At 47.5% G+C, this 133,681-nt stretch overlaps 3 protein-coding genes and 1 long non-coding RNA gene across 10 annotated transcripts; 1 reads left to right on the top strand and 3 right to left on the bottom strand.

Moving 5' to 3' along the window:
• Positions 1-26,489: 26,489 nt before the first annotated feature.
• Positions 26,490-29,544, bottom strand: LOC139047486 (uncharacterized). Its single transcript, XR_011507172.1, has 3 exons — positions 29,027-29,544; positions 27,406-27,615; positions 26,490-26,587 (listed from the first exon to the last, which is right to left on the bottom strand). It is a non-coding gene; the product is annotated as an uncharacterized lncRNA (long non-coding RNA).
• Positions 29,545-39,831: 10,287 nt separating this feature from the next.
• On the bottom strand, positions 39,832-50,390 carry LOC139048018 (uncharacterized). Of its 2 annotated transcripts, XM_070522361.1 has the most exons (11): positions 50,246-50,390; positions 48,841-49,029; positions 48,545-48,742; positions 47,598-47,650; positions 46,178-46,250; positions 45,919-45,989; positions 45,188-45,245; positions 44,762-44,976; positions 43,260-43,419; positions 42,381-42,507; positions 39,832-41,521 (listed from the first exon to the last, which is right to left on the bottom strand). In XM_070522361.1, the coding sequence occupies exons 1-11, from the start codon at positions 50,259-50,261 to the stop codon at positions 41,410-41,412; spliced, it is 1,272 nt and encodes a 423-aa protein (XP_070378462.1). In that variant the 5' UTR covers positions 50,262-50,390; the 3' UTR covers positions 39,832-41,409. The 2 variants fall into 2 exon arrangements, with proteins under 2 accessions (XP_070378462.1, XP_070378461.1); XM_070522360.1 differs by lacking the exon at positions 50,246-50,390 and having other exon boundaries at positions 48,841-50,039.
• An 11,283-nt stretch (positions 50,391-61,673) lies between these two features.
• LOC139047844 (membrane metallo-endopeptidase-like 1) lies at positions 61,674-64,046 on the top strand. The gene has a single exon (XM_070521983.1). The coding sequence runs from the start codon at positions 61,674-61,676 to the stop codon at positions 64,044-64,046; it is 2,373 nt and encodes a 790-aa protein (XP_070378084.1).
• Positions 64,047-68,140: 4,094 nt separating this feature from the next.
• LOC139048017 (uncharacterized) lies at positions 68,141-123,953 on the bottom strand. Of its 6 annotated transcripts, XM_070522354.1 has the most exons (6): positions 105,490-105,545; positions 104,702-105,183; positions 73,116-73,313; positions 72,301-72,432; positions 70,749-71,001; positions 68,141-70,325 (listed from the first exon to the last, which is right to left on the bottom strand). In XM_070522354.1, the coding sequence occupies exons 2-6, from the start codon at positions 104,720-104,722 to the stop codon at positions 69,562-69,564; spliced, it is 1,368 nt and encodes a 455-aa protein (XP_070378455.1). In that variant the 5' UTR covers positions 104,723-105,183; positions 105,490-105,545; the 3' UTR covers positions 68,141-69,561. The 6 variants fall into 6 exon arrangements, with proteins under 6 accessions (XP_070378455.1, XP_070378460.1, XP_070378458.1 ...); XM_070522359.1 differs by lacking the exons at positions 104,702-105,183; positions 105,490-105,545 and adding an exon at positions 123,930-123,953; XM_070522357.1 differs by lacking the exons at positions 104,702-105,183; positions 105,490-105,545 and adding an exon at positions 94,218-94,379.
• Positions 123,954-133,681: the final 9,728 nt, after the last annotated feature.

Raw genomic sequence — 133,681 nt, 5'->3', positions numbered from 1 at the left:
TTAGGAAAACTTGGCGCTTGCCCTTACGCGGCCCTTCATACAACCGGTGCAGTCAACCAATGCACGACCCGCACGATTACGTCTGCGTGTGTGTGCACACCTGAGCGCTGTTCGTGCGGAACCCCCGTATTGTTCGCCCATCGGGCGTCCGCGCTGGTGCGCGACCAATGTCCGTCTTGTGTCCATCACACTAGGCGGCACACGCTGCTACTTGACGCCCAATGCAATGTTGAAAAAAAGAAAGACGAAGCGAAAATAGAAAGTTACATAAAGTAAAGAATAGAGACGAAGGGGGGAGGGGGGGGGCAGTCCTGTGGCGTGCGCGTCACAACACGCTCGGTGCAACAGTCAGAATGTGTGCAGAGCACAGAATAGGAGACTCCCGAGTCCGGTGGCGTGCGCAGAGACACTGCAGAAGGCACTATAGACTGCACCGCATGTGGTCGACGCTGCGGGACTGCGCGATGAAAGAGCCTGGTGAGCGCGCTATGTACGGCTCGTGCCGTATATATATATAGGCGTGCCTGCAGCACTGCTCGTACGCGCACCTGCGCCAGAGGAGCTGGTCTAACGTGCTCGCATAGCGGCGGCTCTGGGAGAAACGCCAGGAAGACGGTTTGTATGAGCATAGACGGGGAAGTGAACAGCTGGAACGGGAGGCTGTCACGTCTTATGGAGTCTCGCTTTGTTAGCGATTTTGCGAGTGCGTGTGTTTCACGTGCCAAAACAACGATTTGGGTGGGATGTACGCGCCGTAGTGAGAGATTCCCAGTTAATTTTGTCCGCCCGAGGTCCTTTCCTGCACATGAATCTACGCACATACAGGACATGACTTTTTTTTTTCATTTCGCCCCCATCGAAATGCGACCGCCATGACTGGGATCGTTCTCCAGGAAAAAAAAAAAAAGCCAAATCGCGACATTGTACTTCTTGAAGATATTCTTTTATTCACTACTCCCTACGAAATGTACTGTTTTTTGTACAGATAACTGCTTAAGCTCGTTTAAGTTTTGCTGAGCAAAAACAAGTGGTATGTGCCTTTCTGTTCTTTTTTCTTCTTTTTCTTTTTTTCTATTTCTTCTTTTCCTTTTTATACTTAAGCATATATCCTAAACGCACTAATGCTTTACACTTAATTAAGGTACTGCAGGTTATCTGAGTCCCTTCCAATCCCAACCTGCTTTGGAGGTTGGAACAAAGCGTCCTTTTCGTAGATATGGTGTTCGACGTTCTCTGTGGGCTGTATCGTTTTTCGAACCATGTACCTGGCTAAACATTATGAAGGTCATTGTATCTTGTCACGGCTTCGAAGAACGCACATTGTAGAACTAAAAAAAAGGCAATGGATCCTTTGCCGGCAAGAACTTAGTTTAACATAGCTCATTCGTATACATGAAAGAAAGTTCTACAGAATTCTCAAGCAAAAATCTATATTTATTAAGCTGTGGCAACCCTGGCTCATAGACATGGATGAAATAAAGAATGCGATGGGAGCTTCATGCGGCAATATTGAAGCTTGGTAATTCAAAAATGCAAAGGAAAGGCTCATGGGAAATAGGCTGTGGTAGGCTATGTGGTAGCCTACCTAATAGGCTACGTGGTATGCAACGGGTATTTCTAGGAGCCAAGCGCGCGCTATGAGTGTGGGAGAGCAGAGCGAAGAAGGAGGGGAGAGGGCTGATCGCGTCGAGGGTGTCACTAAATTCTACCACGAACGAAACAACGCCTCGAAAGGTCCGGCAACCCCGTAGAATCTTTCCTGAGAGCCAACGTGCATCTACGCCCAACACCACCTATAGATTACTTGGTGCGCCCCGAATTAGGCAGAGATGGTGTCAGAGGATATTGCCTGAGGTGTAGCTTCCTGACGTCATGCACGCTTCCGCCTAGTCATTTTCCTTTCTCCGTGGTCATAATCATGAAGCCCGACGGCGGCATATCAGTTGTAGCGCGCGCCAAAAGAAACAAAATAAGATGGCACAGTGACCGTCACGTGTGAGATGTCTGCAGAACCGGAGAAGCAAACCGAAGCGCCCTCGGTCTCTCCAAGCTTTGACAGCCGGCGAGGAACCGACTGACTAAATGGCGCGCTCTGTGCGGTCCGGTTGCTGTGGCTCTGTATGCTCGGGCAAATCGGTCCTTAGCACACCCTCTATGTCAAGCACGCCCTCTCGAACGTTACCACTTCTTTTTTTTTTTTTTTCCTAATCTTTACGTCGGCGTGAATCACCTGCAGGCTTCTCCTGATATCGTTTATGCCTGCAGAGGCGCAGTAGGACGTGCTCGCCAGATGAATACTCGGTGGCATAGACGTGTGGTTACCCCGCGTAAGAATAATAATAATAATAATATATGGGGTTTTACGTGCCAAAACCACCTTCTGATTATGAGGTACGCCGTAGTGGGGGACTCCGGAAATTTTGACCACCTGTGGTTCTTTAACGTGCACCTAAATCTAAGTACACGGGTGTTTTCGCATTTCGCCCCCATGGAAATGCGGCCGCCGTGGGCGGGATTCGATCCCGCGACCTCGTGCTCAGCAGCCCAACACCATAGTCACTGAGCAACCACGGCGGGTCCCGCATAAGAATAGTCAAATATAAAGTAAGTTAACAGCGGGTGTAGCGCGGATTCAACGTTGCTTAATCATGCCGAAAGAGGAGAAAATGAGGAAGTATTGCACGTGCGAGAGCTAAAAAGCACAGCGGAGCGCGTGGCTCACTGTCTGGATGGATATATAGATGGATGCTATGAGCATACCGTTTGAAAGGGGGTGGTGGCTTGCGCCACCATGCTCTATTTTTCTTATTTTGCCGAATGTCTTACCTATACTTGTCTTTTGTTGTTGCTGCTGCTATTTTTTTTTTCGTTTCTTTTTTCTTGCCGACAGTAAACGCCCTGCATCAAACGTTCTGAGCTATTATTGGGAACTTTGCTTTTGTAATCCTCCGTATGTTTCTGGTCTCCCTACTTTTCGACCAGCAAACTTCGAACCGCCATTTTACTAATCTCTGTTGCGGACATGTTTACTTATCCCCTGCTATCCCTGAACCCAAGGACTTCAAGGAAGCCAGCAGAGCCTAAACCGACACCTGGGTACATATCTTTACATTCTAATGAAGCATATTCCATCGTTTCCTTAACGTTACCGCGACAAGCACATGCTTCTTCTTCCTTGCATGGCGTACCTCGCTTTCTAACGCGTTCCGGGGCATTCCGATGTCTCTGGGAAAAGTAAATGCTTCCCTTTTAAGATATCATACATTGCTACTTCTCTGATTTCGTGTTTTACCTCGGTGTTTCTAAAGTTACTGTATTACCTTTAGGGAGCTCCCTAAATGTGCATACCGAAAGCGCTCCGTTGATCGCGTTTAATTTCGTCGTAATACTGCACAGGGTCAATGACTGACTCTTTAAGCTGCCTTCGTATACTACGTACGTACACTCTTAATCTATATTTGCATCGAAGAAGTTTAAGTATTTTCAAACTATATGTGACTCGAATGATATGATGCGTACCGTCAAAAATCGTTAAAGGGACACTATACATGACTCAGCTAGGATTGGCCGGTGAACAACACTTCTGGAATAGCGAAATAATTAGTCTTACCGATGGCGGGCGTTTGGTAAGCCATGGCTTAAAGGGTTTACTGGTAAGCCAATAAACAAGCAAATTTGCATGTTGCATCGCCTCTAGGCGACGCAATATGCAAATTCCTGCAACAAGCTATATAAAGTGGCGCCATGTATTTCGATAGACTGTTCAAGTAGAGTTAATTGTTCATCGATGAATTTGGTTTCTATACAGCCATTTCCATGGGGATACTATATGAAGAGTCAACCGTAGAAGTTATAAGGCCTTTGTCTGCGCAGGAACGGCATAGTTATAGGAGAAAAATACCATGTAAGCCGTCACGTCACACTGACGTACCGGTGCGGCAATTTTGGAGCTGAATTTGAAAAAAAAAAGAAGGAAATGTTTGCCTTCATTTTATCCACTGGTGATCACCCTCTTCCTGCAGAATGAGTAGAAATAATGTGGAAGGAATGCTTCACCAGACTAAATTGCTTTAGTTTTGCTCTTAAGTCTCCATTTAAACGATTTTACTAAGCGAAAAAGTGTATAAACCCCAGAAGCATGCTTTGTTAATTTAAGTTGATGTGTTTTGCTGTACAGCGCAGCAAAAAAAGCATTTCTGAAGGTCTTGCAGTAAGTTCTCATACTTGCACGCATCAAAATTTTGTCGTTTGCTCGTTCCGTGAGGCAATGGGTGATATACTTGACCGATGAACATCCAGTTCCGCCTTCGCGCTATTGGCTAGTCGTTCACAGCACTTCCGCGGACGACGAGCGACGAATTCTAGATCTCCAGAACCGAGCGATCGAGCGACGTTACAAGAACGAACGATTTGTTGGCGCGACGGCCCGTTTCGTCGCTCGAAGCCTTCGCACAACATCCACGTCGCGGGGTTTGGGCTCAACTTTAGCTCCGACGGCTTCTCGAAAAGCTTCCAGCGAATCTTACAAATCCTATACTTGCGCTCTACTACAGATGATGAGGATGATCATGTCTTAGAGTCATTTTATTTCGAACCAGCGCCACCGGCTTCCTTTCTTCCTTCTTTCCCACATAGCCGCACTGTCGAACAAGCTTTAGCAATAACGCAAATTCATCGGTTCGTATCAACCGGCACCTCTCGAACCCTCCCGCGCCACTTACCTCCGCTGTCGCTTCCATCCCACCCCCATCGCGTTTTTTTTTTTTCTTTTTTCAAACCGCCCGTGTTTGCACACGCCATCGCGCGACTAGCTGCGCGCACTCAGTGACGGCAGCATCGCATGGGGGCATCTCTCGACTGCGGTGGCACGGCGGTGGCGATGAGTACGCGACGCCTCCCCGCCTCCCTCACCTTGGGCAGCTCTCTCCGCGGTAACCGAACTGTCAATCAGCGCGCGGTGGGCGCAGCCGCTGGACCCCCGCCGCAGACCTCGTATTCTATATATGCATTGCCGAACGCTCGGCCACGCTGCTCCGATTCAAAGAGGCGCTTATAAGCGAGCGGCGGGAAGTCTACCTCGCAGCGCCTCCTCGCTTGGCACGCCGAGGCGATGCGGCGAGGAACGGCTGCGCTGTGTAAACACGCGGGATGAAGGAAGAACGCTTACAGGCGGGCCTTTGTTTACTCGCCTTTTCTGCAGTGTTGCTTTTGTTCCATCCTGAGGGAGCGAGCGAGCGAAAGAAAGCAGGCAGTCATTCTTATATGTACGGTGGTCGAGCTTTCATTCCGACAAGTTTAAGAGAAGATTGCCAAGCTCACCGCCACGTCGTTTTCTGTCGCAGTTCGCAGCAAGATCGAATTTTTCGGCCCTCATTGTTCAAGGTAGCCACTGACGTCAATACTTGCCTATTCGCAAAAAAAAAGAAAGATTACAAGGTGTGCATTTCCGCTGTCGGAATCCGTGTTATGCGAAGCATCTCGCAATGCTATCTAGCATTGTTTCACTTTACCTGCCCCTCCCCTCTCTCCCCAGCGTAGGATAGCAAACCGCATCTTCCCATCTGGTTAACCTCCCTGCCTTCCCCCTTTCTACTCTCTCTCTCTCTCTCTCTATTTAGGTTTCCGCAAGGAGACACTAGGTGGACCGACACTTTGTATAAATTCCGTAGTTGTGTTGTGTGGGTCGCGAGCGTACGTGCATGCCTGTGACGACAGGAGCACGCCGACGCCCACGTTAAACAATGATCGTGTGGCGGCAACGGCATGTTTTCTACGCCCGCCTTTCGACGCGAGCTTACGACGTGGCATTTGTCGGTCTCTACATAGGTAGTGGATGAGCGCAAGCGAAGGAAACGCGGATCGTCACGTCATCAGCGACTACGTGTTACACCATCGCACATACACATATGGCTTTGTCATGTGGTGTTACGACGAAGGCATTTGTACTACGGCGAAGAAACGTTAAAGCATGATCAACTTGGCGATCGTGAAGTCTGTATATTGTACAATTTCTACGTAGCGTGCTACTACGGGGAAGTATTGGAGGCAAGTGGGCCGGTCCCGATGATAGGGTATAGTCTAACACGACGCCTCATAGCAGCGAGCTGTCACTATAGGAGCAAAGACGAGGAAGTGGCGCAATGTGTAGGCGCCGAACGTTTCAAAGACCATGCAGGCTGACTTTGGAACGAGAGAACTATGCATGCGATCACCAGGCTGCTCTGCTCGATGGCAGAGGTTTCATTCCACCGTCGGTCACAGGTTATTCTCTTTTTTCTTTTATTGAAGGGAGGCGCGACCTTGGGGGGGGGGCGCAAAGCGGCAAGAATGAAACAAAGAATGATTCGCATAAACACACACACACACACACACACACACGCCGGCGTATGCGCATTTCGCTGTGACAGGCTGATACGACAAGTAATGTATAAAGCCTTCGTCGCAAAAAAACAAAAACAAAATTGAAGCCGAAGGAGGTTAAGTGTCGCTGAGTTGTGGCCGTGTCGTCTGGCTCATCGGTCGATCGACTCCTTCTCCGCAGAGCTTTCGAACAAACCGGATGCAATAGAAGGCACATACTGCGCATGCGTCCAGGGTTGTGCACGCGTGCGTACAGCGGTTTCGTTTATTATTGCGATTAGCATTCTTTGGGTACTTCACGCACTTTTCTGGGGGCTGACTGCCTATCTATCTATGTCTCTAACCGTTTTTCCGCCAAGCTGGGTCATCATGTGCAGTCTATGGTCAAACATGTATCGCATCGGGCTGGTGTGCTGAGGGAGCAAGGCTCTAAACGAACCATCCGACCAAATCGGGTCACTGAGTATGGGGCACTGTGCTCCTATGTGCCGCTCTTCAACGAACCTCTTTGACGCCGACATGGGTTACTGCTGATGCGGCATTGGACTTGTGGCACAAGGTACGTACTCCTCTTCAAAGAACCTGTTTGACGCCGACTTCAAGCATTGGGTACGTGCCACCCGGTGTCTGCGCCGCTCTTCAATGAACGTCTTCGACGCCAACTTGCGGAACTATGTGCCTCTGTGCCTCTAGGTCAGTGCAGCTCTGCAAACGACAGCAGATAATCCTTTAAATTTCTGCTATGCTCGGCGAGATTGAACCTGCACCGCGTGCAATCTTTACCGCCTCGCCGATCCGCCATCTTTTATATATTTTTTAACATGGGTAGGGCATCAGAGAATATAGCAAGAGCTTGGTGGCGCAACCCATCGCCCCGTTCCAAAGGGGCCGCTCATAGCATCCATCCATCCAAACGCGAGAGAGGAGATCGGCGGCACGCTCGTTTCGGCGTTGGCAATACGGTGTGTCACTACGTTGCGGCGATGCCAACCGCATTATTACGTCGACATTCATCGTGAGGCGGGTTCTGCCGGAATTCGTTTTCACGTGGAACGCGCGCATGTTCCTTTGTTTCTCAGGCTTTGAAAAACCCCACTCATATTGCTGGTGCTGCGGTAGTATAAATACCTGATCACAGAGCGTTAAGCGTGTATACACCGCTCTGCCGCACCGCACGCTATACTTAACAGGTGCAGATCTTTGTTGTGAAGAAACTGCTGAGATGCCTTGCATGCGGACCTTATCTATATTGCTCGTACACTCTGCAGACTGGTCTGTCTCGATACCTCTATATAGGTGCTTTCGTGTGGCCTTAATTCCTGGACACCGCCACAGCAGATAACGAGCAACTGCTGCAGACATGGGGACAGAGCTTTTTGGACCCTTCACAGGGTCTTCAGGCGCAGGTCCACAGGTTCAAATTACGGAACGGTGTATAAGAGCAGTTTTCTCCGGGGGCCCCGACTCCCCGGAGATATACCCCCAAAACTCGAGTTAGATAGCGGGGAAGGAAACAGACACACGGGTGATAAAGCACATGTGTCCCGTGGAGAAAAAAAAAAAGGAAATTACGCGCAGAATCTCCTGTGGGAGTTCTCTAAATGATACGCAAGCATTTGCTAATAATCACCTGCTGTTTCGTCGTCGTGTATGCTGCTGTGTTTGGTATACTTGCGAAAAACACGAAAGAATCGTGAAATGGAGAAGCGCGGTTTCAGCAGCGAAATATTAATTGTTAACTGGGACCGGGATGAGCCGACGAAGAAGAGCTAGGCGAGTAGCTGCAATAACGTTCACTCACGTTAAAAGATGGTGCGCTTGGATGACGCCGCTGCTTCGCGGAAGACGAGCACTGGCCGATGCGTGTTGTAGTACGTGACGTAATTTAACGATGTCACGTTGGGTAGACATATCATACGTATACGGGATCGATGACGCTGCCTCCTCTAGATGCGAACCATCATCATCATCATCATCATCATCATCATCATCATCAGCCTGGTTACGCCCACTGCAGAACAAAGGCCTCTCCCGTACTTCTCCAACTACCCCGGTCATGTACTAATTGTGGCCATGTCGTCCCTGCAAACTCCTTAATCTCATCCGCCCACCTAACTTTCTGCCGCCCTCTGCTACGCCTCCCTTCCCTTGGAATCCATTCTGTAACTCTTAATGACCATCGGTTATCATCCCTCCTCATTACGTGTCCTGCCCATGCCCATTTCTTTTTCTTGATTTCAACTAAGATATCATTAACTCGCGTTTGTTCCCTCACCCAATCTGCTCTTTTCTTATCCCTTAACGTTACACCTATCATTCTTCTTTCCATAGCTCGTTGAGTCGTCCTCAATTTAAGTAGAACCCTTTTCTTAAGCCTCCAAGTTTCTGCCCCGTACGTGAGTACTGGTAAGACACAGCTGTTATACACTTTTCTCTTGAGGGATAATGACAACCTGCTGTTCATGATCTGAGAATGCCTGCCAAACGCACCCCAGCCCATTCTTATTCTTCTGATTATTTCTCTCTCATGATGCGGATCCGCAGTCACTACCTGTCCTAAGTAGATATCTTCCCTTACCACTTCCAGCCGTGATCCATTATCAACCGTACTCTGGCGGCGGCTATGTATGGCGCGGCCGCGCCGGCTCTATCTTCAAAGCAATTTGCGACGGGGACAGAGTGTGCCGAGTGCTGATAGCTTCGTGTGCGCTGCGTTCTAGCTGCTCAGCTCGCGTTGAAGCGAGAGGCAGCACGAAGGTCAATTCGCTCGCTGCTGCGGGCCCTGTCTTGAAAGCCATTGTCTTACGTGACGGACGGGAAGGTTTCCTCGCTGGGTAGGCACAGAAACGCTTACGCATTTAATATATTGTCCGGCTACACAGATGGAACAGCTGGGTCGGAGGCAGTGGCATAGCTAGGTCGTCTGGCACCCGGGGCCCATAGGTTTTCTGTCACCCCCCTCCCCGGGTGTAGCCGTCGGAAAGAGGGTTGTCTTCAGACGTATATGACACCTCCCCTCCCCTCACTGGCCCCTTGCACCCGGGGCCCAAGGCCCCCCGGCCCCCCCGGTGCTACGCCACTGGTCGGAGGAACGAGAAGACGGGCTGTCAGTTGAAGAAAGTGAGTAGGTGAACTTCTCAGCTATGTTTTCATAGTTTCCGTGCCCGTGAACCTGCACCCTGTCAAGTCTGATGGTGGATTGGGCAGACATGTGAAGCCTGCGAATCCGTGTAATCTTTCCACGGAAAAGCCTTGTTCTGGTAACTTGGTTCGGCTGTTTCACAGCAACTCGGTACACATGTAAAGGAATGGTCAGTGTTGCCCAAGCAGCGCAGAGCCGCGGTAGCTCAATTGATAACAGAGTACGCGATTCGCTGCCCTTGCGCATAGTGGCCAGGTGAGGCAGTGCTACCTGAATGTTCTTAGATTTGAATCTTACAGTCACTTCACCACATATATTTCTTGTTCATAGCTCACCTGACGTGTCACAGTTTTAATACATATACAGCATATTGTACGCATTTTAGAGTGAATATTTCTGGTCATTATACAGCCAAGTTACATCTGTACCATTGAACGTGCTATCGAATACCGCACACCGTTTTCTGGCGCTCTTTGGCCATTACTGCACCCTGCGCCATTAAACCCCATACATCATCAAGGGGACGAACAGCTGTGATCGTATTGTGTGCGGTCTATTGCTCAAGTGTAGTAAGGGAGTTTCTGTCACGTAGCTCCGAGCGGTCTAATACCACGGGGTGCAATGGGGCTTGATCAGCGGCTGTGATAGGTATGTATCTCTCAAGTTATTGTTTATATCTTCGCATCCTCTGTCCTTACGGCCTTCTCCACATGGCTCTCCTTCTCTCTCCTGCCCTTTCCCCGGCACATAATATAGCCGGCTAGACAAGTTTACTATACCGGCCGACCTCTCTGCGGTAAAGTGAATTCTCCATATCTCTGATCGATTCATGCTCATAAGTAAGAAAATGTTCACTGTATAGAGGGAGAGGGGGATACAGATGGAGGAAAGGAGCTTGTCCTCCTCAGGCTCGACGACCACTCAAAAATCTGCAAGTTAGCTCTTATTACCCACAGGTATGTTTGAATGTGAAAAATCTTTATTAGAAAAAAAGAAAATATCACGGTTAGATGTAGAATGCAGCATCTCCATGTACTATATACGTGGATAAAGTAAACCGTTTCCTCTAGTTCTTTCTCGTGAAAACCGTTTTTTATTGGCCTGAACTCACAGACATGGTGATATGACATATTGCGTGATATATGTTGGGATCCTTGTGACGCATTTCAGATTAGCTTCCCAAACCACGGTATTCCAAACACACTTCACGGCCCCTTTAGTCGCCTGTAACGACACAACGGCCTAGACCAAAATGGCGATAATTTTCAAAAAATGTGAAGGTATAACGATGCGCTTAAACAATATACCGCACAGCTCCAAGTGCCTCTGATTATCCGGAATAAATGTTTTCCTTAATTTCTTCCGAGTTAATTTTGAAAACAGTTAAAAGGCAGATATATACCCAACAGGGTGCACCAAGGGACTGAGAACGTTATTACTTAACCGTGATTATACTCATCGACGTGATTACTTGGCTTTAAGGCCCGCAAAATTGAGGAAACATAGTGCGTTGCATCCCAGCATGGCGGCAGCTGCTGCTTGTTGACCAAGTCGTCTGTATAAATGCCAGCGGCCCAGAAGCTCGAGCGTCAGAACAAGTTCGTCAGGGCGCGCGCAGCCACGCAAGACTGGCAAAGAACAGAACGGGAGTTGTTTACAAGTACTCACTATACCGTGTCACAACGTATAACATATTTCTCCTAGCGCGGCTCCTCTTCTCGCAATTAAGACGACCCAGCCGGCAAGTGCGTTGGCTACAAGTTGCCGGGTGTGTGCGCATAGTATATATATACTTAGTGTACCCAAGACAAATTTTCGCCTACGTGCTGTTTCCACGCTTTCTCGCGCCAGGAGCCGTCGGCGATCGTGTTTTGTTTGTCCTCCATGGGCTTGTCGTCGCTGGAGCCGTGTTTGCGCAGTCTTCGCGAAGGCGGCAGATCGCCGCACGGTGGCGCTGTGGGAAGTGTGTGTGCCTTGACGCGTGCGGGCGCGTGCTGTGGTGGGTGCCGCTACCTCGTTGTTTTATCGCGGCTTGTGCAAGGCGTGTAGATGCTGCGTGTAGTGCGAAACGTTGCCTATACGCTTGCCCGCGGAAGTCCGAGCCCGTCGTGGCTTGAGGAAGTGTTGTGAGCGGAGATGTTGTGAGTGCGTTTACACTGTAAGGTTTTGTTCGGCTTTGCACTCGAAAACAGTCTGATGCCTCTATCTCTGAATATGCCACGATTAATACGCCATCGGGAATATTCTGCGCTCTCCACTGTTGTAAAATATCTGTTGTGCGTTTTCATTAGGTAGTTGCTGTCTGTTTTGTAAGGAACTGTCTGTGTTGCAAGGAAGTTGGTGTGTAAGGAACCAGTAGGCACTCGTGCAGCGAATATACACGGTGTTCAGCTTGTGATCAGGATGTCGGGTTTAGGGGAGGGGAATAACTGGCAAGAAGGCATCACTTAGTTAAAGGTTTGCCGCAATTTCTGGTGACTGAAATTAATGTCGAGCCATCTATGCTACCGTTTGTCGACCCAGGTACAGAACTATGGTGTAAACTCACTCACTCACTCACTCACTCACTCACTCACTCACTCACTCACTCACTCACTCACTCACTCACTCACTCACTCACTCACTCACTCACTCACTCACTCACTCACTCACTCACTCACTCACTCACTCACTCACTCACTCAAATCTTGCTCTGTAAACATTCAAACTCATTTTAATCGAGTGTTTGGTGGTTGTGCATGTCAGAAGGTCCACAGCATTGTAGATGCTCAGTAATTTCATTCACTCGGCGCTGCTGTGTCCGTGCGACGTATTCTGACGACTTCAAAAGGCGATCGTACCCTTACCGCTGGTTCTGGGCGAAGTTCTTTTACCAGATCACATTTCTTGTGGTCCCGCATTGTTCAATAAAACAGTTTTAACCTCTGCCGGCATTGTTCGTACGGGCTTTCATTTGCCGACAGGAAGCTAAACCAGTGCACCCCTGCCTCTGCTATCGCTCGCTTTGTCCAGTGGCGGAACACGCATATGACGGATAACGGTGTTTCTTTCTTTCGGTCAATGCTGGCTAGCGAATTGTCAAATGCTTTACTGAAGGACGTGTACCAAAATATAACGAAAAAAAAAACGGCTATCTTATTGCGAAAGCTTAGTAAACGTGAAGTAACTGGAAGCGCAAGATGTTTTGTATGTAGTTAGAATGGAAACACACAACACATTAATTAAGCGCAGTTGCATGGTACTGTTACACACACGCGCACGCGTACACACACACATAAACGCAAACGCGCACAGACACACACGCATACATGCTTGCGTGATTGGTGTCATGTCTAACATGCCACCAATCTCCCCCCACTTTAACGTTGAGTGGGGGGGGGGGGGGGAAGCATCTGGCACAAAAGCATCACTTGGTTAAGGTTTAGCCTCAATTTCTGGTGACTAAAATTAACGTCAAGCCATCTATGCTACCGTTTGTCGTAATAAATGCTCTATGGCTCCCAGCCTTCGGGGACTTCTAGAATTGTTAATGAAATACCTGCATTAAAAAGCTCGTCTGTGTATTTATTGCAACAGCGAAACTCGTGACATTGTAATCTCTTGCCGAAGGAAACTTCCAGCAGGCCTCTCCCCTTACCCGCCAAGAAAGACATGAGCGCTTATTGCACTAACACGACTAATGGCTTATGGGCTTATGGGGCTGGCGCCTTTCTGGTCAGTTTCGTGTTACTCCGAACGCGCAGCTCAACACCACGGGTATATTGCTTCGGTGAGGTGAAGCCAACAAACATTCGCACACCTCGCCTTGGTATACACATTAACCATGGTGCCACTCGTTTCGAAGAAATCTGTCAGATCCTTCCAGCGGGCCACGCTCTGACCAGAGGCCCAATGTTGTTAAAAGGAAAGAGCGCGGTGAAGGCGATCGACCCATGGGAAATCACCCAAGGCAGTTGAGACGATGATAGTGATGCAGCGTGCGTAAGGCGAAAAAATGGCAGCTCTCGTGGGGTTTAATAGCAAGAACGCCGCATTTGTAGACGCAGCTATATACAGACACAAGCGTGTTTACACAACACTGGTGATAAATCACGAGGGAAAATGCACAACGAGCGCTACAGTGAACACGCCAGACGTAGAAACCACAGAGGAAATAGCTATGGCGTTAGCCACAGCAGAAACACAGGCGGACATAATCATCAGTGACTCCCAGACGGCGATACGAGACTTTGCCAACGGTCGAATCTCCCCAGAGACACCAAGACTCCTAAAATTAGGGTAATAACCACCACAAATGTGTCCATATCGTCAGGACACCTGTTCAGACATGACCAGATGGTAGCAATGAGGCGGCGCACCGTATGGGCTGGAGAGCTTACGGATCGAGCCTCGGTTAGCCCCACCTCACCGACTACCGACGAATTGGAGTGGGGAAGGTCGAAGGACCAGATTTCACGAAATTGCACAACAGCATAGATTGCAGAGGCGCACGTTCCCGCCGCCGCATCCAAAATTAAGCAAAAATAACTCTTTCGAATGGTGACAGTTACAGACCAGATCCTATCCGAGTCCAGCTATCATGCACCTAATACACCCAGATTTATACACGACTGTCAAGTGCAGACACTGCGACTCTAGAGCCACCCTGGAGCATATTCTATGGGAATGTACGGCTGTTATACAGGATAACGGTGATGCAACCTGAAACAGCGACAGCCTCCGCGCGCGCTGGGAGTCTGCGTTGCTCAGCTCGGGCCTGCAGCACCGCCGTCCAGCGAGCCGAGGAAGCCGCCAAGGGCCAACAACCCTTGGCCGAAAGCTAGGCGGATCCCGGCCCACCCCACCAAATGCCAGCTGGGGCACTCAATATGAGTTATCTGAATGAATGAATGAACGAAAATATCGGAGCTCCCTGAAAAAAAATTCTGCAGAAAGATATGTTTTGAATCACTGATGCATTGTATTCATCCGGCTTTGTTTTTTTCTCGGTTCTGCCATAGGAACTTTAGCCAGGCCATGCCAACCTCTGCGAAACAAATATTATTGTTTTAAGATAATTCTGCACCATAACTTGGTGATTTAGTTCTCCTTGATAATATTATATAAGGTAAATACCGAAATTATTTACACTATTACACTTCTTTTCCCTAAATCCTTTGCTCTACCTTATTTCTTATTTTTAAGCTCCTTTTAGTTCTCTTTTATACAAGGCTGACTATCATACTACACGTTATTTTATGTCATTTGTGATCAGCTTTCTTTCGTATCTTCGTTTATATTGTTGTAACACCACAGGCTTCTTCACCACAGTGGATTGGTACCAGTATTGAAGGAATCATCGTGATCAACATAATGAAACTGTGTCTGTATGCCTCTGCACTCAAGGCGGGCGGAGGAAAGTGCATTCTAATCTCGCAGGCGCGTGTGTTAAACAGCGGCGAATGTCAACATTGCCGCGCCAAGCATGACCCCCCCCCCATTCCCGCCTCCCCCTTCTTGTCCCTCCAGGATCGCTGGTTTTCCCCGCTGGTTTGCCGGAGAAAGCGGAGGGATCGAAAGTGGGCCAGCGCACGGAGAAGTGGCACGATCGGCCGTGACCGTGCTCGGAGGGTGCGCACGTGTCCCTACGTCCCTAATTGGCAGTAATTAGGGACGACCTGCGGGCAGTGACGGCGTCTATAGGACGGTGGCAGCCAGCATAGCGTGCCCAGACCCGCTTCGTTGCATTGCTCGGGGGCTTGTGTTCCTTCTTTCCGTACCTCTGAGCGTGTAGCCGGGATACGGGAAACCGAGGGAAGCATTGGGGAGTGAGTGTCCGGGAACGCGGCTGCGGGATCGTGGGGAGAAAGGGAAGCGGGTAGCTTGAAGGAGGAGGGGACGCGTCCCAGCAGTCGGCTTTAGAGGGAGGACGTGACTGGGAGTTAATTAAGCTGCTCGCCCTGCGCTTTGTTTTGCTATGTTTGCTCGTTTGTCTCTTCGAATTGGAAGCACCGTAGGGAGAAAGTGGATGGCCGGTTGCGATATAGGATGGCGTTTGATCCGTGGTGCGTGAACGTCGTTGCGCAAATTGGTTGCGCAGCACGTATTGCGCGTGCACTTCACGTTGCCGCGAGTATTTAAATGAACATGTCGAAGGCGAGCAGGTTTTTTTCTTTATCGTGATACTCCTGTTTGAAGTAACGATTTCTCCAAAGTCTGCGACAAGATTTTCAGAGAACGGAGTGCGACCGACGATTGCGACATATGTTGGTTTTGTCCTGTCGAAAGTTCTTGTCCGCACAGCGGTTTGAGTGAGCGCTATGCTGCTGGCTTACACATTCGGCTCATAGTGTTGATGACAATTTTTTCACTTTACCGTATGAAGATCGATTCTGTCAAAATCAAGAAAAATTCCGTGTTACAAAATAATTCATAATGCGCTGTGTAATGAAAGAAACGATTGCTAATGTAGCCAATAATAGAATTTCAACGTGGTTCTGTAATAATGGTAAACGAGGCTGTTTGTTATTCGGAAATCATTCTAGAAGTATTTGACATGTAAAATAATTTACACTCTTAAAAGTGAAAAGGGGTGTAAATGTGTCTATAACTCACACCCTTAGGGTGCCATTATATAAAACCACACCCTGAGGGTGTTATAGACACATTTACACCCTTCTTCCCTTTTAAGGGTGTAAATTATTTTACAGTGCAGGGTGGCAGGCAGGCGCACTCCGCCTGTCGGGACTGATGCTGTTGGCGTTTCCCTTTGTTGCAACGCCTGCGGTGTTCAAAGGGATCTGCGTTGTGCAGTCGAATGCAGGATACACACGTGGCAATATATAGACGCCAGCTGTCCACGATTATGTGACGAGGCAGCTGATAGCGTTCGCATTTGGTCTCATTTTCTCGCGTCTTCGGTTTCCGCCGTCTTATTTTCCCGACCATTTCCCTTTCCCCCAGTGCAGGGGATGGCCAATCGGACATTTATTCACGTTATAACCTCACTTAATTCCTGCTTCTCTCTCGCTCACATTTTGGGCACATATGTACGTACACCTGCATGCGTTTAACAAGCCTTGCAAAATTGCTCAGGATTTCATTATCTCGTACAGCTTATTCATGCATTGTTCGAAGCACGCTCCTTCATTTCATGCTCGCGCCGCACTTTTTGATTAATCTTGTCAAGCCCCATAGGTTTCGTTCTAGGTTCGACAAACGTCATCGAAACTGCGTGCTCAGCTGCTGCAATTTGGGAACTGACCCTCGTAGACCAAAGTCAATCAGCAGCCCTCAACTATACGCGGCGTGCTTTATAATGAGATCGTACTTATGGCGTGTAAAAACCCAGAAGCGCTTCATTTTCGAACTCCTTTCAGTGCTGTAGTGCTACATTGCTGAGAGGGGCGCGAAAAATTAAGCGATCCTGGGTTTCTTGCGTGCCATAACTACGATGTGATTACGAGGCACGCCGCGTATAGTTGAGGACCGTTGATTGATTTTGGCCGGCTGTCTATCTTCAACGTGCACTTAAACCTAAGCACGCGAGCACTTTTGCATTTCGTTGCCATGGAAACCCGACCTCGACGTCAGCAACGCGTACACCGCGCAGCGGGTTAAATCTCGCTTTAACCACGCACTTTCCTGTGGTCACGCGTCGGCAAGAGACAAACCCGAAGTTCGCGTAGCACGTATGCAAAGATGTAGCGCTGAACACTTCATATATAGGTATAAAAATATAAAGAAAACACTTAGAATAAAATGTCGTACCCGTTCGTCCAAGCGCGCGGATCTCGAAGGGCAAATGGGGGACGCGCGTGTAGCAGCTGAACATGGAGCGCGTCCGGCTGTTCGCCCCTGAGCGTGGCTGCTGTTATGGACTTTGCACCGCTGCACCACGATTACGACTTTGTGGTCCCGTAGCGCTCGTCACCCGTTTTGTGACAGAGCGTTGGTAGCGAAGACTCCGAGCCAGGCGTCGATGAGAATAACGAAAGGGATTTTATACATTATATACAGGTCATTGTACAGGACAAGATCGGATCGGCACTGGGGCCGAGAGCTCACACAAACGCGACTGTTCCCGCACGGCGACGTCCGGCGAAAATGCGTGACACATCTCACCCCAGTCGGGAGCGACACTGTCTCCCGGTGGGTCGGCGGATCCCGTTTTTCAGGCAGCGCGTCGCTGCTTTTATAATCCCCGAGGAACCATTGTCACTCAAACGGCCCAATACAAAGTCAGCACACGACGGTCGTCCGAGGGGTCCAACCAGCGACCGCGCTGGCCACCCGGTTCAAAGTTCGCGCGCGCGGAGACCTCCATGCAAAAGGAGGTGCGGCGCCGGGCTGTCTGGCACACGCTGACACGTCTAAACACGTCGCCTGCCGATGCTTCTCCCGCAGGACACCGCTGCCTGACGGCTCAGCATCTTGACTTGTGAAGGGAGAATTAGGGCGCTCGCAGGATAGATTCTGCATCTTGCAGATTCGGAATCCGGGCTTGTGGTAATGGCACAACAGCATCCCCGCCCTCAGATAAGGCGCCGGGAAGACGAGCTGCCTCCACGTGGCTCGGATGCCGGGCGCGCACGTTCGTCAGGCTCGTCCAAGTTCACGTCCAGTGTCGGGACGCCAGGTAACTTCACGTGCCCAGGTCCGACTCGCCAGGACAGGAGCTCTGCTCACCGCGTCGTCGCCAAGGCACCTTGACCAGCTCCGCTCGGGTCGTTCCTAAGACCTTGCTTCTCGCCACTGGTCCCGCTTGGTCGTTCTGCAGCTTGCAAAACCGACCGGCAAAAGGCAACACCCAACACGAACAAGTGCCCTCTGTCTCCCGTCAAACACCAGACAAGGCCATAATCCAAATCAACCTAACTAAATCGCTATCCCCTTTTGCTCCCGCTGCAACAAGAGGCAGGTGTACGATCTAGCACACAAGGCTCAAACAATCAGTTTTCAAATTAACAACACACCAAAATAGAAACAATTAATAATCAGCAATAATAATGACAAATAGAATGGTCCCCTTGAAATCGCTTTGGACCGAAAACATACTACTGAGGAAGCAAATGAGGTCATTCATTTTTACCCCGATCTCCCTGTGAACAGGACAGGTCGTCGCGAAGTAAGAGAAGGTAAGTAACGAGCAGGAACGAGTAGGCCACTGAAAGAAGCGAGGCCTAGAATGCACGACTTAGAGCATCAGCGTTCGCGTTCAACGTTCCCTTCTTATAACGGACAACGAGGCTGTGCTGCTGTAGGGTCATGCTCCATCTCAGCAAACGGCCGCTTTTAGAGGACATGCTACTTAACCAAGTTAGAGGGCAATGGTCTGTTTCCACAACAAACTTAGAACCGGAGACATAACAAGCCAGCTTCTGAACGGCCCACACAACGCAGGCGCACTCTTTCTCAGAGGTGCTGTATGCCTCTTCTCTACAACTTAGTTTGCGACTTAAATACAAAATTGGTCGTTCATGACCACTAGCATCTTCCTGGCATAGTACCGCTCCCATGCCGCGATCACTCGCGTCGCATTGAATGACGAAACCTTTCGAAAAGTCTGGTGCCGTCAGAACCGGCTTATGGCTTAATGCTCGCTTCAGCATTTGGAACGCATTTTCTTTCTTTGAGTCCCACGTCACCTTAACGGGCTCCGACTTCCGAAGTGCGTCGGTTAGCGGGCTGGCAAGGTCAGAGTAGTCTCTCACATAGTGTTGTTAATATCCAGCTAAACCTAAAAAGGCCCGTATATCCGTCTTCGTGGTTGGCCGGGGATAGTTCAAAATAGCAGCTACTTTGATGTCGGACGGTCTACGCCGGCCGCGCCCCACCACATGGCCCAAATAAGTCACTTCACCGCAACCTAGGTGACATTTAGCTGGTTTCACAGTAAGACCTGTCTCTTTCAACCGGCTCAACACGACTCGCAAGTGCTCCAGATGTGATTCCCAAGTGTCCGAAAATATGGCAACATCATCGAGGTACGGCAATGCGAACTCGCCTAAACCATGAAGCACTCTGTCCATCAGGCTAGAGAAACAATACGGCGCGTTTTTGAGGCCGAAGCTCAACATGAGTGGCCGGAATGTTCCAAGCGGGGAAACGAAGGCGGCATAGCGGCTAGCCCGTTCCGTAAGGGGTACTTGCCAATAGCCTCTCACGAGATCCAGGGTAGAGATATAATTTGCCTTCGACACTGTCTCTACCCTTTCTTCCAGGTTCGGTATAGGATATGTCTGATCTCGGGTTATCGCGTTCAGACGCCGATAATCGACACATGGCCTCGGATCTTTTCATGGAGCCTGGACTAGTATCAAGGGCGACGTGTAGTCGCTCTCACTTGGTACTATAACCCCCAAGTCACGCATGCGCTGAATCTCCTCAGCCATTATTTTTTTCTGCACGGGCGAACAACGGTACGGTTTACTGCGGATCGGTTGATCAGAGGTTAACTCGATGTCATGCTCTAGGACCGTTGTTCTTCCGGGACGGCTCGAAAAAACCTCCCTAAACTCTGAAACGATTCCCTTTAAATCCTCCTTTTGGGCGGCACTTAGACGCGCTTCCAACGTCAGCTGTTCCACCATTAGCTCTATACCACATCCCTTCATATCAGCCGTCGTCAGGATTTCGGCCCCTTCCTCATCGTCAGCATTTATCGTCATGCTTATAATCGCGCGACGCTGAATGTAGGGTTTCATCAAGTTACTGTGGTAAATTTTGTTGGGCCGTTTCCCTAATTTAACTTCGCAGTTGGTATCGGAAAGCTTAGTTACAACCTTTGCGGGCCCCTCCCAATGAACCTCGAGCTTGTTTTTTTTTTGACGGTCGCAGCAACATCACTTGGCTACCTTCTTCGAAGGTGCGTTTTTTTGCTGACTTGTCGTAGTATTCCTTTGACAAGGTTTTCGCCGCCTTCATGTGGCTCTCTACAAGATCTTTGGTTTTCCCGAGCCTCTGGAGGAGGTCGAGGACGTACGAGACTACATTTGGGTCGTCGTCACTGCCTTCCCAAGACTCTCGCAGCATGCGCAACGGAGTTCTTAGGCTCCGGCCATATACAAGCTCCGCGGGGCTAAAGCCGGTGCTCTCATGGGGAGCCGATCTCAAGGCGAACATAGCGGCGGGAATGCAGGCCTCCCAGTCACAGTGACGCTCAAAGCACAGGGCTCTCAATATTCGCTTCAGCACCGAGTGCATCCGCTCTACTGGGTTAGATTGCGGGTGATAGATGGAACTGTGCACTACTTTAATGCCGCATCTTTCAAAAAAAGTAGAAGTTAGGCAGCTGGTAAAGACGCTGCCATTGTCGCACTGAATCTCGGAAGGGAACCCGACGCGTGCGAACATTGAGAGCAGAGCGTCCACGACCTGGGAGGAATTTAGCTCCTTAAGAGGTACTGCCTCGGGGAACTTGGTCGCGACACACAGGGCGGTCAGAACATACCTACAACCGTTCGTTGATTCTGGCAGAGGGCCTACAATATCGATTACTAGTCGCCGAAAAGGTTCGGATATGACTGGCACCAACTTCATCGGTGCCTTCCACTTGTCAGTGTGTGTGTGTGTGTGTGAAAACTTTTATTGTACTGAGGTCCGGAGGCTCGACTTCTCAAGCCAAGGCGGGCCGCTCCCACGTTGGCACTGTCAGGCCAAGCCTTTCAGCGACATCATGGGCCCTCTGGACTGCCCTTAGTTGGTCCTGAAACAATGGGCTTTGAATCCTTTTCTCCCACTGTGTCCATTCTTCCACTTGTCAGTGGATTTGCCGATTATCTGGCAGGTGTCGCAAGAGCGCACGAATTGTTCGACATCCTTCCAACAATACGGCCAATAAAACTCCTGAGCCATTCTAGCCTTGGTCGTTTTCAAGCCAAGATGCCCTGCCCACGCATTTTCGTGCGCGAGTTCCAGTAACTGTCGGCGATATTTCCGAGGAATCAGAAGCTGTTCATATTTGCGACCCTGCTTATCTGTGTAGCGGCGGTACAATAAGCCAGATTCCTCGTAAAATGAAACCCTCTTTTTTTTCACTCCCAGTTTGACGCTCTTCATCAGATCGGCTATTGAACAATCTTCCTTTTGCTCGCGAATCAGAGTTTCTCTTTCAACTGCAGCCAGCTCCTGCCAGCTGGCGGAAACCGGAGCGAGTAGGGATCCTGCGTCGCCTAACTGCGGCGTCGTGTCCTTATCGCGGCTAGCACGGGACGCGTCACTCCCAGTCACTTCCAGGACACGCTCGACCAGGCCAGCCTCCGAGCTCTGCCTCTCCCGTGCCTGCTCGCCACTCAAGTTACCCTGATCAGACCGTGTGCCGCACCGCTGTTCGCTCACCGACTCAAAGTCAAGTTCCCTCGACAGCTGGCGCGCTTTGGATCGCGTGAGGGCCATGTACGCCACGTCGGCAAAGAATGATTTGCCCTGATCCTTCAGCAGCTGCTCCGAGCTATTTGAGAAGAGGTAGGGAAAGTGCTCCGGGAGGGCGGCAGACACAGCGGCTTCTGTGTTAAGTTTCCCAAACTCTCCTTCAATGGTAACCGTTGCGATCGGTAAACAGACACTCTCCTCCTCGGCCACTTGCCGTATCCAAGCGCACTCTCCCGTAAAATCACTCGAGGAGACGAAAGACGGGTGGACAACGTCCATAGTTGCTGCAGAGTCTCGAAGTGCTCGGCACTTCTTGCCGTTTACCTTAATTTCCCGCATATATGGCTCCAATAGTCGTATGTTTTTGTTAGTTTCCCGTATTGTCGCAAAAGCAATTTTCTCTGGGCAGCTCGCTGCGATGTGCCCTTGCTTTTTGCAATTGTAGCAAGTTAACGGCTTCCGTTTTTCAAAAGAACGCGTCGTATCGTTTCGCTGCTTGGGACCATCGTTAGCATTCTGAGATGCATTCTGTCCTTCCCTTACAGTTTCTTTGGTAAGAGACTCATCTTTCCGAAACTCGCGACGCGTGATTTGCTTCTGTTCGTCGGACTTCCCGGAAAACCCATCTCTTCTATCAGCTTTTTCTACGCGCACTGCCTTGCTGTGCAAGCTGCGGCGGGTGTAATACTCTTCCGCTAACTCTGCTGCCTTGTTTAGCTTAACTTCCTTTAGCCTATCTTGCAGCCAGAGCCGGACATCCTCATCAATGCAACGGTAGAACTGCTCCAACGCGATGCATTCGACAATTTTGTCGCGGTCGTCGTAAACCTCTTCGCCCTTCAGCCATTCCACCAAGTCGGCTTTTAGACGAAACGCGAAGTCAACATTCGACTCCTTGCCCTTTTTTGCATACCGGAACCTCTGCCGGAAAGCTTCGGGCGACAATTTGTACTTCCGCAGTAGCGCTTCCTTCACATCACTGTAGCTCTCAAACGCCTCTTTCGATAAGCAAGTTATTACGTCTGATGCCTCCCCAGGAAGCAAGGCTAACAGATTCTGTGCCCAAAGGGATCGCTCAATGCTATTCCGTTCACACACGTGCTCAAATTTCACGAGGTATTTGGCCATATCCTCTCCGACGACAAAGGGTGGAAGTTGATCGCGTATTCTTGGAACATTAGAAGTGAGACTAGGCGCCGGCGAGTTATTTCGGATCTCCAACTCTTTCATTTTAAGCTCGTGCTCACGTCGCTCCCTCTCTGCCTGCAACTCCCGACGTTCCTTTTCTCTCCTTTCCTCCTTTTCCTCTTCGCGACGTTCCTGTTCTCTCCTTTCCCGCTCGCAACGTTCCTTCTCCTCCCTTTCCCGACGTTCATTGATACCCGCCAAGGCCTCTGCGGCTTCCTCAGCCGTTACGTCCCCAGTCCTCATGACCTCAAGGATCGCATTCTTTCTTTTGGTTGAGCCCAACTCAATGCCCAACTCCTCACAAATTTCGAGAAGTTCCTTCACCTTGTACTTCTCCATCGTTCACACTGTCCTCCTGCTGTTTACCCTTTTTGAATATACCTGCCGTACGCTACTATAACACTACTAGTAAGACATATGCAAGTATTTCACACACTGCCCTGTTTACCCCCTCAGCATCCCCTGGTTTTCAAAACACTCTTACTAGGCTTGAAACACACAAGGTTATCACAATGCAACACCAAATCCTTCCCTAAGCTACTATAACCTGTGTCAGAGAAAGTCTGGTGTTTGAGGTAAACTTCAGGCACTCACCGCGCCGAGGTAGCTGATGCCGGTCAATCCCGTAGCTGCCATCCACTGTTACGGACTTTGCACCGCTGCACCACGATTACGACTTTGTGGTCCCGTAGCGCTCGTCACCCGTTTTGTGACAGAGCGTTGGTAGCGAAGACTCCGAGCCAGGCGTCGATGAGAATAACGAAAGGGATTTTATACATTATATACAGGTCATTGTACAGGACAAGATCGGATCGGCACTGGGGCCGAGAGCTCACACAAACGCGACTGTTCCCGCACGGCGACGTCCGGCGAAAATGCGTGACACATCTCACCCCAGTCGGGAGCGACACTGTCTCCCGGTGGGTCGGCGGATCCCGTTTTTCAGGCAGCGCGTCGCTGCTTTTATAATCCCCGAGGAACCATTGTCACTCAAACGGCCCAATACAAAGTCAGCACACGACGGTCGTCCGAGGGGTCCAACCAGCGACCGCGCTGGCCACCCGGTTCAAAGTTCGCGCGCGCGGAGACCTCCATGCAAAAGGAGGTGCGGCGCCGGGCTGTCTGGCACACGCTGACACGTCTAAACACGTCGCCTGCCGATGCTTCTCCCGCAGGACACCGCTGCCTGACGGCTCAGCATCTTGACTTGTGAAGGGAGAATTAGGGCGCTCGCAGGATAGATTCTGCATCTTGCAGATTCGGAATCCGGGCTTGTGGTAATGGCACAACACTGCGCAGTCACGTGGTGTCTTCACTTTTTATTTATTGTGCGAAGCATACTAGCCGCACAACCACGCTCTTCCTTGCTGCGCTGCGCGCGGCCGTGAAGCTACCATGTGACGTCATAACAGCTGCAAAAGCGGAGGCTCAGCTCGTGCGCTCGCTTGCGGCCGCGTAGCTACATAGCCGGCTCTCAGCTCGTGCGCTCGCCTGCATGAGTTGTTTCTTCGTCTAGCCGAACCAAATATAGCCAAGCAACAGCAGTTCACCAGGCTAAACAGTGGTGCAACAACTAAAATAAAGGCTAGTATGCTTCGCATCCTGGGCTTAACCTTAGCTAAGCCACAGCCATTTTTTATTTATTTATTTGCATATCTCGCTGACATTATCTTTGCTGAAAAAAAACAATGCACACGATGTGTACCTTGCAGGAAACATCTCATTTTGACACATCTTACGGTTTTTTTTAAAATAATTGCTTACAATAGTTCCTTATAATTTCCCAACTGGAAGTCCGCAACTATATAATTAGCGGCGGTTTCTCGATAAGACTCCGAACCACATGCGCTTGGTCTTATTCGCGCGGGTTGGTCTGTATATATTTTACAAAGCTTGGCGCACGGTAGCTGTGAACCACTGCATATTTATTTTGTATTTATGTGTATATCTATATTTTCAAGGCCCGTAGAGTCACTAAGAAAAGATAATTAGAACAGAACACGAGAAATGCAGAAACACACACACACACACACACACACACATATATATATATATATATATATATATATATATATATATATATATATATATATATATATATATGCTCGGCGCCTGCAACGTTCCAGCGCGTGATGGACACGGTTTTAGCAGGATTGAAGTGGCAGACCTGTCTTGTTTACTTGGATGACGTCGTCGTCTTCGCCGGAAATTTCGACGATCACCTTAAGCGGCTTGCGACAGTATTAGAGGCCATCAAGTCATCAGGGCTCACCCTGAAGCCGGAAAAGTGTCACTTCGCTTACGATGAGCTTCTATTCCTAGGCCATGTCATCAGCAAATCTGGAGTACGCCCCGACCCGCAGAAGACAGCTGCCATCGCAAAGTTCCCGCAGCCAATCGACAAGAAGGCAGTGCGCAGATTCCTTGGCATGTGTGCCTACTATAGGCGCTTTGTCAAGGACTTTTCACGCATCGCTGAGCCGCTGACGCAGCTAACTAAATGCGACGTCGAGTTCAAGTGGGAAACGCCGCAGGCCGAGGCATTTCAAGAACTCAAACGACGCATGCAGTCGCCGCCCGTACTTGCGCACTTCGACGAACACGCCGATACCGAAATCCACACTGACGCCAGTAGCCTAGGCCTCGGCGCCGTCCTGGTCCAGAGAAAAGATGGACATGAACACGTGATAGCTTACGCTAGCCGGTCGTTGTCAAAAGCGGAAGGCAATTATTCTACAACCGAAAAGGAATGCCTCGCCATCGTTTGGGCTACAGCGAAATTTCGCCCTTACCTATATGGCAGGCCATTCAAAGTCGTCAGCGACCATCACGCCCTTACAAAAAATTTTAGTAACATTTTATAAACCGTCTTTAGACAAATGTTACTAAAACCTATCGACATTCTATAAAACGTCTTTAGACACCGTAACAACTTCCTAGTAACCTCCTGCCGACTATTGGCCACCGATATTGAATTGAAAGTATAGATATAAAATGTCGGTAGAATTCTTACCGACTGCTTATTATCTTATGTCGTTAGAAAGTGTCAACTGTGAAGCGACTATTTATTGACCACCTTTATACATCCTAACTACTTGCTAGTAACATCCTCTCGACTATTCGCCACAGATAGTTGACAGGATATTACTAGATAGTCGTTAGGATGTATAAGGTGGTTAATAAATAGTCGCTTCACAGTTTTTAGAAAGTACATAAAAATTTTATCCAGAGGTAATTACTTTTGCAATTATATATTGCAAAAGTAAGCTTTGATTATCTCTGAATAAAATTTTTATTTGCTTCCTAAAAACTGTGCAATGACTATTTATTAACCACCTTTATATATCCTAACGACTTGCTAGTAACATCCTGTCAACTATCTGTCTTCGGCGAATAGTGATTGCCAAGTGGCTAGGTGTGGCATGCAACAGAAGAAGACGGGTTTCCATTTGTGCTTGAACACATCCATTTAATATCCCCGGGCTAGTAAGGGGGACGAGTTCTCCAGCTGCCCTGGAAGTAGGCTGAAATGTTGCGTTGTGTAGTCTAGAAACGAGAAGAAAAAGGCAATATATTAGTTTTGCTACAGTGACATGAGACAAGAAATGCCATGAGAAGTGCACAAGAGACAAGCTTTCAATCCTGTGAGCTATAAACATCTCCAGCTGTTTTGTGCAAAGTCCTAAAAATGCATGAAATGACTGAATTCGTGCATTAAAGCTGGGAGCGTGATGGATGTGCATAACACCAACAGATGCACGACACATAAACTCTATCGTACCAATTGTCATCTACAAACAAAACCTGTAAATCAACTTCAGTTTAATGAACTTCGATATTCGTATTGTGACTAGTACATGGAAGTTTCATGTGTGAATTATCTTAGGAAAGGCAAGGTGTCAGTCATAACTATGCTGCAGCTTTGCTTGGGCACAGGTACATAGAAGAGTTGATTTTTATGTTGCACTTAAGAAACACGAAATGATACAAGCAACATGTAAGCAGTTGAACAGGCATTACGGACGTTCTACAGCAAGATTACAAAATGCCTTTGTTGTGCAGGCAGACATTGTCAAAGTGAGCTTGTTACTAAACATGTTAGCTTTCCACAAGACAGGATATTATATTATCAGTGCATTCACATGACCAGGGCCTCTATCACAAAAATACACATGCCAACAGTAATGACAATTTTCTAGTTATGGTGGCAAAGCTTGCATTATAATATGCTATTATAATCAGGTTAATAGCTATTTTAGCAGGAAAGAAAGGAGTATACCCTAAGATAGCATTGAAATTAGCATGAAAGGAGTTTTGTTGAAAACTGCACAAAGAATATTAAGATGCTTCTTTGTGACACATACCTACTATGGTGTTGACCTTCTTGGAATCCAACAGATCCTTCTGTGGAAGGCATTTGACAGCCGCCCAAAGAAGGACCTCCCTTCAACGTCTTCTATTGAAAAAGGAGCTTTAAGGAGGCCCTCCGCGAAGTGAAAGCCTGAGTTGTCAGCATCCAGGCACAGCCTCTTCAGCAGGCCCTTTTCAACGTATACACCGTCACCGATGTCTACCTGTGAAAGAATACAACAACCAAAGATTCATTTTATACGCATTTGATCAAGGAATGGTTAGGAAGTAGGGTAAGGTTTGCAAAAACGGAAGTCGCTGCTTCTTGTTGATTCGGTTTAAAGAACAAAGCAGCCTTACGTATACCATACATGCATTGTACTGAGCTGTGTACTTTTACGTAAGACTAGAAAGTATTGGGAACTTCAATGCGAAAGAAAGACATGCATCTGCCTAGAACTAAGCAAATGTGTGCCACCCCTTGACACAGAGTGAGATCTGGTGCTGTTTTAGTGATTAGCAGACATTGAAAGCTTCAAGCCTCATCGAGTATAGGGCCAAGCTGTGCTCGATTAGTGGCGCACAAGTGCTCAAGAACTATCAAACAAGATGCAATTGTCTTCAAATACAATTCTGACTTCCCCTTGCAGGCATGCACTTTTAAATTTACTGACTGCACTTGGGTGTAAAGATTTTGTCTGACAGAGTGAATAAACAATATACGCAAGCAGCATTTTCATAGTTAGCGTAGTCTTTAATAGGTACTGATACCTTCAATTTAGAAAGCGCTGTATATTGGGCCTCATCAAACTAATTTCACAAAAGGTTTGTCAAGGTAGAAGCATAGAACTTTAGTCATTAGAAGACAGGTGAAAGTAGTTAATTATTGCAATTATTACTGAAAATAAATTTCAGACAGCTCATCCCAATGAGAAATGGATGCAAGCAGTTTGTACATGCCACATAAGCATTTAGATATCAAAAATAGGGATTAGAGAAAACCTTCCCTTAGAGGTTCATTATTACAAGCAGCCATGCCCTCGAGTAAGACATAACTTCTTTTTCTGTAGGCAGAAAGAGGCTCGAGTATTTTATTGACACATATATGTGCCCATGCATATATGTCATCTCTGTTGTAAACCTTTTTTTCATGTACATGCAAGGTGTGTTTATAACATCTCATTGTGCACAAAATTTGCGTAATAATTTAAAGACCGCGATTTTGTAGCGATGGTATTCCTTTGCGCTATTCGTTAGTAGGCTGACCGACGCCCCGGCCCGTGCTACGTACTGCAGCTGCCGGCCGTTAGCGGTGGGCGAGAAGAGTGATATAGAATCGAGGGGTAAGTATTGCTACAAAATCGCAGTCTTCAAATTATTACGCACTGCCGAACGAACACAAACTTTCAATGTGTTTTCATAATTGTGTGCCCATTCAGGCATAGCAATCAAGGCGGGTAGCAGAATGCAAGTACGCTGTAACATCAGAGGAAGCTTTCGCGAAATTGCTTGCTAAATGTGCACAGCAACATGGCTAACATACGATAGGAAAGCGCTTTGCTCTAGCTAGTTACACAACGCTCATTACGCAAATCATAAGCTTCAAGAATGCGCGCAAGCGCCAAACTTGCTTACCTTTCAAGACTTGGCAAACGCTCCTTCGTCTAACAGGTACAGAAGCACCGACGTTTCTCTGGCGCAAGCACTGTAGAACTGCCGATGAACTCCAGCTCCACAAAAGCACAACCTTCAACAGTCTTCCAAACACTACAATTCGAAGCCCCAGTACCAGACTTTTGACGAGAGCGCCGGCAGAACAGCTCGGCAGAACAGCGCCGGCAGCAGCTCGGCAGAACAAAGGCAGTTCGGACGGGAGCTGTACTAGGGCACTCACTGACGACACTGGTGGATCGCTCGAAACACACGGCGAACTAATGGCGTTACACGAGTCCGGAGGGTATGGGATGGTCACTGCACACAACAAGCAGCACGTTTTGTCTAGGCACTTCTAAAATTTACCTCAAATACCACCTTACTGCAGGGAGCACTTACGACAACCAACGTGGTGTGTCGACCAAACAAATACTACAGTAGCGCCACTCTGCGGTTTTTTAGAAAAATGTATCTTAAATGAAAAAATTGCGTGTTTTTTCCTAATAACATTTGATAGAGTCTTTTAATAAATTTATTTGGTCCAGAAGTGTGTACTTTGTACTTTGTGATACGAAGTTTAAGGAAATGTATATATAATAAAAACTAAGCGGATGTTGCCTTCAAGATTCGCAATTGCTTCAGGTGCATGCAGGTTGCAAAAGCATGGCCTTCGAGATCAGACTGTCACTCAAAGGAAGCCGTAGTAGGAGGCGGAGAGGCATTTAGGCCCCAATAATTGGGTTTACAGTGCCTAGGTAGGCTTCCTTATTTATAAAGTGTATACGGGGACTTCAGGCGAACCATGAGCGAGCTATACAGACGCACGCGGTACGATTCGGTGTCCGATCCGACGTGCGGCGCTGCATGCTACGGCATGAGCGGCGCGTAAGTTCCGCCCACATCCAACTCCCCAGCTTGAGTTGATATCCAAGTCGAGAAACGCAATATAAACAACTCTGCACCACACTGCTTCGCTTTACGCGAAGGCTGTCGATAAACTTATGCCCCTGTGAGTGACAGAACACTTCACGACGGCGCGTTGTCCACTGACGGCTCCGCTAAAGCCAGCGATAGGGCCGGTAGGCATAGCTAGGCGGACGCTGCAGCCGACGGCGCTTGCGATCCAGTCCGAGCTCGTCGAAGAGTGCTTATTTTTGCCAAAACAATGAACACTGTACACTTAGGTCGGCCGTAATTAGATACAATTGGTTTACTCGACGCAGTCGTTGCGAAGGGCAAACGTGCAAGCGGCCTCGCTCAGACGGTCGGTGTGTGATGTCTGCTCGCGAAATGCCCTCGCGTCGCGGCTCCCGATCTCACCAGTAGCTTAGCGCTAGTGTACTGGTTTGCGTAACAGGCACACGTTCGAGATAATTTTACTGAACTGGTAACTATTTCATGTCAGAAACAAACTGCAGCAGGCAAGGAAAAAGAATAACTGCGAGAAACCGGAAAGCCAGCACCGCCTCCGTGGAGGGAACGTCAGAGAACGTCACATGCCAGCCGCGCTGCCAATGGCTGCGGCCAGACGACGGTGCAGTTGTCGGACACGTCGAACGATGAAAATCTGCCCGGTTTGTCGCACGCCGGACGTCCGATCCGACGCTTCGGCACGGCAAAACACCTCGATTCGGGCTGCAGTTTCGGCGCGTCAGACGCCGGATCGGACACCAAATCGGACCGTGTGTCTCCCGCTTTAGTTGGCGAACACGAGCCGATCAGCGCGCCGTCTAGTGCGGTGGTGCATGGCCTACGGGCTTCTTTGACACCTACTGAGCACAAATTCATGATCACCGCTCATATACACGCTTCCCATGGCACTAGCTCTGGTGTTTTCGAGAATACGTGCCCACATCTTGAATTGGTGAGACCATATTTTCTCTTAGCGTCCGGTATTAGAAGCATTTTTTTTCTATGAACATTCTGCTATCATCTGTTACTAGGAAGTTGATTAAAAATTAGGAAAACAGTTACTGTGCAAAAAAAAACATTTTTTTTTAATGCAGCCAGTCTTTGCATATTCATTTATAGTTCAGATGCTGTTATATGTTCATTTTTCACTAAATCATTTTTAACAACTTTGTAGTAACCAGTGTTACTAGAAAGTTGATTGCAAATTGTGGAAAGTTACACCTGTCCATGAAACAACACTGTCTTGCACCAGCTATGTTCACTGAATAATTATAACCTTATTGAATAATATTCATGCATGTTTTGTAACTTGGGTTATGTACTTTAAGAACATAATTATTTTTATTACCTTCCTATTGAATCGTGTTTTTGAAAAGTTAAAATAGTGTGTCTTAACTTTCTAGTAACTTTCTTTTTACATACTGAAGTTAGAAAAGAAGTAACCAACTTTCTTTTGACAAACGTTACTAAAAAGTAAAAGTCAATAGGATGTTACTAAAGTTGATAGGATGTTGATAAAAGTTCTAAAGAAAGTAAGGAAGCATTTTTGTATGGGCGCCTTGTGTTGGCTAGCGAATTTAAAGGATCCCTCAGGACGGCTGGCACGGTGGAGCCTCAGACTACAAGAATACGACATCACCGTAACATACAAGTCCGGACGAAAACACTCAGACGCCGATTGCCTATCCCGCGCCCCCATTGACCCGCCGCCGCAAGATGACGAGGATGACGACGCCTTCCTTGGAATAATAAGCGCGGAAGACTTCGCCGAACAACAACGAGCGGACCCGGAACTTAAAGGCCTCGTCGATTATTTGGAAGGGCACACCGACGTTGTCCCCAGGGCATTTAAGCGCGGATTATCTTCCTTCACGCTTCAAGACAGTCTACTCGTGAAGAAGAACTTCTCGCCAGTCCGCGCCAATTACCTTCTTGTTGTCCCGTCAGGACTTCGTCCAGAAGTATTGCATGCCCTACATGACGATCCGACCGCTGGACACCTCGGATTTTCCCGGACACTATCAAGGATACACGAAAAGTATTATTGGCCGCGCCTGACCGCCGACGTCGCCCGTTATGTCAGAACATGCCGAGACTGTCAGCGACGCAAGACACCGCCGACAAGGCCAGCCGGATTACTACAGCCAATCGAGCCTCCTTGCCGACCATTCCAGCAAATCGGGATGGACTTGCTGGGACCCTTTCCGACGTCAATAACCGGAAATAAGTGGATCGTCGTGGCGACGGACTACCTCACCCGCTTCGCTGAAACAAAAGCACTGCCGAAAGGTAGCGCAGCCGAAGTGGCGAAATTCTTTATCGAAAACATCCTGCTGCGACATGGCGCCCCAGAAGTCCTCATCACCGACCGAGGAACGGCCTTTACAGCGGAGCTCACCCAAGCCATTCTGAAATACAGTCAGACAAGGCACAGGAGGACAACGGCTTACCACCCGCAGACGAATGGTCTTACGGAGCGGCTGAATAAGACCCTCGCCGACATGCTAGCGATGTACGTCGACGTCGAACACAAAACCTGGGATGCCGTCCTGCCGTACGTAACATTCGCTTATAACACGGCGGTGCAAGAAACAACACAGATCACGCCGTTCAAGTTGGTTTACGGCAGGAACCCGACGACGACGCTCGACGCCATGCTGCCGCACGTAACGGACGAAGAGAATCTTGACGTCGCTACCTATCTCCAGCGCGCCGAAGAAGCCCGACAGCTCGCCCGCCTGCGAATCAAGAACCAGCAGAGGACCGACAGCCGACACTACAATCTCCGACGACGCTTCGTCGAGTACCAGCCCGGCGACCGTGTTTGGGTATGGACCCCTATACGCCGACGAGGACTGAGCGAGAAGCTTTTGCGTCGCTATTTTGGACCGTACAAGATCATCCGACGTATTGGTGCACTGGACTACGAGGTCGTGCCAGACGGCATTTCGCTGTCACAGCGGCGCCGCTCACGACCTGAAATTGTCCACGTTGTGCGGCTCAAGCCGTACCACCAGCGTTGACGAACTTTGGGACTTCGCGTAACTGACCTTTGGACTTTATTTCTTTTCGTTGTTTTGTTACTTATGTTTATTAAGTGTCCCTTTGTGTTTCGCTCTCTTTGTAGCATCGGGACGATGCTTTTTAAGAGGGGGGTATTGACACGTGTATTTATATTTATCGGGCGACCAGGTTTCACCGCCTAACAAATCTTATCGCGCAGCGCGGGACGCGCTTGCATGTATCCGAAGTTTCTGGAAAGTTATCGATGCTTCTATCCGCGTGTCTGTTGTCGCCGAACCTTGTGTTATCAGATTTCATCGCGTGACATGAATGGTGTAGAACTTTGTGGAAGACACGCGGGTCCCATCAGGTAATCTGGAACATTCGACGACTGATCTATAAAAGCCGACGCGCTTGACCCGCTGATCAGTTTTTCCGACGATCGCCGACCGTGTTCGCCCCTATCGTTGTGCTATAAGTGTAGCCTGTTTTTGTGGGCACAGGTTCGCCCAATAAAAGTTAGTTTTCTCGTTCACAGTATTGCTACTGTGTTATTGCTTCTTTCTTCACCGTCACTACCACGTGACAATATATATATATATATATATATATATATATATATATATATATATATATATATATATATATATAACGCTGATGACGTATGCGTACGCTCCGGCATCTCCACTCGTCGCGATCTCGATCGTTGAAACGTGACGCTCGGCTGCATCACCGAGGGGTTTCTCGTCGAGGGTTTAACGGGGTACGCTTCTGAGCACGCGACGACGTCCCGTAGGCGCACTGATTTTGTTGTTTAGGCCGTGTGAGGGTATATACTGGAGTCCCGCGAGAGCGTATAGCCTGTCACGGTAAGTGGATCTACGGTATACATGTACGTTTTAGTACGGTACTGCGCGAATCCGTTTAGTCGAAGTAACTGGATTTCCGGTCTGCGTTTTCCGGTTGTGCATTTTATACGAATAGAGTCACTGATATATATATATAGTAGCTGTGCAGTGAGGTGGATTTGATTTGCTACAGCGCGCTCAAATTGTATCTCATACAAGTCGTTGAAACAGACCTCATATAGTTCTGCGGAGGCTACACTGTGGACGCGGTATCGTGTATAGTTCTGTGGAGCTTTACAAACATGCAAAATGTGCGGAGTATACGAAAAGTATAGCGCGGGACAAAACGTGCCCGCAGGATCACCCTGGAACAAGGAAAAGTCGGTCTTATTGCGTTCTACCCGGAGTGCGCTTCGATGAGTTCAGAACGGAGTTTTCATCGCAACTATAACAGTAGAAGTGCATCCGACATGCTATTGCATATCTGTGGAAATTAAGAAAATGAGAATGTGGACGTAAAGGGGTGGGAAGAGTTGCGAACCTAAAAACACTATAGCGCGTCTTTTGTGCACACAAAAAGCGTGTCGATAGTCATCGTAGTCATCGTTATCGTTGGTATCATTTCCAGCAGCCGAATTAAGCGTCGCCTCACTCTCTCCGTCTGTACGAAAGTCCTTCAATCGAAAGTGTCCCGCCAAATGTCAGTCAATTTCGTAACCTGCCGGTTCCTCATTCTCTGCAGATCTCTGCAGACCTTGTCTCCGGCCGCCATCGCCATCAGCTGCTTTCACTGCCGCATGGAGGGGAAGGTTGCCATCAGCAGATGCTATCTAAACGCATGGCAACGGCCAAATCGTTTCACTCAGCGTACGAAGCATCGAGTTCGATGAAATATGTCACGTTTGAAATAATAAGTTAAACTCTACTGATATTTCGGAGGTGATTTTTTTTCTTTATCCAGGACATCAATTCGTTTGTTGTGGAAATTATTAAATATCGCAAAAAAAAATAAACATTCCGGCATCAAGCTTACGGAACTGCAACTCTAACGAGAACCAAGTGAATTGTTCAGTGAAGACCGAGCCTGCTGCTCTGAAATCTTTATTTCTGAAAATTATCCATCGGCACTTTTACCATGCGCTCCCCAGAAGGTCAAGTGCACAAGTCCCGCCTTCCCTACCGTGCCTGGATAACATGAGTCAATCCATCTTTTGACATCTACTTCAAAATTTCTTGCAATGTCTTTATACTTTGTGTTATGTTAAAGCAGTGCCCATTTTCACCATGAGTTGCATGGAAGAATCGGAGTGCCGCATCTGGATGTAAACCAGGTAAGTGGATTGTTGAAATGCTAAACGTAAAAAAAAAGATGACATTGCTTGTACATGAAAATGGACGTGGAGTCGGGCGTAAAAATGCATTGCAGGCGCTATTTTGAGTAGATCTCAAAAAAATAACTGGACTCATTTTATCCAGGGGTGCTATAAACGATGGGACACGCACACTGCACTTACTGGGGATCAACTCGAAAGGAATAAAGGTGCAGGATATTGATTTTCAGTAATAAAGATTTCAGTGCACTTCATTGAACCATATGCTTTGTCAAAATGCTGTAAATGTGCACGTATTGAGAACGAAGTTCACGTATAACACATCGCTCTCAAATATGCAATTAAATTGTGATTGTGATTTTTCGTGATACTATCGCAAACATTGTAAGGATTTCTCGTAAGCTCTAAATTTACCTATCACATTTCACCGCTTCAGATGCTCCAACACATACAGTTTGCTCAACTGCGATATCTGTTCTATTTCAGCGTCCCGAGATTTCTAAACATTGTAGTTTAAATTTTCTGAAACTTCCCTATATTCGCCAATTTTTGTCGAAACTGTGGAACCACCTATCAGAGTTAGGCCTCGTGCAGTCGATGGAATTCAACGGTCTCTCCGTGAATACAATAAATTCAATTCAAATAACTTCACTGGTTTCCTAATGAGAACATTTTCTTGTCTCACTCGCATTTCAACATGGAAATCATGGTTGTCGTCTTAATACGCGACTGGCACATATTATTCTCAAGTATTTCCTCTTTATTCTATTTTTCGCGCTCTCCTTTAATTCCTTTAATGTTCTCACTGGTCTTGAAGACTCAATCATTGTAGTACAAGTATCCACAGTACATTTTAAATTGATTGAATTCTTTGGTAATAATGTTGCCATAGACAAGAGAAACAGCCGAACAATCAGCCTGCATATTGTTAATGTTCCACAAGGTCATATCAAATAAACCTTGGCCCTTTCTCTCCTCCTTGTTTATTTGTTTATTTATTTGACAATACTGCAGGCCAGATTGGCCCAAGCAAGAGGGGCATGAAAACACAAATCTTAACAGCACGTACACGCAAAAAAGAAAAGAAAATTACATTGCATGTGACATACAACAAAATTAAAAGATGACGTAGAAACGAAAAACAATGCATATTTAAATTCCTCATAAGAAAATTGTTTCCTTTCTACTGAAGAAACAAAGTTTGAAGGCCTGTTCCACGTCAGGAGAGTGAAAAACCGAATCAGGAAGCGCGTTCCAGTGAGCTATTGTTTGAGGGAAGAAACTGTGCTTAAATGAGTTTGGTTTAGCAAAAATCGGCTGTTATGAGTGTTCCCTATTATGACGGGTCCTTCGAGTAGTGGAGTGCCTGAGGAATGAGGGGAGAGAAATGCTAAGCTTTCCTGCCAAAATTTTATGAAAGAAAGTAATGCGGTTCAGTTTTCTACGTGTACTAAGCAACGGGATATTATTGTCCTTCATAAGATGTGTTGGGGAGTCTGACCTTCTGTATTTATGAAACATGAAACGTGCTGCCTTTCTCTGAACGAGCTCTAATTGATAGACGTCTTTCTTAGTGTGCGGGTCCCAAATTACGGACGAGTATTCAAGTTCGGCCTTGATGAAAGTTTTATAAGCCAAGAGCTTAATATGGCTAGGAGTATGCTTAAATTTCCCTCTCAAGAAACAGAGCTTCGAGAATGCAGTTGAACAGATCTCAGAGATATGAGTGCCCCATGTTAATCGGTTGTCAAGAGTTATTCCTACATATTTCTATTGTGAGACCTCGCTACCTTGCTCATTTCTCCCTTGATATATGTGTCTCTCGTGACTGATAGGCCAGTAAGTCGTTCACACTTCTCCGTGAATTCTCGCGTATCCGCTCAACACAGTCGAACGTCGTCTAGGATATCTTCGCAGTATCCTTAAGCCCACGATCAAAGCAGCGCCAAGAAAGTCCCGAAGTAAATCGGTGTAAGTCACCTCTTCACGTTATTTCACGTTACTTTCAAGTCGCTCCCAGACTCGCCTTCCTTGTTATGCTTGGCCAGTTTTCTTTCCTTTCACTCTTAGATGTGTGAGTGTTCGCGCGTGCTAACTTAATCTTTCTATTATAATTTTTAATTGCTTCATGTTAAATTTAATGTATCTGCTTTTGCAACCCTATTTTGCCTTACTTACCCAATGTGGTCAAGACAGTCACAGTGTCCTACGTGTGGCTTGACAATTGGCTATCTATCTATCTATCTATCTATCTATCTATCTATCTATCTATCTATCTATCTATCTATCTATCTATCTATCTATCTATCTATCTATCTATCTATCTATCTATCTATCTATCTATCTATCTATCTATCTATCTATCTATCTATCTATCTATCTATCTATCTATCTATCTATCTCTGCTACATATGCTATATGGAACAAGTCTTGCATCCTAGAGCCAGTGGCTGCAGCCTGTCCATCCTTTCCCTACGAGAATAGCCTCGGCGTTAAACTCCTCCGTTACTTCCGCCTCTCCAGATGCCGGCAGCGGATCTACACGCTAGCGGTGAAAGCAGGGGAAATTTCTGCATAAATGTTCTCGGAAAACGACTAGAACCGGTGTTGCCTACGCGCCAGTCTTTGAATTTTTTTTCAGTAAAAAGCAGCTAGTAACGCATGCAACAGATGGCAGCACATATGCGAGCGACAGCGCCGCTTCTTGTTTTGTTGAGAATGTGCATTGCTTCGGGGTGCAACTAACGAATGGCAGAGGGCAGCGCTGGCGCCGACCTTCGCGCCACATCGCGAGTTCTGCGAAACCTGTTTGGGCGTCGGGTTGCCGGCGGTCGCGATAGGTGGCAGCACCTTACAAGCCTCGCTGCGGCGGTTAGGTGCTGGTGCGTGCCGACTTGATCTCCTCAAATCAACGAACCTGTGGCGTCCTTGGTGCGATGGCTCGGAGTGGCATGACGTCGGGATTTCGTCTGGTGGCAGTCTGCTAGTGCGTTTAGTTTAGTCGCCCTGACAACGTACTTAGTAAGTGTATGTCACGGCAAGCGGTGATTCTTGGCAAAGCCTCGAAATCGGGCACCGCCAGTGCTTTGTAATGGAACCGTGCAGGAACCAAGGTTTTGCTTCCTTCACCTTGGGGAACGTGATTTACCGGCGCCAAATTAAAATGCCACGAAGAAAGATGTGTGCAGAATAAACGCGACCTTGAACTTGATTCAAGGCGAAGGTGTGAACTCTTGCACGACGCATGCCATACGAACAACAAGGTCGATGAAGGAATGGGGAGTAACGCAATACAGCGAATCGAGAAGAGAGTCAATGTGCTTGAATATATGGCAATCAACAACAAAAAAGTTACTTGGCGTGTCAATTTGGCGCCAGCAAATAATGTTCCGCAATACTTGTGTCATTTAGTCCACCTTTCCCGTTTCACACCTCGGGGATCCGTTTTTATCACAGTACGGCAACAACCGTTCTTTCGAAACTGCATCCCGTTTCCGTTTCCGCCTCGCCGGTGCCGGTGTATTTCCTCCAACCACACATTTTGAAACATTCTCCGCGCTTCGGATCTCAGGTGGATGCGTCAATTCATAGATAGTGTATAGCGTGTATAGCGATTCCAAGGGAACGGAAGCGTAGCACGGGGCGGCAGAAAGTTAGGTGGGCGGATGAGATTAAGAAGTTTGCAGGGACGACATGGCCACAATTACTACATGACCGGGGTTGTTGAAGAAGTATGGGAGAGGCCTTTGCCCTGCAGTGGGCGTAACCAGGCTGATGATGATGATGATGATGTATAGCGTGATCACGAGGTCAGAAATGTCGTACCGTAGCTTTAGCTTAAAGCAAACCCACTCCTGAAGCGATTGCCTGTCAATATTTCGAGTTTCAGTGCGAATCCAGCCAGCGTGTATCGACCAATGTCCTATTCTTAGAACGGTCCCGATCAACATCGCTGCGATTCTGGTCGTGCAAGATAGCACTCAAGCCTCATAAACGAGAGCGCTCTGATAGGACGAGTGAGGCCTCATGGTCGTTTGGAGTCCGCCTATCATGGAAGTACCCAGTGACAACAATGACATCCACAGGATGTCCTTGGGAAATCTTGAAAGGATATGCGGATATCCCTAGGACGTGCTAAGAAACTCCCGCGGACATCCCTCGCATATCTTTTTGGCCGCAGTTTCTGTATCCCACGGAGGTCCGCAGGAAATCCCTGTGGATTTTCATTGGCCTTGATGAGGACATTGGTCAAATATGAAATGTCCTATAGGATATTTACAGGACTTGAAGAGAACATATTCATCCTTTTTGTCGAGTGGTATGGGATGTCCATGGGAATTTTTACAGGACTCGACAAGGACATAGTTGTAAATGATTCTTGTAGACAAACAGGTATTCTTGCAGGCAGCTTGGATGCATTAAAGGCGCCCAAAGCTACCCAGGAAGACCAAGCAGTGTGAGCAGTTAAAAGGAAATAGAAATATTGTCGCCTTGCCTGCACAACTCTAACAATGGGTACAAATATGCCATGTCGGAAGGTTGCTTCAGTCACTAGAAATGCAAGAAAGTTGCATGCAAAACGTGGCAAACATGAGTACATAATTTTTGTAGCAGTCATAATTCTATTCATACGAGTGTAGTGTTGATAGAGTTTCAGTAAATTTCGAGGTATATATACCTCGCTGAACAGAGCTTCAACATCAAATATAATTTTATTTTAGGAATTACAAAATTCTCAGTCAATATGACAGACACGCACACTAATCAAAAGCTCTGCACATAACTTGTGCATACCATGTGCACTTTCATTACGAGTAACTAGTCATTTTGTAAACTGCACAATGATATTTCCACACAAACACATTTCAAAACAGCATATTTATAACAATATTGTGAACAAAACTACCATCTCAAAAACTTACAGAAATAAAATTTTAAGAAAATATGTAAAGCTTTGGCATTCAAAAGGGGTACAAAGGTTATGCATACATCAGAAAGGCCATTTTTTTATTGGCAGTGATTGACATGCTTGTGATGTAAATAAATGCAATAACAGTTCACAAGAAGCGGAAAGGACTAGTTTCACACATTGCATGGACACTGTTTTCATGTCAAAAGCATCAGGCTAGCTGCTACAAAAAATTTATCTGACTAGGAGTGGGGCGCACACAGTAAAGAGAGGGTCGAAAGACAGGAATTTCTTTCTGGCTAGCAAAAGCAGACCAAAATCTGTGCACACCTTGTAACAGAAGGAAATTTCACGGCATTCGTAATATCAAAATGCGGCAGCTATATTGGTGCTTGTAATATGCCAAGATATAACATTCCTGACGTATTGCAAAAGCCTACCAGGAAATGTGCAAGAAAAGGACAACATCGAAAATACAATGCTAAAAACACGCCAACTGAATAAAAACTGAATTGAATGATCTGAATGAAAAACAATAATAGATACAATTACGAACTTAGCGACAAAGGACTTTCAAATGAGGCCTTTCAGCCAATGGCATCGACCAGTTCCGACAATGTCGCGATTAATCCTCTCGCATGAAATCGCAGGTGACTGCAAGTAGCTTGGTGGCGGTAAATGGGAATAATGCAAAATCTGGTCAACACCATTGATTGGAGGGTCTCCATAGAAGGGTATTTACCACTGCATTCCTGATCAGCATCCTGCATAAAAATAAAAAAGGCTTCACAGAAACACTTGCAAGAGCTGGTAGGCTTTTAGTATTCAGGTGAGGTACATTTGCTAGTTTGGGACAGCCATAAAACTTGAGAAACAAGCCGTAACCTGATCCGCTAATAGGAGAACAGGCTAAGGTGAAGTACAAGGGGATGGACACACATTATGCAGTAAAAAATAGTTTTACACTGCCAGTGCTCTTGGTAGTCTGTAAGGAACCACAAGACACCGCTGCAACACAAGGAAACAATTATGCAACAAAAATCAAAAGAAGCAGTTTACCCCATTTTAAAAGTAAACAATAATTACAAAATAATCAGTACGGACACACATTATGCAGTAAAAAATAGTTTTACACTGCCAGTGCTCTTGGTAGTCTGTAAGGAACCACAAGACACCGCTGCAACACAAGGAAACAATTATGCAACAAAAATCAAAAGAAGCAGTTTACCCCATTTTAAAAGTAAACAATAATTACAAAATAATCAGTACAATGTGGGGCACCCAAGAAAATGTGCAAAGCAAGATTGTTTGCAAGATACTGTCCACGACTAGTGGCATACAACATGGAAAATAGAGCTAAATTTACAGGTCAGAATCGTCATTGTCCGCTTCTATGTCCAGCAGCCTGTGGGACGTTTCCTCCATGATGCTTGCTTCTCCCAGGTCAGTTGGAAGTGCTGCTTCGTCATTGGTTCTGCAAGTTAACATCAACATCTCCATGAGGCTAGTGCTACAAGTATGTAGTTGTGATTTCCGCAAAGTAAATTTAAAATACAACCTTCGACTTCACATAATAATTATGTCATCCTGTTTTAAATCAGAGAATTTTTGCATTGTTTTCATTCCAATAACAATCCTGAAAGCTGCAAGACTCGCATTTGGCACAAGTCTTCACCATGAGTATACATGCCTGTGAACAATCATTGGCCAATGACATGCTGCCAATGATTTAAACCCTACCGGACATTTTTTTTTACATTTGCACCAAATTAGTCATTCTATACCTGTGCCACTATTTGTCAGGTGAAGAATAGATGGTATAGTGTATCAACTGTCACCTGTTCTGCTAATGGCTTGCGCCGACACTACTCTGTGCCTGAAGACAACGCAGTTGCCCCGCTCTCTTGGTGCTCGTTACACCTGAGCACTATGCAAGATTCCACACCGCGTCTCTAGACACATAATAAACGCACCCCCTACAACTGCAATGAATGAGCCTTACTAGCTGTAAACTGGACACATCATCATCACCATCAGCCTGACTATACCCACTGCCGGGCAAAGGCCTCTCCCATGTCTCTCCATTAACCCTGTCTTTTGCCAGCTGCACCCACCCTATGCCTGCGAACTTCTTAATTTCATCCGCTCATCTAACCTTCTGCCGCCTCCTGCTACGCTTGCTTTCTCTTGGGCACAGAGTCCCACAAAACAGAGGATAACACCTGACTCTCCGTTGTTTGTTAAAGCATTAATGGACTGGCAATGAAGAAAAGCAGGCAGTGATACTGGCACCTACAAGCTTTGGTGCCAGCTCACTAGATTTGTATCCATACCTGCCATTATCTGGGTGTTTAACAGCCTTGCGCTCCATTCTTTCTTTTGCATGTCGCAACCATGACTTTGTCACTTTCTCTATTTCAGCCACTGTTCCATCACAAGTAGTTCCGCTTGTTAGGACATCTGAAAAAATAAATACGCGCTTCAATTTACTGTTACATGACACCCTTCCTGCACAATGATAGCGAATGGCTTGAGAGCACCAGCTTGTTGTGGATATTACCTAAATCATACATAATTTCCACGTCATCCAATTTGTAGCATCAGGACAGAAAATACATTTTTGAAATTAGTACTAGCCTCATTTAACAATGATACATGGAAAAATAAGGCAGAAAAATCTTGTTTAAACTATATGCATGAAATTCCCGCACTACTATACAAGATTTATTTAGACACTGAGTGAAACAATCATATGATAGTCTGCACAGTTATTTGATACCTCAGGCGTCAGGGAAGACGAGCTAACAGATCACCGTGGTTTACCAAATAGCTGGCTACCTGGTAATAGCGAATAAACAAAGAATGCAATTTTGACCTTTGCACTGTCTTGTGAACCGCCACCAACATTCAGTCCTCCTTTTACCCGTCATGGTATGCGGGCAGAGGCAACTTATTCCTTCTTTTTGGCCCGCTTAAAGCTTTCATATTTTGTTTGCTATGCATTTGCTAAATGTTAAATAAGGTTATCTTTAATAATGCATGTCCTGTAAACTTAAGGCGCCCGTTTCTCACAAATAGAACTAGCAGTTTTCTATCAACCAGTAGTGTGTATAAAAACAGTGGTGCTGTACAGTCATTCTGAATTTATGACACCTTAGTAGTGACAAATTCTTTTACAAATCAACAAATTTATTACATGTATATGGTCATACCTAGCATCACTTCGCAGCATGCTGTCTCCCTGAAGTGGCGCTTGCCTTTTCCTCCTTGCCAACTGTAGTGCATAGCCACGTGATCAGAAAGCAGGTCCTTCAGGACCCTCCTCGTAGCATCTACGATGCCAGTTCCCCCAAGTTTCTTCCATCGTGTCTTCTGCAAAAAAAGTGCATCATAGTGAGTTAACGGAGTTAACAGACAATAAAAAGCCTGTCCAAGAAAAACACTACCAAGCACCCACTGACAAATCTATGTGCCAAGCCTTCCTTTAGTAAATTTCGATTACCCAAGTATTTCTATTATATAATATCTTGCCACACAAGCAGTTTCATTTCTCTAGTCAGATATGAAGTGGTTTTGGCTCTTGTGCTTACATAATGGCCAGAGCTTGATGCTATGCCATGCTAGCCACAGCTTTCTAGAGAAATACATTTCCTAAAATAGGAATGATGTCCAAGAGAACATATTCATGTCATCCAGTCATTCGTTTTTAATTTACAACTACTTCCTTCAGGAAAATTAAAACTGCAGGTGATAGGATGGAAAAAAAAAATAAAAATTGCGAGTCGGGAGTGAATCACACTAATCAGCAAGAGCTGCATTACTGTAATAAGCAGCAAAGCTTGACTAAGTACCTGCACAAGCTGCAACAATGGTGCCGATGTTCTCTGTACTGACGTTCATATCTTGGAGGTAATGGGATTTGGTGCAATGGTTAACTGATGACTGTGACCAGTTTTGTGTTTCTGCAATTAACGACTGCACATTTATGTGACAGCATTTGAAAGTTGGCACAAAAGTGCTAATGAAATGCATTGATGAGACAACCTTGGCAATGCATTCTCTGCACCTTGCCTTTGATTTGGCAGCTTGCACAAGGTTTTGCCTCCAGGCTTGGCAAAATTGCTTTTTCCAGCTTCAGTCATCGCTTTCTTCAGAGTACTATGCAGGTGTTTACCAAATGCATAGCTGTTACTATGCTTTTTTAGTACTTGAAAATCATGCATGTGCACAAAGCATCTCAAGAGCAACTTGGCAGCATATATGATGGCGTTCCCTACCTAACAACGTTTGCATGATACACAAGGTACAGCCTGCATACATGGTGTGGTCACCCAATCAAAGAAATCAGCTGTGCATGGTCATGTAAGAAGTCAAAGCCAACAAAGGTAGTGCAAAATACAAGCGCTCTATATGCCCGTCTCATAATCTTTTCGTGCCACTTCCAGCCACAGACGCAATGCAGCAAGTGCTACAAGTAGCGCTGAGGACGAAGCCAAGTATGTAGCTTCCCCAAGCAGCTTTCGAAGTAATATTTTTCAACTAGTTAGAAGCTCTCCTCACACTCCCTCAGCAGACAGTAGCATGAAGAGTTGTACAGATGTGACCTCGCATGAACACCTTTTGAAAGCAAGCACCACGCAAACATAAATGCTCAGCACTGCCTTTTGCACATGGCATGCAGAATCATGTTATGCAACTAGGAAAGTGTAGTTACCAGTTGCTTTTTCATGGTTGCCGAACCTTTCAGCGAATCATCAAATTCCAAAAATGCGTCCAAGTTTTGCGGCACTTCTATGTCATCCACATCATCGTCCAGATTATTCATCCGTGATCTCACCCAGGATGTCAGGAAGTTCAATTGTGACGAATGTTCAAGCTGCCGGTACCGAATGCCATGAAGCAGTCTTAGAAGCTCTGGCTGTAGTGCACCTAGACATTGCAACAACACATTAATATCAGAAAGAAAAAGCTTCAAAATAACAGTTCAATTATCCTGAATATGTGTGCACACTTCTTGCAATGCCTGTCAAGCCCTTGTGATGCACTCTGCATTGATGTCCATAGAATACCACCTTTGGACATGCAATAAGTCCAAAACTAATATGCTAGCATTCAAATCAAATGAGCTTGCAATACTAACTTTGGTCACATTTTGGTGCTGGTGTCATGTCCTTCCTTCGCGTAGATTCTTTAGCAACCTACAAACAGAGGAAAACAATACCACTCTTCTGCACAGTCACCTCAACATACATGTAAAGATCATTACAAGCAATATTAGTAATGTTTATGGCTTTGCTGAGCAAAAAAAAAAATTGGGAATCAAAAGCAAAGCAAGCTTAACAGCCGCAGAGACTAGGAATGTTTCCCCATATGTTAGTAGTAGTGAGCCGGTTACTTTTTGAGAGAAAGGCATTAGGAGACAGCTCGTGCAATTAAGATAAGCCCACCCATGAAAATCAGTGAAAAAAGCAACTTTATTTTTATAGCTACACAGAACTGATGGCAATAAGGCATTAAAAAAAATCAGTTCTAAAAATTTCAGCACACTACACAGCAAATTTCACTTGCACAGAAAACGCATGCAATAAAAACTAGGGTAATATGTCATGTTTGAAATGGAAGGTTTGTCTGCAGTACTATTTGCACATGCACTTGAAGACAGAGGTTAATGAAACTACAAAAAGATGACACAGTTCCTAAAGAGTAACACATGCAGTCTATTGAATGCTTACATGCATTCAGTGGGTTAATTCTTAAACACTCCTATATTCATCAAAAGTACTTCATTGCACACTATAGTAGCCCACTGATTTATGCCTCTGGCTTTGCAACTGCCAAATATGGCACTACGTTGTAATTAGCAGTACAAACCTCGTTACTCTGGCTGCTGTGGCGCAATGTCCCAGCAGGAGCAGTGCAGTGACGAGGAGAGGCCTTGCTGCCTGCAGATTGTTGCATAAGAAATGTGTTCATGTTGACCTAAGAAGGTGCACTTAGGATGGCTTACCCTCCCAACCAAAGCACAGGAACAGACTAATATTAATTTCAACAAAGCACAGTGTTTTAATGGCATTTAGGCTTCGAACACAGTGCAGCCAAGGTTCACTAAATGAAAATTAAATGTTATTACCGGTAGCTGCTGAAATCTGGGTGAGTGGGCCCTTTCTTCTTTTCACTAAAGGTTGCTTCTTTGGCTGCTTTACCTGCAAGCAGACGGCTGTCAGATCATTTGCCCTATGTTGGTCAACTTGGTATACTTAACGAAAGTGAGACTAGGATGCAGTTTTCATTTATGCAAAATCAAGCACCTAGCTTGGCTCAGTGCAGCAGGCGAAAAAAAGAAGGGGGAATGAATAGTTGTATCAGAGGATGCATTATAGTGAATATAACACAGTAATATACACACCACAAACACGATCTGGTATGTCAGAGATCATGTAGCAACAATGTGAGAAAATACATTTAATGGCTGCGAGCAAATTATGGCAAGAATAAATGTGCATGGTTAACTGTTTTAAGGCTCAATGCAAGCAAATTCTGGTTGGTTTATGTTTTGGTTTATGGCGTTTAACGTCCCAAAGCAACTCAGGCTATGAGAGACGCCGTAGTGGAGGGTTCCGGAAATTTCGACCACCTGGAGTTCTTTAACGTGCACTGACATCGCACAGTACACGTGCACCTTGCGTTTCGCCTCTATAAAAACACGGCCTCCATGGTCGGGATCGAACGACTCAGTAGTCGAGTGCCGTAACCACTGAGCCACCGCAGCGGGGCTGCAAGCAAATTCTGGTCAATCCTATGCAGGTTATTGTAAACTGTGATTGAGAATGAAATGCCAGAAACAAGATAGTCATAAACTCAGATGACCTAAGTATTACACTGCTGCTGCCTTAATGACTGATGCGATGGTGCTCCTAAACAAGTTGCATTTAAAGACAAAGGTGAAAGATGAAAAGTTGCTAGCATATCAACGATGCATGAAACTTGTTTTGTCTGCTTTCAATAAGCCTGACGTCATGCAAGTAATGGTTCCAGACTGCCAAAGTATTATATATTGGTTGCATTAAGGACTGGCCTTATAATAACGTAAGATTTGCATTATTGAAGCTCACATACTCTTTAGGGAAAAAACATTTTTCCGCAAATACCCAGGTTTTTCTTGTAGTGGCTTTGGTTGCAACAGAGTACTACGCTTTTGAACATGACTTGTTAACAGTGAGTATATTACCAAAATAGTTTATTCAAAACCCTTGCTCAGTGTTGAGTGGTTAAAAGTATTAGGCCATGAAGTAAAACTTCTAATGAACGACATTACAGCATTTCAGTACAATTTGCATTTGAATGACCCCAGATGCAAATCAAAGCGAATGAAGTGTTTAGCTAGAGTGGTACCAAGGTAATGTAATATTATATAGTAGAGTTGTTCGCATACAGGTGAATTTGCAGGCCTCAGTGTATCTAGCCAAGCATCCTTTAAATCAGATATACTGAGCACACAGTTGCCCACAGGTGAATATGAAATGAAAAGACAGAGTGGAAAAAGAACACACCCACATAGCTGTCGAGGCACCGGCACTGCAAGGAAGAGACTCCTCTTGTGAATCTGCGCAAATAAATATTGCATAAATTAAAACAGGAGTTCAAATTTGGACCCTGAATTTATTATCCATGAAATGAAACAAACTTTGCCTGCTGCAGTGGCTCATGGATCTGGCTCTCAGCTACCCGTCCCTGTGTACTGTGCATTGTCAGTGCACATTAAACAACCCCAGACGGTTGAAACTTCATGGCAGCCATCCACTAGGGTGCCCATTTATCTCCTCTTTCTTTCACCCCCTTCTTCACAATTTCCCCATGACACAGTCTACATGCTTATGGTTTAGAATGCCAAGGCTTTAGACGGAATGTCCTAGGCAACAACCCAACTCAGCAATAATGAGTAGTGACCTTGTCTACAATATTTCCAGTTTTGAAGAAGTGGTTGATTAAAAAATTAACTTTAATTACAGGGTTCAGGAATAAAAAGTCAGGAAAATGTAGATCACACTGAGAAACAGCAATCTAAGCTGTTTCCAACCCAATACCATTGAGGCATGTCTTTTCTGACCTGAAAAAAATGTCCGCAAAATGCACTGCAGCTGCCAATGCCACTGTCAAGCAGCTGTTTTTGTATGCTGCAAACAGATGAGTAATGGGAACATTGTTAAAAATATTTTAACGCAACGCTTTTAATGTGATCCCCAACTTTGTATTCATGAAACCAAAGATGGGAAATTTAATTCATCCCGATTAATTTACTTTGCAATACATCTCCCTCTCAACAATTTTCAGTAGGTTGCCGTCACCTAGAACACGTCCTTTCTAAAACCTTGGTTCAGCTTAGTTGAACAGCTAGTGTGCAAAGGTTCACGCAATAATATATTGTGTGTACAAATCTATTACTACATTTTTACATTCTTTTAATTGCCTTAGCTGCACTGAAATTGCAGATCCTTACCACTTAGCAGTTCACAGGCTGCAAAAGGCATTCTGGGAGGTGTTGGTGGAGTTGGAAGACTGTATGGCTCAACAGACTCATCTGAGCTGCTATCGAACTGCCGCTTTTTCTTCCTCCTCCTTGGCTCGTCAGGGTCTGTATCCAAGTTTGACGTGAGCTCTGCTTTGGAGAGCTTATTTCTTGCTTCTTTATAATTATCTAGAAGAAAAAACAGATATCATTATTTATAAAAAAAGCAAACCTTAAAGTGCTGAACAAACTGGTACAAATTTCCTTAATAAAAATGCACAACTTACCATACATACCAAGAACCACACATGTGGTTTGAATCCATCCTGAACCTGGCTCAGTGCAGCTTCTCACCATCTCTTGCACATTTTTAGCCTTTTGTGGCCACATACACATTCCACCACGTATCCAGCTGCGTCGTACCACAGCAACAGCATCTCCTTCGTCAGGAAACTTGACAATGGCAAAATCTCCATCTTTGAAGAAAACAATAAACATTCTTTACAAATGATATGCGCTCAGTGGCAAGCGAAAGAAATTACACTGATAATTAAAGATGCATAGTAGTCTGATAGCAGTCATTCACATGAAAAGACCTTTCTGAACCAATGAAATGAATGCAATATGGAACAGGGTGTGAAAATTCAACATACAAGCAACTGCAAAAAAAATAGATTGTGCGGTGGTATATTTAACTAGAACAAGAAACAGAGCCTCGCTTAGGCAAAAGGGGAGAACTACTGGTTATGGTTGCCACATGACACTACAAACATTCACATAGCCTTTGCTGATTTCACACATCATTCCCTGCCCACTTGCTCAAGTCCGTGCAACCAAACTCATAATACAACCACTGTATTTTTAAACTACTTTAATTGCAGTCCAGCAACCCAATCATTTAGTTTCTGTTCGCTTCTTTTTTAATGAAAATAGCTAATCCTTTTACAAGCATAGTTTAGAGTAAGACAACCATATGTACATTATTTATTGGTATAGCAACTGTACAGGCTCACATATATGCCGGGAAAAAAAAAAACAGCAAGGCATCCCTAGAAAATAATATTTGCCGATAAAAAAAAACAAGGTGTTGTGGAATAAAAACCAAAATTATCATAGAAAGAGGAAAGCCTAAACCCTATTTATAAGCTTCACTGCCAGGAGAGATTTGCGAGTATTACTGAACATGACTTCGCTGACTTATCTCCCAAAAAGAGGCATATCCAGAAAAGCAAACAATTCTAAGTGAAACACCAAGGCAACATTATTGAACATGTAAAAGAGGAAAAATGGCAAAACCATTGCCAAATGGAAGCTTCACACACTTGCACAATACTTCAGAAAATGGCCACACAGGAAGAGGAGAGGGGTTAGAGACAAAGAACACACTGAGAAGTGATGACAAGCAAGGGTAGTCATAAAGGTCACGTTTAACAGAAAACTTATGACCAACAAGAAGCACATCTCTAGAGTGATATTCCACCACAATGTTCACAACATCAATCAACCGCCATGCATAGCGAGTCGCGGTGCCGCGGTGATCTTATGCAGCTAAACAACACATGCATACATGTCATGCTCCTTTGGGACGAATACAACACGCCATACAGGACTAAGACTAAATAACGGCTCCATGGCCACCTTAGGTCCTGCGTGCAAAGGAGGCGTATGAACAAGATGTGAAAAATTACTTACCTTTGGACGTGCTCATGGCCACACCACCGCCGTTCGCTTCAAGGCGTCTTGCAATCGCGGCGCGCGTAGACAACGCAGACAAACTAAAAGCCCGCCAAAAGCCGGACACGCCGAAACACACGCAGCCCGCGCTGCCGAAAGGAACAAAGCGGCACACGGCAGGACCGCAGCACGTCAAATGCTTCATATATGCATCAGTTATAATTTGTTTTAACGTAGACATAAATGAAAAAAACGCATTTGTTTTTAAATTTGTGTCCAAGTATTTTTCAGCTTGGTATTTATTTTTATTTATTATCAACTGCCGACATCTGAGCGCGGCAAACTTCAAACTTCGAGGAAAAACCTATAAATAGAATGCGTTGCACACGTGCTGAACATGAGGTCGTGTTTAGATGCCAGATTGATCGAAAAGCAAAGAAACGACTCGAACACTCCCCTCAAGGCCGCAGTGTTTATTATATATCTGATGCGGCGAAAATATATTGGGCAGGTTATTTGAGAGACATGCATCCATGTAAAAGGCACCTGATATTAAAAGTGAACATATATCCAGGTAAAGGAAGCTACTGCGAGAGCAGGTCTTACAAAACTTTGCACAAAATTGCGCTAAGAATGCATATCAAGTAAGTGTTCGCATTATAACCCGAGCGGGATATCCAGGGGATATCGTGTCAGGACATCTAAAAGGAGGACTTCCCACGGACATCCTGCGGAAGTACGCAAATGAGCTGGGATATGCGGATACGATTCGGATATCCCTGGGAGCTGGTGTTGTCACTGGGTAAAGCTTTCTTTTAAGGCGGAAGCCTCAAGTGGCTCGTACTCCCGATGGTCTGGAAAACGCGGCATGCGGTACAGAAAGTCACGTGAGCTCGCCTCGCGCTAACACGCGCTCGTGCCACTGCTCGCGTGTTCGCCATCGTTTTCCTCCACAGCTGGCGCCGACGCCGCTCGCCGTAGGAATGAACAAGCAAATTTAATTAAGATAGAGTAAATTCAGGCACTCGAACCCGCGACATTCGGCGGTAGTCTCACCCTCGAGCTTATAACAAAACAAATAATATGCAAACTTCTATTTAGATTTGTGTCAGACGGGCACATTTGGAAGGCCTTCTAGTCGACGGCCATCCAAACGCCATAATTCTATCGACTCAAAGGAGTTGTCGTGCTGCTACACGGCACTTTTGAAAGGCCGTTCAGTGGTTGCGGCGTTTCTCGCCAAATTGTGTGGCGCTGCGGATCTTTATTTTCGTTTTCATGTCACGAAAAGTTAAACAACATTAAAACCACTTAAAAGCGCTATAATTTCTTTTATGTTTGTTTACACATTTAAAAAAAACTCGTTTATACATTGCCATACATATATGTTTAGCTTTTTGAGTTGTTTGAGTTTGAGTTTTGCGCCGCTGCACGTCGCTGTTGTCGAGAGTATGTGCAGTTCGCACATATCAAGTGGCAAAAATACTTTATCGAATAATTAATAACACTCGTATATAGTGTTTTTAGAGCATTTTGGTTTGATTTGTTATTTCTAACCATGAGTACGAGCACACTGAACGAGAGGGCATGTTCGCGCTGTTTCCGTTTCCGTTGCTCACAGGCCATCGAGATTTCGATAGAGTTGTAAGATGCTCCGTTGACTCGATAGACTCTTGACTCGGCAGACTTCGAAACCGCCCGTGTAGCAGCTCGAACTGGACCTTTGAGTCAACTGACTATCGGTTGGAAGGCCTTCCAAACGCCCGTGTGACACGGGTATACACTTGTCCAGGGTGCCGTCTTGGAGAGCACAACACACAAGTCTTCGGGTCGATATGTTGCACCTATATGCCCATGGATGACTAACGACATCCTACGTATATTGAAGGAGAAAGAAAAATGGCACGAGAGATGGAAACGTGCTAAAAGTAATAATTATCTAAGTCACGTTAATTAAGCGTTTCAGGAACCTGTCGATATCTCTACTGCGTAAAAGAAAACAAGAGTACTACTCTTGCCTTATCATTAATGCTCAGGGCAACACAAGTAAAATTTGGAATATTATAACAGGTGCAGTAGGGCTCCGTTCATAGCAGCGTGTATTGCCTGATGAGCTTGACCAGGAAAGAGCTGATGGATTTAACGAGTATTTTGAAAATGTAGGACCGTAACTAGCAAACCAGCTACCTCAAGTCACCGATAGTACGCAGTCTATCCAATCAGTGGTGAATACTATTGTATTCAGGATATCACAGCGGATGAAATAATACCGGTTGTTAAAGAGTTAAGAACCAATAAGGCAGCTGGGCTTGATCAAATATTTGTTAAGCTAATTAAGGACAACATAGATATATTAGCGGGTCCCCTCCTTCATCTATTTAATCACTCTCTTGATTACGAAGTATATCCTTCTCAATTAAAAATAGCAAAAGTAGTTCCGGTTTACAAGGACGGAGATCGTTCTAATCCATACAGTTGTAGGCCGATTTCAATTAATAGCGTTATGAACACAGTTCTTGAAAAGACGTACTCTCTGTGCACATAAACAAATCCATATCCAAATACAATATCCGGAGCCCCACCAACATGGCTTCAGACCTCAGAAATCTACTTCCGCTGTTCTCACCCTGACGCACCAACTCGATAACGCTCTCCAGCAGAATAAAATTGCATTCGTTGTCTATCATGACATAAAAAAGGCCTTCGATACAACTGACCATCAGGTATTACATAGCCAGATTAACAATCAAGGGTTTAGGGTTAAAATCCTGAGCTTACTTAAAAGCTACCTCAGTAACCGCAAGCAGCATGTAATACTTAAAAATTATACGTCTACTTCACAAATCGTACTAATGGGTGTGCCATAGGGTTTCGTTCTTGGACCCATGCTCTTCTCACTCCACATAAATGATCTCCCTGCAACGCTTAGGCATTCACAGGCTCTGATGTATGCTAACCACACCGCCCTTGTATTCACTGGAGATGGTTTGCTTGATATTCACGATAAAATAAACGCACAGTTAGATACTGTTTTTAAGTGGTTCACGTCCAATCAACAGACCCTTAATCTTAGCAAGATTAAGTATACAGTTTTTCATTGCAGTAAGAAACAACTCAATACTGAAATACTGGACATATCACTACGAGGTACAAAACTACAGCAAGAAGTTTCTTACAAATATTTCTTCACATTCACATTCTTCGATTGAGACACGCACTGAAAAACTCATATTAAATACTTTTATTCCAAGCTTGCTTATGGATGTTACATTATTGATAAGGCTCTAGAATGATTAAAATACCCTGTCCTACGCATTCTTTACTTTTCATTCATTCAGAGTCACATATCCCATTGTATTGAGTCATGGGGGAACACTTTTGTAACTTACGTTGATTCTGTATTTCGCCTGTAAAAATACGCATTAGGAACTATCACTTCATCTGGGAGCACACAATCTAGTACGCACTTTTATAGCTCATTGCATGTGTTGCCAGTGCATTCATTGTATGAATCGAAAATTGCTGAGGTCATTAACAGTATATAATGAGAACCAATTTATTTTATTTATTTATTTATTTAAAAATGTCCTTACAGGCCTCGTATGAGGCATTTGGTAAGGGGGGCGTTACGATAAGATTAACAGAGTATATAGAACATATAAAAAACATAATAGACATACATTATTAATTGACAGTGAAAAAATATATGCCTATCTTATACAAGCCAATACAAACCAATGATCCACTTCCCATTACTTTGTTTAAAATCCCGTTACGAAACACAAGAGCTGCAACTAACCAGTGTTTTAATCTACCTCCACGTCGTAATCTGTAAGTGAAAAGGCTCGTGGAATTTAGCGGCGCACTTGTTTGGAATTCCCTGCCAATACATAGAAAAGAAGCCCGTAACTTTAGGTCTGCTGTGAGAAAATTCTTTTTCTAAAAATACCGTGGACTAAAGTACACTTGCTTTACATTTACATTCCTGCCTAAGTTATGCATGTCATTTCCAATGTTATGTATTACGTCTGTTTTGTTTGCTCGCGTGCGTGAAGGATAAAAATACACTGAGTTTATATTTACCTTCGTGCCTAAGTTATGTATGTCAATTTTATTATTATGTATTATGTCAGCTGTTTTGTTTTCTCGGGTGCCGCGTTTTTTGTATCCTAAGTTGACGTTGAACCGGGGCTAGCCAATGGCTATAGGTCCAGTAATGCTTTTGTATTTTGTAAAATATGTTGTAAATAAAGAATGAATGAATCAATCTAGAAGTCGAAACCACGACCTTTGGTGGTATTAGGAGGCATGTAATTAGTTCACGGTTAATTGTTATATAGTTAATTAGGGCACTGGTACTCTCGACATTTGGTGGGAATCGAACCCACGATCTTTGGTATTAATTAGGGCGAAGCTACTTAAGGCACAGTTAATTAAGGTAGCGTCAATTAAGGCACTCTAACCGTAGGCTATATCTTCCCACTTCTTGCACGCAGGTAATTGGGGAGGCCTCCTCCGTTTGATCTTAAATAAGAAATACCTCGTGTTTGCCACGCTTAGATGAATTCAGTGTCGACACGCCCCATCACGCGTGTTAAGGCCACATGACATGCGAAGCTCGCACATGTGTCGGATCACAAGTCCGTACTGCCATGTTGTGAACTGTGCCCGTCATTTCATTTTTCGTCCTCTTCATCTTGAGTAACGTGCTAGGCATGCCAGCCGCCTTGCAAACCTCTCCAAGATTCATTAAAGAGTATCTATCTATCTATCTATCTATCTATCTATCTATCTATCTATCTATCTATCTATCTATCTATCTATCTATCTATCTATCTATCTATCTATCTATCTATCTATCTATCTATCTATCTATCTATCTATCTATCTATCTATCTATCTATCTATCTATCTATCTATCTATCTATCTATCTATCTATCTATCTATCTATCTATCTATCTATCTATCTATCTATCTATCTATCTATCTAATCTCCCCCTCAGTAGCAGTTTCATGTACCACTGCGTTTAAGACTACAATATGAGAGAAGTTATTACTTCAAAGGCCATTATCGCACAATTAGAAAGGTTAATGTCGTTATTTATTTATTTATGCATTTATTTCGATGACACTTTCTACGATTCGAAAACAAGCACTATACACTGTGTAAGTAAATAAGAACAGTGTGCCTACCAGGTAGCGCACGAAGTAAGTTTGCAAGTTAAATGTTTACATTATGGGTTACGTGCCAGAAACCACGATCTGATCATGAGGCACGCCGTTGTGGGGCACTCCGCATCAGTTTTGAACACCTGAGGTTCTTTAGCCTTTGATCTATATACACGGGTGTGTTTTTTTTATTTATTTATTTATTTTGCATTTCGCCCCCATATAAATGCGGCCGCCGTTGCTGCAGGATTTCGTCCTGTGACCTCATGCTTAGCAGCGCAGAATGAGCTAAATGGAGGCCTGCTATATTTGTTTCTGGATGTAAGCCTCAAGCGCCACACAAAAGACCTGAAGAGTAGATTCGTGGATTAGACGACGCCAAACTGGACAGAGTATACAGCATGAACGCGTATACATGAACGAGAAGCGGCAAGGTCAAAGAGCTGCGAGAACAATAGTTGAAAATAAGTAAATAAATAAATAAATAAATAAATAAATAAATAAATAAATAAATAAATAAATAAATGTGCGCTGAATCACTTGACATCGAACCCACCAGAAATTAACTTAGACTATATACTGGACATTTCAGGAAATACTTCAAGTCACTTTTAAAAGTAGCAGAGCAAGAGAGAAGGCTAGTTTTTCAACAACGTATCATTCGCTGTGAAAGACGTCGGCATATCTGCAAAGATCACCTACTAATGTGTGGAATAATTAGGGTGCAGTGTTCTCAGTTTAAAAAAAAAGACGGTGACAGTCTACTGAGTTTATTTTGGAGAATTCGACTTTAATCGAGAAAGGTCAGGAAGACCGAGGCTAATACAATGTTATTGCCAGCATGCTACACCTTTTGAACAAAGAAAAAAAAAGGTCCCAACTCACCAAGACCTTCCAATCGCAATCTAAAGTTGTGGCACGAAAGTTGAATGACAGTGTCGTATAAGGATCGTTTCTTATAGCATAAGGTACAGCGCTGCACTGACAACATTCTGGTTACACGTGCGTATACAGTGTTAAGAATGGCGAGCTACAAGACAAAATTGCCACCCAATTACGACAAAGGGGCAAGACGCGCATTCCGCACTCTTCGTCGCTACAGGTAGGAGGCGTTCGAAGAACCGGCCTTTGCGCTGTTAAGAATGGCGAGCTGCTAAGCAAGATTGCCACCCGATTACGACAAGGGAGGCAAGACGCGCATTCCGCACCCTCTCCGTCACTGCAGCTAGGAGGCGTTCGAAGAAGCGGCCTTTGTGCTGAAAACCGCTTCCTTCCTCCAGCCCCATCGACATTGTGACGGGATGAGTTCGGTGTGTGAACAATGGTTTCGGAGTTCCCCAACGTGGACCTGATATGACACGCATGGACAAGCTGCCGTGGGGAAGCCGTATTTTGGTGCTTCTCACGCTTCGGCGTGACGCAAAACAACAAGCTACCCTCGATCGGCACCGATACTTCCCGGAACGGCACCCCTCCAACGCCGTCGTTTGGGCATCGGAATGTGTGTGCCTTTGTGTCTGTAAACTGATCTGCAGAGCAGCGGCGAGTTGGTGATTAGTAAACGAACAGTCGCCGCCTCGTATGGCCGGCGGATCGAGTGTATAAAAACTGTGGTTGTGCGAATGCTGAGGACACTTCTCTTGAGCAGTCATGTTAGACTGAGTCACTTCTCTCATGCAGTCCTGTTGGACTAATACTCTTTTTTCTCAAGCAGTCATGTTAGACTGATTTAATTTCTGTAAATAAACCCTTTTTCCTCGTTCTCGATGAGAAAGAGTTCTTCACTTCATCAACGATCTCAGCGTAAATAAGTTGGACGACAGCATGGGCCAGCTACCTTCGAATTCATGCCGTACTCCAATCTTGGCAAAGGGCCACGGACGATGGGATTGAGCCCCCAATCCTGACAACAGTTGGCCCAGATGTGATGTCCGAAATGTCCCGTGACTGCTCCACATCTACGAGAGCATCTTCAAACTTTGCTCTTTGTGCCCCTGGCATGATTCAAGCCCTGCAGCAAGAGCTGTGTGAATGTCTGCAGTACGCTGTCCTTGAAAACCTGGTACCGGTCGCCTTTTAGCGATCACACTTGATGACTTGATCGACCAACTTTAGGTACCGTGGCAATTCGCCTTCTTAGCTTGCCTGTCTCAAGTGTAAGCGTTGAGAGGGTATTCTCTTGATAAACAGAAAAGAGTGGTTGCGTAATAAAGAAGATAACTTGAGCGAACACATATGTGTGTATTGTAATCAAAGTAATCGGGACTTAAGTGGAAGAATAATGTGCGGTTGCTGTCTGTTCTCAATGTCTCACTCGCTTGTACTTGTGTGCGTGTTTCGTCACTCCTGCTCCAGTTTGATGAATACACGCGTCATGTTTTTATGCCTGTCATATTACGTCACTTTATTTTAACAGTAACGCTAAAACCGGAATACATACCAACCGAGGAAAACCGCCAATGTGTGTAGCTGTATATGTATATTCACCGGAAAAAAAAACGAAAACATGCTTTAAAAATAAAACAAATTCAAAACGCTGAAACGTAGGCATAAATAAATAAAATTCGCTTGTTCTTTTTTTAATATCGCTTTATTTACGCCGAAGAGACAGTCCCTTCGGCTAATGCGCTGTATCCTAACTGTAGCGTGATTCTTGCCTGAAGCCTTGACGATGCTGCTGTTCTTATTATCCGTCTTTTTTATCACGCTACTTCATTAGCCTACGTTGGGGGCACGTTGGGGAGTGACCTTGTTTTAATGGGCAAAATAGACATTTATGTCAGCACCCAGTTCCGCCAGCGTCGTTGCTCCGTTTTGCGTCTTCACTGTAAAGCGGCATGTGATGCAGCGAAGATGCAACATAGAGCAACTTTCGAGGCCAAAGTTTCGTCCCGCTCAACAGAAAAAGTACGTGGTCTCGAACTTACTTGAACCAAGATTAAAGAAAGGCGCGGAACACGTACGGACACAGTATAGAAAGAGCACTCCTTCCACTTAGCAACTTAAGAACGTTCAAGAACGCTCAAGGACACGGACAAAGCGACTGTCTAAGCGCAAGCGCCGATTTCAGTACATAAACAATTTTGATGCGAAAGCGTCAAATGGCCCATTGAGCGATAAGGCCGGCGCCTGTAGTCTCTAGCTGTGAAACTGCACCTAAACTCCCATTGGCTGCGACGCCATGCCACGGCCGCGCGTCGACGGAGCCGAGCGAGCGAAAGGGCACACTTGCTGCCGTGTTGGCGCGCGAGGTGTTGCGTGAGGGCCACGTCACGTCGGCGCCACGTCGACGCCACGTCGGCCTCTCTCCTCCCTCCCGGAAGCCGGCGCGCGGAGCTTACCTCTCTCTCTCTCTCTCTCAGCTCTACTGAGCTTAGATGCTGCTCACGCCTGCCGGCCTTGGTGGCCGCTGCTGCTTCCTGAGTCTCTCGTTGCGCTGAACGTCGGTGGCATGCGGCGTTGGCACCACAGGCTGTAGCACGAGCAGTACGTGCCGCTATGGTGCATTACTGGCAGCGCAAAAGCTGAAGGACCACTCAGCGGCGTTCGATTCGACATTATTGCTTTCGCATTCACAACTCATAAGAAGTGCCCTCGGATTTCCCATTAAAAACGGGGCATAATTGCAGTTTGGAAAATCTGGGCAGGAACATTACCGAAATCTGAACAAAGTCTGGCCATTGAAGACCAAGAAATCGAAACACGTCCCCGCACAGTGCACGGAGCGCCAGAAAATAAGTTCAGTTTGCTTTTTATTCGCATTAAATTGTTGATCATGTTCTGCCCACCAAAACACACGCTACTTTGTTCTATACCACTGAACCAAATTACGAAGAACATCTTCAGCGGCTGCTCGCTTTATCTGTGTTTTTTCTGCTTATTAATTCCTAAAGTCGGCTGTAGAAAGATAGCTACGCTTCGGCAGAGGCGAAAAGTTTAAATCTGAGTGCTGTTCTTTTTAAGTCCTAGTCGTAAGCACCCTCTGCTTTTCTTGGCGAACGCACTCACTCAATGTCAGGTTTCATCGTTTCTTCCTTTAGCAGAACCGTCCAATATTTCTGCTGCAGAATCTAACGTTTCAAGTTGCTCCTCTGCGCCAAGTTCGGCTGTTTCCAGCCTCATTGTGATACTCGTTATAGATCCAGTTTTATAAATGGTTCTCGAGGCCACGTAAGTGCCTCCGCACATTTCAAACACATATCATTCTCGGAGGGAAAGAGCTAGGATGTCTGCAGTAATCCGAACATCTGTTTTGATATCTCGCATAGGCTTACATGCAACATTGCGGGATTTGATTGCTAGCCTGGTCCATAGCTCTTTAAAGACTTTACACCTTCGTGTACTAAGGCTCCATGCAGCATACACTACAGTTAGCACAAGATACAAAAAATTTCCTGTCAAGATACAATGCTCCAATGGATTTACGGAAAACCTCTGACGTTTCCTAAGTGAGTGCTTCCAATGAAAATGAAACCATGTAGTTCCGATAAGGTCCTGGTTGCGATAAAGTCTGGCGCTCTTTGGCCACATCGGGCGCATGCGCCTATGAACTCCAATCATCATCATCATCATCATCATCATCATCATCCGATTAGGTCACCCTTTCGATTTAAGACCTGCAGTCCTGCATGAAAACGGATGTATTTCCGACATGAACCATTGTGGCAAGTGGCGCATGACACATGATGTGCATGAAATAAATGTGTCACTTTCACAGTTCCTGCAAATTGGAATGAACGAAAGACAGTTTGCAGCTCAAGTGACCCGGACGGCGAGGGCACATATGCAGATGAAACCACGAGCGATCCCTGTCAGGCGTAAATATTACCAGCAGCTCAATGACAAAGTGAGTAGAAGCGTGTCTTCTTAAACACGGGAAATGTTAAAGAAAATTTGGACGTCAGTGACAATCTCTACGTTTTCCCGACACCCAAAGTAATTTCGGCACGCTTCGGGGCAACGATGCTGTTAGAAACCAGGTCCAAGCAATTCGGCAGGTGCACGTAGCTGACACTAACATCGGGGCATTTTTCGAAACCGGGAGATGTACCGGAAATCCCAACTCTAGTCATAATATAGGACACGTGCACAATGACATCCATTAAAAAGGAAACTCGCACACGCTGTGCACACGTTGCAGACGGCATTCAAAAAGAGTAACGCTTTCCTGAACAAAACTAAAGATGGCGTACCGGTCTCGGAGCTGATGGAGCTGTTTTGGTAGTCCCCCCTGTCTCAATACAATAAAAAGTTTCTGGAAGAATAGCGCGTAACGGCACGTCATGCGGCACAGAGCAATACAACCATCCCGCTCCTTTTTGGACATTGTTGTGATGCTTGTTATTGAGGTAATATCCCGTCTGGCTTGCGCAAAACTTTCCGCGAGGGAATAGGGATACGATAGGCTGCACCTCTTTTGCAGTTTACGAGCAGCCTCTGTGCCGTTTGCTATGGTTACTGTTTGCCGTTTTATGTTTTCATTTTCGAAAAATTTGCGTACCTTGCTTTATTTCCACTAACGTGCAAGAAAGGGACAGGGCTTAAGCGGGAGTTGAGTATGAGTACGCGGCCTCAGTGTGCAGGAACGCTCGCGTTGCCATTTAGAACTTTCGCTGTGACACAACAACATCCTTGTTAAATTGATGACACTCAATTCTTTGGGGACTGTTGCTCAAAATTGATTTTGAGTGTTGTATTGTCGTCGTTTTTTTTCAATTTTTTTTCCCTTGTAACCATCACTCTCACTCTGTCTGTCCCAAGTTAAACCATACCAGCTGTACTAAGGTCTGAATTCGAGCGAGTTGGTAGGCCAATGTTTTTGGAGCAAACAGCGCAGAAGCGGGGTCGGTGTATTTGCCTCGCTTGGTGTTGTTTATTATCACGTATGCGGCTCCTACCCACTATGGGCGATTGGCCTAGAAACGGATGGATTATTCCAATTTATAAAGAATAAATTGTCCCATGTTGTACGCTGCTCCGTTTAAGTAGACCAATATTTTACTTTGATATATAATGTCACCTAACATTAATTTTTAAACGCATTTTTTTATTTCTTGCATTTCCTCATTAACATATATATTTTTTTCCGTTACTGTTGGCTTGACCAGTCCCGTTGTGGGTAAGAGGCATCAATTGAGAACGAGAAGGGAAACGAGTGCGCGGCGGTGCACGTTCCAGAAGAAGAAGCTCTGCCCCAAAGCCAACAACAGCAACGCCCCAGAGTCGCCGTCCAGCGCTCCGCTTCCTTGTGCTCCTCCGTGGGGGAATCCCGGCACGATGTCGTCCGAGTCCTCGGAGGAGCTGGCCGTCATCCAGGCGGCGCGCATGGGCGGTGCCATCGCTCCACGCCATCAGCACCCCGCGGCGCTAGCCGCCGTCGACGCCGTCATCATCGGCGGTGGACAGTCGGTCGGCGCCCGCCACAGGGAAGGCACCTCGGGAGGCCACGCCACCACGGTGCTTTACTTTCTGACAGCGAGCGCCATCTTCGTGTCCGTCGTCTCGCTCCTGGTCGGCCTCCTGCCGTGGCGCCTGTTTGGCCTGGGAGGCGGCCCCGGCTCGAGGGACCTGTTCGTAGCAGGCCAGTCGGTGGCCGCCGACGGCGATGACAGAGACGCCGACGCACGGGCCCCGGCAGTCATCCGGCCCTACCGGCACGCTGGGCACGACGGTGACGGTGAAACCCACGTTTGTTCCACCGTGGCCTGCGAGAAAGAAGGCAGCGCGCTGTTCCGCCAGCTCGAGTTCCACCAGGAGCCGTGCGACGACTTCTACGCCTACGTCTGCAAACGCTGGGAGACTGCGCACAAGCTGCCCTACGGCGCGGCGCGCGTCTCCATGGACGACACGCTGCTGGATGAGTACGAACTGATGCTGGCCGACATCATCCAACGAGGCCGGCCAGGCTACGAGGCCGTGAAGGACATCTTCCTGCGCTGCGAGTACCCGCGCAAGGGTGACACCCACTGGCTCGATGTTCTCGCCAAGATGGGCCTTCGGCCGTTTCCTGTGATCCTGAAGCCCGGCACCAGCCTGGACCAAGTCGTCAAGGACCTCATGGCCATAGGCATCCAGCCGCTGTTCAGCCTCTCCGTGGAGCGCAGTGTTGAGAACCCAGAGCAGTCCTACCTCCTCATCGGACAGCCAGACCTTCTCATGGGACCTCTGCGACTCGGCCTGGACATCGAGTACTCGTACCTCGACGACGCTCTCTCAGGCTTCATCAGTGAGATATCCGAGCAGAACCAGACGGCCCGCAGCAACGTGCTCAAGGTCGAGCGATTTCTCTCTGCGTCTATGGATCGACACCAGATTGAAGGGTCGGGTCTCAACGACGAGCTCGTGGACGTGAGCGAGCAGTTCCCGAAGCTTGCCCGACGGATCCGGACCATAGTCGCCGATGCCTTCGGCACAGACTTGTCGAAGAGGCCGCTTAAGACCTACTCACTGAAGTACCTGCATGCTTTGGAGACCGGTGATTTGACCACCAACATCGAAGACTACCTGAACTACCTCGCCTTCCGCACAGCTGTCGAGATTGCTGCCGACAACGAGATCGACCTCGGTGATCTTATGGCCGTTTCCTACTCTCGGTACGCCGGCTACCCTGCTCCAAGACCCATCACGCGTCGCAGACTGTGCATTCGGATGATGAACAGGTTCGAACCAACTCTCATTATGCACATGAGCATGGACAGCACCGCTACAAGGCTGGGAGGCAAGGCTTCCTTCAACTCACTCCTCGATCTTCTGGAGACCGTCCTGAACGAAACCCTGTACGCTCAAACAGAGTTTGACAAAGACTTTCGGGACAGCCTGGTCGAGTCCGTGGCTGCTATCAACTGGGAGCCCATCGTTCCGGATGCGGTAACGTCGCACAACGAACTCTTCCGGCGTTTGGTCTCGATTTACGAGACTGCTTCCGGAAGCAAAAGGGTCATCGAGAGCTACATGGCCCTTTCTACAATGTTCCGTTACCGAGACTTTGCCCAGAAGGATTTAGACAAGTGGGTCGGCTGGCGAGGCGGCATGCTGAGCACGTACGCGCGTCTCGACGCCCCGTTCCTCAAGCTGGAGGTTCCGTTTCCGGTCTTCGACTTCCTCCGGGACCCAGATGCATCGATGGAGCGCTTCCAGCTTCCGCGGGTCGGCGTTCGGGTCTTCTACGCGCTTTACCACGGCATCTACCACCTGGCCTACAACTATGGCGCCGGAAAGAAGCCGACGCTCTTCGTGTCCAAGTTGCACGCGCTCATGGACTGTCTGGGCAGGCAATACGCCAAGCTGCGGTGGACGGAGTCCCGCCGACGCATCGGCCGCAACTCTTACTACTCGAACCTCCTGGACTTCTTGGCCCTGGAGCCAACTTACCTAGCGTTCAGGCGCTACGCCGACAGGGCCAGCAGGAACGAGCGGCTGCCCAAGCTTGAGAACCTGACGCCCATGCAGCTGTTCTTTGTCGAGTACGCGCGCAACTTCTGCGAGGTGAACAACGCCACGTTTCTCGACCGGGTGCTAGACGAAGGCACGAAGGCACCGGGATGGTACAGGGTCAACGGGCCACTGCGGAACTTCAGACCATTTTCCGATGCGTTCATGTGTAAGCCCAACTCGTTCATGAACCCGTTGCACCGGTGCGCTCTCAAGTAGAACTTTTGAGAACACCCTCTCCCGGTCTCGAGATTGAGAGCATCCTCGGCGGGCCGCAGTCATCGCTTGGCTCCTGGTTTCGATGCTCGCAAGGCAGTGCGACTGCACCTTCTGCCACCGTGAAATAAAGCACAGTCCTGTGCCGGGGCACTGATTATCGTGTTCAGTTTGCCCTCGCGCTGGTGCTCGACCTGAGCTATAGATTTAATGAGCGCCGGCGTTAAATGCAGGGCTGGTAATCGGGGCTTGCGCTAAAACGGTGCGTGCGGAAACTGTGACATACTGCAGCACCTGCGTTCGCAGCACATATACAACAATTACTTAGTGAGAAATGCTTTGCGGAGTTTGTCGTAGCGCTTATGGTTGTAAGGAAACGATGGTACACACCGTCAAATCAGTTTCAAAACTTTTCTCGCGGCCACAGAATTTGAACCTAAGTTCACGCAATGCGCCGGGAATGGTAATGCGCCCTCACTACTAAACAATACCTCCGTCACCAATATATATTACCATCTGATTTTTCTAATCCCATAACAAAACTAGCTGCAGTGTCTCACTTCCTAAACCGTACGACAACCAAAAAACGGGTAGCAAGCTGGATATATATCTACCAATTAACCTTCCTGTCTTTCGCATCTCATCTCTCTCTCTCTTTCGTATTACAGACTTCCTAGCAAGTCGAAATCACTCAAAATGCACATTTTGTAAGCCTAAATGAGACGCAGTGTCTAGCTTGACGCTTGTCTGTTTACTGATACGTGTGAACTTGAAATCGTCATTCTGGATTTGGGTGTCGTATCTTTGAGATTTGGTTATGTCGGGCCACAGCAAGAAGGCACAGAATTAAGCTGTTTAATCACGGGGACGTATAGCGAACACGCGGCGACATATTTATTTTACGTAGCCTGAAACGCCTATAGGCATTGGAGAGGCGAGGGGGTACATGCGTACAACAACAACAAGATTGACTAATAGATTAACCGGCATTTTTAAGCGTATATGCAGGTGCCCATACGTTGTGTCTTGCAACAGTGATCAGCTCGCATTTTCACTAAGATTTACTTTGATTAGCTAATTTTTACGCCAAGCGGCAGTGTTATTTAAATCAGTCTGCTGAATTTCCTGATCACTATCGTTAGGAATCTCGCGATACGTGGAGCACGTAGTATTCGGCCTATATAGGTGAACAGGAGACGAGACACAATCTGGTAAGTCGTTCATGCATATTAGGCATAGCAGTGGGCCTAACATGGAACCTTATGGCACATCCAGCTGATGCTACGTTGGTTAATGGCGAATGATGGCCGTTTAGAGAAACGTACTGTCAGCGATTGATGAGAATGCATTCAAGCATTGACCATTCAAGCCTTAGGGCATGACCTGCAAGTGAGAGCTATATATATAGGTGTAATGCATGTGGCGCTTCAGCAAGCAGCATTCGAAAACGCGCTTGCATCAAACACGCGCGTTGTCCAGTTTTGTCTTCTAACATTGGCGTACTCACATTCCCACTCAGCGCAATTAAATTCCGCGCAACCAACTTGTCGCGATTGGTCTGACGCAATCGGCGTGAGGCGCACAGCGAGGCGTCGTTGGGGCACCGAAATTGTCGAAAATCACCTCTCAACGTTCTGAATTGTGAACTAGGGCTCAACATTCTCCTCCACATCATGACGATGATTTCGGTTGTCGCAAAAGTAAGACGGACATTTCCACATCGTGTGCTTAGGTAAAGCCTTGGCGCGGGGTCTCGCATCTAAATACGTAGGAATGGAGAAATTGTTTATCTCGACGACCGCAGACCAAGTTTGATGAACTTTGTTGCATAAAAAGATGAAGTTAGAAGTTAATGACTGTAGAAGTTAGATTTCTTTTACAGCGAAGCTGTGTATGGCTAGACATTCGTGTATTTTGCGCGTGCGTCAACAAAAACTATCATCATCAATGGCTCATACCCCGTAAGCAATAAAAAAAATGCAATGGCTCATAAGCCTGTATGGAAGAGGCTACAAGCACTCAGCCAAGTGAAGCGAACAGTGCTATACATTCTTTCAAATGACGCATGCAACATACAGAACAGCATGTCGAAAATTTTCCCTCATCAATGGAGCATACCCCCGTATAAGCAATGGCTCATACCCCCGTAAGCAATAGATAACGCCGAGCAGCGCATTTCCTTTGTGCTCTGCAGTTGCTATGGGAAGGCCGCTTACAGTTACGCAAAAAATCTTGACTCATTCCACTCTGTTACAACTTGCCGTGTGCTACCGGCCTCGACTATGTCTCCGCCCGCACTGGCCCCTCTTTGTCCGCGCCCCAGTGACGTTCGTGGCTGGTTTCCTCCGGCTCCCCTGTGATCAGCGTTGGAAACTTCAATGTGGACATTTCAAAACCAGGCAAGAAATCGTTCACTCAGTGTGTGCTGGAAAAGTTTGGTTTGAAGTGCCGCATCAATCCAAGTCACTCAACTACTCAAAAACGGTCGTGTATAGATTTAACTTTGACCAAGATTCTGTCTAAGGTTGTAACCGAACCAATCAGTGTACATATCACAGTAATCACAAAGCTATCGTCAATGCCATTACCGAACGATGAAAATAAATACGTTTACCGTTGTCTAACCCTGTGTGATATGCTACAGCTTCGCTGGTCATCCGCCTTCACAGAGTGGAATGGCTCGTCAATTTTATTTAGGCCGTCGATATTTTTGTAAAAAATTGTTAGAATTGAGAAATTTCAAGAAGCCAAAGTGTCAAATTTACAACCTTATAACTCAGGAATGCGATATCACAATTTTGTAAAGTTTACGTAAAGATACACTTAAAGCGGATAATATTTATGTATTATACATCCCCCTTAAGTATACCATTCATTTTTTTTAGTAGGACCATCGCAAAACTCTTATAAGCACTGTAACCAGTACATGTAAGTTGTAAGACTCGCATATAAAATTTGTCCGCGTTAGATGATACAACGGATATAATTTACAAAACCGCGACATCTGTGTTTGGTTCAGAGTTACGTATTTGTTAGCTTCGTGGTTGTTTTGTCCTTGTAACATTGCGATTTCCGGCAAGTCTTGTTCAGAAATTTAAGACCATAAATCAAAATTGTCCTCGGTACTGTGACTGGAATTTAACTTTCCCTCTCAGATGCAACACATTTCCTTCAAATTGGTCACGTGGTTGCGTCATAAAGACATTTCCGCGTCTTATTTGAATGGGGTAATCGGAGTTGGCCCCCAGCTAAACCTTCCTCTTCAAGTTACGCTCAGTGGCGGTTAGATTTATTCCGAAAGTAATCCTCTTGTGACTTCTGCAACTCACAGCAGCGTCAATATCCTCCTTCAGAGCGAGCATACTTACACTGCATCCACAGGGCATTGCTATTTTTGTGCATCACGAACCTCAACACGAGCAAGTGCGGAAGGGTGCTTTGCATCTTAGATTCGCAGCGTAGTGGTGTGCTTCCGCACTAAAGTGGCCGCTAATTAGGTCTTCAAGTGCCCATTGCCGACGTCTGGCTCTGAATCGACCAATCGCACCAGGTTCAGAACACATGTGCATCGTCTCTGCCTAGGGCTCCTCAGCAGTTGGTACTGTGGAGATAGCAGCGGCAATCTGCCCTCTATGCGACATGCACGTCTATCTGTGCGCTTTCGGTAAGGCAGACCCTGCCTAAAGAAATGCACCTTTTTCAACAGGGATTTCATTTCGTGGAGCAGACAGCTGGTCGCCGATGTGTTATCAGCATTTTAGGCCTATCGCTCCGCCTGAAGCTTAGGACAGGCAGCGAAGCATCTTACGCGTGTAAACCGCATGTCTTGTTCTGGGATATGCGCACAGTCAAGTCGACATCGGGCTTATATTGGGCTGCTGGTGTCGGTGAGACATGGATGGATCAACCGAATGAATGAATGAATGAATGAATGAATGAATGAATGAATGAATGAATGAATGAATGAATGAATGAATGAATGAATGAATGAATGAATGACGTTTTCAGGGATCCATGGGATCGGGAGGTCTCAGACCGACCTTCCCTGGTCTCCACGACGCCTGAACACATAATTTGACACAAGTCTACACTTCGAGCTTGGCGCTTGTTTGCGCACCTTTATTTTATTGCCACTCGTCGGTCCTGTGAACCGAAAAAAAAAGAATCAACAACAATAACAAGAAAGGAACGCGTATAGTTATAAATTATATATATATGAGTCGCACACGTGCAAATTCCCACACTCACGGCACAGCGAAAGATGAACAAGGATGAGCGCGGACAGGATATTAAAGTTCTCCCACCGAGACGGGAAAATAAATAATTCATGACCCCTCGTCGAGAGGAAACTATGCAGCGCCATGTATGTGCATGGATGAGAAGCATGGATACACATTGAAGTCAAATAGGAGCTGCAGTATATGTACACTTCGCTCACAAATGGTGAAGATGTCGAGCGTCGCACAACGCTCACGCACTTCGCGCTCAACTTGGCACAGCAATCAGAAGCCATCTCGCGCAGCGAGTATGCAGGCTTTCTTACTCTCTCCTTGTTAACTCCTCCTTTTTTCATGATAATGCCTGTGTAGGCTCTCGCCCCTGTCAGTTTAGTTTGTCGCACTGAACCCGCTCATTCGCTCAGCAGGTGTATAAATAAAAGACTTGCGATTACTTATCGAGCCTGCGACAAGTTTATCTCCGTTTCTGATTATTCTTGCTTTTAAACAATGCCGAGTAGTTCACAAGTAAACGTGCTTTCTTTTTTTTCCTTCGAGCCTTTTGTGCGAAGCGTTAGAAACCAATATGTTACCTTATCTTTCAATCATCCCCTTTGCTATGGCTCGTTAGTGTACATTGCCTCCGCTAAGGCGGCGCCATCGGCATGCTTATGAAAGACGTCTAGGCAGTAAAGATGTGCTGGTTTGTGATTCGGAAACAAAACCACGCCAAGCGTTCCTCACGCTCAGTGTTGTAGCCAGCCGTCCAGAGTGTCCCCGCACTTAGTATGTCCCCATAAGCGCGGACGAATGCCCAGTGGTGCACTTTCAACGGGCTCGTCACTCTTCAGCAACGAGATCTCGTGTTTCCACATTTAGACACTTCAGATTGCGCGTCGCTGTGCGTGTGTGATCCTTCGTCTATAGTCAACGGGTTCCAGATGCATCACGCGGACAAATAAATACAGCCTAAGCATTCACACACAAGTCGAAACCCGCATCGTCGGACAGCTCAACTCCCCCTGCAGATGTGGTGTACATAAATAGACATGCAACGAGAACGCAAATGCCAGCCACCAGTGCAGGCTCGAGGACGGCGAGAATCCTTGCACTCGACGGTGGAAGAGTTCATGAAGAAGAAATGGCTTTGGAATTAGTGCGAGGCAGCAGCAACAGAGAGATGGGGGCAGAGGGGGGGGGGGGGAGTGAAGGTCGCTTTGTGGGAAAGACATCGTCAACAAGAAAAAAATGAAAAACAAAGGAAGCTCTAAAGTTCAAACAGACTGCAGTCCACGGAAACATTAGTGGCAAGTGCAGTGAGTGGGCGGGCAGTAACCCCTGTGGCAGTTGTCCCAGCACCACTTGTCCAGTCCGGGGATTCGCTTGTACATGCCCACGCCCTTGCAGCCTCCGAAGACTTCCTTGTGGCCGCCGGGCTTGTATGCGGGACCCTTGGCAAGAGGAGGCTTGCCCTTGGTGTCCTTGGGCGCGGGAGTCCATTTGTTCTTTGGCGAGTACCGCTTGGGAATCATGGTACGCGGGTACTCCGTCGTGGTCTTCTCGGGCGATTCGTCGGGGTAGGCCTGAGTCGGCTGTGAACCGTCGTGGCCGTCGTGGCCTCCGTGGTGGCCGTGGCCTCCGTCTTCGTGTCCGCCTTCAACCTCTGGCTTTCCGCCGGGGTTGGCGCTGCCTGGGTAGACTGGCCTGGGTTCGGCGGGCACGGCGGTGGGCACCTGCTTGGTGGGGCCTTCGACTTCGTGGTAGGGCCTGCGGGTCGGAGCGGTCTTCCAGGGGTATCCGCGGTGGGGCGGCTGTTTCTTGGGCGTCACGGGCACCTTGGGGCCTCCCTTGACCCACCAGGGCACCTGGGGCGTCGCGGGCTTCTTCGTGGCCGGGAGGCGAGGCGCAGCGGGGACCTCGCCAGCGCCGACGTCGAATCCGCCCTGGCCACCTTCTCCTCCGGCCAGGTCGTCCTGGATGGCGATGTCGGCGCAGCCTCGGAAGGTCTCCTGGGGACCGCAACCGACGGCGCTGGATCCGTTCGCGCACCGACCCCAGTTGTTGCCTGTCAAAGAGACGAGCGCATTTCATCAATAAACACGCCATAAGTTTGTTTTTTTATATCCTTCACGTTTCTTTGCGCCATATATGAGATGTAGTCAACCATTGCGTTTGTGAGATGAAAAACCTTTGAGTGGTACGTAAAACAGCTGAACTGCCTACTTGCTCTGCATGCAACTTTAATCTTTTGCTCGTGGAGCCGTCTCAGAAACTTCAGGTGACGTTTCCAAGAGCATGTATAAGGCTTAACTCTCCGCAAGCTATCTGTAAGTCCTAAAAAGGAGATTAAAGGTTATTGCTTCCTATTTGCCGTCTGATCATAAAAGCAGAATACACGTTTATACAGGCTAAGCTACTTCACCGATGAATACTGCATTGTAACCGTACAGTGAGTGTAATGGGTCACATAGATTATCGAATTTCCTACCTGCGGTGTATGACCACTGGAGGACGCACTGGGTGCAGGTCATGTCGTTGGGCAGCTTGAGACGTAGGTCAAAGTTTCGTTTGCGGGCGTCCACCATGTAGCGCGTGCTTCCGCTGGGATCGTCAGCCATGGTCAATGGGTGCTTGGCCATGCACTCGTCGGTGGCGGTGACCTTGGGGTCGTTCACGGGGCACAGACGGAACTCGAAGTATCCCCGATGGTTAGCAGTTAGCTGCACTGACGCCTTCATCACCTGCAAACCACAGAAAAAAAATTTAATGGACTCGGATGGTTAGCGTTAATCAGCAATGTGTCATTGTTGTCTGCTTCTTTCTTCGCCTTTGAGCGGTAATGAGCGAGAAATTTGCGCTTAAAGCTGCCTAGGCATCGCTTCGAGACTGCTTCCGGGAATGGTGAATTGGCAACCAATGTTCGTGGTCGACGCAGCAGTGTCGTCGTTTTTTCAATATAAGCAAGTGAAACTTCAAAACGGGATTTAAGGTTTAACTATACATCAACGTATATTCTTGCTTTCAAGAAAAACTGCTCATGTGAATTCAGCATCCGTGAAAATTACCTGTAGCAGCTACGCTGCATGCATCTTGCGTAGGCTGAACACTTCGATAATCGGGCGTATCGCCTATACTGTCAACTGATCCTCGATTCTACTAAGTGGAAGGTAAGGCCATTTCTTGATTGAAGTAATATCCCTGGACGCCTTACTTCACAGTGCTGTGAACTCTCCTCGCGGCGTTCCACGTGGTCACGTGTGTAACTTCCATTGTCTCTCTGCACCTACCTCTTCTTCCTTTTTTTTTGTCTCACGCCACCCTACCTGGGAGTGTTAAAGAGTTTTACACTACATGTACAGTTACAAGCGTCCTGTGTCTATCTTGATAAATACCACGCTTTCAAGCGACATGGGTCACCCTACAATAATCTACATGCGATTCCTGACGTGTTTCGCTATCACACGACAAAGAAAAAATCAGAGATTGTTGCTATTAGAGTAACAAAGCCCTCATATTACTCTCTCCTCCAGTTTAGGGTCTTCGCATTTGGGGAAGCTGAAGCTATACTGTAAGTCGTGCCAAAGAAAGAAGCTGCTACACTGACAAGCCGTTGGCAAAGCCCTATTAAACCCATGTCGAAACGTTAGCTCCTGACTTAGTCTTCCCTTCTTTGCTGCAGCTGCAGAAAAGTTAATTTAGTTATCAGTTACTCTTCATCGTCTGCTCGCGGATAATGGAACGAAGGCGAGCTTCCCAAGCAACTTCTCATCACTATAAATCGCCGGGACTGCAGATCAGTGCATGTTTCAATAAAATGGCAGACACGGCTTTCTTCCATCTGGGACAGCCGAGAAGGAACTTCTAATTGAAATGCACTTGTGCATGCACGTACGTCTGTTACAATCGCGCATTTCATTATTAGTGCCCCAATCCATGCAAGACCTCCACGCGCGCCGACGCTAGTGTCACTTCTGCTCGTTGCCATCTATGACTTGAAGTGCTGCCTTAGGCTGCTGAAAGTGTATTCAACTTGAACGTACCTCTCCCCTCTTGTAGCGGCGCACGATGATACCCTTGGCGTACTTGCCGCCGGCTTCGTTATTACGCGGCGTGGCCTGGTGCCACGGATCCCCGCAGACTCCGCACTTGCCGCCGTTCTGCTGCCAGTGAACCTGCAATAACGTAAGGTGGAACGCATCAATCAGTTAGCCCTGCGCCAACCAGTATGGAAACAACAACGACAACAACAACAACAACAGATTCAACAAGATTGTCCCCTTGGATGTGCAGAGACTACGTACAAAGTGCTGTGTCATTGAGTACAGGTCTCGTCTTGGGGACTATGCCTCAGTGACAACTTCAGAACTCAACGCAAACACTGCCGGCAAAACAGCACTGCAGCTGCGCATCTGTGGTTCCACGCTGCAAAAACACACTTCTCGAGAGACGCCCTTATTAAAAGAAGTTCGCTTCCGCCGTCACGTCAAGCAAATCGGCGAACGTAAAAGGCCGGCTTACCCGTACAAACTTTCCTCCAGCTTGACATCGGTATATCGATTCTTTAATCGTCTTCGATAGAACATAGACAACAGGACAAATGCCCCTTGCGTAATGTTCGCGGAATCGTTAGCGGCTTCTCCAAGTCCATCTCACGCAACGAGCTACCGCTGCCCACCTTTTTGTTTAGTCGATCGCGTTCCTATATCAATTTTGTCATCGGAAGCTACTGGGAAGCAACTTGATCGTGTGGGCGACATAAACGACGCTGCGTTTCCGTGATGTGCCTGCACCCTGCAGTGCCCGGAGTAATGAATCCGAGAAAAAAAAAAAAAAAAACATCCTGGGGCTCCCTCACCGCGTAGCCGCCGCAGAACAGCTCGTTGTCGTTGTAGTTTGGCGGGGTCTTGTAACCGAACCTCCACATGGACGACCTCGAAGGGGGTTCCATGAGCCTGCCGTGACCTTGAGCCGGCCTGGCGTTCCAGGCCAAGCACGCCAGGACTGCCAAGACTAGTCCTGGCAGAGTCCACCTCCACGACGACCTCGCCATATTCTGCGCATGGAAGAAAAGGACGAAATAAGATCAGTACTTGGCGCAACGAGTTGCGCAATTTGATGGTGTGTTGGGTTTCTATTTATTGGCGCAAGGTCCGGTGACGTGACAGAGCCAGGCGTGGCCAAATAGGTGTGCCCAAAGTTTGCAAAGTTGAGCATTTCAGATACAGCAGAAGTTCCTCTGTCATCATCATCAACAACAACAACAAAAGTAGCCGCAGCAGCTGCAGCTTATTTTTATGTCCACTGCAGGACGAAGGCCTCCTCTCCCTGTGATATGTCCAGTTACCCCCCTCTTGCGCTATAGCTGATTCCAACCTTGCGGGTGCAAAGTCCCCAATTTCATCGCCCCACCAAGTTATCTGCCGTCCTCGACTGCGTTTCCTTTCTCTTGGCACCCATTCTGTAACTCAAATGGCCCACCGGTTGACCACCATACGCATTACGTGGCCTGTCCGGCTCCATTATTTTCGCTTAATGTAAACTACGATATCGGCTATCCCCGTTTGCTCTCTGATCCACACCGCTCTCTTCCTGTCTCTCGACGTTACGCCTAACATTTTTCGTTCCATTTCTCTTTGCGCGGTCCTTGCTCTCGAGCTACTTTGTTAACCTCCAAGTTTCTGCCACATATGTTAGCACCGGTAGAATACAATGATTGTACGCTTTCCTTTTCATCGACAGTGGTAAGCTCCTAGTCAGGGTTCGGTAATGCCTGCCGTATGCATTCCAACCAATTTTTATTCTTCTGTAAATCTGTCATAATGGAGTGGAAACACAGCAAGATGGTAATCACTGTTCAGAAGGAGTTTGTTTAGTTCCTGACAACAAAAGCCAACAAGACAACAGAAGCAAGCACTTTAGGCGTCCATAGGTACGTAATGAGCAGTGATGTGCTAATTAAGCGTTCGCTCAGGGTATAACTAGCGACGCCTGCATGTCTACGACGGAAGCCGATGAGCTCGGCAGAGCAAGTACCAACAGACCAGGGCGAGCTTAATTGTTATCACCGACCCTCTGCCGCAGGCATAGGGATGGCGTCTATAGAAAACCGGTCAGTGATTATGAGAGCGCCATCACTACTCCGTCGAATGGTGAACACACACACACGCCTCATCTCTCTTTTAGTGACTCCGGCCGCGGATTCGAGTAATTTGATCTCTCACTGTCGCCATTTGCTGCCCCGTTCCATTCGTCACAATTAGGCGCGTCAATCCGCGAGCCTCCGTTCGTATGCTGTCCACGCGATTGCGAGCTCACAGATGCGAAGACGTGTGTTCCCGGTGTCCCGGGCAGGCGATTACAACCCGGCCGTCTGCCAGCTCTTTCCCCTTCCCGTCCTTCCGCGTCCGGTCACGTGACACTCCTCGCTCGCGGCGCTGCAGGTTGCACGAACTAACACGAACGCTTGCAGCGCCTCTGGTGATCAACGGCGCAACCCGTGCGGAAAAATCGCGAGCAATTACTTCGCCGCCAATGACGAGCCCTCTGGGGAGTACGTTACGTATAGCCCCTAGGTGGGCGTGACGCCGGCCGTAATCAGTACCGCAGTAATATGGCGGGCAGCATATGTACGCGCAAGCGCTTTCCAACTTTCCTTTCGCGTCCGAGAGAGAGAGCGCGCGCGCGGTGAACTTGATCTTGAAAGCGAGCGGCATTGACTGCGTTGCCGACCGCTGAGGAGGCAGTCAGTGAGCGCCCCCTATTATGTGCAGGAGAAATGGCCTGGCGCTCGGTGCATTAGGAGCCGGGACTGCGGTGGCGCGTGTTTATCTTTCGCCGTCTCGGTGCCGGGCCCCCAGGGGCAACCGAATATGGCGCGGAAATTACTTTCGCCCGCATGTTTTTCGTGCGGACTGCGCCAAGGAACGATCCGAATGACGAGTCGTATAGGCGGGCTGCATTCAGATCTTCGCGATGACCATCGAATGCGCGCGCATCGCAATGTGTACCACAGCGCGTGTTCGAGGGTTGATGGCTGGCTTTCTTGCATCGATATAGCTTCCGCCGGCGCGCTTGCCCAGCGTCGTGACTGTCCGAAAACCATCAAAGAGCTGTGCTCGGCCTGCGTTTAGTCAAATGACTCTGTGGGTGGCATTGCCACTTGCGAGCTCTTTCTCTCAGTTCCGCGTCCCTTGTGTCGCTGCGTTCGACGACCTGATTTGATTAATGACGCCAGTGGGCGCGATTCTGGAGCGCGCTCAGCGGCGGTCTCCTTCTAGAGCTGTTCCGAAGAGTTGCATGTACCGCGAAGGCTTCCCGGTCGCACGGGGTGCTTCCTTGTCGCGCCTGCGGCGATCACACTGTGTTGCGATATAACATTTTTTTTTTTCACTTTCGGTGAAATTAGAAAACAGTAACAACGTTAGGCGGCTGCACCCGCGGGTTGTCTCGCGTTCGTTGAGCCCTGGACAGCGAAACTCTCTGTAGGCTCAACCGTGAGGTCGTCAGGTATGTGGCTTTTGATGGGTCGCAGTCTTTCCTCGGTGAGCTGTCTCCATCTTTCACCAGACGGCAATCTTCGAGGCCTATGTCATCCGTATGCCTGAGTGGTAAAACCGATCTCATGCCTGTGAAGTTACTGTAGCTTCATGAAGTTATGTCGTGTGCTTTCTGAAACCTTCTTTCTTTATATATGTGTGCGTGCGTGCGTGTGAGTGCATGTGTGTGTGTGTTCATCTTCGCGTCTTCGAAATTTTATAAACGACTTTCCACGTAAAAAACTATATTTCAGAATTTTAGTAAGCGCAGTGTACCGTCTCTTCTCGTTCCGTGCACTGCGTTTAACGCTGTCTGCTTCCAAAAACGTCACGGGGTTTGTAATATCTCCGAAAATCTTTATCTGAAAGTCTGGCTTGGGCCTCCTCCTATTTAAGTTTTGGCTCCACATACATGCCTGCATCCCCGTTTTTGTTGCGAGCCTGATTGCACTTTCTGCATCGATAAGTTTAGCTCGGTTTCTGTCTCCTTTATTTATTTATTTATTATTATTTTTTTTACAATTCCGCGTGCGTTGCTATTTACGGTACACCTCTCTGTCCAACCCGTCTTCCTTGTTTTTTTCTCTTCTTTCTTTTTCCTTTTTTTTCTTTTTTGCCAACCCCTCTTATGCGAGCGGCATTTACCTCTTCCCTTTTGACGAGCGTTATCCAACACCGGTCGGCGCTTGCGGTAACAGCGCGCATACAAATCAGAGCGTGTAGAGGTGCGCTGTGTCGCGGCTAGCGGACGCGTAGCTCTGCATTGTCGCATGTAGCCGGCGATAAAAAGAATGCACACGTCACGAAATCGGGCAGGAAAAAAAAAAGCAGAAATGTAAGGACAGAAAATGTGGCTGCAGTGACAACACTCGGAAACGACCGTTCCCGCGTGTCCGCTCGCATTCACGAACCGCTCTGGGTTTTCTCTTGTTTTAAGCGTATATATACGTTCTCACTGTTGACGCCACCTCACTGGAATCCAATCTCTCTCTCTCTTTCTCTCTCTCTTTCTCTGTTCTGTGTACAGCGCCCCGTTGTGGTGCCTTCCGTCGTCCTTTTGTTCGTCTGCTACTCCATCTCCCGCTACCTACCGACGTCTGTTCTGGTGCCGTCTGCCCGTCTTTTTTTGTCTTCTTTTTTTCCCCAGAACGCCGTTGAACTGCTGTCGTCCGCACTGCATGTTCGGATTTCCAGCAGTAGGCCACATCACGTGACAGCAGAGCTAACCCGTGAGAATGCGGTCTCGGGCATACGCTTCGTCCCAGGCCATGCATCGTGCAGGCCATCGTATGTATCTGCTGGTGTCGTCGAGTGAATCGACTTCATTTGGCTACGCTACAGCGCAGCGGGGAAGAAATGAGAACTGTCCGCGTGTTTGCTTTAGCTGCGCTAGCGAACGTCGCTTTAGATATAGTATCTCGTTCATGGTCGGAAACTACAGTTTATACAGAACCCTTACACGTCCTAACTACTGCATACACACTCGCACCAAAAGGATGCTAATTCGCCACCTGTGTATACTCTATTTCGGTCACGTTACTTTATTTCGGCGCACTTCAGCGGCTGCTTGGTCGCTTCCTAATGTGACTGTCAACAAAGTTCTCATGTGCACGCCCAAACGGTAACCCTATGCTAAATCTTTAGTGGTCGGTGTTTGTATTCTTTTTTTTTTTCATCATACAGTAGGCTCTCGATTAATGTGTGCCCCGAATTGGCTCGAGAATCGCCTCCAGCTGAGCGATAGATGACGATCAGTGAGTACACGTACCACGCTGGCATTTCGCTCCTTTATCACAAGTGTTGCCTCCTGCGCACATTAAGATTACGCGGGCTGCTTTGGCTTTGAGGTGACACAGAGCAGAGAACAATGGCGCCTGCTGATAGGGGTACACGCTCTCGATAGCACGAATTTTATGCAGTGATAAAAGAAAATAATTGCGAGACCGCGTGACGTGCATTGCATATATGCGCGCATCGTACCGTGCTATCTCTGTACAATCTATCTATAGGAAGAGAATGGCCGAGTGTTCCACTCCTGAGCATTGACGCAGTAACGAGCGGTCTGGGAACGCTGACGGGTGACGCATGCTTAATAGGGCTCCCTTTATGGCAGTGAGTACGGCTACATACACTGCTATGAATGTTACGAATGATATCCTCTGCTGATTGGATGAAGAAGCGGTATTAAATTTTTAGCTTCTGTTCTTCTTGTCCTCCAACAAATATGCATGCCGAATGAGGAAGTACGCCAAGAAGCGCGAAGTAGACAGAGGCTTTCGCATCGCGGTGCCATCGAACTTAAGTATTTCCGGGCAAAGGAATCGAACCGACAACCACCTTCGAGGGTTCATGTCTGGCAGGGAAAAGATCATGAGTTGAATCATTTTGCTAATCGTGCTGTCATTTTTTTTCTTATATGTTCAATAACAGATTGAAACATTTGTAGGCCGGTACACTTCATAGTACTTCTATCTAATAATAAATTCTTTCATGCGTTAGGAAAGTCATTTGGCTTAGACTATACGAATTGCACACCACTGTTGTAACGCATGCAGTGGGGGAGAGAAAGAGAGAGAGAAAGACACGAAATAATTATGCCAAAATAAATAAATGAGTAGCTCTCAGGTCCTGGCGAGATGTCCCAAAGTTCGCGCAGGGGCAGGAGCACGCATTCCCATGCGTTCTCTTCGGCGGTCAACTCCGTTCGCGAATCCATACCTATAACCTGTCTACCAAATGCATCGGGGAAGCACGCCAGGAATTTAAATTTTTCGTTTTCTCCTCGGCACCAAACTCTCGCACGTCGCGTCCTCGTGTACCATTTCTCTTGCCTCATTCCACGTGTCACGTGGCGCGCAGCTATCCACGGGGCGGCGAGTCCTTTTATGGAGGCCAACGACTCCTTAGTATTCATCGATCACCACGTAATGCGACAGCTGACAGCTGACACCCCACAGCTCTCCTGTATGCAAGCGCTGCACACCGGCAGGCTTTACCTGAACGTGGCTGTTCCCAGTTTGAGTTTTATTTCGTTATTCACCCCTGCCGGAAAGTAAACGCCCCTAACCTGTCGGTGCTCGCCAAGAAATTCCCCAAGATCATCCCCCCCGAGAGAGTTTAAAAGGCCTGATGCATCGCCGTTTGGCCTAGCGTGCGTATATTACGGTCATTACGCGCCCAGAAGCGGGTGCCATCGAGAGAGGCCTGTAGTGATTTAGGGGCCCCTAACGACGATCCGGCGCCTCGTATAAGTGATTGGGCCGTCGTTAACTCGCGGCCGCGCGCTCGGGTCGAAACTCGAGAAGCGCCGAGACGCTTTTTCGCGAGAAAGAAAAGAAATTCGGTCTCGTTCGTGTCCGCCGTAGATGCGGTAGTATATTTGGCGTGAAAGTTCAGGAATGCGCTCTGCTATAAACAAAGCCGGGAAAAAAAAAACTCAAAGTGAAAAAGGCGCGTGTGGATCGCGTGCTCACAACACAAATGCGAGTCGCTCAGATGTCGTCCCATTTTCGCCATCAAAGTATATACACCAGGCGTGTCACGGCACGACCGCTATAATTAGGTTTATCTGACAGCGTCAATCGCATCTTCTCGTTCATCTGACTGCCCATCCACTTCGGTTACCTCCGACAATGCCGCTCCATCTTGGCAGCCCGAAAATCGCTTCTCCGAGCTCTAATCCCCCTCCGCCCCCTACCACGTGTCCTTATACCCTTCGTAAGCTGGGCCTGGAGTCCAGCAGCCGGAGAAACTGTGAAGGGCACAAAGGCCTCACTGCCTCAGAGTCTGCAGCGGATACTTGCCATCTGCTGCGGCTGTGTCCGGGGACAAAATCCACGCGAGAGTCGCTGAGAGGTTCCGGGATACGGACGGACTCAACCACAGACTATGAACGGTTAATTGTAGGCAGTAAGTTACATAGACCACTTATGTGGCTTGTTTACGAAGAAAGCCCGCATGGATCCATTTAGCTATAGTATGTCGTATGACGACGCGCAGGATCAAAAAAAGAAAAGAAAATATGGCTGTAGACAGTGAAGCAGTTAGGAACTGGGAAGTTTGGCTGCTTTTCATTATTGAATTTGCCCCCGTTTTACAGCAGGTGGCTGCTTTGTAAGACCTGTACAGAGGCCAAGCCTCTAGTTCTCTCATTTTATTTTTGCACTTTTGTATGCGTGGTGTAAGAACACGTCTATTTTTTGACGCATGCCAGTCTCCGCCTCCTGTGGTTTCTCAACAACAACAATTGTCATTGTCATTGTCAATTGTCATTGAGTGCCGCCGTGCCTCAGTATCTCTTCTTTCCTTTTTCCTTCGCCTATCCCATCTCAAACAACGACATTGGAGAGAGCTATAGCCGTTTTAAGTGGAGGAATTAAGATTGTACTGCGCCGCCACTGCAAGCCTGAATTCGGACGCATACGAAAGAGCACCGTTCGAACTCTGTCGTGTAGATATATGACACGCTTAGAAGAGACAAAAAGAAGCCTATTACGATTTCGATCACTACGCATTCGCGCTTATAGATTAAGTATACTGTGGCTTGAGTGAAACAAACTTGGAGCGACCCTTTCCATCATCGAATGCCGACACAAACTCGACGACCCGACAGCGTGGGTCTGAGAAGAAACAGAAATATGACCCGTCCCGAACAAAACTGAGCTCACCTGCGAAAGCATCATCACCGCTGATCTGTTGCGCACCACTGAACAGCACGTACGTGTCGAGTGTGAATGCGACCTCGGGACGAATATATATATATAACAGCTCTAGACTGTGGCGCCGATAAACAACGACGCCACCGCAGTCGCAACTCGAGGCCCTCTCGGTGTGGCGATATCTCTATACGGAGGGGGTCGGCTTCCCTCTTCACACCTTGTGACGTTTACAGCGGCGGCGATGGTGCCGCACACGGCCAACATCCTGCGCCGTTGAAGGGCACGGCATGGCGTCCGCAATGGCTTTGCGACGAAGAGGACGGTGGTGGTGGTAGTGGTAGGGAAATTGCCGTATAGGCTGTATAGGGACATGGGAGAGGCGTGCGGCGGCCGGTTCAAAGTGCGGCGCGGATGTCCTCGTGGACGCACATGCGCGCAAAGACCTTTTTCTTTACAACCACCACAAGGGAGACGTAAAACGTCACTCCCGAAGATCTCATTTCGGTCACCTTCCTTCCGCCTTCGCTCGGGCGCGCGCGTCATCCGTAATACAACCGTATAAGCAAGCTCTCTCCCTTCCCTCATCTCTCTCTCTCTTTCTCAGATATTCTCTGGCGCGCCAAATGCACCGCACCTTCGAGGCTGCCGAGTAATATGCTCGCCTTCAGAAGTATATACGTCGGGCACTGAACTCGAAACTGCTGGAAAGCAACAAAAGGAGAAAATAGCTTCTGTATACTTTTAGACAGAAGCGGCGACAAGACTTGCTAACGGGCCTTTGAGACCGTAAATAAGGAGGTCGAACTGCTCTCTAGTTCACGGATTTCTACATCGCCCGAATTTTCCGTTCACACTCGTGCTTTTGTCATCTTCAATGCCAGCCTTCCTATCGTCGTATCTTAGTCCTGTACATAACGCCGGTGATCTCTTTGATAGTGCAGTTATTTGTTTAGTAATGCGCTGGCGACCCTCGCCTGACCAATTACAGAGCGCTCAACGATAACGATAAAAACAGAATAAGAATAAAATGGCGTAAGAACTATAAACAATTATAAGTTACTGCTTCTAAACATGGGTCGGTCATGTGAGACGGGTTTGCTCAATAAAGTAACGAAATGTCGCAAAAAAAAAAATCTGAAGAAAATAGGCCTCCCCGTGTCGTTCTCCTTCTTTCTCTGTTTGGGCTACTGTATTCAGTATGGATTGCCAACACGGCCGCTCGTATATTCCTCGACGTGACTCGAGACCACCGGAAATAACTGTCACAATCTTTTGGAGCAATTTCCGCGGTTCACGTTGAAGAACGACGCAAAATACGAGGCGGCCTAAATTCGAGTCAATACGGTAATGCTATGTACTTGCGCTCGCACTCGTTCTGTAGTTGTTTACAGTTTGACGCAACATTTTCCACGTCTGTCCTCTCTGCGTCGGAACGCGGTGATTCCGTCGTTTTCTTTTTTTCTTTTCTTTTCCTGCTCGCGTTCTTGCGATAAGGCGTCACGGCGGTACTTTCCAGAACCGCCAGTATACTACAGTGTTTTGTGTCTGTGCTTTTGATCCTTCGTGCTGTCCTTCAACTAGTGTGTTCCTTTCTGTGCGCTCTTATCGGTTCCTTTGTTCGTGAGGTGTTACGGCGACTGGCGACTATTTGCTTCAAAGGTGCCGCCATGCGGGAGTCGTTGCGCAATTTGTGTGGCGGGCAGCCCGGGCACCGGATAACGGAAACGATCGTACCTACCTCCGTTGTCGCCGCAAGCTCTTCATTTTTTTTTCTTTTTCGCCTTTCGTCTGCGTTTTTTTTTTGTATGAGTTAAAGCTTGCAACGTACGTTCTGTAAATGATCGCGGTTTCAGGTTACGCGTAAGCGTTCGTGACACCTGTTATGCGATGATGATGAAGCAACATTCACTGGGCCCGAAATAAATCGGTGGTGCACGCAGGCACCAGACGGGGTGGTTCCCTAGTTACGGGACCCATATGTTTCCAGCAGCTCCTGGCCCCTGTCCGTCAGTGCGAGCTGAATCGGTAGGGCGGGGCTGGATAACAAGGTCTCCCATCGCTCAAGGGGTTGGGGATTGGGGGTGTTGGTGGGAAGGGGAGGAGGGGGGGTCTTGAGGTCTGTGCACTCTGCCAAGACGTGCGGCAGGGTGCCCTCTTCTCTTCTGCAAAAAGGGCAGAGCATATCGTATTCCGCAGGGTACATGCGGTTCATCAGTACGGGATGCGCAAGCGATCCCGCCTGCGCTCGACGCAGGATCGTCTGTTGTTGCCTGGTGAGTTTGGGGTGCGGTTCTGGCAGTCTGCACCTGTCTTCTCGGTACATCCGGGTAATGTCCCGAAAGCTGGTAACCGGGTGCGGTAGCTCTTCCGGCTCGTGCTCGGCCCGGATTGACATTTCTGCGAAGCTGTTATGCTGTTATGCGAAGCTAGAACAAGAGAGGTCGCTTTGTTCGGCTGTCGCTGGGTCTGTACTTTGCAGTGACATCTAACGTGTCTAACGTGCTCGGCCCGGATTGACATTTCTGCGAAGCTGTTGGCTGTTATGCGAAGCTAGAACAAGAGAGGTCGCTTTGTTCGGCTGTCGCTGGGTCTGTACTTTGCAGTGACATCTAACGTGTCTGAAAGCGCGGGTCTCCTTGTGCTGTCTAATTTCCCCCTTTCCTTTCCTCCTCTCCCCTCTCCGTAATCTGTTCTCCCCTTTCCCATTCCCCCGGTGTTGGGTAGCCAACCGGACGTTATTCTGGTCAACCTCTCTGCCTTCTGCTTTCCTCTTTGCTTCCTTCCTCCGACGATCGTTTCTTTTGTGTCATTAGAGCGTGATTTTGTACTGGTGCGTGTATGGTGTCTGATGCCTGATTTCTCTTTTTTTTTATGTGGTATCGAAAAACTTCGGTAATTTCTCTTGCTTCTAATTTTCTTCTATTGCTGAGAGTAACTGCGCGTGTAGTCTAGAAAGCTATATCTCAGACAACGCTGAAAGTGCTACATTTTCATCTTTCGCGACGTTTTTATTACTGCTAATGGAAGCGACTGCCGCCCCGCGTGCGATAACACAGTGCTTATTAACCGTAAAAGTGTTCACTTCACCTCTCATCAATCATTTTATTCGCGCAACAATTTATCTCTGTATGTATCTTCGTCAGCATTTCCATTACAACAGTCAGTATTATAATAAGTGACGCAAAAATACTATTTTTCTTCTTTTCTTTCAATTTCACGGCAAGGTTAATTAATTATCGTGCTGCAAGTGGTAATTACTGACCGTCGTTGTTTCTCGGAGCCAGATCAGAGAACGCAAGACTCGCACGGCGACATTTAGCGGCGTTGACAACGGTGCCCGTCGCGCCTTCTGGCGAATGTATGCACGCGACATTTTCGCACAAATCTCGCGGCGATCACACTTTCCTGCAGCCATCTCGGGCAAATATCGTGCGGCTACGTCGCGTCATTTTGCTTTGAGGTCCAGAAGAAATATCGCAACGATTTTCTTGGGTCTTCTGCGAACCTGTGTAGATCGCCGCAATGTCTCAGAAGTTTTGCGGGCGTCCTGGCCGACAGGAACACGGGCAAAATGGCCGGAAAAAGCGTTACGGTGCTCAACGCAGATTAAACGTTTCCTTACTCATAGAGTGCACGACGGAACACGCCGTTGCTGTGCTGCGCATGCGCAGGTCATTCGCATTACGAAGGCTGCGTTGCCATAATGTCTGTACTAAGGCGAGATAGCTGTTCTGTTGAAAGCTTACCAGAGGCGAGGGCCTGAGGGGCCCGGCCACCTGAGCCGCCATTACTCGGCGTTTATGGCGACTGGAGTGTACACTCTAACGGCCACTGAGCTGAAATGTTATGTGTCGGAAGCCTTTTGATCACGTTTTCGCGTGAGAACGCAGGCAGTTCTTCCTTTTCAGAGAAATAAAACGCGAAGGCCGTAAAGGTTCCCAGCTATTAGTCGCCTTAGGTGAATTCTTTACGACGCTCACATCCCATCTGAATTCAAATTCCGTTCTCTCAACATTCGTCTCACTTGTACGCTTGCTTCTTTACTTGTTTCTTTTCTTATTCCCTCTGAGATTCTTTTTTTATGCGTCGAGATATATTTTTTTTTTGTCCAGGGCTTTGAAAGAATTTTGCGAATGTTTGGCTCCCCAGATGCATGATCGGAACTGGTAGGTCTGTTATGTACTGCAGCACTTCTTCAGAGAACCGGAACCGCCAAGAATACGCTGGATGCTCAGCATAACCTAAAAAAATTTCCCAGAACCTTGTCAGCACCACATGGACAAGGAAAAGATGCGCATATATTCTCTTATGGTATCATTTCTTCAGTTGGCTTTGCATTTAGGATTTCTGTTGCCACGTGTGCGGCCGCAGAGGCGAACTATATAGCCACGCATGAAGTCACGCATAAAGTCACACATGAAGTCACGCATAAAGTCACACATGAAGTCACGCATAAAGTCACGCATAAAGTGCCGTCGCTGAGGGCCGAACCTACAACGTCCGCGTGAAGCGTGCGATGCACTATACCGATGGAGATATACAACTGGCGGCTGTTCCCTCGTCCACTCTCTTGTCCGCATGTATTAAACCAAGCCCATGGCACTGTCAGCAGCGCCGTACGCGGCCATGGGCGTGGTCACCAGACAGCTATGACCATATCGGAAAGTCAAGCCCGGTGTTATAACGCAGTGTCCCGCGTGATTCGTACAAGTCCTCGGTTCCAGTGTGCCTCTCAGGACGCGTGAAATTGGGCCGCTCTCAATTCGCACTACTACTATAGTCGGCACTCAGTGCAACCACGTGGCGTTGTGTTGGCACTTTGTGACGTGTAGCTTTACGAGGCAGCGAAGCCGTATAGCGAAAGAGGCACATCTTGCGCTGCAAGATCGCAGCTCCCGAACGCAAGTCTTTCTCTCTTTTTTTTTTCATTTTTCTCTGAGGAGAAGGGAAGGATAAGCTTAAGTCAACGAAGGGATCCCGGCATGTAGAGTGGTTAGGAAGGAAATAACCGACGCCTTGATTGCGAACGCGGGCGCATCAGCGAGCAAACATTGCAATAATTACAACGTCTGCTCCAAGGAAGACAACGCTGCCGCCGTGGGGTCGAGCTCCTACAGTTCTGCCTACAAGTCTCGACGCCCTCTGCATCCCTGCTTGGCCATTTAAGGACCCCCTTTCTTTGCACTTAGCCAAGCACATTAAGTTCGCCAAGCGAAAAGCATAGTCCCAACACGCGTCACGGGTAGTCCTAAGTGTTTCCTCTCTCTCTTCTTTTTTTGACGTTGTTGGCTTAACTAGCACGTTTACTTTCTTTCACCTGGAGCGATTTCTCGCCAGCACGCAAACGTCGTTTTATTTGTGGCTTCGAGTAACAAAACGAGAGAGAGAAAGAGAGAGAGCGCTCCTCTTCCTGTTCTGATCTTTACTTTCCGGGACGGGCGTGTTTGTGGCCTCTGATGAATGGGCCCACCTGTGTGAACGAACTCATTCGGCGATCGTGCACCCCTGCCGAACTCCCCTCACCCTTCCCCCGAGGGCTGACACCCTCTCTCTCCTTCTTCCCCCCCCCCTCTCTCTCTCCAGAGAGCCCCGCAAGCACGCTCTGCGGAAGGTAAAACTATAACTTGCGTGCTTCGCACAGCGCGCTGCAATGGGCGCTGTGCCGGCGTCGTCTGTATACTCCGAGGCAGACTGCGTCGCTCTGAAAAGGTGGCTTCCCCGCTGAACCGGTAGCCGTAAATTGCCGGACTTGTTTCTCTTGCGCCGCGCGGCTCCATCGAGCTTTTACAAGCACGATTTTTTTTTCGTATACAGCCTGGCGTCACGCAATCACGTGTTCTGTTTGCCGTCCTAGTTTGTTTCTTTATTGTTTTTATTGCACGCTATAATACCTTGCCTCGCGTGATCGTGAAGCCGGCACGTGCAGGTGCTCTTAGCCTCGAAGGCATCTGGCGTCCCTTTTGTGTTTCTATAAATCCGTGCAGGATTCCGCAAGGTGCGAGGCGTTTTCTCGGATGGCGATCACGCAGCCTGAACTCTGTAGAAGTCAGTATGTTATAGTTTGGAAACAACCACAACGAGCATTTTATTGACCTCTTATTGTACCCGGAAAACATGAAGAAACACGTCGTGGTAATCGCGAGATTAAATCACAATGGAGTTGGCACGCTCTACAGTGGAACACACGTGATAACAGGGGCCTACGAAACCTAACCGTCAACATATCAGCGAAATTATCAGGGCATTCGCAAATAGTTGTTACAAACGGAAAGCCTTGTTTACTCGGTCCTTCCTTCTTATCATGTTTCTGGCAACAACAACAACAAAAAAATCATTTCATGAAGTTACACGTTGCGTAGGATCAAAACAAACACGATTGTACGCGCCTTATGAATCTACATAGCATTTAATTAACTACTGCGCTGCAATTCCGCTTTACATAAATTCCAACATAGGCATTGAATCTGCTTTTCTTTCTTCCCCCTTCCCCCCTTTCGTTTTTTTGTTGACATGGGGCCGATTGTTCAGGGGCTTTATTTTTTTGTTCGCTTTCTTATCCGTTCGGTCGAGTGAGATATCTGCGCTGCACGAGAGAGAAAGGGAGGAGGGGGCTTTGACGAGGCCAATGACGAAAGCATTAAGAACAGCGAAATGAAAAGGACGACGACAAAACACTGCCCATGGTCAACGATCTATGCTTCAAATGAGAATTTCCCACGGCCAAATGCGATGCGAAGTTATGTGACGCACGCGATTTTTTTCCGAGCGTCGTCTGCTAAACCCTTCCCTGATCCAGACGACGCGGATGCTGTGCACTCTGCAGACGTTCGCACACCGGCGGATAGGATCACGCGCCGCTCCTCTGATTGGCCGATTACAGCTCTAAGATTCGAAAAGCCCTGCACGGTTCTATTGGGCGCTCGGACTTTTATGTGGGCCCAGCACGCAAAACTTTCCTCGTTGCACGAGCTCACGGCAGGCTGCAGCCGTGCACACGTCGGTGCACCAACAAAGCCTGCATGCGGTTCGAAAGCGAGCGTTCTTTACACACGAGGCTTGAGACTCTCGGGCCACGCCCACGCGGCGTCTTCCCTTTCCGTGCGCGGCACTAACTTTTTTTTTGTTGTTCCAGAAGGCGTTCGTGCGCGCGTCATGCAAAGCAGCGCGGTGCGCTAACATTGCTGCGATAACGCCGCGGAAGCCGGCGTCGCGAACTATTCGGAGGTCATTACCTGCGCGCCACCGGAGCGCGGTTAATGCCGGCGGAGCTTATAAATTACTCTTCGTACTTAGCGATCGCGAAAGGGGGCGGCATACGTAATTCTGGCGTTCGCGATAAGTGCCGCGGCGTCTGCTCGCGGAAGGGTTAAAGGGCTCCGAGAGCCGGGGAGGTCCCTATGAAGGCGGGCGCAGTGTTCGGAGATTTGTCGTCAGCCTCTTCGTCTCGCGTCGATGAATGGCCGTCGCCCGTGTACGTGATGAATAATTTTAAGCCGGTCTCGTCCCGATGTATGGTCAAAGTATTTTTTTTTCTTCAAAGTTCCCTTCGTTGAGGTGTCAGCGACCTTAAGGCACGGAGACGGATCTATAGTTAGTATACTTGGCCGTCTTGCTTTTTTTCTCTCTCGTTTCGTCGCTATTCAAGTGCCTTAAGATGCAGCGTTAATCCGGCAGGCGCCGAACAGGCAGGCACGCAGGATAGTCCAGTTCCCCGTCCCCTTTGTTATACGTGTGATGGCTTTGAACTCTCCAGGAAGGCCACTGACCTTCACCTCGTCTTTATTGCCCTCGTTTTCTTCTCGGGAGCTTTCTCACCGCTGTTCTGCCGTCGTTAGCTTCCGAGCCATACAGCTAAATTTATTGTTTTTTTGCCAAACAGTTATTACGCAACCTGCCGACCTCACTTTAATATGCAAATTGCTGCTATACATTAAGTGGAAATTTACTCCCTCCACCTGCGCGTGCTTTGATCCGTTCATCTTATATAATAGTGATTGCAGGCATTACGATGCATTTTAGTTTCCGTTGCGAAGTTTCAGCCTATAGGAAATATTGAATTTTGGTACAATCTTTGTCGATGAGCGTAGAGTTGCAAAACAACTCCTGCGATGAGCCCTGCCCTATACGTAAAAAAGCGCGCCACCGCAAAATCATCGCGACTTGCAATGACGCGCTGTTACGTAAAGCAGGGGTCATCGCAGAAGTCGTTTCCTCCTGTTAGTGGAGGCTATACATTTACGTCGTTCGCGCGTTGCAAGAGGAACGTGCAAAAATACTGGCCGCGGTGGCAGAGTGGCCGCATACGGCTTTCTGTTGCCGATGATCACGTGGTAGCGTGTTCGACTCCCCACCGCCGCGGCTGCGTTCTTATTGAGGCGGAACGCGACCGCCACGTTCGAGAGCTGAGCCCACGGCTTCGCGTTCAGGAACAGACCACCATAGCCATAGTCCAGCGCGCGGGTATTATTACTATTACTTATTACTATTTATTACTTATTACTATTACTTACTTTACTATTACTTATTACTTACTTTACTATTACTTATTACTATTACTTTAATACATTAATTGCTTTATTGCTACTAAGTTCGAGGTCCGCGCTTCTGTGCTGTCTCGACTTCGCCTTGAAGGTTTTGCGAAGTGTACCTCTGCTCCTGACATCTGAGAAATCTCCAGGCATTACGGGGAAAAAAAAATGAATTGGCTTAGAATAATACGGAAAACGCCGCCAAGACAGGAAGGGCAGAAAGGGCAACACAGGAAGCCATCTTTCTTATGCTATAGGTTCTTTTCGCGTTATTCCAATGTCTTTATTTTATTTTTTTTTCTGTCAGCCATGCACTGGAAATGTCTAAAATATGCCTAGAAGTTCCACCTATGCCTGGCCTATAGTGCATTGGACTTTGCCTCTAAGTGGAAGGCTGTGCTACGTGCCCCAACGTGCCATGGACCTCGCACGCTTTTTTTGGCGGCGCAGCCAAAAAAAAAAGTGTGAAGCGACACGCTGTGTGGCAGACAAGCGAGAGCTGTGACGTCATGCTGCGTGAGTTATGGAGTGGAAGACAGCGCGGTCACACCGGGGGCAAAGGGCGGGGGGCTCAAAGGGGTGCGCACTGGGAGGGTGCAACACTCTATACGTGTTCGCCCGGAGGAGGTGCGCTGACCGATTCTAGCCTAAAAATTAAAAAAAAAATTCTGCAGTTTTACGTGCCAAAACCACTTTCTGATTATGAGGCACACCGTAGTGGACGACTCCGGAAATTTCGACCACCAGGGGTTCTTTAACGCGCACCTAAATCTAAGTACATGGGTGTTTTCGAATTTCGCCCCCGGCCTCGGCACCGTACGGCGTTCCCTTTCCCTGCTCTCCGCACTTGAACATCTTCTCCATAAGTACACGTAGCCCTCAACGCTGACTGTGTACTGTTCTAAAGCGAGCGTAAACACGGGTGTTTTCGAATTTCGCCCCCATCAAAATGCTGCCGCCGTGCGCGGGATTCGATCCCGCGGCATCGTGCTTAGCAGCCCAACAGCATAGCCACTGAGCAACCACGGCGGGTTCTGGCCCGGAGTGCCCGCCAGGGTCGACGAAGAAGGCCGTGCGCCGACTGCTTGGTCCTCAAAATGCTTTAATTGGAGCCGCGGCGATGTTTCTCTGGTTCAAAAGAATTATACCGGGCGACGAGGATAGCTATAGAGGCTTGTTGGTACGGCATACGCTGACTTTCAACGACAGAGTTATTTCCCGTTCTCGTCGCTATGTATACATCCTGTCTGTGTGTAATATGTGAGTAAAAAAAAAAACTGTTTACGTGTGGTTCCCAGTTTATATTTCGTTCAGTTTTACCGAAATTTTACACGTTATGTATGACGCTTAGAGGATGTATATATAGCGACGAGAACGGGAAATAAATCTGTTGTTGAAAGTTAGCGGTGTGTGTTTCAGATGCGCCTTTCTGTTGTAATTGTTCAGCTTGCGCTGAAACACAATAAGATATACCAGGCGCTCGAGGGAACCTCTCCTCAATGTGACAGGTAATGGAAACGAGACGGCAGCTGGAGGCATTGTGTAACTTTGAAAAAAAAACTAATAAAAAAGAAAGAAAAAAAAAACGCAGGGGACACTTACAGCTGGTGTCCTTAGAGACGTAGGTAACTGTTCCATATGGAGAGGGGGGTTTTGACCATGAGAGCAAAGATCAAGGAGAGATAGTCAAACTGCTGGGCTGCAATAGGTGTAGTTAAATACCCAATCATCACAAGCAGGCTGGGTGACTATCTGCCACCGCCCACTTTCGAAAGGCAATGCCAACGGAAATAATACTCGTCAACTGGCTATTCGAAACAGGTAAAAGAACATAACTGTGGTACGTACCTACAACATAGCTTCAAGCACGGCACACAGACCTGCTTCAGTCACCCCCCTTTTTTAAAAAATCTGCCCTCTCAGAATATTATCTGTGGATGTCGGTACACGCTTCCTGAAAATTGGGTTAAGTACTCCCATTTCTTTCCTTGCGGAAATGTTGTTTCGCGCTGATTAATAAAAAAAGAAGAATGAAAAATAGCTATAGCACAATACTAATAGCAGGCGTGGCCTGAAGATTTTCGACGTTATATACGCGTATGATGGGCTCGGGTGACACCACTGTCTGTCGCAGCCACCGGACGGCGAAGCCAACTCTCGCAGCGAACAAAATTTAGCGTTCCCATATGCGTGCGTGCGTGCGTGCGTGCGTGCGTGTGTGTGTGTGTGTGTGTGTGTGTGTGTGTGTGTGTGTGTGCGTGCGTGCGTGCGTGCGTGCGTGTGCGTGCGTGCGTGCGTGCGTGCGTGCGTGCGTGTGTGTGTGTGTGTGTGTGTGTGTGTGTGTGTGTGTGTGTGTGTGTGTGTGTGTGTGCGTGCGTGCGTGCGTGCGTGCGTGCGTGCGCGCGTGCGCGCGCGCGTGCCCGTGAGGTTGTGTGCCACGCTTAGGGCGTACGCACGTAAGTTCATACGCAGGCTATAGACTGCCGCTGTTCGCATGCCTCGAATGTGAAATACTGCTCCCAGTATTTCGTTCACACGCGCGACGCGGCTGCCTTTGATCCTCGAAGCTTTGGGCGAGACGCGGCGCTTAGAGATATGGCAGGCGCAAAGCGCGTGGGTAGCTGTTTCCACGAAAAGCCGATTCGGGCATCGGAGGTGCGAAGGCGTGGCCGACCTCTGAACAGATTGAGGGGTGGTTGGCGCGAGAGCGCGCTTATCGGAAGGGGAGGGTGGGAGTGGCACCAGTGTGTTCTGATAGAGAGAGAGAGAGGAAAGCGGAAAGGCAAGGAGGTTAACCAGAGTGGAAGATAATCACAGTGTTCTGATAATCTATCAGCGTGCACTGGGAGCTGACGTGCCGCCATGTGCGGTGAAAGCGGACAAGCAGACGATTCCTGCCGCATTCGCCGGAGGTTAAGGAAGGTGTCTGATGGAGGAAAAGAAGAAAAAAATAGTGATATTATTTCTGATCATCGTTAACGACGCATCCGCGCCTTCGGATTGAATCGCTGCTTGCGTGCGCGGGGAACGGGTCGCTCGAAGTGAGAACACGTGGGCGGGACGCGCGTTCTTTTTCTTTTTTTCATTTTTCACCGTGAAACACGTTGTCATATAAAAATACGCTTTCATGACGAAACGTTGGCCTACGCAGCACTTGAATGACGGTACTGAATTGCTTTACATTGGTTACAGTTGGATATCTCTGTTCCTGGCGGCTCGTCTAAAAAACCTCCCTTTTGATCTAAGGCGCGCCTAGCTTTGTCCTAAAGTGGTTCTCTGTGAACGATAAGAAAAGAGGAACCGAGGATCTCGATTTTTATGTTAGTAACAACAGCATGAAACCGACAGACAATGAAGGGAGATAAATGGTTGCGAAAATAACCTTTTTTTCCTGTCTTATTTAAGTCTAAAATCGACTTTGCACGGATTAGCCGGGGCCAAGTGCCGGTGCGGCTTCATCAACCAAACTGGCTTGTCTTAATTTAAAAGACAGCTCAAGAAGCACGACAAACAGTATTGTAGAGCTGTACTCTTCAACTGCAGGTATGTTTTATAATAATGCACGCTCTCACGTTAGGCGCTAATAACTTTTGGATACAAATTGCAGCGCAGTGTTTATGACGTTTTGGTATCTTATGTCGAAACTGAAGGTAACATCGTAACTAGTTTGGTACAGGTGCACAAAAAAAAGTAGATATATGTGTGCCCAGCTACCTTGATAACAGCATAGAGGAACTTCACCGCTCTGTGTTGTGCAGGGTAGCTTGCAGATTAAATGTCGGCTAAAATGAATATGTATTTTTTTTTCTTCCATCTCAAGGAGCGACATGTCGCAATTTGATTGCGCGTTTTCGTGTGCACCATCGTTCCAGCACAATATGTGAGCGTACAATATGTCACGCTTATGAACAAAGACTCGGCAGTGATTCTGTGCGCCGGTTGCCAATTCTGTATCCATGGGTTGCGAACGTGTTTCGAATTATTTCAACCATGGCGAGCCTGGAACTGCGTGTTTCTTTTGATTGCCCTGCTGGAAGCTCTCTGTATACGTACTCACCTATTCATTTATTTTTTAGATTTTTTTGCATTTTTCACCGCTATAAACGTTTGTACGTGTAACTCCTCCATCGGACACATGCTTTATCAACTGTGCCTCTGTGTAACGGCTCTTCTATTGTTTCTATCCCAATTTATTAGGTATAACACGCAATCCGTCAGGCTGGTTGACATTCTTTTGTCGCATTAACTGAATGGCTCTCTTGCCGGTCGGCTTTCACGCAGCAGTGGCTTTATATCTACCGCTAAATTGCAGCGTACAGGGTAGCAAACAACGAGAACAGCGGTTCTCTTTGTTTATTTTCACGTGTCATTTACGGCGTTAATAGACTATCAGTGATCGCGGGGACTAAAAACACGCTTATCGCTAACCTTTCTGATATCGCCACTATAATTTGTCTGTCCTACAGTTCCAGCCCCAGCTTCACTCCCACTACAGAAGCTCCTGCGCGTTGACTGCAGCGAGGACACTAGTAAAAAAAAAAAAGGAGGTGCATTTATTATTGCAAACTACTCGCGATTATATATACTTCTTTTTTCTGGGGGGGGGGGGGGGGGGGCATTTACCAAGGTTAAAGTGAACGTACACTTTAACCATGCACGAACATTACCGAGCGAAGAACTAGACTTATAGCCAAAAAGCAAGGCTGTAATTATAGCAGTCTAGTATAATGAAATCTACTAGCAGTACCACTGTTCTGATAACGCAGTGGTATACGACCTGTAGCACGGCGAAACCCGCGGTTAACAAATAGCACGTGCACATACTGCGGTCAATGCTGGAGTGCGCGACGTTGGGGCAGTTGGGTGTGGCATGGCATCTGCTCAGGTGCGGGACGTCGCAGTACGAAGAGGACAGGTAGAAAGGAAGAGAACACAAGCGTTGACTAACAACAGTAACTTGATAGCAGCGAAGCAATGTATAGCTTTGCCGTTGTTACTGTTGTCACTGCTGTTACTGCCACCAATGTTGCTAGTCAGTGATTGCGTTGTCTCCCTTTTTATTTATTTCTCTTTAACTGCACTCGATTTTGCGAGCTGTCTCGACCCCACCTCTGTAGCACTTTGTCTTCAACACGTGACGTCAAACAGGGCACGTGATATGGCAGACATCTCAAGAAACTATTGTTGCTGTTGATGAGAAAAGCGTTCGAAAAAGCAGGCGGTGATCAGGACTCACGTGGGTAGATACAAGGTAGGACGCGCCGGGCGCACCGCCGCTGTGGTCTTGCGCAATATTACGCGCTCGCACGGGCTTGCACTCCACTCAACTGACCGGGCTGTAGGCGCGACGTTCAACGGACGCTTCGTAACAATGCCCGGCTTGCCACGGCGAACGGGGAGCTGAACAAACACGCACGTCCATGTGGTGCGTCCATTGTAACACACCTCTCTGATCGGCGTCCAGACGTGCGCGCCTTCTGCACGTGTCAACTTCTGGGCTCGGGGACAGCTGTGGGGCCGTTGCTCGTCTTCCGAGTCTCGCGTTTTTGTCCGTTCCCTCTGCGGCTGCCGCTTCTCCAGTTCTCTCTCTCTCTCTCTCTCTCTCTCTCACGCGTAGTTGCGTCGGTCCTTCTCTCCCCCCGGAGTCGCATCATTTTCCCCCCTCTCTCACCGTTTGACGCTTGACTCTGGACGTTGCGTGAGGGCCACGCACCTCGCTCGTTTCCTCGTTTACCTTTTTTTTTTTCGCTTCTTTATAGCCTCCTCGGCTTTCAGAGCTACAGCCTCATTCGTTCGCCTTAAGGACTTTATAGGGCCACGTGCGTGTCATCTTTTCGGCGTCGAAGCAGGTCAGCGGAAGAAACCTCACAGCGCGGCGGCCGAATCCCTGATCGACACCGCGGCGGGATGGGCGCGCGAGAAAGATGGCACGCACACAAATAGAGCACGCTAGCCTGCCGAGGAAGGAACCTTGAGGCGACGCTGTCACGCTGTCCTTTCCGCACTTTAACGCTCCCCCCTCCCCCTTACACCCGTCTTCACTTCCGAGGAATAAACAACGTCGACCTCACGGGGACTCCTAAATATATTACCATGTTCGTCGGATGGAGACCCCGCTCGCCCCCTTCTCCGTGCCGGTTGCCGAAAAGCATTTCACGGCGCTCGTTTGGAATCCAGCCCACCCGGCGAAGGCGGGGCGGCGTGGATGACCTTGTTGCAGCGCGCGTCTTCTCTGCACGCAACGCGAGCTTCCGAACGGGCCGTACTGATCTTCTACGTAATCTGTCGCAGCAGCGCGAAGAGGTGCTTGCTCTATTAGTGCTGTTGTTGTTTACCAAGTGATGGGAATGCGGAAAGAAAGGCCACGATATAAACTTCAGCGACTAAGGATTGCAGAAACAAACAAACACAAAAGAATAGACAAACTGAAGCGCTAGCGGTGTAAAAAGTAAAAAAAAACACTGCGGAGGAATATAGCCTCACTTAAGCGAGGCACTGCGTGCCCCACCATATGCAGATTCAGAGGGCGCTGTATATCAGCGACATGCGTACAGCCGGTCACGGCATGCCTTACCAGAAGAATCTCTATATTGATAGAGCTATTGGTCCGCAGTCTAAGAAAGTGAGTTGGCATTGCCTCGTGCAACACGAAGCATTATTATGTTAGCCGTAACGACGGAACATAAATTTCGCTCTCCCCGTTTTCAAGAAACATATACACGTCATATTCTCAGAGTACCAGCTCGACACAAGGATCACGTTCGAAGCAAGTGCTTCAGGTGTTGCCCTTTTATTGCAATAATAGCTTAAACACTTTATTAGTACAGTGTAAATGTAACCAGATAACTGGTATCGTTTTCCTCTTTGTACTTTGTTCTAGTGTTGCATTGCACACAAGCATCTCCACCGATCAACCACTTGAACTTTCGTTTATTTAACCTTTCTTCGTTCTCTTTATCGCCTCTCTTTGCTTCTGTACAGCCAACTCTTTGCCACCGACTTTTCATTACTAACGTTTAAATTTTCACCCATATTCCTGCTGAGCGAGCATGTACTTTTGATAAAGGTTCCCAGACTCCGGCGCCGTAACATCGTTCGAAAAAAAAAAAATATTGTTCTCGACTCCCGCGATACTTCAGTGGAGCAGGAAGAGGATACCTGCTTAAGCCTCTCTCAATCTGGGTGTTCGTAGTGCGTGATTCTTGGCTCTAGAGCCGCGTGGACGATGGGCAGAACAAATTCGCGTTACGATCGGGGTATCTAATCCCTTCACTGTAATAAGGAGTGACGAACGGATATAATGCACCTGGGCATGTCGCGAAATAGCCCCGTGGGCCGCATGCGCTCCTACCCGGACACCGTGCGACTGCCTATCGATCCACTTTCTTCCCATGCCCCAGTCTACGCAAAATGTTTCTCTTATTCAACCCCCCCCCCCCCCCCCCCATCCTCGATATCTCATCCCGGAAGGAAAGTCACACCTGGTTCCTAGGACCGCGCAACGATCCGGTTTTACATTGCCGGACACAAGGAGGCAGGTTCCCACGAGGTTTGTACGCTAACGATGACAGATGTGTCGCCAGAGGTCGCCAGCTGGTAACTAAGCCGACGCGTTATAACGCAGCGCGCGGTATAGCGAAATCAAACGGACCCGAAACGCCACCTGCCGGCCGCACGGTTCCTATAGGATCAAGAAGGGTGCGCGGCGTAATGACACGGCAGGCGCTTCTACGGGAGTCGTCCCTCTCTTTATCGCGCGGCCTCCGCACGTCCGGCCCTCCAGAGCAAATAACGGAGCGTCGTTCTCGGGTCTCGTCGTTGGCGAGCATTCGGAGGCGAAACCGTGATGCGATAAGCGACTAGTCGATGTCCCAGGGCCCTGCGGCGGGTATTTAAGGGGGGGCGTTCCTGGGCGTTCCGTTGTGTGCGTGTGTGTGTATACGCACGGGCATGCGATCGAGTGCGACCGGTTCCTTCTTTCGTTTTGTTTTTGTCTTTCCCGATCGTTTGTGCGTGCCACTTGACCCCCTCGGCTTTCCAGCGCGGCTTCGTGTGCGTAGTATACATTCCCCGTGCGCCGGGAACGTTCAAGTTCGCGGTGACGGAAGGGAAGGTCGGCGCGTCTGGAACGAACAAGCGCGACCGATTGTCTGTGCGCGTGCGTGCGAGGGGAGAGAGAGAGCGCGCGGCGAGAATTGCGTTGTCTTCCGGGGCCGTTGCCTCGGCGCCCTGGTCGCTCGCGCTCGGTACGCTAGTTTGTTTGCCACTCGCGAGAGCGATTCTCGTTCCTCTCTGGCTTCGAGTGTGACGCGGAAGTTATTCCCGGCCATTCCCAATCGCATCGAGCATTAATCGCCGTCATTGAGAGCGCACTTTGCTCGTGCCAAAGTCAATAGACGTCGCCTTTCTAACTGTCGTCTTTGTACCGAAACAGGCAGTGTAGTCGACAATGAGATTATATACCTTAGCATACTACAGTTTAAATGTTGCGCCTGTATGCTTTTTTTTTTTTGCTGTGTATCATGTCACGTGCACTGCGCGTGCCGCCCTGTTTCTCATGATTGCAATCTGCAGTTGCGTACTAGGCGTATGCTAACAGCCAAGCCTCTCCAGTATTTAGTTGTAATCTCTCTAATCGCCATTAATCGACAGAAGAAGCTTCGCGTACCGCGTCCTGTATAGCCTGGGCCGGTGGCTTCGCGATGAACGCGTTGCCAGCGCTAGATTTTAGTGACCTGGCCTTCGCATTCTCATTGGACTCAAAGTGGTGTTTACCATAATTTTGGAAAGCCCATCATGGTCGCCGTACGAGGACGTCATCCTTGAAAGGTGTTGGAGAAAAGGCTACGAATGTGCATGTTATGCCAGAAGATACAGCGCTTCCGTGGACAAAAATTATCGAGCGAGCTCCCTCGCAACTTCCAGTATACAAGAAAAAAAAAAGCTTATATCGCTTCTTCAAATACCACGAAATTATCTGCGCCTCCCCACCCTGCCCCTAAACTGTGACAGACAAGAAAATGGGCTGTCCCAATCGAACTCTCACACTCTGGATAAGCGAACGATGCGAGTTGAGCAGTATTTCTAACGGCTTCGCAATTCTCGCGCCGTTTACCTGTCCACGCCCGTGAGGAAGGGCTATAATATCGTGCGGGGATGGCGCCGTTAGCTCGTGTGTGTTGAATCTCAAACTGCGCGAACCGCTGCATTGTACGGGCGTATTTACAGGCGATCGTCGGCGCGATGCGTTTTTCGTCGCGTCGCCTTCCAACCGGGGTCGATGCATCAGCGCGCACGAACTCTTCCTTTCTTCCCTGCGAATCGCGTGACAGCCAGTACTCTCGGCACCCCGTTCGCAATCATCACTCGGAGGCGACGGTCAGTCGAGCCAACCAGCTGCCGAGTGCGGAGAAACAGCTCCGAAGAAAAAGAGTCCGCGAGCACTTCCGCGTGGCGAACGCGATCGAAGAACCGCGGGCGCTGACGCTTTTACACTAGCGCGGAGACCCCCACACGACAGGCGACGGTATGCAACGTATAAGAAAGGGCGCGTCGGAGACCGGTCGAGTCGGTCGCGAAGTTCGCCACTTCTTTCGCAACTTCGAGGAAGGAAGGAAGGAAGGAAGGAAGGAAGGAAGGAAGGAAGGAAGGAAGGAAGGAAGCGAGCGAGCGTATGTGCGAAAAAACGGAAGGGCACCACCAGTGTGTATGCGTTACGCACGTGCGAGTTTTCTTCTTTCTCGTTTCTTTTGTTTCCTTTTCTTTTTTCACCCCTTAATACTTCAAGGACGGGAATCGGAGGCCAGACGCTTGGGAAGGTACACGCGTGACTTTTGATGACTGTAATAAAGGAGCCCGCAACGCTAACGTAACGACGCGGCGTTAACGTTGACGGCGCGCGTTTTCTTTTTTCTGCTACGCCGCCACTCGGAATGTGCGTGAAAAAGGTTGATGAACGACGCGCGAGCGAAGGAGGTGGGGAAAGGGCCTGAGAGCGGGAGCGTAGGCGAACGGCCCCGAATGACTTCTTTCCGCCCCTCCCCACTCCCCCCTCGTAGCCCGGGCTTTCCAGCGCGACTCATTCGCCAGTTTTTCCAATGCCAGCTCTCTCTCTCTCTCTCTCTCTCTCTCTCTCTTTACGTCACTCCCTTCAACCATGAGAGAGGAGGTATTTCTCCCCCTCTCTCTTTCGCACACAGGCACGTTTTCCCACCAACCTTGCGAGGAGGGTAAACGGAGTCAGTGGAGCGGAGTAGACGGTATACGCTGCCGTCTTTTCCCCGAGCTTCCTTTCTTTCTTTTCTTCTCTCTTCTTTCTTTGTTTCAAGTTCACGCAACACACGCGGTAGACTGCCTTTTTCCTTCCGTACGGTGCGTCACGGTCACTTCCTATAGCCGCGCAGTCTGTATTGTACTGCTCCTTTCTTCTTTGCTTGTTCTTGCGACCCCGTATAGCTAACGATTGCTGCCCGTCCGCCGCGCGTGTGTTGTACGCGGAGTACGCCGTTGCGTCGTGACAGGTGTTGACAGAGGCACGCTTGTACCTTGTGTCACTTCCTCCCGTCCGACTCTTGTGTTTGTGTGTCTACAGACAACGTGACCTGTCGTCAGGTCGGTGTACACGAGCTCTTCGTTAACTGGTCGCGCAGTACGCCGTAACGGGACGTGATGGTCCGCGCTCGCGATCATCATGATCATCATCGCCGAACCGAATATGGCCCCCGCTCCGGACCACCGAGACGGCGTGACCTGCCGTGTGGTGACGTGGCATATACGCAGTGTACCTGCGTTTCTATACCGGTCGCTCACAGTTCATCTCCGTTTGCCATTACGGTACCCGGTCTCCGTAAGACCTACTCCCCTCCACCCCCTCATCCACATTTATCCCAGTGTCCTCCGTGTGCTTAGAGAAAGATCATCATCATCACTGCCGAAATGCGGTCCTGTGGGCCGTTTGTCGTTAACTATAAGCAAACTGAAGCGTGACCGTACTGCCCCTTGTGATGAAGCGTTCGCGTCAGTGTCCGGCTGTCGGTCCTTGGGGCGTTCGTGACGCGATGCTCATGATGCCGAAGGACCTGAACTTTGAGCGCTGCTTAATCGTTGAACGCGCATGGCTGCCGCTGAATGTTTCTCGAGGCCGCTGACTATATAATGGGACACGAAGTTACGGAAGTAACGTGAAGGCCTTCTATACCTCTGTTATTTTGAATGGCACGTCTACTTGTTAGCGAGGCGTCGAAGTATTGCTGAAAGAGTCGGACACGTATTCTTTGAGGGAAGAGAAATTAAACGAGCGCTGAATCAGGATTACGTTACAATAGCTTTAACATGTCCGTTTAAAATTGTGTTAATCTAGATCGGAATTCATAAACATTTTTGTTCATTATAGCGATTCGCCATTGTCGAGTTGTCTTCGCTAACTACATGTCCAACGTCGCAATTGGGTGACACGTGCTTGTTTACGAACGCGTTATAAAGAGCGTTTCTGTGAACATGGGTCCTGGTTGTATAATTTGGTTGCTTTCTAGGCGCGTAAACAATGTCACAGCACCACAAGCGAACCTCCGAATGATTTTTTTGTATGTAACAAGAGTGTAATGTAAGCTGTCTGCAAATAAAATTATATTACTGCGAGGCGGAGTTCCTCTTGACGCGATGGTACTATTGAAAAGCTGGGGACGCGCAGAGACAAGGTGGCCTCCACCAAGGCGTGCGCTGAGATTGTTCTCAGCTTCCACCGGAAGTCTTTCAGTATTGTCTCACATTGGCAAGCGTCTTAAAACCGTTCTATTTCTGCATCAATCTGGGATTATACTCTCAAGCATGACCATCATGCTGTTTCTTCTTCTTTGCTGGTTGATTTTGCTTAATTTCGTTCTAAAAAATTTTCGAACACTGTACGTTGAAATGAAGACTTTGTTGACTGGCCCTTATAAACTCAAACTTGTAGAAGAATGGAGAGACTGACGTACCTTATCATGAGATTCAACCCGCATATTCATTAGTGTCACCACATTTACGTAATTCGCGCCGGTGCACAAACTTATCGCGTCTTTCCTTGCCCCCACTTCTCTCTCTATCTAATCTTTCAATTGCTCCTTCACAGCCCCTCAGTGTATAGGGTAGCCAAGCAGGCGCATTTCTGGTTAACATCCCTGCCTTCTCCGAGCATGTGTGAACGTCTGTGGCTATTAGTGCAATTACTATTAGACTGCATGCGTCAGCGAACTCACCGCTAATTTCCCTCTTTCCTTCGCTCCTCTCGGTCCCTGTCATCCTTGTTTTCCCTTGTCCCATTCCCCCGGCGTAGGGTAGCTAACCGGACGTTATTTCGGTTAACCTCTCTGTCTTCTGCTTTTCCCTTTCCTCCCCTTCTCCCTCCCTGCCTTCTCTCTTTCTTTCCCGCTCCTCCTACACGTACTCTCTTTACGGATATAATGTAGAAATGATGAGGGATCTATGTCAGCCGCCTATCAACGGCACGAAAAAAAAAAAAAAAGGTTTAGCTCCTTGGATCACATGCAGAATCACAGGCAGAACATTTGTTCAAGTTTGTCAATAAACATTTGTCCGAAAAATTTCTACTGGCACCGTGGCCGAGACCGTTGTCATCCGTGTGATAGTGTAAAGACTCTCAGCAAATTGTTGCAAAAGAGCAATCTGGATTTGATATTTAGAAGAACGTTCGCTGTTTTTGTGTTCATTCGTACAATCAGTGTCATTGTCATAAACTTTATTGCATTTATTCTCCTTCCCCAATGTTCAGTTGCAGGTTTAAACTTTGGTTCAGGCTGACCTCAGATTTTTTCTAACATAATAAATGTTTCTACGTTTCCGCCATGGTGAAACAGTGCTGGCGATAACCCGTGCATACTCAAACACGTGTAACTCAATCATTCGTACATAGTTACGCATTATAGTCAAGATGACAGCCACTTACGAATCTCCAGCCGCGGAAGTTCGTAACATCGGTTGTTTGAGGTTGAACAATAATTCTTGTGCGGTGCTTCTTCGAAAGATTATGCCACCGCCAAGTTTGACCTATATGTTCGATTCGACTTGAGCTGGGTTTTTATCGCGCATACTCCGAACCGCTCAAGCGTGCTCGCTTTCTTTCTTTCTTTCTTTTTTCCAAGATACGCCCAAGCAGGTAATACCGAACTCTCACGTTGGATGCCTCTAACTTCCACTCTTAAAGACGCAAAAAAAAAAAATCTATAACAAATGCGTGTGGGCTCGTCTCTTTATACAATAACAAACAACAGGCTGAGAAGCACACGCGAGGGCTGGGCCACGCCCGTCTTATTTAACGACCCAATTACGCTTTCCTTTTCTATGTTCGATATCCTATAGATATGCGGCCGTTGCTTAAAAGGCGGCAACAAGAGAAATTCCCCTTTCTCCGAAACATTCCCCTTGATCTTACCGACCGTTATAAATAAACGCGCGAGCTTATATATCGAGTTTTTGACACGAACTGGACACTTTGCTGTAGGACTTCCCGGGCTTTTGTTTTCGGGAGGGCAATTACCGATTAGAGGCGCTGGGAACATAATTGCAGAAAGTGATTTGGCACGAAGCCAGTTTCTTCTTTTTTCGTTTTCCCCGTTACATGTTTTTTGAATCTTGCTTTCCTCTCTTCAGACCTAATTGCCCTGATTTCTAGCTCTCTCTTTAGAGCGACGCCTTTCTCCCCGTATCTCAATCGAGGTCATTGCGAAGGGTAGCGAATTTAGAATTGAGATGATAGCTGATATCACGGTTGTAAACGCAGCGACTATAGGAAATCGCTGGGAAAAGAAGGCAGCATTCCCACTGACGTATCGGTCATTAATTTTCGTTTTCTAAGAGGAGGGTATTTTGCCTGATTGTGGTGCGCGCTCAAGATAGACGCTTTCGGATGTGCTAGTCGTGTAACATTTCCGAACGCTGAGCCTCGCGATAATAAAAGGGCAAGACGCAAGCGGATATTTCTTTCTTTTCCCCTAACCTGCCTTACTTACAAACAAGTTGACGCCCCAAGTCGACTACGACATTGCCTTCCTGCAACCGTGGAAAACAACTTCGCCACCGCAATCATGCGAATATCAAGCTTCCGGCGCCTCTGGCTCCGTTGCCCCCAAGTTACACCGTCTGCCTGAACCCGGGCGATACGAGTGCCGACGTCGGTGCAGTCCACAGTTTCACAACCCTCAATAAGCGTAATTAGAAGTTCCCGTCTGTATAGCTCCGGGCAGTCGTAGCGAAAAGACGCGTCACGATGTTGCGAGCCCCTCAAGCTCGTTCGTCTGGCCAATGCCAAGAAGAAAAGCAAGCATTAAAGGCAAGTGTCAATATGCTTTCTGTACGAGTGCGCGCGTAAAGGTCAGATAAACGGTTTCCGGAGTCCGCGAACACGGCTTCCAATTGTCCGCGCGTGCTTGCCGCGCGACTCAGGTGTGCGTGTGTAACGGTGACTAAAAGCCTGGCGCCGACTCACCCTCTATAGAGCGCGGTTGCGTGTCGCGCGTGCTCCATTGGGAACGGCGCCAGTGAAACGTGCTACTTGCCGTACAGCTGTGAGCTGTCCACTTGACCGGTCGCCGTCAGCGGCCTCGGGAAACGCGCGGAATCTTAATGAAGCGCGGCCAAACGTAACCGCGGTGGCAGCCTTGACGACGCGTTTAGGACGTGCCTCCGGCGTACGCGGCGCGGTGACCGCGATCGAAGAGAGTCGGCTGCTTCGCGTGAATGAAGCCGAGTCATACGTGCGTACACGCGCCGCGTTCCGCTTGGCAGGCTTGTTTATATGCGAGCTGTTCGCGTACCACGTGGTGCAGCGTAAGGCCGCGAGGTATGGATGAGCGTACGTGCCTGCGACGGGTCGAAGGCCCGGCTGTGTGCTAGCTCCTGGATGTTTGTGCGCGGCTTTGTCGCAACATACCTTTGCATGATATGTGGTGTACGCGGGAGTTGTCTCGTTTAGTCACGCTCTCTGCGCGGCGGTTGCGTGGTGCGCTTTCGAAGCGTACGCGTGTGCTATGCTGTCCGCCCCGCATCGTATTGTGGGGCCAGTCGGCCGGCTCTTTTCGGTATAATGAATTCGCATGTGGTAAGAACTCGCTATAACGAATACGGAGCGGGATCTTGCGAGTCCGATGCATCGCAGTCATAGAAAAGAAAGATAACGCTTTCTCTGTTACGTTTCTTACGTGACGTATAATTGGCAAAGAGGCAAGGTTGCTGCCACTCATTCATTGTATATATATATATATATATATATATATATATATATATATATATATATATATATATATATATATTCGGTGATTTCTCTTTCTTGTAGCCTAAGCACTCGCCTATGTAAGACAACCTGTCGTGCTGGTGGTACTGACATTTTTTTTCGTTCTTCGCACGTTCAACAGTTTCTTTCTCTTGTTGTTGTTAATTTATGTTTCCTTTTTTTTTTACTATTGCAACATATTCATCCTCGGAGACAGAGCAGAACCCAAACACTCTTTCAACTAATCCGACATAAGCGATACTGTATCAGGTTTAAATTTAGACTATCACACGCGGCATCGTCCTAAGTGCGTGATCATACAACTAACATATAATAAAATCATGTCCGACGGCGCATAGTGTATTTATCTCAGTCGTCTCGCGAATTTTACCTCGTGATTTTTTTTTTCATAAAGGAAAGATATCCTCGATAAGACATAAAACATCAAAGCTTACCTGATTGATAACGAAGACCATAATGCTTGTGAGATCGAAGAACACAGGCAGGCGTCCCGCACTCGAAACAGACGTATCAAAGTCCCTGCTTAGCCCCGTCGACGACGACGTCCAGTCTGTCACCTTTGTCGCGGCGGATCCGATGCCAAGGCCAACAGCAACAAACAGCAACCCGTTATAATCGACACGAAAACAATGCGATCGACTCGTTAATCCTCTCCCACTGCCCAGTGCCGAACTGACGAACACCAACGAAGCACCGCTACCGCCGACTCTGTGCCCGCGTTTGTCGAGAGATGCTCGTCGCAGTTGTCTGCATTTTGCCGGTGGCCGCCGGAGCGCTTTTATGCCGCCGTCTCTCCCGCGTCCGCAGAAGCGATGGCTCACCCTTCCGCTTCACACGCGCACTCGCTCTCTCCTTCTCTCCTCCCTTTCGCTCGCTCTCTCTATTATATCGCTCTTTCATCGAGGGAATCGTGTGCCTGAAAGAGAGAGAAAAAAGAGAGAGAGAGGGTATAGAATCGAGAAGAAGTTTCGCGAGAGGGTGGTGGGACAGCCGTTCGGAGGTTGGGGCACAACAACATTCGGCGGCTCCAGCAGGAGTCCGCTACATCGAAAGGGAAAGCTATGATGAAGAGGGGGAGAGGGTGGTCGAGCCTGAGACAGGGAGAGGTGGGAAACGTGTGTGTGTGTGAGACAGAGAGAGAGAGTACGTACTGTAGAGAAAGACCTCACCCCCGTAAGCCTCCTTCCCTACTGAGTACCTCGTGGGAAAGGAGGGTCCTTACATAACAGCAATTTCGCTTTCGGGTCCACTTGCCGAACCGCGGACGGTGTTTCCTTTTCCTCTTTCTCTTTTTATAGTGCGTATGGCCGCGGACGCGAATGTAGTCTTCGCACTTCGATTTTTATTTTATTTTGCTTTCCGCTAAGCGCTTGTTTTTTCCGACGCACTTTCACGCATTGTGCGGATTCCCGCTGCTTATGTGGAAGTCTTCGAGCAAGTTTCGGTTCGAACCTTCTTCTTCTTCCTTTCATTTCTTCTCTCTTTTTTCTTCCTTTTGCCCATTTCACTCCAGCGCTCACGGGACTTTCTCTGGAAACCTTCGTTCCCGCCCTTTTCCCCTGTCTTGCGTCTTAAAATAAATATTTTTTTTTTTCCGTGGAACAACCGATCTTTACAGGTGTTCGGAGATTTCACAGATGCTACATGTTTCTGTATCTTCATTCGTTAAGCTGCTTCCGTAGCCTGCTATTGGTGATTAGGCCTGAACTTCCTTTCTACAAAAAGAAAAAGAAAAGAAAATACTTCACTTGCCTCTGGTTTGCATGACTGGCTTCCGTACTTCGGTCGTGTTTGCAGGATGGAATGGTTTTTCCCGACGAAAAGCGATGTTGGTGACGGGAAATTCGGTCTTAACCGGGGTTAACCGATTCCACTGAAAACACTTGCGGAGAGCAGAAGCAACTGCTAATCCGCTTGTATCTGTTGTATATTTGTTCTGGAAGACATTTATTTTTGATGTAGCGCACCTCCAAGAGTTCACGAGCAGTTTTACTGCCTCTGTTACCCAGTGTGGCAACCCAGTATGGCAACGTATGACACGCGTACACTGTAAAAATTTACACCCCTAAAAGTGAAAAAGGGTGTAAATATGTCTATAACTGGCACCATGAGGGTGTCGGTCATACAAATCGCACCCCAAGAGTGGGAGTTATGGACACATTTACACCCTTTTCGCTTTTTAGGGTGTAAATTATTTGACAGTGTAGGCATTGCAATGCGCACTGAGATGTGCGCCATTCAATATGTTTAAGTCGTTGAAGAAGAAAAGTACCAGGTGTGTGAGTGATACCTGGGTCACGTTGTATGCGGCTGAGATGCACTTGTTTGAAGCACGGATGTAGAGGCAGGGATAACCCTTCAATGTCACGCCGCGTCTCTTGTGCTGCGCGTGCTTTTGATTTGCACCGTGCCCCATCCCCTATTTCAATAAATCAGTGTGTCGATCTGCGTGTCTGTGTGTGTTTCTCCCTTGCGTGTGTCTCTTAAGCGTCTCTTTAGTAACTCTGTCTAGTAACTAGTGTGTCTTTAGTAACTGGCTCGACAATGTATTTGGCGCCAGCTTTGGGAATTAATATCGCGAAACTGCTGTCATCCTGCAAATTTGTTCCAAGTGGATGTACCTTGCGAACTCACGGGGTGCCATTCGTTAATTGCAATACGTGTCCTAAAGTAATTAATTCAAACAGTTAACGGGTAACCTCTTGCTAATTGATCGATTATGCATTTTGATTTCTCCTGCAAGTAATAGCCGCCTCTTTGAGTAATCCAGCTCATTGAGTAGAATCTATCTGCTACAGGCGGAATTTCAAAAGTTCTGTGTTAGAAAATTCAAAGATCTAGAAAAAGAAAAACGCCCGCTCTATGTAAACAGATCACAAGACATAGGGGCTAATCCAGTTGGGTACGCGGATCTGAGCGTAGCGCAGTTAAGCCCATTAAAAAGTTGAAGTTCTGGGGCGTTTACGTATCTGAGAACCACGACCTGATTACGAGACACGCCGTAGTGGGGGACTCCAGATTAATTGTGGTCACCTGGGTTCGAATTAACGTGCGCCCAATGCACGGCACACGAGCGCTTTTTTTTTGCATTTCCCCACGGGCAAAATGCGATCGCTGCGGGATAGGCACTCGAACCCGCGACATCGTACTTGGCAGTGCCACGCCATAGCCATTGGCTTACCGCGGCGGGTGACGTTAAGACTGCGCACAACTAACGGAAAAGTGGACGAGACTCGGATAAACCTCAATGAGGTTGCTCATGACTTGGCACGAGGACTTGCTAACCGTGACAGTCACAACCGAGCCGTTCACCATCAAGCCAGGAAATCTAGAGATCATTTATTAACATACAATGACATTACCAAACACTAGTATTTAGGACGCAGGCAATTCCCATTGCCACATTCAAAACTGGACAGGGCTGCGGCAGTCTCACTGCGCTTATTGCAAACAGGTAGATATCCCGAACCGTACACCATTAATAAAATATATCCAGAGAGGGAGATTAGGATGGACTGCAACGATTGTAATGGCATCATTGGAATCAGACATATGCTGGCGGGGTGCCCCGCGACTCTCCCCAACCACGTTGAAGAATGGACACAGTGGGAGAAAAGGATTCAAAGCCCATTGTTTCAGGACCAACTAAGGGCCGTCCAGAGGGCCCATGATGTCGCTGAAAGGCTTGGCCTGACAGTGCCAACGTGGGAGCGGCCCGCCTTGGCTTGAAAAGTCGAGCCTCCGGACCTCAGTACAATAAAAGTTTTCACACACACACCACTAACGGCGTGCTGATAGAATATTTTCGACTCTTCCCTTTTTTGCTCTAAACCCTAGTAGACAAAAATAATGGCAAACCTCGGGAGCTGTCCAAATAACTTAATAAAATGGCCTTTAGATCAGCCACTTTCCGTTTCTTTCCCATAGGAGGTTAATGTCTAGCGACGTCATGACGCGGGAGCTGGTCACGTGGGAGCAGGACATTGGGCACGTTTTGACACTCGCGGCGGTTCCCTCGGTTGCCTTCTATTGCTGCTACGTCGGCTCTCACAACGAATGTACCAGCATATGAGGCAACCGAGGCAGCCGCAGTGACTGTCAAAACGGGCCCAATGTCCCGCTATAGTACCGATAGCACCGCTGCCCCGGATCCACAGTTAGAACGAAGTCGACAATGGGAGAGAATTAAGTAAGCAGTCGTACTACGGGTCGACTCTCGTGAATCCGACGCCTGCGGGCCAGATAGATTTCGCCGAATTAACAAACTGTGTTGTCGAAATCAACGAATTCATTTTTTTTGTAATTCTTGCTTGAACAGCCTGTAATGTCTTTTTTGTTTTTGTCTGTAATGCCCCTTTTGCCCAAGCGGAAGCTTTGTTAAGGAAGAAATAAATTAAGGTACATTCTGGGCTTTTACGTGCCGAAACTTCGATCTGATTACGAGGCACTCAACCACCGTGAGGGAAAGAGCGCCGACTTTTTTAAACACTGGCTCAGCGTGACCCGACTAAAAACAAGCGACAACGGACTGCTTCGAGGGCGTAAGGAGGGTCGGCCACTAAGAGATAAAAAATAAGTTAAAATAAAACAACTTCGCGCTCAGGAAAGCAGTAGCACCGTCTGCTGAATTTTTCGTGTTTTAAAACTTCCAGTAACCGGTGCCCGGATGAGGGGACGCCGCTGGGCGTCGAATTAACCGAGGCGGCGTGCTTTCGAGCTCGAACTGAACGACTTTTCCTCTCACACCAACGTATGATTTCTCGCCGGAACTTTCCAGTGCGTCGGAAATAAGGAAAAGTTCGAATTAACCGGGGTCGATCGAATTAACAGGAGTCAACTGTATTTTTGTTAGCTGCATTCGAGGACAGGTTGGTGTTTGTGGGTGGCGTCGGCTGCTAGTCTCCACTGATATGGCGAGTGTTCTCAAAACGACAAAGAAAATAGAGTACGTGGATTAGAAAACATTCAGCCTCAGAAATTGTACCGCTATTTAAGTTAACAAAAAAACTAAACATGTACTCCGTCAGCGTAATCACGTTACCGACAAGCCAGTGTTTGGATTGGCAACAACCTGTACGCGCGAAACTGCTAATTTGTGTCGTCTTACAGCTGCCTTTAATGAGGTGTGCTGCCGCTGTGAGAATGCGCTGAACTAGTACATGCGACGTCAGCGCTTGACTGAGCTTCCTAACAAGTCCTCACAAGTGGATCGTTATTCGTTGGATGTTATCTATACCGACAGCACACGTTCCACGACAGCCACGACAACCACATATTGCTGCATGCAGAACACTGTGTCTTATCCCAGTGACAAAGTCACGAATGTGTTCTACGTTGAAAAAGAGCAACGTGAAAACAATCACACCACAAGATCGCAGTTAGCACCAGTTAATGCGTTAGTCCTTTGTGCAGGCTTGTTGTCCTTATAAAGAAATGTGAGAATGATTCGGTCGCCCTTAGGAAGTCGGCCTTTAAATAATGGTCTGTTCAGACGACGGCCTCTTACCAAAGCCGGTCAGCGCAGTGTCAAGAGATCTTCTCTGGCAGTGTGTTCAGTGGGGCTGATTGGTTCATCTTTACGATAAAAACAGGAACAGCGCAACACAGGACAGAGCGCTCTGTCATGTGCTCTTTACTCGCTCGTCCAGTGTTGCGCTGTTCCTGTTTTTATTGTAAAGATCTTCTCTGTTCGCTGTATCGAGGACAGTCACATGGAACGTGTTATAATGCCTTGTCATGACTCTGCGTAGCTCTCCGCAGTAGACGGTAACAAACCGAAATTTTTGTTCTGTTGAACCTTTCTGTCCTAATCTGTTCTCTATCTATCTATCTATCTATCTATCTATCTATCTATCTATCTATCTATCTATCTATCTATCTATCTATCTATCTATCTATCTATCTATCTATCTATCTATCTATCTATCTATCTATCTATCTATCTATCTATCTATCTATCTATCTATCTATCTATCTATCTATCTATCTATCTATCTATCTATCTATCTATCTATCTATCTATCTATCTATCTATCTATCTCTCTCTCTCTCTCGTTACGAAACGCACCATCGTTCGAACTTTTGCTGCCAGATGCCAGTCAGCCAACATGCTTTGGGGAACGATGCGGTTACTGAATTTCAGTAAGCTTACGCAACACGCAGTACGTACACCCCGATTATCCGTGTATCTTATAAATCGGTACGCGAGAAGCCTTTGAACTTCGCGCACTCACGGTCGCCGCAATTTCGGCGATTCGGCTCTCTTAGAAGTCGATCGCAACACACGCGCACACATGGAACAGGGTTTTGTTATGCAAGCGAAGCCGATAACCTTCCGTCGGTGAGTCAGGGTGGGTCGTGCTCCTCGTTTAGCGCCGGCCTGTCCCATCGTCGCGTCTTGCGTGGGCGACTCAACAACAACGAGAAAAAAAAAGCAAAAGACTTTTCTTTTCAGTTTTAGAAACAAGGCTTCGTCTTCCCTCTTCTCTTTGCTTCATTATTTCTTTGTTTTTGTTTTCTTTTCGTTAGCCCATTGGCCCGTGCGCTTTCCCGCAACATCGTGTCTTTCACCCTGACGCTGGCGATGCGAGTCGCCTCGAAAGAATCCACTGCGGGTTAAAGACACGCCGCCGAGAACAGCTGATGGTTGCGTATACCAGCTTTCCGGCTACTGCAAATGACATCAGTGAGTGTCGACGTAACTGGTGGGAATTCGCCGAGCAGCCGCGTTACGTAATCTTGAGAGGAAGTTAGTCCCTCTTCCCGGTGTATGTTCTTTTTTTTTTTCCACGGTGTGAAAAACTTCAAAAAATAAAGAAAGTGAAACACAAAATAAAAATGAAGCAACCTTTACGTGACATTCTAGACGGGACAGTGTCCAGTGAGGCTTCTTTTTTTTTTTTAACCACGAGGGTCAGCGACATTCAACAAGTTCGTCTACCCCTATCACGTCAGTCTTTTCTTTCCCGATACGACAGATCTATAGTATTTTTTTTTCATTCAGTGAGTGAGCGAGCTCGTCCATATGGTCCTCGAAAGTGGCTCGTTCTGTATAGCACTCCCGACAGAGGTCACTGTACGGCAGAGGTGTCTTGCTGAAATATACGCTTGTGTGAGATCATATAGGATGGATCGGAGTCTTTAGAACAGTACCTTGTGCGCCGGATTGATAGTTGTGAAACGGTGGACAAAAAGGGGGGAAAAAAAGAAAGAAAAAGCGACAGCGACCCGTGTGATGATGCACTCAAGACAGTTGCGCCCGGTTGACCGCTCAAGCAGATTTGAACTTTACGCGTTACGAAACGGGGGTCTTGTGCTTCGAACAACGCTGCGTTTCGCCCGCTTCAAACTACAACTGAGGAATGCCATGTCTAGAAGACCAACAGCGAGCAGTCACTTCTGTGTTCTTTGAAGAGCGATATTAGCGGTATACACCTCACTGGATTGAGCTTTGCTGATTGCAGATTACGTCCGTACGTTTACGTTCGAAGAGTTCTGTGCAGCTCATTGACTTTGTTATGTTGCGACGGCTTCTCAAGAACATTCGGAGCCTTGAGCATTCATGTTAGGCTATAGGAAAGGAGATATAAGGACAAAAAAAAAAGACGCGCACAGACAAATGCCAGAGACAAACTAGCATCTCAGGCTTCTCTTCGTGTATTCCAGATTTTTCCCCCCCTTCCTTGGCGTTTCGTCACGTATGGTATGCACGCCACATCATTGATGGACTCGCAAAGCAACCAGCCCAAACGAAACCTTTGTTAAGCAAAAAATTAAAATACATTCTGCGCTTTTACGTGCCAAAACTTCGATCTGATTACGAGGCACCGTAAACATTGGTAGTGGAGGGGCTGTGGACCACCATGGGACTCTCTAACATATGCACCTGAACCTTATCGCACGGGCGTTTCTTCTCCTTCTTCTTCTTTCTCTCTCTCTCTTTCTATCTTTCGCCTTCACCGCTATAGCACCCGCGACCTTGAGCGGGTACGATACCGCGGCGTGTCTGGTCTGATAAACGACCACGGTTAGGCGATGACGTCGACGGTGAGACGGAAGGGACGAACGGAATCAGCGACCTCGCAATAAATCTGTCATCGTCGTCCTAATTTGTTCCCCTCCATGCATACACGCAGTCATTTCGATTTTGCTACAATTTGTCAATGTACGCGAACCCTTAATCACCACCACAGGCGCGTAGCTTCATTAGGCGCGCCATCGTACGCACTATTCTTACTAACCACCCCCCACGTTAACGTCCGCGATGTTTCGTTGTACAAACACAGACCCTCACGCTTTTGCATAAGCAGCGACACCGGTTTTCCCTAGTCTGCTCATTTGTCCCCACTGTATACAGTGTCGCGTTATAACTAACGCGTGTCTCTCGAAATCAGCACGCATCCCCTGCCAGTTGTCGTTATATACGAGGCTAATGGTGCCGTGAATCACCACCGTTCGGCGAGCGTCCTCTCTTTGCGCAGCACCCCTGAAACTGCCCCGAAATGCGCGGTCTGTGTACATACGGAGAAAAGTTACAACCGGGCTCCCTGGCGTTTATCAGGTGGCAGGCTTCCGTTGCCGTCTCATCGCGGCGGCGCCCGCCCGTAGAATGCGAAATGAGGCCGGGGCGCGTCACGGCGTTGAGCTGCCGTATCACTCACTCGGGAAAAGCCTTTCGGTGCGGCCCTTTTATTATCGCCCCGCGCGACTCTCGAAAAGGACTCTGCCCGCGTCTTCTTAAGTTTTCTTTTTTCTCACCACCCGATTTTTTTTGTGTCTCGCCGAGCAACTCCGGATCACGTGTATGCAACCAAACTCCTCGTTTATCGTTTCGACTTCGGCGCATCAAGGCGCAACCTGCGTGGAGCATTCGACCGATATATATATACCTGTGTATGTGTACACATACCAAGGCTGAACGAGTGAACGAGGGCAAACGGAGAACGAATACTGGAAATGGGCGGCAACTTATCGCGTAGATCGCGTAGTGCGGTGGAAGAGACCCTTTCGGTATACACGTGTATCACGAGGTAAGTGCTTCGAGGAGAAACAAACCCGGCGCCATCGGGCGCTGTCGAAAACGCGACTTTATACGAAGGTCGGTTGTTCTCCCTTCGAATGCTGGCGTCTAGGTGGCTCTTTGTTGGAGGTCGTCGTCGTCATCGGGTAGGCCCGTCATGGCGGCCGAGGCGAAAGTCACGTGTTACCGTTCGAATTGCGCGTGGAGACGAGCGTAGCCGTTTGCCACCACAACGCATTGTTTCCGCTTTGTTTCCTTTACTACGTCTCCGCAATCTTTTACTTCTGCTTCTAGGCCTCCTCCAAGGATTCGTCTGCAACTGCAGTATTTCTAGAAGAGGACGCCTTTTCGGTAGCTACCAGTGGAAAGAGCATTATCGATGAAAGATTGGCCAATGAGTCACGCTGCATGTTCATGTTCGCTTATTTTTCTTCTTCTTTTTATCTATGTTTGCTGTTTCTTCGTTTGAAACTCGGCGGCAAAGCACAGTGGTTTTGTAATTCTCATTGAGGCACATTCGATGTCACAAATTGCAAGACTCTCCAACACTAAGCCAGGGTGCAAAATTCTAGATGAAGTCGGAATACTGCCTCGAGGAGGAGACGACTCTAAGTCCAAAATACCCAAGGAGGTGGAGACACAATTAGTTGTAGACCCCATACCTAGAAATATTCATCCTGTCCGCAACAAGGGCAGAAGGGACGCCAGGGCCCAATGCATTCTGGGTAAACTGCACCAACAACAAAGCTCAGCACTTTTTGTCGATGCAACTAGTTATGGATCGGGCAACCGCTATGCGCTATTGCCGTGGTCGATGAGAGCGGTAAATTAATAACCGCGGCGTCACTAAGAACGAGCTCCATTCATGCCGCCGAAGAAGCAAGCATAGCACTTGCAATTACAATGAGGAGAGGCTCCACGATTTTCTCCGATTCCCGTACACCTATTAGGAATTACTCAGCCGGCTTCGTCTCAATTTAACCACACAAGTTACTTATACACAGTATTAATAGTCATAATTACGTCCAACTGGATAGCTTACACCAAGTCTGGTTTCCGGCTAATCAGGGCCACTCAGTCAGCTCCAACGGCTGCAATCCTAACGGGCAAGCTCACTCTGCTGTGCGAGATCTCACATGCCGCGCATCAGATCAGGAACTGCTCCGGGATGACTGCGGCTCCTACAAAGACCCACTTACTACTTTTCACGAGATCACCTCACACTATAGGGACGGCAGGAGGTTTTTTCCTCCCCCCCCCCATAAGAAGCTCAACCGAACTCAGGCAGTCACATTAAGAATGATTCAAACTAAATATTATCATACACCTTTTGTGCTTAACAAAATTGACCAGGATTTTCCCGCGGAATGTAAAAGTTGTGGACACACTCCGTGTTTATTTGATCATATGTTCTGGCTGTGCCCCAACCAAAGGGCTTCGGATCTCAACAGTGAGGAGGACTGGAGTCGGCGCATATCCAGCAAAGTCCTCCAAGATCAACTGCTGGCCGTCCGGAGGGCTCACGACATCGGGAAACCCTTTGGCCTACCGGTGCCTACGTCGGCGCAGCCACCGACTTAGCCTGGGGGCTTGTGCCCTCGGACCCTATAGTTTCTCTGGACTAAAATAAAGTTCTTGCCATGCCATACCGGGAGAGGGAGCGGTAAAAACAAAAACGTCGGCATTGGTGTAGACATCTCCAGTATAGATATGTAATTCTCAGATTCAGCCATCGTTGGTTTGCGTCCGTCACCATCCTCCCTACCGCCCCAATTTTCCCCTTAATTTTTTTTTCTCTCCTTTAATTACCTTCGAGGAATGTGTGCCGGCGCACAACCTTTCGGTCCCCCGATTCCACGTGCCAAGAGAGCACGGCCCGCTTTTGCGGACATGCTTTATGCGAAGGACTCTTCGCTTGCCCACCTTCTGCACATCGTTCGATTCTTCTGGTTTCTTGCTACGAGGGCGCGCTGCGCGAGTGGGTGTGCGTCACGTTCTCCTCGACGCTCTCTTCTCTCTGCCCAGGCTCTTCCATCATCTTGCCGCGGTTCCGATGAGACGGAGGCGCCGCACGCGTGATGAATCGACCTGGCCTCCGGTGACACGCGTTGTCTCGCGCGAGTTGTGCGCCGCTGGTCTCGAACGCGCGACGAGCACCTGTACGACGATGCGCCCGCCGCTGTCGCCCCCCCTCCCCCCCCCCCAACCTTTTCTTATCTTCTTGTTTTTTCTTTAAGGAACAGCTCGAGTGGCCCCGCGGGAGCTGTTCGCGCCACTACTGCACCAGCCGTCCGCGTTATGTCTCCGCCCTGCCGCCGCGCGTCAACGCCACAGGCGTTGTCGCTGAGTTAGTGCCACGCCACAATTCAGCCAGTCTGTCACCCACGTCCCAACTGCTGCGTGCGTTCCAGCATTTGGCACTACTTCCGGTATTTCGCAGTCCGAGAGAACCGCCAAGATAGGCGCGAAGCGGAAGGAAGGAAGCCTCGTAGAAAATTCCCTTCGTACAAGGGGGCGCTGCTGCGACCTAACTGCTTTAGCAGTGTATGCTGACAATCTCGCACCATACAGAACAGCCGGGAAGGGGTACCGAACACCACATAAATCCCTCAATAAGTTGGAAGAGAACACTCTTAGGAGACTACAAACTAATACATACCCAACGTAAGCTAAGTTACACCAGTGGTACCCTACACTATACTCCCCGCAATGCCCACACTGTGGAGAGGTAGCTAACCTCTACGCCATGGTGTGGGCTTGCCAATTTAATCCCGCAGTTGACCCCACTCCAAATCCCTCAAAAGAGCAGTGGGAGGCTATTCTGCTCTGCGTTAATCCTGACCGTCAGCACTGGCTGATGGGGAGGGCCAGCGCAGCAGCAGTAACCAGTGGGCTACCAGACTAGGCGGCCCACCCACGAGTTCTACGAATATCCTGCAAATAAAGATGTTTTCAATCAATCAACCCTTCGTACAAAATTTACTATGGTTTGTACTGAAACAGCAAAGAACGCCGAGAACGGAGTTCTGTAGATTTTTCAGTTCGTCATGCTGCATACTTAACAATTAGTTTTTCTTTTTAATGTTTTTATTAAAGAAGACGGGGGGGGGGGGGTGACCGTGCCTCGGTAGATAGGCATTGTGGCTTTTTGAGTTTATACGTTTACGCACCAGACCTTGGCAATATGATTTATGCTGGCTGCTGCTTTTCGCTCAGCCATATCTAAAATGGAAAACATATATAGGCTGCCTCTAAGTAAGAAACGAGCGCGAATGAAAGTAAACGCATGTTTTACGATACCGTTGGCATACGCCCAGGTATAGCTCGTTACGCTATTCTCCGTAGTATAGATGGTACAGAAACGTCCAGGGGGACGGGCTGTGCGTGGTGACATAAACTGTGTGGACTCGTGAAAGGAAAGCAATCATCTCAAATAGCTCGAAACTTACGGCCACGAAGCTATAGTACAAAACGTATCGTTTCGAACGGCGGGAACGTCACCTCGTTGAATGCGTACAAACACGTGATGCCTGCTGACCTACAGAGGCGGCAGCAGCGAACACGTCCTCTCCAGTGGAGCGTATATGGTGTTGTCCCTCCTGCCTGCCTGTCCTAACTCCGTGGCGCGCTTATATGCGCATTTGAAGGTTGTTCCTCCTTGCGTCGCTTTGTTTTTCGCGCTTCTCCGAGCGTTACCCAAAGACGAGGCCTTGTTTATCCAACGGAGCGGTGTTATTGCCTTCGGACTCCACCGCGTGCCGGGTTGAGGCTAATCCCACCAGAGGGTGCTGCTCGCTGCCGACATTCCGCCGCTCCTACCACGCTTTCTGTGCAGCGCTCGTGGTCGCTGTGTGAAATAAGCTTCGGGTCGGTTTCAGGAGATCGAATGGACGAAATGGGGAATGGGCCTCTCGTTTCAAATTTGTCGACTCGCAAAACGAGGTCGTGAGGGATTGCCTCCCCACCTCTGGCGTCATAGCTCTCCGCAGAGTTTGCCGAGCGAGGGTTCATGGTTTGTACGGTTGACTCGTGAGGAGTGCCTCGGGAGAAAGAAGACCGAGGAACGCCAGTTTTTATCACAAGTGTTTCATTGCCTTAATGATTTTATTTGTACTTTTTCGGATAAAAGTGGAGCTATTGATCTGCGTTCGCAGGGCTAGCTAGAAGAAGGCGTGACACGGAGGAAAAGGAAGGCATTGGCATCGACAAAGATGATAACACGTCTTGAATGTATATTTAAAAAACAAAAATTTTAAAGGGTTGTTATTTGACTGTCTTGGCCAGTTAACCTTTGCAACCGTCAGGAAATAAGATGCTGCGCGTATCTCTCGTATTAATTTTCTAGTTAATTTTCTGGTTATTAGTTTTCTAGCCGGCACTGAAGTAGAACAGTCTGTACATCCTGGTGACCTACAAGACCAACACTAGCTCACTTCTATCGGAGGCTGGTGCTTCCTCGCAGTAAAGTGTTCAGCAGCGCCCCACCGGCAACTGGCACTGCTCTGATCGATTTCCAGTTTCCTGTGGCTGTGGGTATTTAAGATATACTATAAGTAATATGACGCTCAGTGATCGCGTTATACCTGAAGATCATAGTTCTGAGGAGACACTTTCCGCTGGGCGTTATGAATTTATAATCGTCTGTTTGGGTGGTCGGGCTTCTGGAATTTCGCTTCTGGCACCGCCATTGGTAGTGTTGATGATGGTGATGACAGTGAGGGTAAACAGCGATGACGCGTGTTTAGTCTAGCGATCTGAGCCTGCAATTGCTTCGTCTGAAGGCCCTCCTAATGTCACTACGCAAATCACCAGACCTTCGAACAACCAGCGCCACTCAGAGGAAAAACTTGGATCAGCAGTGAAACATGTTCTTGTTATTGTTGTTTTGTTTCGTCTATGACGGGTCCTTCTGAATTCGCACTCCTACAGGCGACTTTGGTCTCGTATAAGACGATTGGAATACGATGCAGTCCCCGTACTTTCAAAATGCTTTTATTGTCTTTCGACAAACTTTAAGCTGGCTTCTCTGACCGCCCTATTGAACGTAAACGCGTATAGAACAGAAGTAGTAGTCGGGGATATATGTTGACCTAATGGAAAACTGGAGGTTGTTCGCGCGGTTGACGTGCCGGCACCTTAGTCTAGATGCTATGGGAGAATTTTTTTTTTATAAACGATTATCAAAAGGATACACAGACACCCCATGCACTCGGCGGACGCGCGTGTCCACTTGCACCCCTCTGCTATAGCCGACAAGAACCGGCACAATCTTTATGGGCGACGCGACAGCGAACAATGCACGGCGTCAAATTCATTCTAAAAAAGTTATTTTTTGACGTGTATCCTAGGGGTCACAGAAACTCCAGCACGCGCCTTTCGTACACGTAAAAGCCTCGGAACACAAGGTCCAACCACAAGGGACAAATTTTGCGGCGTACTTGAGGCGTATTTCCGGCGTCGGCCAGCTTTCGTGCTTTGCCGGCCACTTCGGCCGTCGGCGCTGCGATCTGGCACGGGCGCTGACATGGCAAATTCGTCGGGAACGTGTTACTTATGGTTGGGGCTTTGCAAGACACTGTACTGTCACGTCAAAGTTAATCTCGAAATGCCGAACCTGGCTTCATCGACGTTATGCCTACGTCGTGCCGCAGAGCAATATTGGTCGATGTTTTGTAGCAATGATGCTTTATAGAATGGTGTTGCTCATTAAGAAATAATAATATTAGAAAAGAAGGAATGCCGCGCGCGTTCCTTGTGCCTGCACTCGCGTATGACAGCCGCAGTGATTGCACGAACGGAGCGAGCAGGCGCATCATGACGTCACGAAGCACCCGCACGCCTCCTGGCCACCGACTACTGAACTATGCAGCGGGGCCGCATTCACAAAGCTCATCGCTCGTAAGCGCTCTTAGCAACTGACAGGTCCCTTTCGCTGATGATGTGTCCAGTGTCAGGATTGCCTGGAATTTCTTTCTCCCGTGCAATCCTAACGTGCGAAGTCTGGGAATACGGACCCTCGTTTGTAGAAACGAGTGTCGTAGTAAGTGATTTGGAACGTTCCGATACTTTTCCTTTTATTTTTTGTAGGGGTTTAACGAGTTTTTGAGCTTTCTTCGACACACAAAGAAAAATGGCAACTCGGAAGTCTCATGCCAGCGCTACTTTAATACTGCAGTCAAAGATAATCGGTCAACTTCAAGAAAATAAAAACTACTACTAGCACTACAACTACTACTACTACTACTACTACTACTACTACTGCTACTACTACTACTACTACTACTACTACTACTATTACTACTACTACTACTACTACTACTACTACTACTACTACTACTACTACTAATAATAATAATAATAATAATAATAATAATAATAAATTAGCACTTCGTCAAGAGCTTTGACCCCCTTCCAGCAAAGATGTGCCGTGGAAGGATGGGCCTTTCCGACGCGCTCTCTCCTAACAGCGCGCATGCTTCCAGCGCCGATTGACATGGCCGGGGCCGGCCTGCAGTTTCACTGGCCCGCGAGTATATGCACGGCGACTGGACCGACAACGACGTCCGCATAGAGCTCCGTCATGTCGGCAGCGGCGTCCGTCGCTTCTGGAAGGCGGGGATCCCTGGACGGATCGCTTCCGAGGATCCATATTCATGAAGCGGAGGAAAATAGCCGCTCTCGCCGGCAGCGCCTTCGCGGTGGGGGGTCGCCGTGGGTGCTGCACTAATTGAAAACGCACGCTGTGCCCGAAGCGAGGCTTGGGTGGCGATCGTTTTCGAAATGACAACGCGTGTACGTATGTATGCGCGCTAAGCTTTCGTGGGTTAAGCTTTCGAAATCCCCGGAGACGTCAGATCGACAAGACGTTTTACCTTCAGCGCTTTTCTCTTCTTCTTTTTTTGGCGGTCTCAAAGCGTTGAAGCGAAACGAGCGGCTGTGATCTGTAAGTGTGACGACGTCTTGAAGAGGTTTCGAGCGTGGCGAAGTGCGTGTTATATAAGTTACCCATTTCAACGCGCGCGATCCTTGAACTCGGCTTAGCCGATTCTTGGAAAACTAAATGCGGGTAAACAAGGCGAAGTACCCCCGTCCCGTGTCATCGCCGTCAGCGTCGTGTTCGCTCGAGGGGTGAGCGAGCGCCGCAGGAATATGTCCGTCAAAAATTGATCTCGAAAGGGTAGCCAACAGAAGTTAGATGTTGGCAGTTAGAGCCAGGACTGTATTCAGAAACTTAGTATGTATGTATGTATGTATGTATGTATGTATGTATGTATGTATGTATGTATGTATGTATGTATGTATGTATGTATGTATGTATGTATGTATGTATGTATGTATGTATGTATGTATGTATGTATGTATGTATGTATGTATGTATGTATGTATGTATGTATGTATGTATGTATGTATGTATGTATGTGTGTGTGTGTATGTATGTATGTATGTATGTATGTATGTATGTATGTATGTATGTATGTATGTATGTATGTATGTATGTATGTATGTATGTATGTATGTATGTATGTATGTATGTATGTGTGTGTGTATGTGTGTATGTGTGTGTGTGTATGTATGTATGTATGTATGTATGTCCATATAAGTAGTCAACAAACAATGCCATCAAAGAGACCATAGGGCAAATTACTTGTACTTATTAATTAAATCAAGGAAAGGATGAATTAATTGAAATGAAAATGGAGTAAAAGACAACTGGCCGCAGATGGGAGTTCACATACACGTGACTCCCGCGGCAGAACGGATTTTTCGCATTCTCCGCGAAGGCTTGTGAGTGGTGGCTCTGGCTAACATTCAGCGCTATGGTGATACAATAGGTGCGAGGTCCTCCGAGGTATGTGGACAGGTGTAATGGTTCCAGGACAATCAGGACTCGACGGGAACCAAAGGTCAGTGGGTCGCCTCGCATTGGGCGCTCACGGGAAGACTACAAATGAAGCTGTGCAGGGGGATATGGGCTGGAACAGTTTTCAAGTGAGGGAAGCTCGCAGTAAAATTGAGTATGAAGAACGGCTGAGGAATATGGAAGAAAGTAAACGGGCTGGGAGACTGTTCAGGTATCTGTACAGGAAAAACTTATTCACAGGGGAGGAAAACAACTAGGAAGCTTACCAGCAAGTATGCGGCATATAGGGTGGGTAACACAGCAACAAAGAAGGTCAAGGGGAAAGTCAGAAAGGCTGAAATAATCTCGTGGGTGGCGGCAATAGAAAAGAAACCTGCCATGAGTAAATACTTAGGAGGAAAAAACGAAATCAGGAAAGAAACCATTTATGATAACTCAAAGGGAAGCTCATTACTTTTTGAAGCGAGATCGGGATGCCTTAGAACACGCACCTATAAAGCGAGATACAAGAAGGGAGAAGAAGCATGTGCTTGCTGCGGTAAAGCTAGGGAAACGACCGAGCATGTTTTATTAGAATGTGAAGACGTTTACCGAGCGGTCGATTTAGGCACCACTGGCCTCCTTGAAGCCCTTGGGTCCAGCGGGAGCAGTGGTAAAGCAAACATGTCCACAATAGGCATTAATAAGAGGCGATTGGAGGATTAGTGCAAGAAAAGTAGGGAAACGACAGCAGACGGAGACGTACAAAAACACAGTTCACAATAGGGGATCAGAAAATTTGGGCGTGGTAGTTCATAGTGTTTTTTTTTTCATTGTTTAACCTAGGTAGGACATTGGGCAGTATAACAGCAAGAGCTTGGTGGCGCAACCCAGCGCCCCGTTCCAAAGGGGACGCTCATAACATCCATAGATTCAGGGTTATCTTCTAGGAGATAAACATAAATACCCCAGGAAGTGGATGGGAAAGCGACGCCGTGGTAGCTCATTTGGTCAGAGCATCGCACTCGTAATGCATGACGTGGGTTGGTGCATCACCTCCGGCTATTTGTTTTTTTCACCCATGGTTATTTCCCTTAATTTACAATTTCCTTAATTCAATTAATAAGTAGAAGTAATTTCCCCCTGCTGTCCTTGGTGTCTTTGCTTGTAGGCTTCTTATGACTGATAAAAAATCAGGCCCCTCTGATTCCTTTCTTCCCGTTCATATATATATATATATATATATATATATATATATATATATATATATATATATATATATATATATATATATATATATATATATATATATATATATATATATATATATATATATATATATATATATTAGCGCTTCGTCAGTCGTCCGAGTGATCCCCCGCCTACGTGACCACTATAGTATTGGCCTGTCGTGGGGGGGGGGGGGGGGGGGGGCAATGGATGACTCGATGTCGTTGGCTGCCACCGTAGCCATCTTCGCTTCGTTGGCTATGGACGACCAATAGTGCAGTAAGAGGCAGCCGCGAAACAGACTTACGATGAAATAGTCTCGTAGTAACGAACAAGTTGGCCCGGTAGATCAGTCTTTAATAACGCCACTCCTGATATGGAACATATCACTACAGGTAATGCGGCCGACTTCTGACAAACAGTACTTACGAACGAAAATTGTACGTTCATTAAGTCCCGTTTATGCAAATGAGGGGTGCCATCCACGCTCGTGAGTGCTGTTTGCCATTGGCCGCAGACGCCTTCGCTAACGATATCTGCGGCATAAGGATTAGCTGGAAGTTGTTTTTACGAACACTTCTAGCGAAATAGGTTTTCAATGAATACAGGCCTAGCCAGTAAGGAAACCTAGCGATGCATTTTTGTTAAAGCTTCCCACGACATTGCACTTATTAGCGATCCTTAAAAACAACGTTATCCGCTGACTCCCTCTTCCACTACACAAAGGTCTGTGTCCGTGTTAAATGCGAACTCCGCGTAGAAGTAGTTCAATTTATATAGCCGTGCGGGCTTTCGCATGCATCTGGGACAGAATTCACAAAGCCGTAAGAAGATTCGTAAGAAGATTCGCTCCGCAAGAACATTTCGTTATTAGCGGGTGCTCTTTGCTGATATAACACGTTTTGATGACTATTGGCCAACGCTTGTTTTTGCAGACCACCTCAACGTACACAGTTTATATGTAAATACAGACCCTGAATAGCATATACGCATTACTTAGGTAGAATGTAAAGATTGAAGACTACGAATGACATGCAATGTTTCTTGTCTTTCTTTTATTCTTCTTTCGCATGTCTTCTATTTCAGCTCGCAGGAGTTTGGCAGTGACCTACATACTCCCCACACCCTTTCTACTGATCTCAAACCAGTGTTGCATTAAGGAGGCTTAGTGATTCAGTCTCAAGATTGATTCGGATAGGCGTATCTACAAAACTGACAGCACATTCACTGTTGCTCACGCGCTGATGGTCGTCAGGATTACTGAGATGGGAAAAAAAGATCTAGTACGAGGGAGTACCCCTTCGGTGCAGCTCAAGAAGTCGTCGCGCGGTAATACCGGCACTCCCCCCAAAAAACCCGGTTTCGTGTGTGTGACGTGTCTGTCATTTTCGATCGTCAGCTTCCACCGCTTGTTTTTTTTTTTATACATATATCTAGTTGGGTGATTTGTGCCGCATTCGAACGGCTGCGGTTTCGGTCTTCTTTCCCATCGCGGAGTCGTGAATGCATTACCCGTATCGGAAATGGCGTCCGCTCCTTCCCGAACGCTTTGAAGAAAGAGAAAAACCCGCACCTCGTCTCGTCCAAGACGCCGCTTGAAGTGTCATCGTCTTCGGAACACTGCCGGGGCCCGGGCGCCTTCTCCGGCATCGCCGGCTCGGCGACGGCTAGAGCGTAAAAAAGAAAAAAAAAAGAAAAAAAAGAAATAGTGGTAGTCTTCCTGTTGTTTTGGAGTCGGGGCTCTTCCCTTCAACATCCGTTGCCGTTTCCACAGACAAAAAAAAAATGTCTTGCTGTATCTTTGGGCGCACGTGGAGCCACTTTCGATCGACTTGAAATTGAGTTTCCCGGTAAAAAACGCGCTTCCCCCTTTTGCCCCCTTGAATATTCTTTTTCTTCGTTTAAATGTCGTTGCACCCGCGGTGTGAACTCTGAATAGAGATGCTCCGAACGGAAAATCCTGCAAAGCTTGCGTTCTTTTTGTTGTTTTTTTATCGTCCTGTTTGTGTCTGCAAAATGCGTGCCACTCGTTCTAGTACTCCGCTGTGTCTTCAATGAACAGGCACAGGAATCGGCTTACGCGAGGGATGTCAACGTGCGTGTAGTGCGGTTTCCCGGGGTCTGTTTTGTCGAAGCGCAGAGTTTGGCTGGGAAAGTTTAATTTTTTTCGCATGAACGAAAAGGGGGGAGGGGGGTGTTCCTGCCAGGTACACAAGAGTTCAACAAACGTAATCGCGTCGACCGTGTTTCGTTTGAATCCGGGACAGTTATTTTGGTGGCGCTTTGAGCGTCTGGGCATCGGATGTGACGTCACGATGGGCTGGATTCCGTGCCGAAGGAAAAGAAAAAAACGACTGTATACTGTCTTAGGAGACATTTGCTTTACCGTTTCTGTTTTATTTCTCTCCCTTTGCGGCAACAGCACCGTCAGCAAAGTGAATCTGTTTAATTTGAGTAACTCGTTACTGATTGTCATTCTCTGAAGGTAAGTTCGCACGGTCGTCATCATCATCACGTTCCCACACTGGCTGGTTGGACTTCATTGTTCAATGATAAATTTAAATAAAACATGTAATCTTTAAGAGAAAGCGTTCCCTCAAGTCACCTCTATTGAAATAACCACGTAAAGCTAAGATATATTCTGATTAAGTGGCCAATAAATCTATTTAAGTAAACAGTGTTTAGTTTAAATGTGAGAGTTCAATTGGAGCAAATTCTGGGCAAATATTTTTTTCTTTCCTTTCGATTTTCAAACTTGTTACTGAAGTTTATGAAAATTGAAAATTTCAGAGGAATGAAACATCAAGCTTACTGCAACTGGGTAGCTGCAATAGAGACATTTTTGACGTGTTTTCAAGGCAGAGCACGGTAGAAATAATAAGGCAACGAAGGCAATCATAGGGCAAACGAAGATTCGTTTTAATGTCATCTTTGTCGCAACGTATACGTTGTATGGCCACCGACGTATGACCACCAACGTGTGACCACCGAATATCTAGCATTATAATTCCTAAACAAAGTGAAGGGTGAAATTTATAGGCACAATCAGATCAATTAAAGAAGAAGAAGAAAAAAAGAAGCTTGTATACATCATTTGGCACGTATATATACCGCTCGAAACTGAACCTTCAGACAATTGCAGAGATTGTAAGTGATAAAGAACTGATTTCAAACGTCTGGGGGACTTCGACCTTCATGCAACTTCTACCTTCCTTCCTTGTTTTTTTTGTTTTTTGTTTTTTGCTAACCAAGCTATTACTACGACGTTAGAAAAAATTGAGTTTTGGAAGAATATCGGTTTAAGCTTATTTAGAGAGGAACGAGAGGGTGAGAACTCTTTAAATATAAAAGCAGAGAGTAAGCTGATTTAGCGTACAGCCATGCTTTATTTTTTGTTAAAGATCCAGTCAAAGCAGAAGGATAACACAAAAGCCTAGCGAGAGATGGACTCTGTTGTTAAACACGATTTTGCTGAGACGCGCACTTCGAGTCGTCAGAGTTAATGCCACGTACAAACCGAGTGGCTAAGTCCTTGGCGGAGAGGAGAATGGGGCATTCCCCAGTTATGAATCGTCTTTAAAATGATTACTTTTTAATGCGACCCCTATTCTCAGCGCGAAGCCATACTTCAGACAAACTACCCTCGATGGCCATAGGCCCGTGCTTGACTCTCTATATGCTCCTCGGCGAAGAGACACTCCGCCGTGCCTGGCAGCCGCTAATTACGGATGATCGAGCACAGGGCAGCGGACAGATTTCTTTTTTTTATCTCAAGGCCGCACTTGCTTGGTCATTTGGGGTGCCATCCCCGAACTCTACGAAACGCCGGCACTAGAACCGCTCCACTGAGATGAGACAGTGAAATGAAGAAGAGATGAAAGCATAAAAACTATAGTTGCCACATCGAAAGTGCGAAAAAAAAAAGAGAGAGCAATGACCACTCATATTGGCGTCCCCCCCCTCCCCCCCCCCCCCGTTTGTTTCCCTTTGCCCTCCTATAGTTTCCGCTGGTGAGCATTGACACGTGCGTCATATCAGTTGAGATGGTATCGCTGGGCTCGCGGGGTACCTAACGTGTCTGATGCCGTACCGCCTACATCCGGGCACGTTGGGAAAATTGAGTTGAGCCCCTTGCATCAAAAAACGAAAGCAGGAAAAGCCCCGTGGGCAAATAGCGCATGAACCTATTCGTACATGGTTTCGCCACAGAATGAATGAATGAATGCTGCGATAGTGCTCACATGAACTGAGTATGAGCTGGCAGCGACTGTGCTTCAACTTTGTTTTCATCCTCCATCAGTTTCTTTTTTTTTTTCGGCTTCTTTTTTATACAAACACTCATTATTTGCTCTGTTATTTGTCTTTCTTGTGATGTGCAATGTGCTTGCTCGAAATTTCTGTGAACAATGTGTGAGATAATGTTGACATTTATTTACGATCATCTCATGGCAGCGCGCAAAATCGGGGACGAACGCATAAAATAGGCTTACGCGACGCCGACTTCCAGCTGGTCTTCATTTGTCTGGGAGCACACATTTATAGACAGCACAGAAAAAAAGAATAACGAAAACAAAAGAAAACAGTTTTACCCTTTGCGGCGAAGAAATATACTTTTCCTTGTCAACAAGAAAGATAGAAAGGGGGCTCACACAGAATCGCCAAGTCTGTCAGTCAAACCTGCCTTCGATAATTTCTCTTGTCGTCTGTTCTCTTACTTTATTTTTTTTTACAAAACAGCATTTCTTCAACACCGGACCGTAACCGGAGCGTGCGCAGTGATGAGCCAAATTGTCTTTCTTGCGCTTTTCGCGTTGTACTTCTGCTGAGATAATACAGAATTCAAACGACGTCTGCTTCCATTAACACGTCCGTTTATTATTATTTGTTCCCCTGTTTGCCTAATTGAGCTGGACTGCACTTTGATGTACTGTTTGGCTAGTCGTGGGAGAGGAGCCGGCATCACACATGGTGTCAAACTCTCCCGCATGCACATTTACGAATGAATGTTGTGGTTTAACGCCCCAAAGCCACTAATCTGCTTACAATGTATGCCGTAGCAGGCGCGCCCGGGTTAATTTTGACTGTCTGGGTGTAGACAGTTCTAGCACTGCGCCTCCACCTGTAAGTGTGGACGTTGCTGTCTGGCAACCTTGGCCGCAACCCTCGCGCGCAGGAGCTGGACGCCGTGGCCAGTGATCGACTACGACGAGAAAAAAAAAACGAAAAAAATACGAAAAAGAAAACAGGAGGTCCCATTGCATTATTTGACTTCGGGACCTCCTTCTGTATATTAACGTTTTGTAATTCCGTTCTAATCATCACAATAAAACCGATACTGATTAAGAAAATTTTCCACACGATTAAGGCGCAAAATATGTCAATTACTATTTAAGCCGCACTCTTAATAATATTTCGTGTCATTACTTGTGCATTGGCAGATTATTTTAAGTGGGGTACGGAAAAATGTCTTCAGGGCATTCGGTATCGACCGATCTGTTGCTTATACGAACGATCGGCGAGTTGGGCGCTCCACTTTGCTTTTCAAGTACTCTATCTGCGCCCTCTCTAGCGAATGCTGAAGAAGATACGTGAAAACAATTTATCCGGTCCTACGCACCGTGAGAATAGATGTTAAGCGAAAGGTATTGCAAGTAGCTGGCCATCCGCCCGGCATCATTCGAGGTGCAGCAAAGCGTTACTATAGACGGAACAACGTGTTTGTGTGTATAAGGCTAGCAGCAAGTGTACTACTACGTGTAGCGACGTCAGTAAAGCGACGAAGACTATCGGCTATCCGCTTCGCTTGGCTTGATCGCCGTAGTTCGATGATGATGAGTAGTTTTAAAAGAGAAAACAGAAGAGATAAGTACAGCGCCCTTACTGCCTCTCGTGCGAGGGCACCTCCATAGTTCGATCGCACAGTCGCACAAGTTGACTTTTTATTAGGGTTAAAGCGTTCAAAGCGAATAGCTTTTCTTTCGCTTGTTTGCAGGTTCTCGTGGTCGGCGGCGGCATTTTCGAAGCTGGTGCATTAGCATATAGGCGCCGATGCAAAGGCTACGTTCTCTCGCGAGACCACCGGCAGGGACGTGTTTATTAAATCAAATAGTTAAATTATGGGGTGTCAAATGCCAAAAAGCACGATCCGATTATGATCGAGGCACGGCCTGATAGTAGTCTACGGATTAATTTCGATCACCTCTGCTTTCATACCTTTTTTTTTTCTTTTTACACCGTGCTCCTAAATTCAAGTACACGAGCGTGCTTTTTTTTTTTTCATTTCGTCCTTGTCGGAAATGGGGCCGCCGTGGCCGATAATGAACCGGTGATCTCTCGATCTCCAATGGAACACCATAGCCATGCCAGATTAAAAAGTCTCTCGATGGGAGCGTAGGTCTCACAAACTCATGAGTTCTGGATATGACATTCTCAACGGTAAAATAAATATTTTGACAGATTCCGTTAAACTCTCAGGGCTGTGGCGGAGCCTGTATAGCTCCGTTCACTGGGCAGGTCTTTTCGTTGCCTGTTTGTGAAACATATGTCGTGTATTCCTTCTTTTCGTTTAGATTTTCTTTACAGTGAGTTACATGTACCATAAACCTTTCCTTGTGGTGGTTTTCTTGGAATATTGTTGTGGCTCCATTTGCGCAATCAGCATACCTCTATAGGTTTTACAAGGTTACCGTTGTTGCTATAACACCAAAGAAAAACTTCCCTTAGCAGTCGGTTGCTCGAAACGTTAACATCAGTATTGTGTAGAACCTTTTGATAATTCTGTGTATTGAAAAAATATACCCTTGTGATTGACATCAATAAAACTTGCACTTGTTAGTTTAAGCGTAGCCGTTGCGCGTTGTAAGTTGAAACGTTTAGTAGTTCGTGCCTTTAATCGCCTGTGAAGTAATAGTTTTCTTTTTCTAGCAAGCGAATAGCCGGCACGTGCTGTCACGTGAGAGCTTTGGGGCGCCTGATTGGTTCATATGCTGTGATGGAGCCCTCGAGAAGAAAAGCCACCCTCTTCCTCCGCCACCCACTCTCCTCTGTGGCGGCCACACGCCAGGGCAAGGCTATACAGGTGTACTTGTTAACGACTCTCTTCCTTACGGAAAGCGTACTCAGTGAAACAACAAGATGTACGTGAATGGGATCAAACGTAGCTTCTCGCCTTGCACCGACAGTTTTGTTACAGTGGAGGCATAATTGCGCTTTTTGGACAAGAGGCGCTTAGACGTCCGGCTCCTGTCCCTCCGACGGCGAGCCCACGGACTCCGACAACGCAACTACGTCGTCGCAGAGGGGCAAGCGACTCAAGCGGAAATGCCGCAGGACAACCAAAGATGTGCAGTGAAGCCGCTGGTCTCACCAAACCCGTCTATGCACTCAAACTTACAGGATTCCTTGTTAAAGAGAAGCTTTCTTTGCTTCTTCCTTCGACTACAGTGTACTAGAAGGCTTTGTAGTGGGCTCAGATGAGGGCGTTTCCTGATGTGTTGCATGTTGCCGCCGAGAGGGAGCGCGGCAAGAAGAGAGAGAGAGAAAACAAGGGTAGGAAAGGCAGGGAGGCCAACCAGAACAGCATCCGGTTTGCTACCCTACACTGGGGGTGGGGGAAAGGGGAACAGAAAGAGAAAGAAAGGGAGAGAGTAACCACTGAGTACGCGTAGGAGGGACACCATACACAAGGACACTATAAATGGCAAGAAGTTCCTCCTTAATTAAAGCCCCTTTGTCAAGGGACTTTATTCCTCATGAAGCTTCGCTCCGGTAACTCCGTGACACGGCGGCTGCCTAGCGGGCGGCGTTATTTCACTTCGTAGTAGACTTGACACTTAGTAAAAAAAGTGCGATTCCCCGGACCACTGCGGAGGGCTCGGGAAAGATCGCACGTCGTTCCCGCGACGATGTTGAATGTCTGCCCAGTTTGATCTCACAATCATTACGCTTCCGCGGGAAGCTTAATTTGCCTATGTCACTGCCACAGCCTAAACGTACGCAAAGGGTTGACCTGTTACCTTCATCATGCCGTTTGCTCTAACCGCATCTAGTGTGATTGTTAAACTCCGGTAGTACATTACGCGGCTACAGGAAACTAAACTTGCCATGCGCTCGCACAGGCTCGGAGAGCAATTTGTTCAGTAATTATGGATATGCAATCTCACATGGTTTGTCTACGGCACTAATGCATGCTCGCCTTTACAAGACCATTTTCTTATAATACGAAGCACGAGTTAATTCGCCGAAACAAAGAAGCATTTCTCAGAGCAAGTATAAACACCTTATATACAGTAATAAATAGAACACATTGGCCAGGCGCATCTTGCAAAAACATAGCAGAACAGCTTGCAGCAGCCAAGCACCATTTCAACTAACTAACTAACTAACTAACTAACTAACTAACTAACTAACTAACTAACTAACTAACTAACTAACTAACTAACTAACTAACTAACTAACTAACTAACTAACTAACTAACTAACTAACTAACTAACTAACTAACTAACGCGCGAGGCCATATATAGAACTGTAGAGAGGAGAAGAAGGAGAGGGAGGAGAAGAGGCAGTTCCCGTGCAAGAGAATGGGGGGGAGGGGGGGGAGGTGACGGGAGAAGGCAAGGAAACGCCACTATTATACCACAGCGGATGCGGGAAAACGGGATAAGCTTAAGTCCAGGGTACGGAACACTATATACGTTGCTGCTGTTTCTGAAAAATAAACGCCATGCAAATATGTCAACCGGGCAACTTACGCAGGGCGCGCATATACAGAGCCGCGTTAATTAAAGCGCACCGCAGGGTCCAGGAGACACTACGGAAGCGGTCGACCGTCAAATCAACCTTCTCTGCCCGCCGCGTTAGCTTTGCGGCTACGGCATTGCTAGAGGTCGTGGATTTGATCCCAATCGCGGCAGCCGCATTTCGACGGAGGCAAAATAGAAAACGCCACAAGCTTTTTCTATTTTGCCCCCGTCGAACATCATTGTGGACATCATTAAGGAGTGTGCAATGGAAGTCGGTGGTAACTCCGTTAGGCAGGATACCAGTAAACTATCGCAGGAGACGAAAGATCTCATCAAGAAACGCCAATGTATGAAAGCCTCTAACCCTACAGCTAGAATAGAACTGGCAGAACTTTCGAAGTTTATCAACAAGCGTAAGACAGCTGACATAAGGAAGTATAATATGGATAGAATTGAACATGCTCTCAGGAACGGAGGAAGCCTAAAAACAGTGAAGAAGAAGCTAGGAATTGGCAAGAATCAGATGTATGCGTTAAGAGACAAAGCCGGCAATATCATTACTAATATGGATGAGATAGTACAAGTGGCTGAGGAGTTCTATAGAGATTTATACAGTACCAGTGCCACCCACGACAATAATGAAAGAGAAAATAGTCTAGAGGAATTCGAAATCCCACAGGTAACGCCGGAAGAAGTAAAGAAAGCCTTGGGAGGTATGCAAAGGGGGAAGGCAGCTGGGGAGGATCAGGTAACAGCAGATTTGTTGAAGGATGGTGGGCAGATTGTTCTAGAGAAACTGGCCACCCTGTATAAGCAATGCCTCATAACGTCGAGCGTACCGGAATCTTGGAAAAACGCTAACATAATCCTAATCCATAAGAAAGGGGACGCCAAAGACTTGAAAAATTATAGACCGATCAGCTTGCTGTCCGTTGCCTACAAACTATTTACTAAGGTAATCGCAAATAGAATCAGGAACACCTTAGACTTCTGTCAAGCAAAGGACCCGGCAGGATTCCGTAAAGGCTACTCAACAATAGATCATATTCACACTATCAATCAGGTGATAGAGAAATGTGCGGAATACAACCAACCCTTATATATAGCTTTCATTGATTACGAGAAAGCATTTGATTCTGTCGAAACCTCAGCAGTCATGGAGGCATTACGGAATCAGGGTGTAGACGAGCCATATGTAAAAATACTGAAAAATATCTATAGCGGCTCCACAGCCACCGTAGTCCTCCATAAGCAAAGCAACAAAATCCCAATAAAGAAAGGCGTCAGGCAGGGAGATACGATCTCTCCAGTGCTATTCACAGCGTGTTTACAGGAGGTATTCAGAGACCTGGATTGGGAAGAAATGGGGATAAAAGTTAATGGAGAATACCTTAGTAACTTGCGATTCGCTGATGATATTGCCTTGCTTAGTAACTCAGGGGACCAACTGCAATGCATGCTCACTGACCTGGAGAGGCAAAGCAGAAGAGTGGGTCTAAAAATTAATCTGCAGAAAACTAAAGTAATGTTTAATAGTCTCGGAAGAGAACAGCAGTTTACAATAGGCAGCGAGGCACTGGAAGTCGTAAGGGAATACATCTACTTAGGGCAGGTAGTGACTGCGGATCCGGATCATGAGACAGAAATAATCAGAAGAATAAGAATGGGCTGGGGTGCGTTTGGCAGGCATTCTCAGATCATGAACAGCAGGTTGCCATTATCCCTCAAAAGAAAAGTGTTTAATAGCTGTGTCTTACCAGCACTCACCTACGGGGCAGAAACCTGGAGGCTTACGAAAAGGGTTCTACTCAAATTGAGGACGACGCAACGAGCTATGGAAAGAATGATAGGTGTAACGTTAAGGGGATAAGAAAAGAGCAGATTGGGTGAGGGAACAAACGCGAGTTAATGACATCTTAGTTGAAATCAAGAAAAAGAAATGGGCATGGGCAGGACATGTAATGAGGAGGGAAGATAACCGATGGTCATTAAGGGTTACGGACTGGATTCCAAGGGAAGGGAAGCGTAGCAGGGGACGGCAGAAAGTTAGGTGGGCGGATGAGATTAAGAAATTTGCAGGGACGGCATGGCCACAATTAGTTCATGACCGGGGTTGTTGGAGAAATATGGGAGAGGCCTTTGCCCTGCAGTGGGCGTAACCAGGCTGATGATGATGATGATGAAAATAGAAAACGCACGTGCACTTAGACTTTGGGAAACGTTAGAGAACGTCACGGTGTCAAAATTAAACCGGAGTCCACCACTACGGCTTGCATCATAATCCGAGGGTGGTTTTGGCACGTACAGCCCCATAATCCAATTCAGGTTTAATGCTTCTGCCACAATGCGATGTGCCATGTGAGGCAATGACAAGGCTCAACCCTCTCAGAGGTTATAAAACGTGGCGCACAACAACGCCTCAAGCACTCCCTGTGCGTTCTGTGTACTACGCAGACAAGCAGCAGTGGTACACGCAAGGCAACGTTTAACATCAACTCACCGCTCTCGTGTTAGCCTAAACGTTGAAGAAATTAAGCTTTAGTCACCAACATCGGCGCTAATTATCGTCAATCAAAGCATCCA

Source organism: Dermacentor albipictus, chromosome 7, assembly GCF_038994185.2.
Source record: "Dermacentor albipictus isolate Rhodes 1998 colony chromosome 7, USDA_Dalb.pri_finalv2, whole genome shotgun sequence".
Taxonomy (NCBI): Eukaryota; Metazoa; Arthropoda; class Arachnida; order Ixodida; family Ixodidae; genus Dermacentor; species Dermacentor albipictus.
Note: the sequence above shows the minus strand (reverse complement) of the source record. Positions and strands in the feature narration are given on the sequence as shown.

What these genes read in the sequence shown, in the direction of transcription:
- LOC139048017 (XM_070522354.1), bottom strand. Translation starts at nt 104,722, where the DNA reads ATGGTCTTCGTTATCAATCAG. An exon ending in TGGTCTTCGTTATCAATCAG is followed by an intron (nt 73,314 to 104,701) that starts GTAAGCTTTGAT and finishes TTCCATGCGCAG; the next exon opens with AATATGGCGAGGTCGTCGTG. An exon ending in GCCGCTACAAGAGGGGAGAG is followed by an intron (nt 71,002 to 72,300) that starts GTACGTTCAAGT and finishes TGTGGTTTGCAG; the next exon opens with GTGATGAAGGCGTCAGTGCA.
- LOC139047844 (XM_070521983.1), top strand. Translation starts at nt 61,674, where the DNA reads ATGTCGTCCGAGTCCTCGGAGGAGCTGGCCGTCATCCAGGCGGCGCGC.
- LOC139048018 (XM_070522360.1), bottom strand. Translation starts at nt 49,051, where the DNA reads ATGTTTATTGTTTTCTTCAAAGATGGAGATTTTGCCATTGTCAAGTTT. An exon ending in ACAGCAGCCAGAGTAACGAG is followed by an intron (nt 45,246 to 45,918) that starts GTTTGTACTGCT and finishes CTCTGTTTGTAG; the next exon opens with GTTGCTAAAGAATCTACGCG. An exon ending in AAACACCCAGATAATGGCAG is followed by an intron (nt 41,522 to 42,380) that starts GTATGGATACAA and finishes GTTAACTTGCAG; the next exon opens with AACCAATGACGAAGCAGCAC.